This window comes from Ceratotherium simum, chromosome 7, assembly GCF_057802395.1.
Source record: "Ceratotherium simum simum isolate JZ-2026a chromosome 7, ASM5780239v1, whole genome shotgun sequence".
In the NCBI taxonomy this organism is placed as follows: domain Eukaryota; kingdom Metazoa; phylum Chordata; class Mammalia; order Perissodactyla; family Rhinocerotidae; genus Ceratotherium; species Ceratotherium simum.
Genome location: NC_141906.1, coordinates 75459716 through 75603894, shown reverse-complemented (window position 1 = coordinate 75603894; position 144179 = coordinate 75459716). Strand labels below are relative to the sequence as shown.

General features: G+C 38.5%; 5 protein-coding genes and 1 pseudogene across 5 annotated transcripts; 4 read left to right on the top strand and 2 right to left on the bottom strand.

Moving 5' to 3' along the window:
• The first annotated feature begins 8954 nt into the window (after window positions 1-8954).
• On the top strand, window positions 8955-32247 carry LOC101394674 (olfactory receptor 8B12-like; annotated as a pseudogene).
• Window positions 32248-47394: 15147 nt separating this feature from the next.
• Window positions 47395-122862, bottom strand: LOC147916718 (uncharacterized). Its single transcript, XM_087434091.1, has 3 exons — window positions 122611-122862; window positions 121050-121508; window positions 47395-48468 (listed from the first exon to the last, which is right to left on the bottom strand). The coding sequence occupies exons 1-3, from the start codon at window positions 122860-122862 to the stop codon at window positions 48364-48366; spliced, it is 816 nt and encodes a 271-aa protein (XP_087290217.1). The 3' UTR covers window positions 47395-48363.
• Window positions 69620-70567, top strand: LOC101390178 (olfactory receptor 8B8). The gene has a single exon (XM_004438405.3). The coding sequence runs from the start codon at window positions 69629-69631 to the stop codon at window positions 70565-70567; it is 939 nt and encodes a 312-aa protein (XP_004438462.1). The 5' UTR covers window positions 69620-69628.
• Window positions 86215-87153, top strand: LOC101389917 (olfactory receptor 8B4). The gene has a single exon (XM_004438404.2). The coding sequence runs from the start codon at window positions 86224-86226 to the stop codon at window positions 87151-87153; it is 930 nt and encodes a 309-aa protein (XP_004438461.1). The 5' UTR covers window positions 86215-86223.
• On the bottom strand, window positions 109608-116160 carry LOC101394421 (olfactory receptor 8C8-like). Its single transcript, XM_087433859.1, has one exon. It carries the CDS (start codon window positions 110685-110687, stop codon window positions 109755-109757), a length of 933 nt encoding a protein of 310 aa, XP_087289985.1. The 5' UTR covers window positions 110688-116160; the 3' UTR covers window positions 109608-109754.
• A 9445-nt stretch (window positions 122863-132307) lies between the features above and the next one.
• LOC101394171 (olfactory receptor 8B3) lies at window positions 132308-133267 on the top strand. Its single transcript, XM_014793669.2, has one exon. The coding sequence runs from the start codon at window positions 132323-132325 to the stop codon at window positions 133265-133267; it is 945 nt and encodes a 314-aa protein (XP_014649155.2). The 5' UTR covers window positions 132308-132322.
• Window positions 133268-144179: the final 10912 nt, after the last annotated feature.

Sequence of the window (144179 nt, the reverse complement as noted above, 5' to 3'; positions counted from 1 at the left end):
TCCACTAGTCTGATTCTTATTATCACAGGTTAGTTTTGCCTGTATTTGAACTTCATATAAATGTGTACTCTATTGTTTTTGGCTTCTTTTCCTCAGCATAAAGCCTATGATATTCATCTATATTGTTGCATATATGAATAGATTATTATTTTTTATTTCTGTGCAGTATTCCGTTATGTGAATATAGAATTATTTAGCCTGTTAATGAACAGATAGTTTCAAGTTTTTGCTATTATTAATAAAGCTTTTATAAACATTTTTGAACATGTATTTTGATTAAGTTGGCAAACATTTCTTTTGGATATATACTTAGATGTGGATTTGTTAGTAATAGAGTAGGCGTAGGTTTAGCTTTTATAAACACTGTCAAACTGTTTTCAAAAATATTTGAATCAATTTGCACTGCTATCAACAATATCCAAGAGTTTCAGTTGCTCTACATCCTCATTAATACTTAGTATTTTTATTTTATCTATTCTGATGTGTGTAGCAGAATGCTTTTTTTTTTAAATTTTCATTTTCCTGATGAGTAACGATGTTGAGCACCTTTTAATATGTTTATTGGCTGTTTGGATATCTTGCTCTGTGAAGTAATTATTCAAGTCTTTTGCCCCTTTGAAAAATAAGGTTGTTAGTTGTTTTTGACTTTCCTTATGATATGAAATTTTTAAATTAAAGTTATTAATCTTTTATTGTTTCATGAATTTTAATCATAGTTACAATGTTTTGTCTCCTCTTAGGTTATAAAGACATTCACTCATTTTCTCATAATGTTTGGGTGATTTCACTTTGTTCCATTTAGATGTCTGATCTTTTTAGAAATTGTACCACTATATGGTGTGAGGAATGGATCCAACTTTATCTTTTTCCATATGGCTATCCAGTTGTTCTATCACCATTTATAAAAAATGTCCATCTTTTCCCTGCTGATTTGAGCTGTTGCCTTCATTACATACTAAGCTTCATAGGCACTTGAGCTATTTCTGTGTTTTCCATTCTGTTCTATTGGTCTGTCAGTCTATTCATAAACCAATACCACACTACTTTAATTATAGAAGCTTCATAATGTTTTCATATTGAAGGTAACTTCCCACATATTGTTCTTCTTTTTTAGGGTTTTCCTGGCTATTCATTTTTAACCATAACCTTTATAATTAATCTGTCTAGTTACAGAAAAAAAGCCTGATGTTACATTTATTGCTTGCATCTTAAATTTATGTAAACTTAGGGAAAATTGACATCTTTGGGTCTTGAGACTTCCAATCATGAAGTGTGGTATGTCTTCCCACTTTTTTCAGGTATACTTTAGTATCTTTTAGGAGTGTTTCATAATTTTCCTCATCTATGTTTTGCACAATTTTTATTAGATTTATGCTTGGGAATTTTTTTAAATTTTATTTTTGCTACTATAAAAGGGTTCTTTCATTGTATCTTCTGATTATTGTTTGTATATATGAACTCTATGTTAATTTTATACTTGGTAATATAATTGCTATTTTTTGTAGAAGTTTTTCCATGGATTCTTTCAGGTTTTCCAAATATGTAATAAAATTTTCTGTTAAGTAGAGATAATTTTTACTGTTTCCTTCTGATTCTTATGACTTTTATTCATTTCCCATTTATAATTGCATTTTCTAATACTTTTAATATAATGTTAAGTAACAGTGGAGACTGCAGGCATTCTGGTTTTACTGCTGGCTCTAATTAGGAATGCCTTCAGATTTTTCAAATTAAGTTGCTGGCTTTTGGTCTGAGTTTATATATTTTATTATTTTAAAGAAGTATCATCATTCCCTGATTCAAATAAGCATTTAAAAACATGAATGGATATTGAATTTTGTCAACTTCTTTTCATCTTCTTTGGGATTTCATTCCCTCAAAATTTCCTCATCTTTCTTAGATCGTTCATCTCTCCATCTCTACAGACTCTTCTACCTCTAAACATATGCAAGCTTGATTTACCCTTAAACATTTCCTTTGATACTCCTTCTCTGTTCCTCCTTTGCCGTCCAAAATTAAAAGAGTAACCAGTGCTTCTTTCTTCTCCACATTCACAGTCTCAATGCTGTATTTTATGTATTCTCTATGTAATTTCTTGCCTATGTCTCCCTTTGTGCTGCAGCGTCAGAGTGTAACACCCCTGTTCAGAGGCACTTGTATTTCAAAATCTTATTTTTCCATGCCAAGAGGACTTGACGTCTGATTTTCAGGGCATCCTTGAGCCCTAGGGTCAGCTCCTGTTTATGCACCCTGATTACTGTCTTAAAATTTAGGCATGTGGCCACCAGGTGGAAGGAGTCACTCTGTCTGACCTGAATTTGAAGGTGTTACGCCCACTCCAATTTTCAATAAGTATGAAGTTTCAGTTATGCAAGATAAATAAGTGCTAGAGATCTTCTATACAACACAGCACCTCTAGTTAATACTGTGTTGTACCCTTAAAAGTTTGTTAAGGGGCTGGCCCAGTGGCGCAAGTGGTTAAGTGCGCGTGCTCTGCTGCCGAGGCCCGGGATTCCCCGGTTCAGATCCCGGGTGCGCACCAAAGCACCACTTGTCCAGCCATGCTGTGGCTGCGTCCCATATAAAGTGGAGGAAGATGGGCATGGATGTTAGCCCAGGGCCAGCCTTCTTCAGCAAAAAGAGGAGGATTGGCAGATGTTAGCTCAGGGCCAATCTTCCTCACAAAAAAAAAAAAAGTTTATTAAGAGGCTATATCTCATGTTAAGTGATCTTACCACAACAAAAAAAGCAAAATAAAACAACTAAGACACAGAAACAAGAAACATAACGTAAAAAAACCCCACTATATTCCATATCATTTTAATGAGAAAATATATAGCATTATTTAAGAAAGTAAATTCTAGAAAAAATTGCACCATCATTCAATTAACACTATGTTTTAGAGGAAACTTTTTACAGCAACTGGTTATAATTCAATTTCTATATTCTTTTTGAAATGCAGAAATTATTGAATTATGGAATAATCATCGAATAAAAGTATGAATCATTCATATAGTGAACTTCTGCCTTAGCAAACATAATAGAGAATATGTACTCTGATTCTTGGCCTCCAAATCTGAGGTATCTTTAGAAAAATGTCACCATGGTTATGTGCGATTCTTCCCTGCTGTCTCTACATGGTGCATTACTGCTTCCATAGAACCAATGATAATACAGCATTTACTTCTTTCTCTCCTTCATGCACAGGTTTTAAGCCCTTTTAGGGCAACTTCCATTATTAGTTGATAACACAGAGTCTTTGGCAGCTTTGAAGATTTCTACATAATTTTACTGAAAAAGGTAATGTGTTGAGGGCTTTGCCATGTTGAGCATGTTAGGACCCTAAACCAATGGCCAGGTCCATAGATGGTGCTACTGAAATTTGTCATCATTACAGAGAGTCAGCGTGGGGATTCCCACCCAGAGTCAACCCTGCACCCTATCTGTGGCTCTGGAAAGGAGGGCTCCTGCTTTTACTCCTTGGATAAGCAGTCTTTGGGGGATGTGAAATTCTGTGCAAAAGTCAACATGTGCTCTATTGGTGAAGACGACATTTTCTTGTTTATTACAGAAATTCCTCATAGAAGAGCATGTGAGGAAAGCTTCTTTGCATTTCCAGTTAGATCTTGATATATACAAGAAGCCCCCTTTTAAATGTCACCTGATGGCCACAGTGCCATGGACAGATGATGTTTCCTTTCTTCGACTGGAGAGGAGTGTCTGGGCATGGCCTTGATTTGAAATCATGGTCTTTGGCTCAGAATTGATTCCGAGATAATGCAGGCTTTAATTTTCCTGCCATAACAGGAAAAAGAAGTATATATGCTTAAGTCACCCATCTTCCTCTACTATCCAAGCTATTTTCCTTCTAGGAAGTGGGAGAACAGAGACTGTAAGACTCTGTACTGCTGATACTAAGCTGAATAAGGGAGAATGGCTGCATGGTGGCATCCTAGGTCTCATTTTGTCCTTCTTCCTAACACAGAGGCCTGACAACTGAGTGTTTGGGGACTACCTCTTCCCCTAATTTAGTTCTGTTGTGGGAGTGACTGAAGCAGTAGAGGCAGAAATCATGATGCTTCTAGGTCTCTTTCCAGTTCTCATTCAAGATGTGGTTCCTAAGCAACCTGGGAAATTACTGAACCTCTTTGAGATGCTGCTTGCCTGCCTTTGCTGTGAGGATTGGGTTCCCAGTGCATACTCTAGTTTAGCTCAGCCTGGATCACTAGCCTCCCTGCGCTGCTGACTGACTGTGTTGCCTTTTTCAAATGTGAGAGTGCATTCATAAGAGCAGAAAGGGACAGGAAGAGATAGGCATTCCTATATTCCTCATCTTCTCTATATTAAGACTAGTCATTCTCCTGTTACAGCATTGGAAATTCTCATTTCTGAGTCATGCAATCCATTTGGCCCATAAAGAGGTTCTTCTCTCCGACCTGCAGAGATGACTTCCCCGAAGAGAATGGCTGTGGGAAATGTCTCAACAGCAACTACCTTACTTTTGTTTGTTTCACAAATGGACAAGAACTCCATCCCACACTCTTCTCCTTATACTTAGAGCTTGGTCATTTTAACTAGGCTGAATTCTCTCATCAACATCCTCACAAACTTGTTTTATTAGATCTCTCTACTCCTTTGTCATTTCACTTAAAATGACAATGAACTCTATATCAGAGAGCAAGATCATTAATGTGGAGTGCGAGATTCCACTCTTTTCTCCTGCTTCTTTGTCGTTAGTGATCACTGTTTTAATACTTGTGGCCTGGGGTCACTATGGGATCTGTGTCCCTCAGGTCTGTTCTCTGCTAATGCTTGGTTTGTATTGGGATAGACATTGATGGTGTCATGGCAACCTAGTGGTAATGGTGAGCCTGTCCTCCTGTGACCACAACACCATCAACCATTGCTTGTGCGGCACACCTCTTCTCATCAAACTCTCTTTTATCAGCACCTGTTTCACAAGCTCGTGGATTTTGTAGTTATTAGCATGATGACTGACCATCTTCATCTCTTACATACTCATCCTTTCTACTATCCTCCATTTCCTCTCTCCTGAGGCAAATCTGAAAGCTGTTTCTTTTTCTTTGGATCAGGGAAATGCTTGTATTTCAATTCACCTCCTGGGACCAGGAGCTACACTCATGGTTCTCAAATTCAAGCATGTATTTGAATCACTATCAGGGCTTGCAAAAACGTTGATTTGAGGCCTCATCAACAGAGTTTCTCATTCAGTAGATTTAGAGTAGGACTCAAGAATTTTCATTCCTAAGAAGTTCCCAGCTGCTGCTGCTCTGGGAACCAACCACTGAGAACCACTGGGCTATACCATTATCTTCCACAGCAAAGGAGCAGTCATGCTCAATTGTCTACTCAATAGTTAGTTTCCTGAGATGAAAACTCTGAGATTTTTCCCTTGAGTTAGAGAAATAGTGACATATCAAATGTGTTTTATTTTTTAACTTTTTCATGATACATTCTGAATTCTAACATTTTCCTTCTAAAGAGCGGTGGGTTTTAATTTTTCCTCAAATGGTTTTTTCTCCCCCTTTCCTTTGTGTGCAATCTTCTCCGATACTCTTCATTTGGTTTCCTTCCCCTAGGTTTTACACTGGGTTCCCCAGAAGACCCTGAGATGAAGACTCATGTAAAAGTGCTTTCTTAGGAAGCATTCTCAGGTAAATCCAGTTGGGAATGCAGAAGTGAGACTGAGAAAGACTGAGAAAGTGTGAAATATCACGCAAACTCTGGTGATGGGAAACTTTGGCTCAAGTCTGCATGGAGTCTTTGAAGACACTGTGTGACATGCCTCAGAATTGTTCTGAGCAGGGCCAGACATCTAGAGACTTTATACCCTGACACATGTCAGTCACGGGCTCAGGGGTACTCCAGGGATGTAACTTTCTCAGCACTCTGGCTCTCCTATGCAGGCTCTCCTATGCAGGGAAAGCAGCCTCTGGCATCCTGAGTGCAGCTCTCTGGCAAATAAAAGTAGGTGCTACCTGTTGGGAGTTTGTGACAGCATATTTGAAGCTAGCGTGCATCAAAATGAAAACAGAATCTGAGGGGATGTGGATATAGCACTAACAAGTACTTGGTATGCCTCCCAACTGGCAGAGCTGTTTCTATGTTATTGATGTAATATTAAGGAGAGAAAAATTGCGTCTGAATTGGCCATTTGTCTTTTGTATCCTGAGATTTCCTCCTTCTGGACATATTTTCTGCTCTTCATACATGATCATGAACAAAATTCATAACAAAGTGTATCTATCTTTATCCTTATGCTCTATGTGTTGAGTGAACTTTTTTTTATTGTGAATAAATGATTCCCCCTTGTTCTGGAAGGGAAGAGGTTTGTTTTGCTGTTAGTGGCATCCTGGCTTCTTCTGCCTGTTTTCTTCCCAGATATTTGGAGCTAAAGCCACTGATTCCTTTCCACTTATTCTGGTATCATTTTAATTCTGAGAAAAACTGGCAGTTCTTCAATAGCTCTCAAACTCCTAGAGGATATGAGCAACTTCTTGCTGCTCCCAACCATCCTCTCTGGCATCCCCCATGATGTTTTGGAAGCAGACGTTTCAACATTCTATTCTTCCTGACCATTTGGACTTTATTTGTAGGGCTGCACTTCTGCCTAAGCTGGATATTTTCATTTTGCCTCTGCAAGTCCATTCTCTATGCTTATCCATTCTGCTCTGTCCTCAGGAGTCTGACTGATATGGACTGCATTAGCAGACTCTCTTGCCTTCTGTTTTCAGCAGGCAATGTGGGGAATGAAGAGAGTGAGGACAGAGTATTTATTCCTCTGGCCTTCTCCCTGTGGGAGTGTTGTGGGCTGTATCCATCCACCAAGAGTCACACTGGTCAAGTGGTCCTCCCCACACAGCTCACTCTCCTTGCCACTAATTTAGGCCTAGATGTGGCAATGGTGCCTCCATTCTGGGATATTGCACAGCCTCTTATGATTTTCCTATATCCCACCCATACTTTGGAGACAGTTCCTGTTCTTTTTGCCCAACCAAATTATATGAGTTTGTCCTTCCCTGGGCATCTTGTGCACCCAGAGGGCCTACTTGGTGTGCCACAGGATTAGTTTTCCAAAATCTCAACTGGCCATCTCTGATTTACTTGCCTACTCCATCGACTTATAGAACAGAGTCACAAATGTAAACCAAAGATTATGATTGACAATTACAATCTCTCTGCCTCTCTTTCCTCACACAAAAATAGCAGAGTCAACTGCCCTGTCCCTTCTCTGAATTCAGGAATGTTACTGCAAATAGGAAATGCAGTGAATTGTTCCAGAGCAGTGACTACTCTTTCTCTTCTTGAAATTAAAAATGGTTTGGAAAGCAGTCTCCTCAAATAGCTCCCATTTTGTTTATTTACTGAAAGTTTGCATAGAATATCCTGAGTTCCCAGAAGCAGGGTTGACAGCTGACCAATACAGGGAAACGACAGGGCTAAAGTAGAAATAGTCTTTGAGAAGTTGTGGTCCTCACATTTTCTAAGCACTTTTTCTAGATGATTTGAAAAATAAACATTTCAGCAGTGAAACAGTTCTGAGCTATACTTATGGAACGTTCAAAGGAAAAATTTAACATACAACTATGCGCATATGTGAGATATGTAATTATATGTTTATTCACAAGAGGAAACCTGGTTTGAGAATGATTCCTCTTCTCTGTAAATGGGCCAATTCTCTCTGGCCAAAAGCAGATGATTCCTCTAAAATAGGTACCTATTTTCCTATGCCCTAGGAGAGTAAAGAATGGGAAGAATCTTTTCTCTTTATCCATATCCCTGCTCTTCTCCTCCTTAAGGGAGAGGAGTGACTCATTACTGCTGAAGCTGGGAGACTGAATGGGGAATGAATGCCCCAATACCCTTGGGGCTCTCCTTTTAGGACTGACCTGTCCTCTGGACCAATATTTGGTCTCCTCTTTCATGTGCCTCATCCCCCTGGGAAGGGAAGGCCTGATGTCCATTTCTTCTGTGCCTAGGTTGATCAGACTTATCTGGGCAATGTAGTGAGGGAATCAGAGAATCCTATTGTGGCTGCAGAGCTAAGCTGTATCCTCCAGTTAACTTCATTAGTATTAAAGCTGATCTTTTGATCTCTTTTTGTGAGGCTCCTGTGTCTAATTTCTCAATTTGTTCTCTATTGAAAGTACAAAGAGTACAATGAGTGATTATCATCCTTGACAACCCCAGCAATCTTCTTCTCTCCCTTCCATAAACTTTGTGATTCAGCCTATAATATCACTTTCCTTTGACCAAATATGCAGGATTTTACTGGGAATTCAGGTTTTTGTTTCTTTGAGTTCTTCTGTCTGCAATGCCCTCTGCCACACTCTACCATTAACCCACTTATTATTTATGACTCATAGTGATACCTTTCTAGTATATCATAAACCCAATAACACATTTTCTTAGTGACAAAATAATAGTAATATATGATCGGGAATGGTTTCTGAGTGAAAAATTAAAGTAAAATAAATGAAAGATAAATAAAAGAAAAAATATACCATATACTAAAATATGAAATTATTTTTCCATCAAAAACCAACTCTCGAGAGTGACATCAGCATCATGTCAGAGTGAGAGTTCCCGTAAACTCTTACCCCGATAAGATACAACAAAAGGGACAGTCACAGACCAACAAAGGAGTCTCACACAGCAAAAACTGATATCAGAAAGACCCACACTACCACACGTCTGAGAGTGGATGTGCTGGGGCCCCTGGAGGAAGTGGGGAGAGGTAAGGAGAAATCCTCTCCCTCCTCATCAGATCCACGATTCTGATTCATTTGGCTCCCAGAGAAGGCCGAGGGGTGGCCCTCCGTGGGGAAACCATAGCTCTTCGGGCTCTCTAAGCAAGTGGGAAACTCCCACACAGAGGACTGAGACCGCTGCAGGGGTGCCATCAACATTTGAGCAACCCAGGAGAGCGGATAATGAGGGGTGAGCGAGAAGACCCCCCCCCAGGGACCCAGTGGGCTAAAGAGAGAGCCCCTCATCACCCTCGCATACCCGACACTGCAGCTCAGCAGACCAGTCAGAGCAGCCACCGCAGAGCACAGGGGGCTCAGATTACACAGCCACTGACCCCAACATGGTGGCAGCAGGTGGAAACTGCAACCAGATATTTCCAGGATGAGGAAAAACAAAGTAAATACAGGAACCACAATGCAAAGGTACATTAAATCGCCACACCAGAAGGAAAATGACACCCAGAAATCAACCCTGAAGGCACAGAAATCCATAACCTAAATGACAGATAGTTCAAAATAGCTATCATAAAAAAGCTCAATGAAATACAAGAAAACACAGATAAACAATTCAATGAGATAAGGAGTTTCTTCACAACAGAGATTGAAATCATAAAGAAAAACCAATCAGTACTGACAGAGATGAAGAACACAATGGAGGAGATAAAGGAGAAGCTGGAATTTTTAAAGAACAAAGTTGACAATATGGAGGAAAGAATTAGCATTATAGAGGATAGGAATACAGATATGCTCCAGATGGAGGAGGAGAGAGAACTAAGACTAAAAAGAAATGAAGAAAGTCTCCAAGAAATACCTGACTCAATTAGGAAATGTAACATAAGAATTACAGGTATTCCTGAGGGAGAAGAGGGGGAAAGCGGAACAGAGAGCCTATTCAAGGAAATAATAGCTGAGAACTTCCCAAATCTGGGGAAGGAGCAGGAAATACCAGTAAATGAAGCCAATAGGTCGCCTAAATACGTCAACAGGCAAAGGCCCATTCCACGGCATATAGTAGTAAAGCTGGCAAAAGTCAATGACAAAGAAACAATACTAAGGGCAGCTAGAAAAAAACAAAAAATAACGTACAAAGAAACTCCCATCAGGCTATCAGCGGATTTCTCAACAGAAACTTACAGGATAGGAGAGACTGGAATGATATATTCAAAATACTGAAAGACAAAAACGTTCAGCCAAGAATAATCTATCCAGCAAAAATATCCTTCAAATGTGATGGAGAAATAATAACTTTCCCAGATAAACAAAAGCTAAGGGAGTTCCTGGCCACGAGATCCCCACTACAAGAAATACTCAAGAAGGCCCTCAGGCCTGTAAAAAGAAGAGAAAGAGAATACAAAGCTTGGAGCAAGGAGAAAAATAGGTAGACTAAATCAGAAAAATAGTAGATCCTTACCGGAATAGGCCAGTAACTACTTAAATACCAAAATCAAAGATCAAAGGAAGGAAAATACCAAAAATAAATATAATCTCATCACTGTAAACACACACCCACAACACAAGACAGAATAAGTTGTGACAAGAATAACTTAGAAGGGGAGATTGAATTGACTTAGTATAAGGAAATAAGAGGCCATCAGATAATGGACTATCTCATACACAAGATTTTTAATACAAACCTCAAGGTAACCACTAAACAAATAATCAGAAAAAAAATCACATATGATAAATAAAGAGAAAACTAAAAGAGTCATAAAACAGAACAACCAAACTGAATGGGCAGTCCAAAACACACGGGACAAGAAACAAAGGAAATGCAAAAGAACCGGAAAATAAGCGATAAAACAGCAACATTAAGCCCTCATATATCAATAATTACTCTAAATGTAAATGGATTGAACTCTCCAATCAAAAGATACAGAGTGGCAGGATGGATTAAAAAGCAAGACCCAACAACATGCTGCCTCCAGGAAACACATCTCAGCTCTAAAGACAAACACAGGCTCAGAGTGAAAGGACGGAAGACAATACTCCAAGCTAATGGCAAACAAAAGAAAGCAGGTGTTGCCGTACTCATATCAGACAAAATAGACTTCAAGATAAAATAGGTTAAGAGAGACAAAGAGAGGCAATATATAATGATAAAAGGGACACTCCACCAAGAAAACATATCAATTATAAATATATATGCACCCAACATACGAGCACCAAAGTACATAAAGCAACTATTAATAAACCTAAAAGAAGATATTAACAACAACACAATAATAGTAGGGGATCTTAATACCCCACACACATCAATGGATAGATCATCCAGACAAAAAGTCAATAAAGAAACAGTGGGCTTAAATGCAAAACTGGACGAGATGAACCTAGTAGACACAGACAGAGCACTCCATCCAAAAACAGCTGACTACACACTCTTCTCAAGTGCGCATGGAACATTATCAAGGATAGACCATATGTTGGCAAACAAGGCAAGCCTCAATAAATTTAAGAAGATTGAAATAATAAAAAAGCATCTTTTCAGACCATAATGCTACGAAACTGGAAATCAACTACCAGAAAAAAACTGGGAAAGTGACAAAGAGGTGGAGATTAAACAACATGCTACTGAACAACCAATGGATCATTGATGAAATTAAAGGAGAAATCAAAAAATAGCTGGAAACAAACAAAAATGAAAATATGCCATACCAATTCATATGGGATGCAGCAAAAATGGTTCTGAGACGGAAATTCATAGCAATACAGGCCCATCTTAACAAAGAAGAAAAATCCCAAATAAGCAACCTTAAATTACACCTAACAGAACTAGAAAGAGAAGAACAAAGCCCAAAGTCAGCAGAACGAGACAAATAATAAAAATTAGAGCAGAAATAAATGAAATTGAGACCAAAAAAACAGTAGAAAGTATTAATGAAACAAAGAGTTGGTTCTTTGAGAAGATAAACATAATTGACAAACTCTTAGCCAGACTTACTAAGAAAAAAAGAGAAAATGCTCAAATAAATAAAATTAGAAATAGAGGAGAAATTACAATGGATACCACGGAAATACAAAGGATTATAAGAGAATACTATGAGAAACTATATGCTAACAAGTTGGACAATCTAGAAGAAATGGATAAATTCTTAGACTCATACAACCACCCAAAGCTGAACCAAGAAGAAATAGAGAATTTGAATAGACCGATCACAAGTAAAGAGATTGAAATAGTAATCAAAAACCTCCCAAAAAACAAAGGTCCAGGACCAGATGGCTTCTCTGGTGAATTTTACCAAACATTCAAAGAATATTTAATACCCATCCTTCTCAAACTATTCCAAAAAATGGAGGAATATAGAACACTTCCTAACTCATTCTACGAGGCCAACATCACTCTGATACCAAAGCCAGACAAAGACCATACTAAGAAGAAAAATTACAGGCCAATATAGCTGATGAACATAGATGCAAAAATCCTCAACAAAATATCGGCAAACCGAATACAGTAATACAATAAAAAGATCGTACACCATGACCAAGTGGGATTTATACCAGGGACCTAGGGATGGTTCAACATTCACAAATCAATCAACGTGACACACCACATCAACAAAATGAGGAATAGAAACTACATGGTCATCTCAATAGATGCAGAGAAGGCATTTGACAAGATCCAACATCCATTTATGATAAAAACTCAAACCAAATGGGTATAGAAGGAAAGTACCTCAACATAATAAAGGCCATATATGACAAACCCACAGCCAACATTGTACTCAATGGGGAAAAACTGAAAGCCATCCCTCTGAGAACAGAAACAAGACAAAGGTGCCCACTCTCACCACTCTTATTCAACATAGTACTGGAGGTTTTGGCCAGAGCAATTAGGCAAGAAAAAGGAATAAAAGGAATCCAAATAGGCAACGAAGAAGTGAAACTGTCACTATTGCAGATGACATGATTTTATATATAGAAAACCCTAAAGAATCCATTGGAAAACTATTAGAAATAATCAGCAACTACAGCAAAGTTGCAGGGTACAAAATCAACTTACAAAAATCAGTTGCATTTCTGTATACTAATAACTAACTAACAGAAAGAGAGCTCAAAAAGATAACACCATTTACAATTGCATCAAAAAGAATAAAATATCTACGAATAAATCATACCAAGGAAGTGAAAGACCTATACAATGAAAACTATAAGACGTTATTTAAAGAAATTGATGATGACATAAAGAAATGGAAAGACATCCCATGCACATGGATTGGAAGAATAAACATAGTTAAAATGTCTATATTACCTACAGCAATCCACAGGTTCAATGCAATCCCAATCAGAATCCCAATGACATTCTTCACAGAAATAGAAAAAAGAATACTAAAGCTTATATGGGGCAACAAAAGACCCCGAATAGCTAAAGCAATCCTAAGAAAAAAGAACAAAGCTGGAGGCATCACAATCCCTGACTTCAAAATATACTACCAAGCAACAGTAATCAAAACAGCATGTTACTGGTACAAAAACAGACACACAGATCAATGGAACAGAATTGAAAAGCCCAGAAATAAAACCATACATATATGGATAGCTAATTTTCGACAAAGGAGCTAAGAACATACAATGGAGAAAGGAAAGTCTTTTCAATAAATGGTGTTGGGAAAACTGGACAGCCACATGCAAAAGAATCAAAGTGGACCATCTGCTATTGCCATTCACAAAAATTAACTCAAAATGGATCAAAGACCTGAAAGTGATACCTGAAACCATAAAACTCATAGAAGAAAATATAGGCAACACACTATCTGACACTGGTCATACAGGAATCTTTTCAGATGCCATGCCTACTCAGACTAGGGAAACTAAAGAAAAAATAAGCAAGTGGGACTTCATCAGATTAAAGAGCTTCTACAAGACAAATGAAACCAGGATCAAAATGAATAGACAACCCACCAGCTGGGAGAAAATATTTGCAAAACATATATCTGACAAGGGGTTAATCTCCATAACATATAAAGAACTCACACAACTGAACAACAAAAAAACAAACAACCCAATCAAAAAATGGGCAGAGGAAATGAACCGACACTTCTCCAAAGAAGATATACAGATGGCCAATAGGCACACGAAAAGATGTTCAACATCACTAATCATCAGGGAAATGTACATCAAAACAACACTAAGATATCACCTCATGCCTGTTAGAATGGCTATAATCACGAAGACAAAAAACAACAAATGTTGGAGAGGATGTGGAGAAATGGGAACCCTCATACACAGCTGGTGGGAATGCAAACTGGTGCAGCCTCTGTGGAAAATGGTATGGAGATTCCTCAAAAAATTAAAAATAGAAATACCCTATTATCCAGCTATACCACTACTGGGAATATATCCAATGAACCTGAAATCAACAATCCAAAGAGGCTTATGAACCCCTATGTTCACTGCAGCATTATTCACTATAGCCAGGAAATGGAAGCAAGCTAGGTGTCCCTCGACTGACGATTTGATCAAGAAGATGTGGTATATATATACAATGGAATCCTGCTCAGCCATAAAAAAAGACAAAATCGTCCCATTTGCAACAACATGGATGGGCCTGGAGGGTATTATGTTAAGTGAAATAAGCCAGAAAGAGAAAGACAAACACCGTAAGATCTCATTCATATGTGGAATATAAACCAACACATGGACAGAGAAACCCACATTGAGGTTACCAGGGGCAAAGTGGGTAGGGGGTAGGCACAAGGGATGAAGGGAGGCATGGATATGGTGACTGACAAACAAAAATGTACAACCCAAAATTTCATAATGTTATAAACTATTAAGACATAATAAAAAAAACAAAACAAAAAACCAAGTCTTTAATTTTATAAAATGGACAAGGAATGACTTCCTGAATTGATTCCCTAAGGAAACTCAATAGTCAATAAAGTGCAATTAAATGGTCTATGAAAAATAGACCTCAGGGTACAAATAGATATCTAAAAATAGACCTCATAATATTTACCACTTAAAACAAAAATGCCAAATATGTTACGTGTTAAATAAGCATTTAACTAACAACAATGTCATTAGCTTTAATAAACATTAAAAAGAATTTGGAGATGCATTGATCGTCTTCATTATTTTATAAATTTTCCTAGAAAATTTTGAAGTAATACACATATTCAATAGATATCTTTGTAGTATGTAAGCTACGTTTATATTTATTCTATTTTTATTAAAACAGCATAACTTGGCATATTCTTTTAAGAAATATCATCAGACAGGATGGAGAAATAAATGGAATAATACACAGATAAAAAACTCCAAAGTACTACGCCACACAACAACACGGATGAATCTATCTCACTGACATAATGATGACCAAAATAAACCAGAAAACAAAACATGAAGTTCAAGAACAGGCACAAGCAACCTATAAAGCCAGAATATGATAACTTCTTGAGAGGGTCGTGGTGCTTTGACTGGAGGGGGCATGAGGAAACTTCCTGGGGTGTTGGAAATGTTCTGTATCTTGATCTGACTAGTGATTACAAATTGTGTTGAACTGAAGATTTCTGCACTTTATGTATTACATAATGTAGAGGGTGAAGAAATGCATGTATATTATAAATAGATTTAAAAAAAAGGAATTCTGGTTATGATGGACTATGACCCCACCAGCTGACACACCTGCATAAAAAGTTAAATGTGGACACAATTAAAGAAAAGCAAAAACAACTACCTGAAGGTGTTAGAAAATGAACAGAAGCAGACAGATCCTGGTAGGGAATGAACACTCACTTGGTGGAGGGAAGATAGGGAGCAATACCATGTTAGTTCCCATCTCTGTAGCCTTTTCTGTAGCACTAACTACAGTCTGCCTGGTGTCCACGTGGAAAAATTCACAGTCTCTCTGGCTAGAGGAACCAGATAAGTGAAGCCAAGAAATCATAAATATGGAAGATAGGGGAATTCTGGTAACAAATGAGCCAGGGAGAAGATCCCCAAACTAGATTCACCCACATCTCTGACTGACCTGTAAATCATGCACATACAGAACAGACTCAGAGCAGTTCAGATAAAGACAAAATATCTGAGATACTGTCCAAGAAACACATTTTTCAGGTCAAGCTCAGACAAGAAAATACTTTATAAAAGAAGGGAAACAAAACTCATTGGGAAAAAACAACAGAAAAATAACAGAATTCAGAATCTCCACTTAACATTTGCAATGTCCAGGATACAAGCCCAAATTACCTGAGACAGAACTAAGAAAATGGAAAACCTTCTCAAGAAAAAATCAATTGTGCCAGAACTCAAGATGAACTACATGTTGGAACTAACAGATAAGAATTTTAAGGCAGTTATCATACCTCTCCTCAATAAGGTAAAACAAAACATGTTTTCAATGAATGAAAATCTTAGATGAGGAGCGATAAATCTCAACATAAAACCAGAAACACACAGAAAAGGAAGTTCTAGATTGGAAAAACACAATTTCTGAATTAACAGAATGGATGTACTTAACAGCTGAATGGACATAACAGAAGAAGGGTTAGTAAACTTGAAGACTGACCAATAGAAATTATCTATAGTGAAATACAGAGAAAGAAGATTGAGAATCACGAACAGAACCTCGAGGCCTGTTAGATTATATCCAGTGGTCAAACATATGTTTAATTATAATGCCAAAGGGAGAGCAGAGAAAGAAAGGGACACAAAAAATACCTGAAAAAATAATCCATCCAAATTTCCCAAATTTGATAAAACACAACATTTTTAGATATAAGATGCTAAGTGAACACCACGCAGAATTAATATAGAGACGCTTATATGGAAGCACATGGTAGTGAAGCTGTGTAAGTGAAAGATGAAGAATAAATCTTAAAACTTCAGTGAGAGAAAAAAAATTACATACATGGTACAATGATCTGATAAAACGCTGATTTCTCATCAGAAACCAGGGAAGCCCAAAGAGACTAGAACAACTTTAAAGTGCTAACACAAAAAGAAAAGAAAGTAAACCCATAATTCAATAGTTAGCAAAAAAAATCAAGAATAAAAGCAAAATATAGACATTTTTCAGATAAAAGTAAAATAAAAGAACAATATTTATTATATTGCCAACAGAACTGCAATATAAGAAATGATAAAAGAAATTCTTCAGGCTGAAGGAAAATGATATCAGATGAAAAGTTAGACCCTTAAAAAAAAGGAAAAAAACAAAAAACAAAAACGAAAAAAGAAGAACACCAAAAATAGAAAATATCTGGATAACACAAGAGATTATTCTTTCCACTCTTGGGTATATATCCAAAAGAATTGAAAATAGGATCTTGAAGATATATTTGCACACCCATGTTTACTGCAGCATTCTTCACAATAGTGAAATACAGGTGGAAGCAACCTAAATGTCTGTCACAGTTGAATGGATAAAGAAAATATACATATACATATATATACACAATGGAATTTTATTCAGCCTTAAAAAAGAAGGAAATCTTGTCACATGTTACAACATGATGAACCTTGAGGACATTATGCTAGGTGAAATAAGCCAGTCACAAAAAGACATATATTGCATAATTCCACTTATGTAGGTATCTAAAGTAGTCAAATTCTTAGAAACAGAAAGAAAAATGGGGGTTGCCAAGGGCTGGGGAGAGGGGAAGAGGGGATTTGTTGTTCAATGGATACGGAGTTTCAGTTCTGCAAGATGAAAAAGTTTTAGAGATTTGTTGTACAACGATGTGCATATAGTTAACACTACTGTACTATACACTTAAAAAGGTTAAGATGCAAATTTTATGTTATATATTTTAGACCAAATAAAAAATATTATTTTTATTTATGTTATTTTCTCTCAACTTATTTAGAAACCACATAACTGTTTAAACAAAAATTATAATCTTTTTTTTGGATTTCTAATATGTGTAGATATAGTTGTTATATGTAACAACCATAACATAAAGAATGGGTGATATGGACTTATGTGTTCCAAGATTTCTACATTTTATATGGAATAGAACATTATTAACTGTAAGAAGACAGTGGATGGCTAAGGATATATATTGTAATCAGGCAATCACTAACAAATTAACACAAAGAAGTACTGTTAAGAAAAACAATAGGAAAGTTAAAATCAAATTGTAAAAAATATTCAAATAAAATTCAGGAAAAGTGAAAAAGTACAAAAAATTGACGAGACAAGTAGAAAACGAAACTAAAATGGGAGAGCTAAACCCAAACATCAGTAATTACATTAAACCTTAATATTTTAAATACTCCAATTAAGAAGAGGAGATTGTTACATGGATTATAAACAAATAAACAAAACAGCAAGACCTAGTTAATATGGTATCTACAAAGGTTCTTAAAATATGAAGACACAGAAAGGCTGAAAATAAATGGATGAAAAAAACACATGCCATGCAAAGAGTAAGCATAAGAAGGCGGAGTGACTATATTAATATAGGATGAAATATATTTTTAAAAGATATGTTACCAGAGATAAAGAAGATGCTTCATAATGATAAAAGGAACAAGGCATCACAGATCATATGTTATATGCCCCAAAACAGAGTTTTAAAATGCATGAAGCAAACCTGACGGATATAAAGGGAGAAATATATAATTCTATAATCATAGTTGGCAATTCTCTCAGCAACTGATAGAAATACTAAACATAAACAATTTTGTCCACAATCTGAATAGCACTATCAACCACCTTGACATAATTGATATTTGTACACCCAACAATGACAGAATACACATTTTTTTCAAGTACATATATTACATTTGTCATAATAGTCTGTATTCTAGAGCATTAAACAAATCTCAATAAATTTTAAAAACTTGAAGTCATGCTGTCGAGAGTTTAGCTAAGCTACTCCACGGTATGGCTACCTTGGCATCTTTTTATTTGGCCAAGCAGTCTGCAGGGACCTTAAACTGACACTAGGCCCCTCGTGCAAGGATATGGCCTAGATAATAGCCTGACTCTTCATAAGCAAATGTTAAGTTCCTGATATGACTTCCCCAACAGACAGCCCTTATAAGCAACCATCTCTCTTGCCTCCCAGGGCCTTCCCCTTATGTGCCCCTTAGATAAGACTCCCGTGGAGCTTACCAAAACCCTGCTCTTTTGGTCTGAGTTACCAATCAGGCCTTAGCCTGGGAGCCCAAAAGCACTGTACCACAGACCCTAATAAAGACATGTGCCCCAGGTCCTATCACTCTTTCTCTGTCTGCACTTTGCCTTGACCACCCTGTGTGGCCCCTTGAAGCATGCCGTGTTCTTCCTCCAGGACCCGTGAGTGATAAAGTTCTCTATTTCAGTTTCTCTTGGGGTCTGCTGTTGAACTGGCTTACCATCTGGCACCCTGGGCTCCACTTAACAAATATTAATTTAACAAAGTCATACAATACAAAATATCTTCTTTGACTGCAATGGAATTAGATTAGAAATTAGCAACAATAAGATAACAAGGAAACCCCCAAAATTTTAATAATTAAACAATATATTTGTAAATAATCATTGGATAAAAAAATGAATGGCCTAATATTACAGCCCACACAAACGACTGAGGAGTGAATTCCTCCTGCTGACCAATCTGGCAGAAGCACATGTGGTGTCCTATCAGCTTAGGATACTTTCAGTTTCAAGAAAACAGCCAAGGGTCAGTAGGCAGTAAAAAAGATTGTAGCATGAAAAAAGACTTAGATGAAATAGAGAATCTTATGATGCAGTTGCTGTACTACATGGCTCTGTTTTTGTTGTGGGTCCCTCCAACTAACATACATGCTGAAAAACAAAAGCTCGTTTCTAGATTTTTGATTGAGAAATTATGGAAATGATAATAATTTAAGCTGATTTTTCTCACTTTTATTTGCCTCTTCTTGGTTGGTTTCCAAAGTACAGTTTCAGACAAGTGTTTTTCAAACTGTGGGCTACAATCCAAAAGTGGACCACGGCAGCAACTCACTGCAGCAGAACTCTTGGGAAAATGCCAGGGACATCAGCAACACAGGGAAGCCTGCAAATATGAACGTGACCATCAGACCCAAGGGATGCACCAGCACAATCCTTTGAAGTGAGGCCTCTCTTGAGGCAGCGGGGTACCTGTGAGCATGTGCTCTGCAGTTGTGTGTGCAAGTGACATGATATGGCTGGGTGTGGGCATGCAGAGCTGCCAGGATGGAATTCCAGGATAAGCAGAGTAAGGACATGATGCCTTCAGGCAGCTGGCTCTGAGTAGAGTGTCTGCAGTTCTAGTTTGAGGAATATCTGTGCTAGAAGCAAGAGATGATTCCTAAATAACATGCCAGGCTATGGGCCAGGACATTAGTCATTATAGGGGGGCTTGACTTTGATTTGGATGGGACTCAGCTGGTGATCGTGCCAGGCTGCTTTCCCTAAGTAGGTGGAGCCTTGTGGCTTTATACTGCCCTCTCATTAATGAGGTGTTGGGGAGGGGTGTGTGTGTGGGGGGAGGGAATGCTGTGAGGCCACCCATTTAACTGAGTTGTTTGAATTTAGTTTGAGTTTACTTAAATGCATTGAATGCCTTCATTTTGTTGTTTGGGTGGGATTGGAGAGCCAAGAATTTACTAGGATTGAAACTGCAGCACAGTTTTTATTTCCATCACAGATTCAATTCTCATTCCTGATTTATTCCCCCAAACTTCTCTGCATTTGGTGTTAAATTTTGCTCCCTGCCACATGTCTTTTTCCAAAACATTTCAATAACATTATTACAACTTCTTTTGAGACCCCCAAAATCCTCTAGTAAAGTTGGAAAACGCATGAAATGGTAGAGCAGTGGAAAGATCCTGAACTTTGAAATTTGGAGGTAAAAGACTTCCATAGGATGCACTGATATGCTAATTTCTTACTATGTGACTTTAGGCAGGTCATATATACTCCAACTTTATCATCTATAAAATGAGAAAATGATACAATCTCAAAGGTGTGTGAGGATTAAGGTATGGTGAGTGAGAAGGGGCTTTGTAAACTATAGAGTGCAGTATAAATTGTCAGTTCTTGCTTTAACTGTAGGCCCAGTCAGTTTGAGGGATGGAGAAGGAGCCACTGGACAAAACCTTTTGCAAAGGTACCCCTCGTGTTCCCATCTCTCAGGTCCATGGCCAGTTCAGTTCTTAGGCAGCATTAATGTGTCATCTGGATCTAGGGATAAGTCTGGTGAAGTGATCATTAATAACAGAAACCTTGGTGCTCCAGGGAAAACTGTAGGAGAAAGGTGGGGCCATACTACTCCTGATATCTAAATCAGACAATGACATTACAAGAAAAAAAAAATAGATCAATATCCCTCATGAATTTATACGGAAAAAAATCAACTGAAAGTTGGCAAATAAAATCCAGCATAATACAAAAATAGTTATACGTAATTTTGAAGTGGAGTTTTATCCCAGGAACATAAGGTTGGTTTCACATTTGAAAATCAATTAATGTGATTCACCATATTAACCAAATAAAAAGGAATACCAAAAAACTATCTGAATAAGTGTGGAGGAAACATTTGACAGAATTCAACATCCATTCATGATAAAAAATCTTGGAATTCCCTTGGAATATAAGGGAATTTACTCAACCTGATAAAGAGCATCTATGACAAATCATCATATTTATTTGTGAAAGATGTAATGCTTTCCTTTAAGATCAGCAATGCGTCAAGATTGACATCTCAAACCACTTCTATACAACATTGTAGTGGAGGGCCAAGGAAGTGTTATAAAGCAAGAAAAATAAAGTCCTACTGATTGGAAAGGAAAGCTAAACAGACAACATAATGTTGTACATAGGAAATCCTCACGAATCTACAGAGAAGCTATGAGAACAAATAGAGTTTAGTAAGGTTAGAGGATATAAGTTCAATACAAAAAAATCAGTTGTATTTCTATATACTAGTAATAAACAATTAGAAATCCATAAAAGAAATTGAACACTAATGTTTACAGTAGCTTTATTTATCACAACCCCAAACTGGAAATAGTTCAAGTATCCACTAACAAGTGAATGGATAAACAAGTTGTGTTATCCATACAATAGAATAAAGCCTTGCAATAAAAACGAAAGGACTACTGATGTAAGTAACAATCTTGAAGAATCTCAAATTCATTCATCTAAGTTAAAGACGTAGATCAAGAGACTTCATACTTTATGATTAAATTTACAGGGACTTCTAGAAAAGGCAAAAATAAAGTGATAGAAAGTAGATGGATGGTTGTCTGGGCTCAGGAATGGGGTGAAGAGTTTGTCCTCAGAAGGGCAGGAGAGAATTTTTTGGATAGAAATTTTCTATATCTTGATTGTGCTGGTGGTTACACAATGGTATATATTTATTAAAATTAATTGAACTGTACACTGAAAATGGGTGAATTTTATTACACATAATTTATATTTCAAGGAAGCAGATTAAAAATAATGATTAGTAGGTGAAGTAACCTGATTTTCAGGTTTTTCTCTAATATTGAAAACTTTTTTTGAATTTATACTTAAATATAGTGTTCTTTGTGCCATCTATCAAACAAGAATACAATGATATGAAAAAAGTCATAGAGTGAGAAATAACTCTTAAAAAATTTAAAAAGATGATAGCTCAATAATAAAAAAATTAAAATTGGGTAGAACTCAAAGGTGATAAAAGTCTCTCAAAAGTATGAAAAATGGTTAAAGACATTAAATAAGAAGAGAATAACTCCAACATTTGAATAATAATAATCCTAGAAAGAAAGAACAGAAAAACCTGGTTGGAAGAAAATTATCAATAAATAGTATAAGAAAAATTTCCAAAACTAAAGGACTTGCATTGCCAGAACAAGGAACACTCTGAATGAAAAGACATATTATTGTGAAATTGAAGAACACTGTGGATGAAGATCCTAAAAGCTTTCAGAGAGAGAAAGAGAAAAAAGAGAGGAAGAGAGATTGAGATGGTGATGGGTTGGGCAGGGAGGTAGAGAAGACAGAGAGAGAGAAACACATAATATATAAAGGAACTGAAATGAGAATGCTACTGGACTTCTCACTGACAACACTGGGATCTAGGAAAGAGGTGATCCAACACAGGAGGGCAGCAAAGGGAGTTCCAGGCTGATGGCCATGCATCAAGTCTAAAGACTAATCAGTCCAGATACGCACAGAAGGATAGAGGCCTCCAGGAGAAAAAGGAAATTGATAGACTGTCTCATATGTTTGGACATTTGGAAATTAATATTGATGGGTATTTGACAGATACTACACAGCATGTGAAAATATAAAGGAGAGACAATGGCATTGGGCAATTATTATCAATTCCAGGAAAAATTTCAGGTAGTACAAATAAGAAACCTAATCAGAGTATAGTATTTGGCTCTGTAGTGATGTTTATTTAAATAGTTATAATAATAGAGATATTAAGTATTGAGAATAAAAAAGTATAATATAACTTTTTGGGAGGATAGAAAAAGGAACTTGGGTGGGAGAGTGTTAAAAGCTAAGTCCACATCTACTTTAAGTGGAAGTAATGTATTCAACAAATATTTACTAATAACTATTATGAGTTTAGCTCTACTATAGACTGATCAGTGAATAAAGGTCTAAAATAGAGGAATTCCTTCATTATGGATGTGTTTGACTCTTTGGCAGTAATACCTTTCATATCTTGGATTTGCTGCCATATCCATTCACAGTTACAACAGGGCAAGGGAGTACCAACCAGCAAGCATCAAGTGGAATATCTAAGTTCCATACAAAGTCCTTCCTGCTCCCATGTGTAAAAGCAGCCCTATCTCCCTTGCTGATTAGGATCAATTATTTCTGCCAGGATGGTGAATCCACTTCTTGTCTGTTGGTCCCCGGCCATGAGGAGTACAAAGTGCTCTCGTGGCAGCCACAACTTATAGTTTAGTGGGACCATGATATATCCTCTAGCAAGAGTGTGCCCCTTTGGAGGCTAGGAACTCAAACCTCCTAGAGCTCAGAATTACAATGACGTGAAACACAAAATCTCCTGGTGGACCACTGGAAGCAATGATAAATGGAACCACTCCTACTTTCACCTCTTGGTTCCAGGACCTGAAGGATGGCACCCCATGCCTTCAGAGTCTTACCTCTGAGTTTGTACTTTACCTTTAAAAGATTGTTCCAGTGTTCTGAGGCTGGCTGCTTCTATGCAGCCAGATGGTGTGGTATGTGTTATGACCAGTGGAATCCATGGTCATGGACCTACTCCCGCACTTCTTTCAATATGCAATGGGTTTCCTGTTTGGATGCTAATCAATCATTCCATAGTAATGATGTTGGCTGAGCCTCTGCGGGAAGGAAAAGCACATCTATACTGAGGATTACATGTTTCAGGGCCTCAGTTTTTCCCGGTGAGGGCCCTAGTTTGAGGATAACTCTGAGCATTCAAATGCCTTTGGAGCTTTGTGACCCCAACTATTAAACTTAGTCCTCTGCTCAGACCAGAGATAAGGACCTCTTTGTAAGTTATTAAAGAGACACTCTGGCCCTCATACTTAGCCATTAACTGTTTATCAATATTAACGTCTAACGGTTAATGGTCTGACATTATCTGTCTGCAGGGCAACTTAGCAACAACAAGCCAATTCTCCGTCTCCGAAGGCATTGTTTTCAAAAGTTTGAATCATTGCACCTACAACAGTGTCCCCCCCACAGGGACATATTCCTAAGTAGCCACTAATGAAGTCTTTAGTAATTGAACAGCCAGTGTGTGCCAGGCACTAGCCGTGCCCAACTTATGAACCAGGATAGTGATTTCTTCCCCTACCTGACAATGAGTTGAGTCAGTCCCTAGTCCTCTCATCTTACTGTATTTTTGACTGGACCAAACTTGTTACCATTGCATTAGTTCAGGGTCTCTGAGAATCAGATGCCAAGACAAGGATAGACGTGTAACACCTGTCAGGGAAAATGAGGTGGGAGCTAGAGGAGGCTGAGAGAACCATCAGACTGGCAAGGCTGATAGAAAGGCTGGCAGAAAACTATTGAGCCAAATTCCATGGGAGGAGTTCCGCATCTGGCAAGAAGAGGGGTTCTACCTGGGGGTAGCCTGTGGGAAGCACAGCCTCAGTGACAATGTCATAATGATTGATTTCAGAGTACAGCTTCGGGGATGATCAGTCATTCACACTTCCTGAAGTAGTACAACTGAGAAGTCACTTTCATATCACCATCAGGAACTTAAATGTAAAATACAATGTTTATTTCATTAAAAATTATTTTAAAAGATAATTCATTGTTTAAAGCAAACATTAGAACAACGTGTTATGCGGTTTATAACATATGGTGACATAAAATATATGACAATGATCACAAAAGATGGAAGGAGAAATGAAAGCATATTTTTTTAAGGTTTTAATATTTACATAGAGTGCTAAACTATTATTTCAAGATAGATTTTGAAAAGAGAAAGTTACATTTGTCAACACTATCAGAAACTGCTAATAAAACTGGATATAGTAAAGAAGCCCACAGAGGAGATAAAAGAGAATACTAAAAAGTACTCAACTAATCCAAAAGAAGGCAAGAAAAGAGGGGAAAAAAGGAACAAAGACCAGATGGGATGGATAGAAAACAAATAGCAAGATTTTAGGCTTAATTCAATAATTACATTGAATATAAATAGTCTAAATATGCGATGAGTCAGAATTGACTTGACAGCACTAACAAACATGCCAATTAAGAAAGAGAAAAAGTTAAACTGGATAAGAAAAAAATCACAACCCAACTATACACAGTTTAAATGAATCAAACTTTAAATATAAATACAGATATTTTCTTTTTTTAAAAAAAATGATAAAGATACACTATGCAAGAACAATTCATAAGAAATCTGAAAGAGCTATATTAATTTCTGACACTTCAGGACTTGGAATATTAACAAAGATCACGAGGGATATTTCATAATAATTCAAGTATCAAATAATAAAAGACACATAACAATTCTAAATGCATACTCACCTAATAACTGAACTTCAATACATAAAGCAAATACTGACAGAACTGAAAGGAGACAGAAAAATTCACAGTTGGATATTCAATACTCCTCTTTCAGTAACTGATAAAACAAGTGTGCAGAAAATTATTATGGACATAGGAGACCTGAGTAATACTATCAACTGACATGAACAAAGTGACATTTATGTAGCACCTCTCCCAACAACAATAGAATATAGAATCTTTTCAAATGCATATGGAAAATTCACCAAGACAGACCATATGCTTGGACATTAAACAAGTTTCAATAAATGTAGAATAATTTAAAACATACAGAGTATATTTTTTGATTACTGGGGAATAAATTAGAAACTAAGAACAGATTACTGCAAAAAACTCTAAATATTTGGAAATTGAACTACACAATTCTAAATAACCCAACTGTTGAAAAAGAAACCACAATGGAAATTAGAAAATATTGTTGAACTGAATAAAAATGAAAAAATTTTCTGAGTATTGTGTGGTATAGCTAAAGTGGTTTCTGGAGGGAAATTTATAATTTTAAATGTCTGCATTGGAGAAGAAAAAAAATGCTCCTCACCCTAAAAACCTAGAAATAGAAGAGCAAACTGAACCCAAAGTAAGATGGAAAGAAATAATAAAGACGAAAGTGAAAAATTAATGAAATAGAATATGAATAATTAATAGAGAAAATCAATTAAAACAGAATGTGGACCTTTTAAGAAATCAATAAATTTGATAAAATTCTAGCTAGGCTGATCAAGAAAAGGATATAAAACAAAAATTAATAATATCAGGAATGAAAGAGGGATAATCACTAAAGATCCTACAGATACATTAAAAGAATAATAAAGGGATATTCTGAATAACTTTATGTTGACAACTTAGAGGACTTGCAAAATTTTTTAAAAGATGTAAATTAGTAAAATTTACAAAATAAGAAACAGAAAATCTGAATAGTTCTAAATATATTAGAGAAATTGAATTTGTTATTAAAATCCTTCCCACAAAGGAAATTCCAGGCTAAAATGGCTTTAATGTTGAATTCTTCCAAAGACTTAAGAACCAAGTATAGATAAACAGTGATATGGAAGAAATAAATTGGAGAGCAAGAGTACAATTTATTTAGTCATTTTCAATTCTTCTTTCCCTTGTATGCACAGAAACATTAGTTAATCCTCACTCTTAAAATTGTCTCTTCTTTTGCCTTCTGTGAACTTCATGAATTCAAGAAATATTTACTTAGCCTTTGACTATTCTGTCTTCAAGTACTTTCGCTTAAAACAATTAATCATTCCTCTGTGATCAGAGGATCCTAATTTGTATTTTGACTGCTCTTCTCTCAAGTCTGATCCTCTATTTCGAATTTTTTACTTATCTTTTCCTTTTGAAGATTTTTGCAGCATTTTATCATCTAGGCTAAAATCTAGCTCCTTAGCCACCCCACTTCTTATTTATTCATTTCTGCCATACTACTCATGGTTCCCTAGGCTCAAAACTTTAGTCAGATTTGATTTACGCTTCTTTCTTCTCTGTCCTTCTCTCCCAAACCACAGAGATACTAAATCCAGTTCTTCCATTATCTCTTATCTCTTGATACTGTTTTTATTTTACTATTTCCACTGCTTGTGAAACCTTAACTGATGTTCCTGCTTTCAATCTCTCTTTAGCTGATTCTGAATACCACTGCAGTCTAAAATATCCCTTTCAACCTAGGGTATAGATTTGAATAATAATAATAATGATAATAACAATAATAAAAACAGCAGCAACATAATACTTTTATGCCTTCTATGTTCTATGTAATGGAAACTGCACCATTTATGATTATTATTCCCATTTTAAGATAAGTAATTTGAAGCTCAGGAGAGGTTAAACAAAGTTGCCAAGGCCACATAGCTAGTAAGTGGTAGAACAAGGAATTGTAGATGTTGGTTTGATTCCACATACAATTTATCATTTAACTGGGATATATTTCATAGTGAAAGGGGCTGCTACCAATAATGTTTTCTGGGACAACAGATGTTAACCAGGACCAACCCAAACAAACCAGGACTTATAATACCCCATTAACAATATCGTCTACTTCCTCGGCAACAAATAAATGGGGATGTTGGGCACATATATGTTTTTGGGACAAAAAAAGTGTTAATTTTTGTACTTGTCGAGTTCAGGGTGAAAACAGGACAGCATACTGGAACATTTTAGTAGAGAAGTTGTATACACAGAACTGGCAATTAACAGAAAGATGAGAAGTAAAGACACAAATTTAGGAACTAGCACATAGAGGATGTTGTGGAAGTCATGAAGGAGATCACCAGACATTTAAGGAAGAAGGAGCTCAGATGGCTGAGAACGGAACACTGGAAATTTTGAAACTTAAAGGGAATAAAGTGATAAAGAGACAGAGCAGGAAATGCCTCTGTTAGACTGTAAATCCCTTTAAAGCATAAACCTTTTCTTTTGAATCCCTCTACCTAGCATTTTAATATGCCAAATATACATATTAAAAACCAATTGAACATCAAGTAAAATATAGACCATAGGACTTCTGATAGATGAATTTAATTTTATGCCCATCCTTAAAGCCTAAGTTAAGTCATATCAAATGACATTTCAGCTGCCATCTTTCCTCTCTGGACAGGCTCTGTCATTTTTTATTTTGTATTTCTTTTTATTTTGTATTTTGTACTTGTATTTCTCTCATGCGAATGGAGTGAAGGATACTACGCTCAGCACCACTCCGGTGCTACCAGACATTTGAAGGTTAATGCATGTGCATGAGGCATGTATACAAAAAGACATTGTATTGCACATACATTTTCCACATGAGTATGCATTATACAAAGATTCAAGTTTTGGGAAAGAGACAGCTCTGTGACAAAAATAACAATCAAAAATATTTATTTCTATGTTTCTCTCTGCTTGTATTGGAGCAAGTCAACAGTGAAAATGACTTCAGAGAAGCCCTGGTTCACTTGAAATAAAACCTTGAAGCATTTGAAATGAAATTCCCATGGAAACGACCTCCAAAGAGACAGAAACCTGAGAAGAATTTTCCCTGGTGTTGCATCATGCATACAAGAACCCTCTAAGATTCTTGGAGGAAAGTGAACATTTAATGAACCCCTAAGGTCTTCTTTCCTCTTGGGTCTTAAGGAGAGCTTACTTGTGGTGCTTATTTTAATTTTTCGGTAATGGATTATTTTTCTCTGTTTCTGAAAAATGTGTAGTAGCACTGAGAACAGGATTGAGATTCATTAGAGTCACGCTGGGCCATGGGCAATTCTCAGTGTAAACAGACAGATGAGACACCGTCACTGCTGAGTCTTAGCTGAGGGTGAGCAAGTCCTCATTGATGTATGTGCACATGCTCATAAACACACAGGCTCGTGTGAGGTGGTTTTAGTTGGACTTCCTGAAGGAAGATGGACTTCCACCTTTCTGTTTTGATTTCATAACTTTTCCAAGAGGAGTCCAGCCCTTAACTCTAACCAAAAACATACATAACTCATCTGCTAACTGAGACTTGAATATAACGGTCCCTGATAAAGGGTGTAGGATGCAAGTTGCCACACAAAATTTGATTAGTCTTTACCCCAGTCTCAGTCAATAACCTACAGTGTGTGACGTGTGATTGTCTTAAACCATAGCAAGGTCTCTTGCTCCTCTACCCTGTTATTGCAATAAGAATTTTCTTCCTCAGAGCCAGTAATTTGGGTTAAAATATTGCATTTAAAGTGCAGGACAAAAACATGATGTCTTTGAAATGTGCTGCATTAAGCCATGAACGTCCAATGTTTTCTTAGAGTAACTGATCTTATCAAACAAATGCTTTTCAGGTCTCTTTCAAGTCATTGCTCAATGTCAGATGTAACTCTTGCCTTCTCTATCTTTCTCCCTTGCTTTCCTTTTCACCACAGCACTTTTCATGTTACATGTTTTACCTCTTTCTTTCATGTGTTTTCTTTCTTCTCCTACTTGAATCAAAGCTTCACCAGGACAGGAATCTTTTCTTGTTTTTGTTTTTTCACTGAAGAATCACCAGGACTTAGAATTTAGTATTTGTTGAAGAAATGCCATTCTTGTTCAAAGTCTTTCATCAACTCCCCATGATCTGACATATTGGCTGTAGAGTCCATTCTCTGCCTCTATGTCTTGACAAAAGTTGTTATTAGCTATCCGACAAGTGTTTGTTTTTAATAATCAAGCTTAAACTGCATGATCAAGTAACGGAGAAAAATCAGAGAGAGATTCTTTATTTTTCAGCTTAGAGAAGGTGCAAATAATTCTTGGTATATATTAGATGTGACTGAAATAATGAATATCCTCCTCTGAAGTCCAGTACCCCTAATTTTACCCTTCTTGGCTCTAACACTTTCTAAATTCCATTAAAGTTATACAAGAACTTGTTTTTATCTATAAAGAGCCTCATGAGATCCTAGTGAGTAAAAATGCTGCTTCAAAGATTATATTGTTGCTTACAGGAAGGTAGTGAGGCCTAGTGATTAAAACTAAGAAGTTTGCAGTTGGGCAGACTAGGATTTGATTCAAGATTCTGAAACCTACTAGATCTGTGTGCTCCTCACTTTTAAAGTGGAGATTAATTAGTCCAATCTGTAAAGCTGTTGTGAGGAATAAACCAGGTAAAATTATCTGTGCATTGCTTTAGATAGTTGGTGTCAGCAGGAGGATGCTGGGTCAGACACAGTGTTTGGTACATAGTAAGTGCTCAATACAGGGTAGCAGGAATTATTTTTCCCACAGTGCTTTGCTCTTAATTGTACTCAAAAGGATGTAACCTGAATAAAAGAATGGGTCATTAAATGCCACATCAAGAATTATCAAGGGCATAAACAAACATTTCCTCTTCCTTAGGGAAGGTGGTCTCTGCAGCAGTGATCCTGAGGGAGCATCTCTAACTAGGTCACTGAGATCTCTAATCCAGAATAAAACTCCTTAGTCTCTGCTTATTTACGAGTATTAGGGAAGGATGCTGTCACACCCCTGGGAGCTGGACAGGAGGCTCAGGAAAAGCCACAATCAGAGATCACGTTCTTCAGCTCTGCAAGAGAATCAAGATAAACTGGAGGTTTGATCCTCAAAGTAGAGAAGCAGATGCAGAGGGATCTGAGCTCCAAGTTGTCACCTGCTCTTCACCAGGGCCATTTGAGGCTCCATGAAAGAGATGGATGAGAGCCAGTAGAGTTCAGCACTGTGACTCCAAGCAGAAGGAGGGTGAGTGCCTGCCTGACCTGGTCTGTCCAGTAGCAGATGGCTAAAAGCTTAAACCCTGAGAGCCTGACCACCCGAGTTCACCTTCTGCTGCCACTTAGTAGCATTGGGACTTGTGCAAGTCACTTAGGCCCAGTGTCCTCATCTGTCAAATGGGGACATAATGCCCCTTAGCATTTAGAACAGTGACTATCCCATAGTTAGTGCACATAGTATGTGTTCCTTTTCTTTTCTTCTCCAACTCACCCCTTTAACTTCCATTAACTTCTCTGGTATGTAGCCTCTCTTTTTCTCTCAGTGACTCTTTTCTTTTTCCCTCACAGACTCTCCCAGAGGAGATAACACCTCCTCTATGACAGAGTTTATCCTCACAGGCTTAACAGACCAGCCAGAACTCCAGATCTCCTTCTTCTTCCTGTTTCTAGGTTTCTACATGGTTACTTTGGTGGAGAACCTGGGCTTGATAACCCTGACTGGGGTGAATTCTCACCTTCATATTGCCATGTACTTTTTCCTCTTCAACTTGTCCTTCACAGATTTTAGTTACTCTATTACCCTCACCCCTAAAATGCTGATGGGTTTTATCTCAAAGAAGAACATCATTTCCTATGCAGGGTGTATGACTCAGTTTTTTTCCTTTGTTTCTTTGTCTTTTCTGAATCCTACATCCTGTCAGCAATGGCATATAACCGCTATGTTGCCACCTGTAAACCACGGGTGTACACAGTCACCATGTCTCCTGAGGTGTGTTTATTCCTTTTGTTGGGTGTCTATGGGATGGGAGTGTTTGGGGCTGTGGCCCATACGGGAAACATAATGTTTATGACCTTTTGTGACAACAACCTTGTCAATCACTATATGTGTGATATTATTCCCCTCCTTGAGCTCTCCTGCAACAGCTCTTACATAAATTTGCTGGTGGTCTTTATCATTGTGACCATTGGCATTGGGGTGCCCATTGTGACCATTTTTATCTCTTACGGTTTTATTCTTTCTAGCATTCTCCACATTACTTCTACTGAGGGCCAATCCAAAGGCTTTAGCACTTGCAATTCCCATATAATTGTGGTATCTCTTTTCTTTGGGTCAGGAGCCTTTATGTACCTCAAACCACCTTCTATTTTACCCCTTGACCAGGGGAAAGTGTCCTTCATATTCTATACTGCTGTGGTGCCCATGTTCAATCCATTAATCTATAGTCTGAGGAATAAGGATGTCAAAGTTGCTCTGAAGAAAACCTTGAGCAGAAAAATCTTAAAAATGATTGAGAAAGGGGATCCAAAGCTTTGTTTATCAATGTTTCTTCTATTTTTATTTTTTTATTAAGGGAAACAAATTCCAGTGCTTGCTCTCCTATACTTAGAGGAAATTTTTAACTTGTTCTTAAGCATTATATTCCCTCTACTCCTTACTCCATCCTAACTGTTCCAATAATTCTTTGTTTTATGAAATTGTTTCCACTGTCATAGAGGATTACTCTTGAATAGGCCTAAGAAATCATTTAATCCAGCCCCTCATATGACACTGGAGACTCATACACTTTGTAGGTTGCCCATGGGCACACATGTACATGGTGCCAGAGCTGGGACTAGAATCTAGTTCCTGGAAATTGAATCGACTTTGCTCTACTTTCCTTTAGCTATGCTTTCTGGATCCATCTTTTCCCTGGTAGATTTCATTTCAAAGGTTTTTACTTTTATTTTTGCATTTAAAGAAATATAATTCTATTTACAGTATGTCACAACTTTTCAAGGGTTAATTTTTGGAACATCATTTCTGCAAGACTGTAGGAGATGAAACATTTGGTGATTTGGTCTTAGTAAAATGATAAAAAAAAAAAGTTTTTAGATTTTTGAGTGGAAACTAAAGTTCCACATAGAATCAAGCATGGTGCCCACCGAAGTGGTATGCAGAGCTGTAATGACCCAGGCTAATTTAATAGACCTTCTAACGGAGACATATATAGATTTAAGGGAGTTAAAGACATGAATACAAGCTTCACTCTTTAGTTCTAGACTAAAAATATAGAATTTGGAGCCTCACTTCAAGAGTCTGATATAATTGAGTAATAGATAGCATTGGGTGGAAGTGAGCCGTTAGAGCAGTACCAACCAACTAGTTTTTAGGGAGGCAGTTGCCACTGAATTTTAAGGCATTGCATATAGCTGTGATCTTTTAATTTAGGGCACAGGGAAAGGGATGGTGGTCTCAGGGCAGGTCATATATTCACAGTTTTGGGCAAATGGAGATACAACTTTATATAAAGACTCAGAAGAACAATTTTTTGATCTGAACACATCATTAATTCTAATAGTTCTTTTAGAAGCAACGGTATGTGAGCTGTTTGCAAGATATTTTGACTTATGAACTTTTCTTAGGAAAGTTCTCTACTATTAGAAAAAAAGGAAAGTTTGGATAAATGTTTAGTTTTGTTCTTTGGAATGATACTGTTCAATAAGGATGTAATAAAAACAATGTAATAAAAGGAAAAAGTGTAGGGGAGGATTGTGTTTTAGAGGAGATAGTAGAGGGGAAGATCACTCAATTTAGGATGTTTATGGGTTAAGGGTGCGATGTGGGTGATGGAGAATCAGTACAATATTGTTAAGTTAAAAAACCACCCCACCCCCTTTAAAGTTGAAGTATAAATTATACACAGCAAAACGCACAAATCTTCAGTACTCAATGAATTTTTTCATATGTATGAGGCTATGTAACTACTACCTAGTCTATATAAAGACTATATAAAGTCTATATAATATATATATAAAGATTATATATAAAAATCTTTTATATATAATTTATATATAAAAGACCCATAAAGATATATATATATATCTTTACATATAAAGATATAGAAGATTTTCATGATTTCAGAATATTCCTGCCTGCCCCTTCCCAGTAAATATTACTCTTTACTCTCTCTCTGGATATATCTACTATTATTACTTTTATCTTGACAGATTCATTTTTTTCATTCTTGAATTCATATAAATGTTAAATATTGTATTTACTTTTTGATATCTGGCTTCTTTCTCTCAATATAAAGTGTACTGTGAGATTCACCCATAACATTGTGTGTACACGTATTTTGTTCTTGGTTATTGCTTTTAGTATTCCGTTGTATGACTATAGAGCAATTTTTTTGTGTGTGTGAGGAAGATCAGCCCTGAGCTAACATCTATGCCAATCCTCCTTTCTTGCTGAGTAAGACCAGCCCTGAGCTAACATTGATTGCCAGTCATTCTCCTTTTTTTCCCTTTTTCTCCCCAAGGTCCCAGTAGATAGTTGTATGTTATAGTTGCACATCCTTCTAGTTGCTGTATGTGGGACGCGGCCTCAGCATGGCCAGAGAAGCGGTGCTTCGGTGCGCACCCGGGATCCAAACCGGGCCACCAGTAGCGGAGCGTGCGCACTCAACCGCTAAGCCACGGGGCCGGCCCCGTAGAGCAATTTATTTATCAATTATCCTCTTAATGGACATTTGGCTTATCTTCAGTTTCTGCATATTATTAATAAAGCTTCTATGAACATTCTTGAACACGTAGTTTCTTTGAAATTTATACTCATTTCTCTTAGGTCCATACCTTGAAGTGGATTTACTGGGTCACAGGATAGGCATATTTCTAAGCTTCTTACACATTACTAAACTGTCTTCCAAAATATTTAAACTGATTTGCACTCCCAACAGTTTTTAGGTAAGGATGCTCTTCATCCTTCTGAACACTTGTTATTTTAAGTCCTTTGACTACACTTTTGGGTGTGTTGTACAATATCACTTTAGTCTTTTTTTACACTTCTCTAAAAAATAATGATGTTGAGCACTTCTTAATATATTTTTTAAAATTTGGATTATCACCATTTGTGAAATGCCTGTTCTTTTGCCCACTTAAAAATAGTGTGGTATTAGTTTTTTTCTTATTAATTTGAGTTTTAAGAAAGCATATTCTGGATATGAGTCCTTTTTCAGACATATACATCACAGTTATATTTGCTCACTCTGTGGCATTCTTTTTTTTTTTTTTTTGATGTTAATGTCATTTCTATTTTTTTTTTTAATTTTTGTTTATTGCAGTAACATAGGTTTATGACATTGTAAAAAATTTCAGGTGTACATCATTGTACTTCTATTTCTGCATAGATTACATTACGTTCACCACCAAAATACTAATTACAACCCATCACCACACACATGTGCTGAATTATCTCTTTCATCCTCCTCCCTCCCCCCTTCCCCTCTGGTAACCACCAATCCAATCTCTGTCTCTATGTGTTTGTTTATTGTTGTTATTATCTACTACTTAATGAAGGAAATCATACGGTATTTGACCTTCTCCCTCTGACTTATTTCACTTTGCATTATACCCTCAGTGTCCATCCATGTTGTCACAAATGGCTGGATTTCATCGTTTCTTATGGCTGAGTAGTATTCCATTGTGTATATATACCACAGCTTCTTTATCCATTCGTCCCTTGATGGGCACTTAGGTTGCTTCCAAGTCTTGGCTATTGTGAATAACGCTGCAATGAACACAGGGGTGCATGTACCTTTACAAATTGGTGTTTTCAAGTTCTTTGGATAAATACCCAACAGTGGAATAGCTGGATCATATGGTAGTTCTATCCTTGATTTTTTGAGGAATCTCCATACTGTTTTCCATAGTGGCTGCACCAGTTTGCACTCCCACCAGCAGTGTATGAGAGTTCCCTTCTCTCCACATCCTCTCCAACACATGTTGTTTCCTGTCTTGTTAATTATAGCCATTCTGACAGGCGTGGGGTGCTATCTCATTGTAGTTTTGATTTGCGTCTCCCTGATAGTTAGTGATTTTGAACATCTTTTCATGTGTCTGTTGGCCATCTGTATATCTTCTTTGGAGAAATGACTGTTCAGGTCTTTTGCCCATTTTTTAATTGGGTTGGTAGTTTTTTTGTTGTTGAGATGCATGAGTTCTTTATATATTTTGGAGATTAAGCCCTTATCAGAAGTATGGTTTGCAAATATCTTCTCCCAATTGTTAGGTTGTCTTTTCGTTTTGTTGATGGTTTCCTTTGCTGTGCAGAAGCTTTTTAGTTTGATGTAGTCCCATTTGTTTATTTTTTCTATTGTTTCTCTTGCCCGGTCAGACATGGTGTTTGAAAAGATGTTGCTAAGACCGATGTCAAAGAGCGTACTGCCTATGTTTTCCTCTAGAAGTTTCACAGTTTCAGGTCTTACATTCAAGTCTTTAATCAATTTGGAGTTAATTTTTGTGTATGGTGTTAGGTAAGGATCTACTTTCATTTTTTTGCATATGGCTATCCAGTTTTCCCAACACCATTTGTTGAAGAGACTTTCTTTTCCCCATTGTATTTTCTTGGCTCTTTTGTCAAAGATTAGCTGTCCATAGATGTGTGGGTTTATTTCTGGGCTTTCGATTCTATTCCATTGATCTGTGTGTCTGTTTTTGTGCCAGTACCATGCTGTTTTGGTTACTATAGCTTTGTAGTATATTTTGAAATCAGGGAGTGTGATACCTCCAGCTTTGTTCTTTTTTCTCAGGATTCCTTTAGCTATTTGGGGTCTTTTGTTGTTCCATATAAATTTTCGGATTCTTTGTTCTATTTCTGTGAAAAATGTTGTTGGAACTTTGATAGGGATTGCATTGAATCTATAGATGGCTTTAGGAAGTATGGACATCTTAACTATGTTAATTCTTCCAATCCAAGAGCATGGAATATCTTTCCATTTCTTTGTGTCTTCTTCAATTTCTTTCACAAATGTTTTATAGTTTTCGGTGTACAGATCTTTCACCTCTTTGGTTAAGTTTATTCCTAAATATTTTATTCTTTTTGTTGCAATTGTAAATGGGATGGTATTCTTAATTTCTCTTTCTGCTACTTCGTTGTTAGTGTACAGAAATGCAACTGATTTTTGTATGTTGATTTTGTATCCTGCAACTTTACCATATTCGTTTATTACTTCTAAAAGTTTTCTGGTGGATTCTTTAGGGTTTTCTATATATAAAATCATGTCATCTGCAAATAGTGACAGTTTCACTTCTTCCCTTCCAATTTGGATCCCTTTTATTACTTTCTCTTGCCTGATTGCTCTGGCTAGGACTTCCAGTACTATGTTAAATAGGAGTGGTGACAGTGGGCATCCTTGTCTGGTTCCTGTTCTTAGAGGGATGGCTTTCAGTTTTTCACCATTGAGGATGATATTAGCTGTGGGTTTCTCATATACGGTCTTTATTATGTTGAGATACTTTCCTTCTATACCCATTTTATTCAGAGTTTTTATCATAAATGGATGCTGTATCTTGTCAAATGCTTTCTCTGCATCTATTGAGATGATCATGTGATTTTTATTCTTCATTTTATTAATGTGGTGTATTACGTTGATTGATTTGCGAATGTTAAACCATTCCTGCATACCTGGAATAAATCCCACTTGATCATGGTGTATAATCTTTTTAACATATTGTTGTATGCGATTTGGTAGTATTTTGTTGAGGATTTTTGCATCGATGTTCATCAGTGATATTGGCCTGTAATTTTCTTTTTTTGTGTTGTCCTTGTCTGGTTTTGGTATCAGGGTAATGTCAGCTGCGTAGAATGAGTTAGGGAGCTTCCCCCCCTCCTCAATTTTTTGGAAGAGTTTGAGAAGGATAGGTATTAAGTCTTCTTTGAATGTTTGGTAGAATTCACCAGGGAAGCCGTCTGGTCCTGGACTTTTATTTTTGGGGAGGTTTGTGATTACTGTTTCGATCTCCTTACTAGTGATTGGTCTATTCAAATTCTCTACTTCTTCTTGATCCAGTTTTGGAAGGTTGTATGATTCTAAGAATTTATCCATTTCTTCCAGATTGTCGAATTGGTTGGCAAATAGCTTTTCATAGTATTCTCTTATAATCTTTTGTATTTCCGAGGTGTTTGTTGTAACCTCTCCTCTTTCATTTCTGATTTTACTTATTTGTGCCTTCTCTCTTTTTTCCTAGGTGAGTCTAGCGAAAGGTTTGTCAATTTTGTTTATATTTTCAAAGAACCAGCTCTTGGTTTTATTAATTTTTTCTATTGTTTTTTTGGTCTCTATTTCATTTATTTCTGCTCTGATTTTTATTATTTCCCTTCTTCTACTGACTTTGGGCTTGGTTTGTTCTTCTTTTTCCAGTTCCTTTAGGTGCATTGTTAGATTGTTTACTTGAGATTTTTCTTGTTTGTTGAGATAGGCCTGTATCGCTATAAACTTCCCTCTTAGAACTGCTTTTGCTGTATCCCATAAATTCTGGCATGTCGTATTTTCATTTTCATTTGTCTCCAAGTATTTTTTGATTTCTTCTTTGATTTCTTCGTTAACCCAGTCACTGTTCAGTAGCATTTTGTTTAATCTCCAAGTATTTGTGGCTGTTCTGATTTTCTTCCTATAATTGATTTCTAGTTTCATACCGTTGTGGTCAGAAAAGATGCTTGGTATTATTTCAATCTTCTTAAATTTATGGAGACTTGTTTTGTGGCCTAACATGTGATCAACCCTGGAGAATGTTCCATGTGCATTTGAAAAGAACGTGTATTCTTCGGTTTTTGGATGCAATGCTCTGTATATATCTACTAGGTCCATCTGTTCGAGTGTGTCATTTAAGGCTAATGTTTCCTTATTGATCTTCTGTTTGGATGATCTATCCGTTGGTGTAAGTGGAGTGTTCAAGTCACCTACTATTATTGTGTTACTGTCTATTTCTGTTTTTATGTCTGTTAATAATTGCTTTATATATTTAGGTGCGCCTACATTGGGTGCGTAGATATTTACAAGTGTTATATCCTCTTGTTGGATTGTTCCCTTGATCATTATGTAATGCCCTTCTTTGTCTCTTGTTACAGTTTTTGTTTTAAAGTCTATTTTGTCTGATATGAGTACTGTTACCCCAGCTTTCTTTTCATTGCCATTTGCGTGGAGTATTTTTTTCCATCCCTTCACTTTCAGTTTGTGAGTGTCTTTAGGTCTGAAGTGTGTCTCTTGTATGCAGCATATATATGGGTCTTGTTTTTTAATCCAGTAACCCACCCTATTCCTTTTAATTGGAGCATTTAGTCCATTGACGTTTAAAGTAGCTATTGATAAGTATGTACTTACTGCCATTTTTTAACTTTTTTTTTTACTCAGTGTTTTAGTTGTCCTTCTCTGTTCCTTTCTTCTTCTGTACAGAATTGATGGTCACTTTAGTTTGACCTCTGTCTGAAAGGTGTACTCTTAACTGCCCTCCTCCCTCCTTTTATGTTTTTGATATCACATCTAACCTCTTTTTTGTGTATTTGTATCCATTATGTTCTAATCATGGAAATAGATAATTTTCCCTATTTGTGGTCCTCTCTTTTCCCCTTAAATCAGTCCCTTTAACATTTCTTGTAGCTGGTTTCTTGGTGACAAACTCCTTTAATTTTTGCTTATCTGGGAAAATTTTGATCTCTCCTTCCATTTTGAATGATAACCTTGCTGGGTAGAGTATTCTTGGCTGTAAGTTTTCTCCTTTTAGCACTTTAAATATATCATGCCATTCTCTTCTAGCCTGTAAGGTTTCTGCTGAGAAGTCAGCTGATAGCCTTATGGGGTTTCCTTTGTATGTAACTTGACATTCTCTTATGCTTTTATGATTCTCTCTTTATCTTTAATTCTGGACATTTTGATTATGATGTGTCTTGGTGTGGGCCTCTTTGGGTTTATCTTGTTTGGTGGTCTCTGTGCTTCCTGTACCTGGATGTCTGTTTCCTTGCTTAGGTTAGGGAAGTTTTCATCTATTATTTCTTGAAATAGATTCTCTGCCCCCTTGTCTCACTCTTCTCCTTCCGGGACACCTATAACACGGATGTTAGTGCGCTTGATGTTGTCCCAGAGGTCCCTTAGACTGTCCTCACTCTTTTTAATTCTTTTCTCTTTTACCTGTTCACCTTGGGTAATTTCTTCTAGTCTTTCGTCCAGCTCACAGATCCGTTCTTCTGTATCCTCTACTCTGCTTTTGAGTCCCTCTAATGAATTTTTCATTTCCAGTATTGTATTCTTCATTTCTGATTGGTTCTTTTTTATGTCTTCCATTTCTTTGTTGACATTCTCACTGAGTTCATCCATTCTTCTCCCCAGATCAGTGAGCATCCTTAACACTCTTAGTTTGAACTCTCTGTCGGGTAGGGTTCTCATTTCTGTTTCACTTAGTTCCTTTTCTGGGGTTTTGTCCTGTTCCCTTACTTGGAATGTATTCTTTTGCCTCCTCAGTTTGCCTCTTTCCCTGTGCTTGTGTCTACGTATTAGGTAGGTCAGCTACGTCTCCTGCTCTTAGATAGGTGACCTTATGTAAGTGATGCCTTAGGAGACTTCCGGTGTGCTTCCCTCAGTTCTCAATGTTCCAGGGGTGACCCCTCTGTGGGCTACGTGTGTCCTTCTGTTGTGGCCTGTTTGCTCTCCCTGTAGGCGCCCAGGGAGGCTGAGTTATGCTCCTGGCCAGCTGTTGTAATGCTCAGCTGCTTGTAGTTGTTGTGGGCCCTTCAGTCTCTTTATCAGGTGTGGGGAGCTCCAGCACAGTTGGCTGCAAGTTCTAATACCACATTTGTGTTGCAGTATTTCTTTTAAGTCAGTAGGCCCCCACCGTGGCAGGTTGTTAGGCTCAGGGCCTTACAATTGCTGTAAGCCTCTAGCCTATTAGGTCTCTTGTCAGCTCTCTGAGGATTGCAGCTGGGTGGGGCTGGTCTCAGGCACAGGAGCACCCAATTGTTTCAGGCTTTGGAAGGTGGGGCAAACCTCCTATGTGGGTCTTTGAGAAGCACAAGTCTTCTGCAGCTGACAAACCCTGCCGCCCACAGGTCCACACACACAGTAAACACAGTCCTGCCCCGTGTGCGCGCCCCGACCTCCCCAAGCGGACCCAGTCTCTCCACGGCGGGAGCCCCACACACTCTGCCACCCCCCCACACTCTCCACCCGCTCCTTGTGCACACCCTGCCCTGCTCCAGTCGGCTCAGTTGCCAGGCTGCAGAGAATCCAGTCACCAATCTATGCAGGCCCACAAGTTGCCTGAGGGCTTGTTGTTGGGTGGGGTCAGTCTCTAGGGTGGGCTGCCTGCCCTAGCTGAGCTGGATCAAATCGGTGCTCTAGCGAGTGGGGCAGACCCTGGGCTAGCAGGCCCCAGGGAGAACTCCAATGGCGTCTGTGTCAGCACGCCCACACCAGGCCACAACAATGGCTGCCGCCAATGTCCCAGTCCCTGGAGAGGTCTCACCCCTCACCGAGATGCACTCAGGGCCTATTAGGTGAGTCTCTTTTCACCGCAGCACTGTGCACCTTTCTTTCTGGTGATTTTAGGATGCTTTCTGAAATGGGTGAGTTTGCGCACGGGCCCTTTAAGAGCCAGTTTTAGTTTCTTTGTGAACCGGGTTTTCTGGGGGTACTCCCCAATGCTTTAGTAGCAGGCAAAGTCAGATATTATGCCGCTGGTCTCGATTGTGCTGGGTCCACAAAATGCCTACAGCGGGGGTGCTCCCCAACTCAAGGCCCCGCGCCTCCAGGGAGGCTGCGTACCTGTGAGCTGCTCCCGGCGGCCGTGCAGCTGGCGGCGTTTTTCCTCTCCAGAAGGGAGTCTCTGCCTCTTCTACCTCAGTTAGTATTGTCCGTTGTTGCAGGAGTTCCTCTTATCCAGTTTTCAGTTCTGTCTCAGGGGTAATATTTCCACGAGTAGTTGTAAATTGGCTGTGTCCACGGGAGGAGGTGAGTTCCGAGTCTGCTTACGTCGCCATCTTGACTTCCTCTCTCCTGTGGCATTCTTAATGATGGTTTTTGGTAATAGATGTTTTAATTTTAACGAAGTTCAATTTATCAACTTTTTCCTTTACTGTTAGTTCTGTGTCCTGTTTAATCTTTGCCTACTATAAAGTTACAAATAGATTTTCATGTTTTCTTTTGGAAACGGCATTGTTTTTCTTTTAATATTTATATTTTGATCAATTTCAAATTAGTTACATATGGTGTGAGGTACTGAGTAAGTTTAATTTTTTCATGAAGATATTAAATTGCTTCAGGATCGTTTATTGAAATAGCCATCTCTTCTCTTTAAATTGTATTGGCTGTACTTATATGGATCTATTTGAAGATCAGGTGACAATGTTTTTATGGGACTAGATGGAGAGAAGTTGGCTTGGATCCAAAGTGCTGTATTCTACCAGCACAATGTTGACTTCAAGTGGCAAGAATAGACATTCTTGTCTTCTTTGAAGTGGACTTTATTTTTATTCCTAGGAATTTGACATTTTTTATGCTTTTTAAATGTATTTTTAAAATTTAATTTTCAATTGTTTATTACTAGTATATAGAAATACAACTGATTTTCATATATTGATTTTGTATTCAACAACCTTGCTAATTTCATTTATTCATTCTAATTATTTGTTTAATTAACAAAAGAGGAAAGAAGAAATATTATTTTTTTGTATTTCTATACATACAATTATGTCATCTGCAAATAGAGACAGGTTTGATCTTTTCTTAATGATCTTTTATTTTCCTCATTGCACTAAGACCTCCAACACAGTGACAAGTAGAGGTGAGAATAATGGACATCCCTGTCTTGTTTCTGACCTCAGGGTAAAAGCACTCAGGTATTTACTACTGAATATGATATTTGCTGTAGTTTTTTTTTTTTTTTTTTGGAGAGGGGGAGATAGCAATAATCAGATTGAGAAGGTGATTAACTTCCATTTAAAAAGAAATCTTTTTTTCCTAGAGAATACAGGGTAAAAAATTAAACAGTACAAAAAAGTATACAGTAAAAGTAAGCCTTCCTTTCACTTCAGTTCTCTCGTGCCTATGTTATTCCCCCGGATGTAACTATTCTCAGGTATAGTACAGGCATATACAAGCGTATCTGTATATCTATTTATATTTATTTACATATATATTTATATATCTAGAGACCCGATTTTTATTTTAAAATTCTATAAAAAGGCATTTAATGATGTATCTTCCAATAGAAATAGTTTAAAGAGGAGTAAGCCGAGGACATTGCAGGGCAAGAAAAAGAGGAATCAAACGCAGAAGAGACATGGGACAGGGTGTGAGTAGGAAAGAAGGGGAAAGAGGAAGCAACACAGCAAACCCACGGTAGCTTCAGCTCTGGTAACATTTTGGTTTCTCCTGATTTTCCGTCCCCACCCATGGTTTGACTATCTGTACTTCTGTTTGCTCATTGCTGTGTTGGAGGTAGAGCCATTGAATGCTTAAGGTGCCAAAGTGGCAAGCATTTTCATTCAACATTTATATGGTTCCTTATTTATTTATTTAAAAAAATAAAGGTTGGTTTCAGCTCCAACAGGTAAAGAGCTTGAAAGTCATCACACTCATTCTCACAAGAAAAAAGCTGAACAAACTGAAAATCAACAACTCTTCTTAGATCCAACAGAGAATTGAAGTCACAGGGCAAACTGATTCCCTGAAAACTGCAGAGAGAGAAGTGAGAATACAGAATCACAGCTTATTTGGGGCAGAAGCTGTTGGAGCTAGTATACACATATTGGTAGTAGTGCTTAAATGGGAATTGATGAATTGCTGAATGGCTTGAAATGTAAAAACTCTTGGAGACTCAGTTTTAGAGAGGCCCCACACTTTTACCATGAGCACCACCAGGTTCTTAGGTGAAGATAGGAGAAAAATCTCCTCCAGTTTTGGGCAAGGGGAGTGGAAAAGTAGTCCTTTTGAAACACTCTCAGCATTTTCTGTTCTCTGCCTGCCCTCAGGGAAACTACTTTACCATAAACTAAGCAATGTTGGGAGAGGGAAATACCCAACTCCTGATCCTCCTGTCCCCTCTAGTCTTCCTGTCCCAACAAGTCTTCTTTATAATAATAGTACAGAGCTGAAAGAACTACAAGGCTCAGATTCTAATTGAGAAAGAGTTTCTAGGGAAATCCAAAGACAAAAGGGGAGACAAAAATGACACTAGAGGAAACTGAAGCCTCAGACACCTACAGCTACAGCAAACAGTGAACACAGAATAACTCCTAGCCAGATAAACATAAAACCTCACACTAAAGTCCTATTTAGCTCAGTTCCTATTACCTGAAACATCACGCTTGGCTTTCAACAAAAAATAACAAGGCACACTAAAAGGAAATGTAAAACAGTCTGAAGAGACAAAGCAAGTACCAGAACCAGACTCAGATACAGCAGAGATGTTGGAATTCTCAGAACAGGAGTTTAAAACATTTATGATTAATGTGCTAAGGATTCTAATGGAAATAGTGGACAATAAGCAAGAACAGTAGGTAATGTAAGCAGAGAGATGGAAACTCTAAGAAAGAATCAAAAGGAAGTGTGAGAAATCAAAACCCTGTGACAGAAATAAAAAGTGCCTTTGATGGGCTCACCAGTAGACTGGGCATGGCAGAGGAAAGAACCAGTGATCTTGAAGATATGTCAATAGAAATTTACCAAATTAAAATGTCAAGAGAAAAAAAGAATCGAAAGTGTAAAGCAGAATACCCAAGAGCCATGGTACAAGTATAAATGATATAACATACACATAATGAAATACCAGAAAAGAAGAAAGAGAGAAAGGAAGAGAAGAAAAAATTGAAATAATAATAGCTGAGAATTTTCTAAAATTAATGACATGGAATCACAGATGCAGAAATCTCAATAAAACCAAGGAGGATAAACACCAAGAAATCTATACCTAGCCATATCATATTCAAACGGCAGAAAACTAGACAAAAAGAAAACCTTGAAATAAGCGAGAGGAAAAATACCTACCTTACCTGTGTACAAACATGGATAGAATTATAACAGACTTCTCTTCGGAAACCAAGTAAGCAAGAAAAGAGAGGAGTGACATATTTAAAGTAATAAAAGAAAACCCCCCATCAACCTGGAATTTTGTATCCAGTAAAATTATCCTTCAAAAGTGAAGGAGAGAGGCCGGCCCGGTGGCACGAGCGGTTCAATGCGCACGCTCTGCTGCAGAGGCCCGGGGTTCGCCGGTTCGGATCCCAGCCACGCACCAACACACCACTTGGCAAGCCATGCTGTGGTGGCGTCCCATATAAAGTAGAGGAAGATGTGCACGGATGTTAGCCCAGGGCCAGTCTTCCTCAGCAAAAAAAAAAGAGGAGAATTGGCAGATGTTAGCACAGGGCTGATCTTCCTCACACACAAAAAAAAAGTGAAGGAGAGTTAAAGACTTTCTCAGACAAACAGAAACTGAATTTGCTGCCAGTAGACCTGCCTTGTAAAAATGTTAAAGAAGTTCTTCAGAGAGAGGACACATGTCAGAAACTGAGACCTACATAAAAAAAAAGAAGAGCAATAAAGGGGGAATAAATGAAGGTAAAACAAAACCTTTAATTTTAAATTCTTAATTGATCTAATAGATAAATGTTTATTCAAATGATAACAGCATCAATATAGTGGGTAACCTGGGTAACCATAGCTTATGGATAGGTGCAATGAATGATAGCAATATTACAAGGGATGGGAGGGAGGAATTGGGAATACTCTGTTATAAGATACCTGTACTACACATGAAATGATATAGTGCTATTTGAAAATAAACTTAGATTAATTGTAAATGTATATTTCAAATTCTGGGGTGATCACTAAAAAATTTTAAAAAAAGATAATTGATATGCTAAGAGAAAAAAATGGAATAATACAAATGCTCAATTAAAACTAAAGAAGATAGAAAGATAGTGAAAGATAAAAAAAGAAACAAAGAACAAGTGCAACAAATAGAGAACAGATTTAAATATTGTAAACATTAATTCAACTATATCAGTAATCCCTTGAAATATGAATAGTCTAAATACACCAATTAAAAGACAGATTGACAAAGCGGATAAAAAAATAAGACCCAGTGATATGCGATCTACAAGCAACCCACTTTAAATATAAAGACACAGATTAAAAGTAAAGGGATAGAGAAAGATATACCATCCTAACACTAATCAAAAGACAGCTAGAGTATCTATATTAATTTCAGACAAATCAGATTTCAGAAGAAGGAAAATCATCAAGGATTACATAATGATACAGGGGTCAATTCTCCAAGAAGACCTAACAATTCTTAAGTGCACATGCCAGAAAACAGTGTCAAAATACGTGAAGCAAAAAACTGACAGAACTGGAAGGAAAAATATAAGAATTCACTATCACAGCTGGATAATTCAACACCTCTCTACCAGTAATTGCCAAATCCAGCAGTAAGAAAATCAGTAAGGACATAGTCAAACTGAACAAGACCATCAATCAACTTGATCTAATAGGCATTTACAGAATACTTCATCCAACAGTAGCAGAATACACATTCTTCTCAAGCTCACATGGAACATTTACCAAAGCAGACCACATTCTGGGCCATAAAACACACCTGAACAAATTTAAAAGAATATAAATCACACAAAGTATGCTCTCAGACCACAACGGAATTTACCAGAAATCAATAATACAGGAGGAAAATTCCAAAATATTTTCAGATTAAACCTCACACTTCTAAATAGCACACAGGTCAAAGAAGAACTCTCAAGAAAAATAAACATTAAAAAATATTTTGAACTCTATGAATATTAGTCCATATATTGTAATAAATGTACCTCACTAACACAAGATAATAATAGAGGAAACTGTGAGTGAGGAAGAAGAGGGATATGTGATCTCTCTGAACTATCTGTCCAATTTTTTGTAAGCCTAAAACTGTTCTAAAAAATAAAGTCTATTACCTAAAAAATAAGTGTTATGATCATTTCTTTTCTGAGTTTTGAAGTAATCTAAACTTATTTAGGGAATTTGGAAAGTAAGAAAAGTATAAAGAAAGAAATTTACCCCTAAGACCACTAAGCAAAGATTGGGAAAAGATGTTCTCATTTTGAAGCATTTTCTTTCAGTAGGATTTATACTCTATATACCACGTTATAAAATGTTTTCACTTGTTATTGTAATATGAGGTTTTTCCTTGTTTTTAATTATTCTTTTTTTTTTTGCTGAGGAAGATTCGCCCTGAGGTAACATCTGTTGCCCATCTTCCTCTATTTTGTATGTAGGCCACCACCACAGCATGGCCACCAACAAGTGGTGTAGGTCTGTGCCCAGGAACTGAACCCAGGCCAAGCAGAGCACGCTGAACTTAACCACTAGGATGCTGAGGCTGGCCCTATTAATTATGTTTCAAAGTTTTGCTGCATATTATTTCATCATATGGCTATATCACACTTTATAAAACTTTTGTCCTCTTGTTTCAAGTCCTCCAATATTTTATTAGTTCAACTAATACTGTGACTATCACCTTGGTGTAAAAATCTTCGTCTAGATTTACGGCAATTTCCTCAGGATTGATTCTCATGGAGAATTGTGGCGTCAAACAGCATGACATTTTGGATGTGATATTTCTTTTCCAGTGAATTTATTCCAATTTGAACTCCCAACAGGAGATAAACATCTTTATGAAATGTCTACTCTTTGCCAGACACACTCTACTGGTAAGGGTATAGCTCATGAAAAGTAATCACCCTCACTATTTAAAAGTAGTTTATATTATTCTCTTCTCTTCACATGCCTCTCTTAGTAGGATGACAGTGAAAGGCCACTGAATCTTTTCTTCCTGCTTTTCTCTCTGGACACATAAACCTTATTCACTAAGACTCAGTCTCGTTAATTTTACTACAGTTTTTGCACTCTTAAAATTGGAGGAGGAGAGAAATATGGGGCTTATGAGACACTTTGTCGTTTACGATAAATTCTTTAGAGATGTGTAACCTGAATACCCGTTTCTGCATTTTCCTATTAAGATTAGGTGCCGCTACTATGTGCTTCCAAAGCACCCTTCACTTAACCTGTTAGAACATTTACTGCACCATAAGACAACTGCCTGTTTACCTGTGGCTCATCCTCACACAAAAATATAAACTCAGTGAGAGCAGGTCTATAGCATCTGTCTGGTTATCTCAACATTGCATAGGAGAGTAACTGGTGTACTACAGATGCTTAATAACTATTCAGTGAAGGAAAGAATGAAGATTCCAGAAGATTGAGAAGATTATTTTTTAAAAGGCCATGTCTGACTTCCAAACCTATGATTTTAGACACATTTGTAGAGAACATATAGCATTTCATAACAGAGGTGAATGGTGCATTTTCTCCACAGTGGTTGCTTTCTGTTCTTGCTAGTTCATCTGGGTACAGGCTGTCCCTCAGCCTCCTCTATGTCTGGATAAGAAAGGTCTTTTCCTAACTAACTCAGTTGTAAGTAGAATGTGCAGAGCATACCATAAGAAATTAGCATTGTTAGCAATTGTTAGGGTGGCATTTTGTAAGACGTGGAGATTCTACTTAAATGTTTTTGTCAACTCTCACCACCATAATCTTTCAGCGTATCTCACACACCTTGGAGTTGTCTTCATTAATGTTAAGGGAGCTGATGTATTTATGCTTTCACACTAATCAATCATTCTTTGAGTTGTCTTCAAACAGATGCACATTCTCAGGTACCTCTGTATCTCCTGTGCAGGCAAACCAGTCTCCAGCATCCTGACGCAAACTCTCTGGCAAAGAGAAGCAGGGACAGGTGTTGGAATTTTGTGAAAGCTGGCAGGCATAAATATTTGATAAGGAGATCTGAGGGATACAGGCGAAGCACTGACAATATGTGGTATACCTCCCAACTGAGAGAGATGTTTTTATGTTACTGCTGTGACATTAGTGGGAAAAAAAAAAAGCAAACACATCACATCTGAATCGTCCATTTGTCTCCTGAGCTTTTCCTCCTTCTGGTGTACTTCTCTATGTTCTCAGGTTCTACATGTTGGGTGAAGTTTTGGTTTTGCCCATTGGAATCAATTAATCCCTTTTTAAAGGGAAGGTAACAGACCTGTTTTGCCGTTAGTGACAGGTATCCTGATTTCTGCTAACGTTGTTTTTCTCAGGCATTTGGAGCTGGAAACACTGATTCCTTCTCACTTGCCCAGGCCCCATTCCAATTCTCTCAAAAACTGGCAGTTTTTAACAGAACTCACCCTCCTGGAGAATTTAGATGTCTTCTTGTTCCCAGCCCTCCTGACTGATATGCCCAAGATATTTGGGTAACTTACATTTTATCATTTTATTCTTTCTATCCATTTGGGCCTTATTTTTAGGACTGTTTTTATGACTATGCTGATAATTCTCCTTTTTCCCCCTTTAAATCCATTCTCTACACTTGTCCACCCTGCTCTCTCCCCAGGAGTCTGACTGATGCAGACTGCATTAGCAGACTCTCTTGCCCTCTGTCTTCAACAGGCAATGCGAGGAAAGAAAAGAGTGAGGATAAGGTATTTTTTTCCTCTGGCCTCCTCCTTGTGGGAGTGCTGTGGGCTGCATCCATCCACCAAGGGTCACGCTCAGGTCAAGTGGTCCTCACCACACAGCTCGCTCTCTTCTTTCCACTTCAGGCCTACAGGTGGTAACAGTCCTTGCTGAACAGTCCTTCAGGCCTACAGGGTGGCACCAGTTCCTGCACTATCCCTTGTGGTTTTACTACATCCTACCCATAACTTTGTAAACCATATGCTTTGCTCCCACTTATAGACTCTATGCACCAGAGGGCCCAGCTGGTGAACTAGATGATCAGTTTTCCAAATCTTCATCTGACCAGCTGTGGTGTACGTACCTACTTCACCAGGCCACAGAATAGAGGCATAAAAGTAAGACAAAAATTATGATTAGCAGTTACACATCTCTTTTCTCTACTTGCCCACAGAGAGAATGGCAGAGTAGAGTGCCTTGTGCTTGCCCTGAATTCAGGAATGTCATCCTAAGTGCGAAGTGTTGGTGAATCACTTTAGAGCAGTGTCTGCCCTCTCTCTTCCTGAAGTTAATTAAGGTAGGGGAGAGCAGGATCCTAATACGGCCCCAAACAGGGCTAAAATATCTCTGAATTTAAAACATCAATAATTATGTCATTAGCTTTAATAAGTAATTCTGAAAATTGTTAAAAAATATTTGTTTATCAAAAAATTCGTATCTGGACATCCTAGGCTCCCAGATCAGGGCACAGAACTGATTAGTACAGGAAAGTAGAAGAAATGAGGGGGAAATAATACATGAGAAGCTGTGTTTTTAAACTTGTTTGGGATTTCAAAAATATTTTGTACTAAAGGGAACCATGAACAAAACGAAAAGATAACCCACCAACTGGGAGAAAATATTTGCAAATCACCTATGCAACAAGGGGTTGATTTCCAAAATATATAAAGAACTCATTCAACTCAACAACAAAAAAACAAACAATCCAATGAAAAAATGGGTAGAGAATATGAACAGACATTTTTTCCAAAGAAGATATACAGATGGCCAACAAACACATGAAAAGATGTTCAACATCACTAACTATCAGGGAAATGCAAATCAAAACAACAATGAGATATCACCTTACACTGGTCAGAATGGCTATAATTACTAAGATACAAAACAACAAATATTGGAGAGGATGTGGAGAAAAGGGAACCTTCATGCACTGCTGGTAGGAATGCAAACTGGTGCAGCCACTATGGAAAACAGTATGGAGATTTCCCAAAAAATTAAAAATAGAAATACTGTATGATCCAGCTATCCCACTACTGGGCATTTACCCAAAGAACTTGAAATCAATGATCCAAAGAGATCTATGCAACCCTATGTTCATTGTAGCACTATTCACAATAGCCAAGACGTGGAAGCAACCCATCAACTGATGATTAGATAAAGAAGATGTGGTATATATATACAATGGAATACTACTCAGACATAAAAAAGACAAAATAGTCCCATTTGCAACAACATGAATGGACCTTAAGGGTATGATGTTAAGTGAAATAAGCCAGACAGAGAAAGACAAATACTGCATGATTTCATTCAAATGTGGAGTATAACAAATACATGGATAAAGAGAACAGATTAGTGGTTACCAGAAGGGAAGGGGGATAGGGGGTGGGTGAAAGGGGTAAAGGGACACTTATGTGCTGTGATGGACATTAATTAGACTACTTGGGGTGACCACAATGAAGTCCACTCAGAAAATTATACACAATAATGTACACCTGAATTTTCACAATGTTATAAACCATTATTATCTCAATAAAGTTACTGGTAAAAAACATTTTGTACTGAAGATATTTGAGTTATATTTATGGAACTTTGGAAGCAAGAATTTAGCACGTGATTATGCACATATATGGGGTATGTATTTCTATGCTTCTCCATGAGAGGAAACATGGCTTTGTGCAAATAAGTCCTGTGAATGGGCCCATCTTCTTTGGACTAACTGGGCACCTAGCTTTCCAAGTCTCAGGAGGACTGAGATGGGAGGAATTCTTTCTTTTCACTCACATTTCCTTCCTTTTTCTTCCTCAAGGGGGAGTTATGCTCCTGACTTCTGGGACTGAGAGATCAAACTGGGCATATGATGTGCTTCTCCCCTTTTGTAGGGAAGGCCTGGTGTTTTCTAGCTCTGCTTGTAACTGGGTTTGTAAAATTTATATGTTGAGTTTGCAGTGAAGGAATTAGAGAATTCTACTGTGGTTGCAGATTTAAGCTTTCTCTTCTGGTCACCTTTGTCCATATTAAAAGCTGATCTTTTGATCTCCTTCCTCTGTCTCCTGTGTCTTATTTCTTTACCAGTTCTCTCCTCAGAGTGCTGAATGGGGATTGATTAATTATCAACCTTAACCTTTCCCCTCCCAGAAATATCCTATCCACCCTTTCATGTGCCCAATGATTCATCCCCTAATATCATTTGCCTTTCTCTAAAGGTGCAGGGTTTTACGGGGACTCCAGCCTTTGTTTTTGCTGAACTTTCTGCCTGGAACGACCTGCCCTCTCCTCTGCTGGTCAGCTTCCACTTATCATTCAAGACTCAGAGCAATTAGTTCCCAGTGTATCATAAACCTGACCATGTATTTCCATAGTAACAATGTTATTAATGAGTGAAAAATTAGAGTAAAATAAACATATGATCAATAATCTATAATTAAAGCAATGATATATCACATATAAAAACAATAAATATTTTACAATGTAAAATCAGGTCCCCAATTTTCTAAAATGGACAATAAGCTATTTTATGTATTGATTGCATAATGAACCTCAACAGACATTAACATGTCAAACATCCCAAGAAAAGTAAACCTCTGTCATAGCACTGACCATTTAAAACATAAATGTCAACTACATTCATATTAATTAAACATCAAATTAATAATTATGTCATTAGCTTTAATAAACATCAAAAATTTGGGGTATTAATAGATGGCCCACATTATTTTACAAACTTGCCCAGAAGTTGATACACATATTCAATACATGTCTATGTAGCAAGTGAATCTGTTTATGTTTATTCTACCATCATTGAAGTAATAAAGTTGGGCTTATTCTTTTTAAGAGGTGCCCATTGTTAAAAGCAGCAGATGAAGAAATATACTGTATATTCATACAATGCTATAATATGCAATAATAAAATGATGTACTATAACATCAACAGTATGGATGAATTTCACAGACACAATAATGAGCTAGACAAAAAAACTGTATTAGACGACTCTATTTAAAGTTCAAGAAAAGGTAAAACCAATCCATAGTGATAAAAGATTAGAAAATGCCAATCTCTAGGGGTAGGGAGTGGGTGGTATTAACAGGCAAGGGGCATGAGGGAATCTTCTGGTGTGTTGGCAATATTCTGTCTCTTGAGCTGGGTACACATTGATTTGGACACTTGAGATTCCGGCACCTGATGCATGCTATCCACAGAGTGTGGAAATGCATGTGTTTATCATTAAAAAAAAAAAAAAAAAAAAAAAGCCATTGCAAAATAAAAGGCTTAAGAATCCCACAAAGGATTTTAGGTATGAGCATACGAAGAACAGCAGTCTCCAGAATCTCATCTTTTTGTTCAATTTCTTTTTCTCCAAACACAATCAAAAGCAGCCAGAAGGGAACAAATTAATCTAAATACAGCACAATTCTTTGTGGTAAGAGGAGGGTCTGTTTCCCAACATGACGGATGTTATCCCAAATGAGAGAGCTGCTCCACAGCCTGCATGCTCTCCTCCTCCCCACTCCCTGTCCCAGCCCTTCTATCTGGCTACTTCCAGTATAACTAGTCAGAGTTCTTAGGGGCAAACAGCTGTATCTGACTCTGGTTAACTTAAGGGGGTTTATTGGAAAGAACAAGGTTTGTGATCCAGGCAGGGTCAGGAGAAGGCAGGCAGCTGGAAACTCAGTCAAATCACACTGCAGAAACAGGTTGGGATGCTGACTGGCCCTACCAGCATCTATTCCACAAGCAACTGAGCACTGCTGGTGGCACCTCCTAACATCGCCACCCACCAGAGGTGGGCGCTGGCAGGTGTCATCGCTGCCTTTGCCATTATGGACTCGAAATTGCTTCAGAAGCACAGTCCTGAGCAGAAGCACCTGAATGCCTGAGGTTGGATGAAGTGTTCTGTGGGGACTGCTTCCAAAGCGTGGAGATTCAACCAAGACTCACCTAAGGGAAGAGACTGCCAAATAGGAGGACAGATATCGACACACCTTGTCCTTCAAGTTTCTGCCTGAATTTCAGTTTCTGACTGAAGAAACTCAGTCAGATTTATGCTGTTATTAAATGCTTTCATTTTTTGAAACTTTTGGCTTGGGACTCTCAGGCCATACACGTAGTGTGGATTCCAGCCCCAAACACACTCAAGTGTGGGCTTGCGGGTAGGAATTCCTAGAGGAGAAGGTTTGCATTATCTGCTTCAAAGCCAGGGCTGAGAAGAGACTGTTTTCTCCCCATGTCTCTACATGGGGTCACTTTTATCTACTTCACTCACTGGGAATGAAGCCTGGCTGGGCCCAGGCGTTGTCTCCAGTCCCTCACATATGAAGACTCAGTCTTGGCAGGTTCCCCCAAGACAAGTGTCAGCCTCTACCTACTTTACATGATTCCTGCCTTCCTGTCTCTTCTGCCCTCCCAGGAACTTCTTTACTTCCCTGGCAGCTCAGTCGTGCACCAAAATTATGCTTTTTTTCTTTTTAATCCAGCATTTTAATGCATGCTGAACTGGAAGGAATTTTTCTGAATTTCAAACTGCTATATGACCAAAAATAGCTGCCTCTATACAAGTTTTAGATTTTATAAATGAATGAATAAATGAGTGATAGGGAACAAATGAATGAGTGAATGAGTTTTATTTTATACTCTAGTGAACCAAGATTGTTACTTTTGTCTCATATCTTTCCTTGGCTATTGCTTCACATTTGCTGAAACTCACAGGGGAGTGAAAAAAGCATTGAGTAGAAGAGTCTTCATCCTAAAACGGAATGCCATTTTTCTAAAAGTAAACCTTAGAACATTCAAAATTGAAACTGGAAAGAGAGTAGTTATTAGACCAAGTGACCCATTCTCTTTACCGGTGATACTTCATCCGCTTGCCCTTAGGTCTCCTACCTGATGCCAACATAGCATGCAAGCCTCAGAGGGGTGTTGCTCCCCCTCAACGCTGGAAAAATGACTGTATACAAGGCCATAGACTTTCAAATTAGACTTCTAAAATGACTGCCCAGAAGGCTAGGGAGTACCTGGGTTGTATGTACATAGATGTATACATTTGTGAAAATTCAGTGACACAAGTCACTTCTTGTCCTTTCTTGTTTGTATATCACAATAAAAAATAAATAAAAGTAAATATATGTATACGCACACACACACACACACACACTTTTTATTTTTGTTAGGCAAAAAATAAAATAAAAGCTAGATAAAATAAAACACAACATTTGTGGAGGATATGTCTTATGGGTGTTGTTACTCACCTTCAGTATGTGTCCCATAGGGGTTATTCTCATCCCAGCTCCTGTGGAAGAAGCCACCTTTCACCCTCAGTATGTAGAGTCTTCCTTGGATATGTCTATGTCTCAATGTCCCGATACAGCTGGAAACCGACTTCTCCCTCCTCAATCTATGTAGGGCTATCTTTCTCAGTGTTGGCTTTTGTCTGAGGATCTACTTCTCCCTTGGGAGACTGACACTGCCAATGCCTTTAACTTGCAGAAGAAATGTTACTACCTAACAAAATTCATCTTTGTTTCTACAGTAAATGACAGAGTCAGAGTTTGAACCAACTTTGGCCATAAATCCCATATACTTTGCACTGAATGACACGGCTGTATGGTTTTATTTTCTCTGAGAATAAAACAATTAATTCTTATATGGAGTCCATCTAATTTGTAACCACAAATTTCCAATCAGAGTTATGACATAAAGGTTTGGTTATATTGCAGCACAGTGCATTGGCAAAAGCATCATCTTTGAGATATGGTAGGCATGAGTTTGCAGCTCTGCTCTGTGTTTTACTAACCATGTGAACTTAGGCTAATTATTTCACTGTTAAACCCAGTTTAGTTACCTGTAAAATAGAAATAATACTAGTCTCATACGGTTGCTATTAAGATTAATGTACATAATTTGGATAAAGCACTTTGCCTAGTACCAGAAACTTCCTCTTTTCCCCTGGTTGTCTTTCTTTCTAAAGGAAATATGAGGTTTCATATTCTACATACAATGTAGTGAAATTTGTTTTTGAAAATCTAAATGATGTGTAAGGACAAAAAAGGGACCCACTTCCTGAGTTGCACAACAGTGAGAGGTAGGTTCTACTACCCCATTTAACACAGGAGGTAAACGAGGCTTAGAGACTTTAAGTAACTTCTTATAGTTAATATGCCAGAAAAATTACTGAAATATTATTACAAGTTTTTTCTTTCTTATTTTTCCTCCCCTCTCACAGGTACAGTTTTGCAATTTTTCTGCCCTTCCCAAGCCTGGAAGAAGTCTTAAAGTTTACTCTTTGGAGAGTTTGAACCACAAGGACCCTGTACTCTGGACACCAGGCACAGCTCTGGGCAAGGACATTGAACTGAAAAGACAGGGATTACATGAAATTCTTGGAGTTAATTTGTGAACTTTCTGAATGTTGGCAGCATCATTATGAAGGCCACTTTCCCCTCAACCTCTTAAATTAGGAGATTGGGATATCCTTTCTGGTGAAATTGAGCAACGTATGAGAAAGACCTACAGAAATTATGGTTCCTCCAATAACACAGCCCACATAAACCAGCGAAGAGTGAAGTACTCCAGTTTTCAAGTGTGCCTCAAGCCTACTGAGTGTCCTATCAACTTAGGATACTCTTAGTTTCAAGATAACAACCAAGGATCACTGAGCAATTAAAGAAGAATTATAACATGAACACAAGAAACTCAGATGAAACAGAGACTGTTATGCTGCAGTTGTCCTACATGGCAGAAGATATCTAGAGGCAGATAGACAGGCAGACTGTCTACCTAATGCAGAAAAATAGGACTTGTCATCTTGTATTGGCCAGTCTCACCATATTTGTGGTGAGTTGGACAGTTCCTACATGGGCTGACTGCAAGGTACCCTGTTGGTTACTGAAGTTACTGGGAAAGAAATGCTGATAAGAAGCCCTGGAACAGGAATACTCTTTTCAGGCAGCCCTCTGCTGGAAAGGAGAATGAGAGCTGGGACACAATCCACGAGGAATTCTCTTGAGGCAACTTCCTCTCCTCTTTCCAAATTTTTTCATTTGGAAGGCACTGTCCATCTCCAGTGAACAAGTTTTCTGGTTAGGCCTTGCTGTGTCATGGTAGAAAAGGGAACTGTATTCATTCTTCTGTTTGCCCCAGGCCAGCTAAATGCACTGACTCAGGCTTCTGGTCTGGAGTTCTCTTTATAAACAGCTACTAGACCCAAACCGGCCAGCAGCAGGCTGTGTCCGCTAACCTGCATTTTGGCACCAGCACCCCTGCAGTGTGATGTTGATGTTTACTTCCTGGGATGGGTGACATCTTTTAGAGGATTTGTTGTCTCAATTTTGAGCTTAGATGTAGAGGAGTGATATAGGTTGGGGATGGTCTTAGAGGAAAAAAATGAATGCAGTGGGAAAGCTTTTGGCTTTGGTTTTCCCATCATCATTCCCGAGGAAAAGAGATCAGAGAAACTGATCTCTTTTCCTCGTTTTATGGTGAAGAAACAGGCAACGTGAGGTTAAGGCTCCTTCCATGGCTAATTCACTAAGCAAATAGCATCACAAGTAAAAAGAGGGTCAGGTGTGCCAGCTCCCGGCTGTACCACATTCTCTTTAACAGGGATTGTGGAGTGGCTGTATAAGTTGAGAACCCAAAACAGTACATATAATAACGGTTTGGATGGAGTTCATAAGAGATGGAAAGAAAAGTACAGAAAAAATAGAAGCAACATTTATCCAGCACATACTGGATGTGAGCATGGCTCTGCAGTTGTGTGCGCAAGTGACACGATATTGCGGAATGTGGGCATGCAGAGCTGTCAGGATGGAATCCCAGGATGGGCAGAGTAAGACCAGGATGGCTTCAGGCAGCTGGCTCTGAGCAGAGTGCCTGCAGTTCTAGTCTTGGGAGTATCTGTGCTAGGAGTAGGAGATGATTCTTTAAATAATGCACCAGGCATGGGCCAGGACACTAGTAATTACAGGGAGGTTTGACCTTGAATAGGTCATTGCAGGGGAGGATGCAGAGACTGGGACTTCAGCTGGGACTGGTGCCAGGCTGCTCTCTCTGTGTAGGTGGGGCCCTGTGGTTTTATGCTTCCCTCTCATTAATGAGGTGTATGGGGAGAGGGAGTGCTGCGGGGCCATGCTACCCATTTAACTGATGTGGAATTTGGTTTGATTTTTTAAAAAATGCATTGAAGGCCTTTATTTTGTTGTTTGGATTGAATTTGGAGATCCAAAACTTAGCTAGGTTTGCTTAGCTAGTACAGTTTGTTCCAGGGACATTTGCCTCTGGGCTGTGATTCATTCCCCAACATTGCCCTGCATTTGGTACATATTTTATATCCCTGACTCAGGTCTTTTTCCAAAATGCTTAAATCTCACTGTTAGAACTTCCTTTTAGACCCAAAGGTCTTCTGGAAATATCAGGGGATGAAAGGCAGGGTAGAATATTGGAAAGATAATGAACTTTGAAATTTGGAAGCAAAAGAGCCCCATTGGGGTTATACAGGTTATATATGCCCCAGGTTTCTTTTCTGTAAAACAGGAAAATAATCCGTTCTCCCAGAATTGCAAGGATTGATCACGATATAGTGTAAAGTGGGTTTTAAACTATACAGAGCAGTACAAATGTCAGCTCTTGCTTTAAATGTGGGTTCTGAACTTACTGAGGCAGGGTGATAGGGGAGGCAGAAGTATTAGAAATACATCCTTGGGGACAGGAAGATTCTGATTATTATCAGGATTGTATCACTTCCTTGGTTATAGGAAAGAAGCTCCCTCTAAAGAGAGGCAGTTGGGCACAGATAGTGGAGGAAGGGGATCTGAGGAAGTTATTTTTTATGAAATGTGAAGTGTATGTTTATGGCAAAACCATTAGGCCAATATACAGAGAGATTACAAGCTCAGAGAAAGAGAATTATCGATGGCTAAGAATTTGGTTACCAGAGTAAGACAATTTGGATTTCCTTCCAGGGCTGTCACTTCTGCAAATTCTGGAAAATTATCAACTTCTGTAAATTTCAGTTTCTTCATTTGTAAAATTAGCATAACAACAGAATCTATTTCATTAAGAATCAAATGAGATAAAGTATTTAAACTCTTAGTACAATGTCTGGCTTATAGTAAGCATCCAAGAAATGTTAACTATTAATTTGCTATTAATTTGCTATTATTTATTCATAGCTATTAATTTGAAAAATCTTGTCTCTTAAATTTTTATTTATTTATTTTTTCCCCCAAAGCCCCAGTAGATAGTTGTCTGTCATAGCTGCACATCCTTCTAGTTGCTGCATGTGGGACGCGGCCTCAGCATGGCCAGCAAAGCAGTGCGTGGGTGCGCGCCCGGGATGCGAACCTGGGCCGCCAGCAGCGGAGCGCGCGCACTTAACCGCTAAGCCACGGGGCCAGCCCCTTGACTCTTAAATACTTACTTGTTATTAACATATGTCAAAACTATATTTCATTTGTTAACAAGGCAACCAGCAGGAAGACAAAGAAGCTGCTTCTAAGAGCATTTGTGATATAGGCACACACACACACACACACCATTTTATATAGGTATATATAAAATCACATACATGTAGATAGTTAGGAAAAGGATGCTGAAATAAGATTGCCATGTTAGATATATGACTGATTAATGTCCTACAGGGCAATAAAACCATATTCCCTTTAGCGTTAACGCCTTTATTGAGCTATACAAATTATAATGACATCAATTTATGCAAAACTCTCACCTTACAAGGCTATAAAATGCCTGCCCCTTTATCAGTTGTGAATCGTTAGTCAAATACACAGTGACAGTCTCCAAGAATGTCACATTAGGATCAAGCAGGTATTTTGGAAAATGCTCTAGCTTGATATCAAAGAATTAATCAATCATCTATTTACATTTTTCCATGTTTGGGATAAATTTTTCTTTAACATTATTAAAAGAATTTTTGGAAGGGGCAACCTAGAAGACATTGAGCAGAAATGAGACAATTTATTATAGGAGCTCCTCCTCTCTATCAAACCAACCAGGGTCTTCTTGATTTCAGAAATCAAGGTGAGAGGAAAGGGGGCCCAAGGCCTTGAGCTTTTACTGCCTCCAACAGTGATTCTCAACTTGGCTGCACTTTGGAATCACCGGAGGAGCTTTAAAAAAATACTTCTACCAGCGCCTCATCTCACAACTTCTGATTTAACTGGTTTGTAGTGTGGCCTGGGAAGCAGAATTTATAAGGAGCTTTAGGTGATTCTACTGCACAGCCAAAGTTGAGCACTTCTGGGCTACAACTTTTTCAAATACTCTAAAAGCCTATTTCATTAGTTGAATTTGCTGATTTACTTTACTTCAGAAATCAAATCTCCCTTTTCATCTGGGAAATTCTCAAATACATGCCAGGGTATGACAGAATAAGGCTGCATAATCCCAAATCTAGCTAATGGCACTGTGGAGTGGTTGACACAGCCTGGCATTTGGATTTAGATGACTGGCCCCTGAATCTCAGTTTTATCTTTTGCAGAGTAATGAGTCAATTTCCTTATCTGTAAAAGGAAGAAAGAATCAAATAAATTCAAGTTGTTTTAAGGAGTATATAGGATAATATACACGGATATATTTTTCAAATTTTAATATGCTGTTCAAAGGTGGACGGTCATCCAGGTATTCGGATTTATCTTTAATTTTTCTCAGGGCTTGAAGCTTTTGGTCTAATACAGCAGGCGCCTCTGCAAATTTGTGGGGAGGTTATTAACAACTGAAACAGGAGGCATAAATTGGGGGTAAAAGTATTGTTTGTTGACACCTGAGCCCCACGTTAGGAAGGATCTAAAGGTATCAGCTTTAATGGAGTAAAAGCGGTCCAATACTAAGAGGATAGTAGAAAAACTTCCTTGTTTTAGACGACACATCTGTAATATCCATACGGTGGCCAGGCTGTCCTCAAAACGAGTTTTCAAAAGGGCTGCACTATTTTAATCGACTCCTATTCACACCATTGGTGTGGGAAGAATCCCCACCCTATGATTATGGGGATGGCTAAGCACACAACACCCCGCCCTGGACAGATGGGTTAACAGAAGTTTATTAGTTCCATATGCTCACAACCTTGGGGGCAGGACACTGCACATCACACAGGTCCACAAAGGGGTTGCAGTCAGGAACAGAGTGAGCAACCAGGGGCTGTGGGAGGCAGGCTTTCTAGTATTGAGAGGATGAGGTGACCCTGGTTCCCATGCGAGAAGATAACTGACTTGTTTGAATAGCTCCTCAGGCTCACAGGGCACTGAAACTCTAGGATTCCAGAGACTGTGCCTGGACCCCAAGATAAGGAGGGTTGTTTGGCTAGGAGGCCTCATCAGCGGAACCAGACCAGGGAGGGGAACTCACAGTTAGGCCATTTGAGATCCTCCTGGTTTCTCCCAGATGTTGAGGCAACACATAATGTTGGACCTTAATTTTAGGCCTTATATCTCGTGCACACCTTCACAAAAAATTACATGTTCACATTTGAGCATTAAGGCAAAGCTATGCATATATACGCAGGTATGGTATATATATTAAGAATAAAATTAAAAGATCAAAAAGAAAAAGATGTAACTCTCTTATTATCCATGCCAAATAGCTAGTTTTGCTTTGCATATGGTAACAAACTAACTAATGAGTGACAGGCTTTTTGAATCATAGCTGAGAAGTTAAGTTTTAGCTCACTAAAATCAATAGCTACGATTTGGGGCTGGATGGAGAGGTCATACAAGAATAAGAAGATTGTGTTAATTTTGGTTGTTAATTTTGTATTTTGCCTTCATTAAAAAACACAGGAAAAGGAAAACATTTTAGGGAAACGATAAATTTATTTCACATGGCTGAATTTTAGGTGTCTGTGAGATATTCAGGTGGGGATGTCTGATAGTCTCTTGACAATACAGGACATGAGTCTGAGCTAGACATATGCATTTGGCACCTATCAATTATATAGCATGGGTTAATCTTAGTCAGTATGGATTGACTGCATGTTTATCTCTAGAGCTGCCTGGGGCATGGTACTGACCATTGGCCAATGCTATGGAATATATTTACTAAAGATAAATGGTGTTTTATAACCATGCATCCCTGAGCTATTTGGGGGCAGAATGTACTAGCTTACCAAAATTGTCTGATAATAATAATAACAATAATAATAATTGCACTTGGTTTCAGCAGAACCTGGGGTGTTGCAACGGTTCAGGCTGGTCACATAGGTGGACTATGCCTACAGGCTTGCTCATTATAAGAGTATCAGACTTTGGATTTGCTGGTACCAAGAAGCTTCCCATGTATGTTGGTGGTGGTTCAAGAGCTGGAGACAAAGTGCATCTTGTGCAACCCAGTGGTAGGAGAGCAAAGAAGCCTGTGCCAGAAATATCTGGATCCCTCTCATTGCATACCCTCCTCCTGTAGTTGCTGTATCCTTTACTTGTGATAAAGCTCTTCTGTGAGTATACAAGGTTTGAGTCTTGTGAGTCCTTTCAGCAACTGAATACTTAAGGCAATTAATGTATAATTAACACATGAGTAGATGATACTTAAACCATAAGAGTGGAGGGAATTACTCTGGGAAATTGTATCGGATGAGGAGATAAGAAAGGTGAGGTTAGAAATTTGAGGAACTTCAACATTTAATGATGGGCAGAGAAGATATCTGGTACATAACAGACAACTGTACATTACATTATGAGGCAGACAAGGCAGGTTTTGATATTCCTGTTTACAGAAGAGGAAATCCCAGATTGGAAAACATTCTTACTTTCCAAGGCTACACAACTAGATCTTTAGACTCCTAAACGTGGTTCCTTCAACTACATCACATTTCTTCTTAATTAAAACTAGTCTTTAGAAAAGTTCCCTAGAGAAAGCTTTGAAAAGCACAAGTACAAAATTTTACAGAGGTTTTGTGGCTTTCTTGACCAGTAGAGATGTTAAAAAATAGCAGAGAGCCTTCACCATCCTGCAATTAAGATTTCTGAAACATCTCTATCCAACAAGGAAAGTCTGTTGCTTTCTAAAAGATTAGTGAATCTGCATTTTTAGGATTTATTTTTTTAAATCAGTTGAGACATCCCCACTAATGCCTAGAATAACCTCCCCTCCATCAAATTGCCTTTAAATAAGTCTATGTTACCTCCCTGTTTTCTCCCTCTAGCACAATCTTGGAACATGGTTTACCCTTAATACACCTTGAAATCATATATTTTACTTCTAGTGTTAGGGTAATTATAGCACATATATTCCTGAGATAAATGTCACTTAAAAATGGATCCCTATTTTAAGAGCCCCAAACTGTGGGCTATGATGAAACTCAGCTCTGGGCAGCTCCTGACTTGGGAAGGCTTTGCAGTTCTTTCTGTCACTGAGTAATTTTCCTTTACCAGTCCTCAAAATATTGGGAGGTTCCTTTTATTCTGTAAATATCTTGATCCTGGAGGTCACACCCAAAAGGCACAACCATTTAGCATGTCAGTTCATGCTTATTTAAAATGCCAAAAATACTTGCAGTAAAACCAGTTATGTGTAATTTATATTATTTATTTATTTATTGGAAATGGGTTTACCACATAGCTATTTATAAGAAACTTCTAATGAATTCCTTCAGTATTTGAAAAAATAAACGTACCCCTGAATTTATCAATTTTTACATCTGGGCTTTTATTGAACCATACTTATATTTCTTTCTATTGTACTTAGTAAATACTAATGAACAACATGTGTATTCGTCATTGTGTTCAATATTAGGCGTGTAAGTTAAACAACATATGATCTTGCCTTGCAGTTGCTTATAAAATAGTTGGGGATGAGAAAATTCACTCCCGAAACTGAATGAAATGTAAAAGGCAGAATTTGACCAAGTGGATAAAAAGAGATACGGAGGAATAAGGGTTCTATGACACTTCCTTAATTCAAAATTACTTATTAAAGATTATGAGAGTTAATCCTCACAACCATCCTATGTGTTAAGTGTTAACATCTCTGCTTATAAACGGGGCCACTGACACACAAACACTATAAACTTACTCAGCCAATGAATTATGTGATTAGAACCCAGGTCATTTGGCTACAAAGCCTGCTCAGGGCCACCACATTGGCCTTCTCTGACACACTTCCTAACAATTTCCTCCTCCCTTTGCATTGAAAGGTTCCATCCTTAACCCTTGACTTGAGATTTCTGTGGTCATCTCTATTTACACGATTCCCAGTTCATGTCTTGATGCTCTCCCGTTTCACACTGACAGTGTTTCCTGACCACCCTCTTAGACATGCTTTCAGCACTTGACAGTCAGGTCTAAATTTTACCTCTACACCTGCCCTCCTTCCTTCCCTTTTTCTCTGTCCTAGGACTGAAATCTTAGTCACCTGTGATACTTGATCTTTCCTCTCCATTCTTCCTCCACCATCATTTTTCTAGCAAATCTTGTTAATTCCTCCATCACTACAAATACCTGGAGGCTTAAAGAGACCAGGCTGTCATAACTAAGAGATAAGCACGTTTGATTCCTTTGATTAAGGAAATGTTCTTGTGCAGAGCAGGATAATAATAGCACCTACTTCATAGAATTTTTGTAAAAATTACCTGAATTAAAATGTATAAAGCACTTCGAATAGGTGCTGGCACATTTAAAAAGCATTTTAAAAATATAAAATATTAGCACTAGTATTAATATTCTTGAATCCATTAGATGATATTTTTAAGCATGCTGAATCTATACCTTTGTAAATTATTCATTTTCTGTAAGTGACATAATATATGTAAAACTACCAGCAGAGTGCTTGGTACCTAGGTTCAATACATGTTAATTACCCCCAATACAGACCTCCGAGGTCCCTTCTAATTCTAGGATTCTATGTTAAATATATGTATCTTTTACGTATAGATTTGTATGTCAAGGAGTTGAAAATGCTTAATAAAAGTAAATTAAGGTTAAATATAATGCAGAACCATATAACTCCTGATATTTGCTTTCTCAGGAGCTAACTGAGGCCATTTCAAATGAAGATCTTTCAGCTGCCATCATTTACATCAAGTTCTGTTCCTCTTCCTATGCACCTGTAACTTGTGCTTGGCCTACTCTGGTGTGCAGTGATGGTCAATGCACTTGAGGCCAACCTCATGCCACCAGAAATCTGAGGGTTAATGCATGTGCATGAGAGACATTGTATTGCATTTACACGTATCACACATGGAATGCCACAAATAGACTGTAATAAAAAAAAAAAAGATGGGAAAAATAGAAATAAATAAAATGAAGCACTATATAGAGATTCAAGTTTTGGAAAGAGAACAGTTCTATAACAAAAGAAATACAGTTAAGAATAGTTCTTCCTACACTGCTTCCTGTTTGGGCTTCATCTGCTCATCAAGGAACATGACTTTAATGAAGCCCCAGTTGAGAAGATTTTGAAGCACAGTTCCCATGGCAACAGGCTCTGAAGTGACACAGATCCAGAGGAACTTTTCTTGGTTTTTCTATCATCCAAACGAGAATCCTCTAAGGCTCCTAGAGAAAAGTTAACTTTTAATGAAGCTTGAGTCTTCTTCGCTTTCTGTGCCCCAAGGAGCCTCTGTCCTGTGGGGCTCATTTCAGGTTTGTAATAATCATTTATTTTCTTTAGAATTGTGACTACAGTGGGATAAGAGCGGGGATTGGTATTTACTGTAATCACCAAGGCAGTGACAAATATCTAAGTATAAGATTTATGCTTGAGGCCTCTTGTTATTGAGCAGTGATCAAAATATATCCCCCATGTGTTGGAATGGCAAGCACCGGGTACATGCAAATGTCACCAAATACTCGTACACAAAACACATACACACACATACACAGGACTGATGCAGAGGCTATATAATTAGCTTGCCAAGTGGAGGACAGGCAGCTGCCAACGTGCTTTTGATTATAAACTCATTACATGATGACTCCAGCTGCCCCACCCTCACCAAAATGTATGATTCATCGAGTCCTACTTGATACTTCCTAATTAGAGATCTGTTTTTTGGTTAAAGATTTTGTCTTTATTAAAAAAAAAAAAAATTCCTGGAAGAGGGTGTGGAATGTGGATGATCCCCAACAAGCTTTAGTAGAATTTGGGAGATCTTTCCTGAGAACTGGTTTTTGTTTTGTTTTGTTTTGTGAGGAGATTAGCCCTGTGCTAACGTCTGCCAATTCTCTCTTTTTATTTTTTTTTTTTTTGCTGAGGAAGATTGGCCCTGGGCTAACATCCGTCCCCATCTTCCTCCACTTTATACGGGATGCCACCACAGCATGGCTTGCCAAGCAGTGTGTCGGTGCGCGCCTGGATCCAAACCGGCGAACCCCGGGCTGCTGCAGCGGAGCGCGCACACTTAACTGCTTGCGCCACCGAGCTGGCCCCGAGAACTGGTTCTGACAGAGAATTAAAAGAGCAAGCATTAGGACTGTGAGTGCTTGGGGAAGACGAATTTTTACTGAGACTAGAAATGGGTACAGAAAGAAGAGATTGGAGGCTATAAAGGAAGCCTCACCTGACTGTAATTTGGCCTTTGTGGTGTGGCGGAGTGCAGTTATTTGAAAAATAGGGCGTCGGTGGTGGGACAGGAAGTAGGGACAAGGTGAAATACTCAAGGACCCTGGTCCTGTGTGTGGATTAAGTTTTGTTGGGGAGATGGGCCTTAGATAAAGTTTTGAAGAAAACATATTATTTCAGAACTCCTCTCACTTTTATCAGGTCTCCTCTCCCATCCTATATTAGCTTCTCTCTTGCCCCTTTCAGGCTCATCTAGCTCTTAGCAAGTTTTTTCTCTTTCTCATTACCTCCCTAAATTATATATATTTTATGTATGTTTTATGTATATTTCCTATAACATTTATCAAGGCTCTTCTACATGTCACCCTCTTTGCTAGGCTCTTCTATTTTATGATTTAATTTAACCCTCATAACAACCTTGTGAATTATTATATTACCTCCATTTTGCAGATGAGGAGATACAGAGTCTGAAATTAATAAACCTTTTGTGAGCTGCTGCAAGCCAGTTTCTACATTTGGTTGTAAAGATATAAATGTGAATAAACCTAGTTACCATTCGTCACAGTTCATGGAGGCACATGGATGACCACAAAGACAGTATTACGTTAGGAGGAGAGCTGCAGGAGCTCTAAGGACAAGGTACTAGGATTTTTTGGCTAATCCCTATTAGGGTGTGAGCTGATAATGATTTGAAATCCTACTCCTTCTGGCATTTGTCATTTTGATAGGGCATACTTGCTGCACATGCACCAGAATGGCTGAGTGGATTCCCACACATTCCACATGTGGTGGCAGAGACAAGGGCAGAAAGCAGGGCGTAAGTGATGCAGCTGAGGAACCGTGCTGTTTGCCGACAACTGCATGCAGCCAGCTGCCACAGCAACAGTAGAAGCTGAAAAGATGGGCTGAGTAACAGACAATTAGGCAGAAAAGATGTCCAACACAGAGAGCTTGGTGATGGGACCTGAACTCAGGGCCTTGAAAAATGTTCCGAGTAGAGGGTAGAGGACACCACAGCTATAAGGCAAGGCCCACATTATGTGATTTGTAACGTGCTAAAAGCTTAGAAAGGCCTTTTGCTCCATTAGCCTGTTACTTGTGAAAGTCTATCTCTTATCCCTTATTTTGCTGTTGTGCTTTGAGTTAAGCCATCTTGTCTGAATGCAAATAAAACAGTCTCTGGAGAGACTGTTGTATCAAGTCATTGACACCCAGTAGCCCATTAGACTAATTGATCTTCCTCAGCACATCTGATCACGTCCTCCCCCGATCATGTCATTGCCCCATTCAAAATGTTCCACGGATTCACACTGCACACACATCCCCTGTTATGACATTCAAGTCTCTCTTCTGTATGACCCGGGGGTGCTGTTTCAGGCCTGATGTCCAATTATGTACTTTACTTGTACTTTATATTTCAGCCAAAGTGAAGACCAGGTGAGCTTCTTCTGGGTGAGCTGGAGATCCTCTTCAATGGGAGAGGTTAGAGATCCACGTTTTATTTCAGACTGTACCACCAATCAGCTCTGTGATCGGTTGGACCTCAATTTCCCTGTCTGGAAGATATAGGCTAGGAGGATTAGATCAGTGAATCCTAAACCTGGCTAAATATCCAGATTACCAGGGGAGATTCAGAAGAGGAAGCAGATTATAAAGTCCCACTCCTGGAGATTCTGAATTATTATGTCTGGATTGGAGCACCAGGATATGTACTCTTAATAAGCATAGAATTATCTAATTAACTGGACAGCCAGGTTTGTGGAACACAGGATTAGATGATTTTTAATATTGCTTCAAATCTATGAGGCCCCAAAAGTATGAATTAGCTGTCACTGAGCTCAAAGCAAGACTGAAAGACTGGGACAAAGAGGGATAACTTTTGTCATGAGAGAGGGGAGTCAGGAAAAGAGCAAAGCGAACAAGACAAATGTTGGTGGGTCCAGTGGGGTAAAGGGAGATCAAGTTACAAGGCCATTGGGGTCAGTAAGAGGCTCCTGGGAGCCTGAAAGAGAGCCGAGAGGAAGGAGGACATGGGCCATCAAGAAGAATTCCAACAATTTAGCAATTTTGTGAAAAAAACTGTTCTTAACTGATAGAAATTGTTCTTTATTGCCAGTCTTAAATTCCAAGAGATGACAGGAAAGATTTGTTCCTGCCTGGACTAGATGTTGTGCAATTCCTGTGATAAACTGAAATGCAAGTGGTATGTTGAACGCCCTTCTCTGAAAGCGCACAGCGTTTTATTTCTTTTTCTGGATCTTATCACGTTTTTTTTGCATATCTGGTTAGGTGTGTTCTATCTTTTCTTTTCCAAGAGATCCTTAGAGCCTTGAAGACAAGGACCCTGCTTTATACATTTCATTATCTCCCACAGGGAGATATTAAACACAATTATTAAGAACACTAGATTTGGGGTTAGGTGGACCTAGATTTCATATGACCTTTGTAATTTAACATCCAGTGAATTACTTCATTTCCAAAATGGGAGTGATAAAATCCAGTTCATAGGATTTGGGGAAGAATTAAAATGAAGTATTATACGTAAAATGGTATTGGATCTTGGCATGCTGTGTCAACATGTAAGTGCCAAGACTGGAAGAATGTTGGATATACATAGTAAATACTCAATAAATTATTATTATCGCACAACTACTGGCTTTTACTGAGCAGATGTTAACTGAACAAATAAATAATGTTTCTAAAAGCCCATTCATATATTATCAAGGGTATAAGAAAATATTCCTTCTTTTTAAATTTCTAGGGCTGTAATCCCAGGGGAACCTCTGGCTTTTTACTTCTAATCAGGTCCCGAGATCTCTAAACCCAGAATAAAACTGCTCAGTCTCCTGTCACCAGCTGGCACTGATTATAGGCAAGGATGCTGTCTCCCTTCTGCAAGCCGGAAAAAAGCCTCAGGGCAAAGCCTCAATCAGCTCTCACATCATTTAGCTCAGAAAGAATTCTAAGGCAGTCCAAGCTCTGATCCTCCAAACAGGACAGGAACTAAAGGGGTCTGTGCTTAGTCCCTTCATCTATGTTAGTTAGCACCATGGCCATATATATCTGTCCAAACAATTGAGGACAAGAGTTAGATTGAAAGGTACATCACTGAAGCTCCAGGCTGAAGGAGAGTGAGTGACTGAACCCGGGCTGAACTTTTCCTAAGTTTCCTAACTCAGGTAGTAAAGGCTTTGGAAAAGACCACATCACTTTTCTGCTCTGTCCACCTTGACCACAAGGTGGACACTCCAGGCACAGCTGGGTTGATTCCAACCTCTGAGACAACTCTCCTCACAGACTGACCCCAGTTGTGGTAAACTTGAACAGAAATTGGAGGTTGGAAGGACACAATAAATGGACCAAAGTAAAGATCCGGGAGACTCAGCTCATCCTTGGGGCCCTTCTTCCCAGCAGCCCCTGCCCTCACCATGGAAGCAGGTCCATCCTCCAGATGGTGCTCCAGAGGCAGAGTCACTAAGGGGCTGTGAGAAAAGACCCTCAGAAAGGCCTTTCTGCTGAAGTCTAAAATCTCTCTGTGTGGATCTAATTCACAAGAATGGGGAGGTGACTGGGAGGGCAGCAGTTGTCGCTCTCTCTCCCTCTAAATGACTCTTTTCCCTTGTTCCTACAGAATGCCTTAAATGAGAATGGTAGCTGAGAATTCCTCCGTGACAGAGTTTATCCTTGCAGGCTTAACCAACCAGCCAGAACTCCAGAGCCCTCTCTTCTTCTTGTTTCTAGGTTTCTACATGGTCACCATGCTGGGGAACCTGGGCTTGATAACGCTGATTGGACTGAACTCTCACCTGCACACCCCCATGTACTTTTTACTCTATAACCTGTCCTTCATAGATTTATGCTATTCCACTGTTATCACACCTAAAATGCTGATGAGTTTCGTCTCAAAGAAGAATATCATCTCCTACGCAGGGTGTATGACTCAGCTCTTCTTCTTTCTTTTCTTTGTCATCTCTGAGTCCTTCATCCTGTCAGCGATGGCATATGACCGCTATGTGGCCATCTGTAACCCACTGGTGTACACAGTCACCATGTCTCCCCATGTCTGCTTACTTCTTTTGTTGGGTGTCTATGTGATGGGGTTTGCTGGGGCCATGGCCCACACAGCATGCATGGTGAGACTGACCTTCTGTGCCAACAATCTGATTGACCACTACATGTGTGACATCCTTCCCCTTCTTGAGCGCTCTTGCAGCAGCACTTATGTAAATGAGATGGTAGTTTTTGTTGTTGTGGGCATTGACATTGGTGTGCCCACAGTTACCATCTTCATTTCTTATGCTCTCATCCTTTCCAGCATTCTCCGTATTCGTTCCACTGAGGGCAGGTCCAAAGCTTTCAGAACTTGTAGCTCCCACATAATTGTAGTTTCTCTTTTCTTTGGATCAGGGGCATTCATGTACCTCAAACCATCTTCTCTTTTACCTATGAACCAGGGGAAAGTATCTTCCTTGTTCTATACAATTGTGGTACCCATGCTCAACCCACTAATCTATAGCCTGAGGAATAAGGACGTCAAAGTTGCTCTGAAGAAAAGCTTGAGCAAAAAATCATTCTCCTGAGAAAGGGGCGATACTTAACAAAGGGACGTTTTTCCTTCCATAGATGATTCAGGTTCCATTGGTTACATGGAGGAAATTTTAACTCTTTCTCAAACAAGTGTCTCATTCTAAATGTCCTTTAAGATGACTCTTAAAACTATAGGATACTCACATTTAGTGGACCTTAAGGATCATTTTATTCAGTTCTCTCATATTTCTGAGAACAGATAGAGGCTTCTGTACGTTCCCTGAGGTCACTCAGTTACTCAGCAGCAGAACTGTGTCTAGAATCCAGGTTCTTGATTTCTAATACTGGTTGCTTTCCATTATGGCTCACTCTCTTTCTCTCTCAGCCCTGGAAAATTTCATTTCAAATGTAAGGCGGTCTAGGATGTTAAAATCTCGTTCTGTCTGCAGAAGTTTCAGGCAACTTTTCAAAGGCTAATTTTAAATATCACATTTTTGCAAGAAGGTAGGAGGTATAGGATTTTGTTGAGATGGTCTTGGCTAAATGACCAAACAAATTCTTGAAGAATTTTGCAGAGTGTGTGTGGGAAGTGTGCTAGGACCCAGAGAGCAGCAGGCATGGTACCTCCTGAGACAGTGGTGTGGAGCTTTGGAGACTTGGACTCTAAGGGATTTGGCAATGGTGGGTGGAAGATCTCATAGAAAATGTCAAGGTTATGAAGGACAGGATTTAAGAATTATTTCACACACAATTATCTCGTTTTCAAATAGTGCTTTTAAAACGAGAGTGGAGAAGTTTGCAGCTCTAAGTGGTCAGCTAAGGATCTGGAGACTATTTCAGAACCATAGAAAACTTTGTGTTACAAGCCAGTAATCAGGTTAGCACACACAGCAGCCAGTCAGCAGAGGAAAAGACCACTGACTGTTATGGTACTACATGCGACAGAGACTAAGTGGGGTATTCTCTGTGCCTCTCCAGACCAATTTTCTGCCCCTATATACCTTACTCCAAGTCCTGGATGGCATTCCCTAATGGCTCGTGTCAATGGACTCCCTTGTCCTCTGGTTTCTGGTTGGGTTAAGCCAATGGCAGCATGGGCAGAGGAAATCAGAGAGAAGGAGGAACATGATATTGTGATATTTATTTCTCTGACTTTCTTCCAGCTGGGCTACAGTGGCAGTAACTAAGTGCCCATTTCCTACACAGTTACAGTAACTGCTCCCACCTTTGTCTCTTCATGCCAAGGATTGCTAATGTCTCCCTGCTGTTGTTAGCCTGGGGAGAGCTACCATCTTTCTGTCGTTTCTCTCAACTACCCTTTTGCCTAGCCTCATGCAAATAGTTCCCTTGTTATATTTTTTCAATTACTTTGTTTCAGTGGATCATCTGTGTTCTGCTGGGACCCTGAATGACACACCTTTCAGGAAAGGACAGAAGGATTCTACAGCTTAGGTTTGTAAATCCACAACCTAATGGTATTGTGTAAAGCGAGGAAGAGTTTCCTTTTGGTTTAAAAAAAAATTATTAAGTGGTAAAGATGTTTTACAAAGCAATAAGTAAAATTCTGTGAAAGTACTTTTGATTTATGGATACATAGTTTTGCCCTTGGGATGGTACAGATCACTAAGGGAATGAGAACAGAATGAGAGAATTGTGTTTAGATGGCACAGAATACATGACCAGCATGGAATCTGGGTGACTGGGACAGCAGAGAGGAGAAGAGTAGCATAAAGACTCAGAAAGAGTAGAAACTAGGGTGTTGGAAGGTAGAATCAAATTTGAACCCTCGCTTCTATTCAGTAGCTCTGTGACCTTAAGAAGTTACTTGATGTCTCTGAGCATCAATGTTTTCATCTTTAAAAACTTTTTTTACAGGATTATAAAGAGAATTAAATGCCAAGTACCCAGTAAAATTTTTTTCCATCCCTGCTAGATCCTCCTCCTCCTAGTATCAGCACTAATTTCTTGTGTGACCTCGGGACAATTGCTTCATCTTTCTGGGCTCACGCTTGCTTATATAAAATGATTATGCTCTACCAGATTATTTATACATTCCATTTACAACTTATATTTATTTGTGTTAGGGCCCAGGGCAAGCTATCCCAAAATATCCCACAATGGCATATTGATTATTTTGAATTAAAGTTACTTGAGAAGTAAAAAGGGCATTCCGACCCTCCTGTCTCTGCTCCCCTGAAAGCAGGATATAAATCTCCCATGTGAAAGGTGCTCTCCCTGCATCCTTATCACCACAGCTAGGGAATTCTAGGCCAAGAAGCTTGCATAAAAAAACCTTGCTAATTCAACTACCTGTTTAAATTCCTCACTAGTTACATATCCCAAACCTAAGTTTCTTTGTCCTGTCAGTTCCTCACAAATTTATTTGTTCTTTCTATAAAAGATATATAGACTGCCTGCTTTGTTTACTCTCCCAGCATTGTTCTCATGATTCTCCCATGCATACATAATTAAACTGGGTTTTTCTCCTGTTAATTTGGTCTTGTGTCAATTTTATTATTAGCCCAGCCATAAGAATACAAGAAAGGTAGAGGAGGTTTTCCCACTCCCCGACGTTTGTATACTGACTGGGTGGTACATGTTCATGGTATTTGAAATGATTACCAAAGAAAAATCACTGAAAGGAAGTATCCGTTTACTCCAGTTTTCTTGTTCTCCTGGGTCTTCTCCAGGGTGCATCACTGTTGCTTGTTAGTTGTATATTTTTAGAGTCTTTCCATGGATGGTGCCTGCACATACAGACACACAATCTTGTCCCTGTTTTCACAGCCTGTGAGCAGCTGATTTAAAATGTATCTACTGATGAAAACTAATTAGAAGAGGAGGGAATAAGAGGTTGTTACTGGGATGGACAAATGAATAAAAGGCAGAAAAAAGATGGATCTGAAGGGTCATTGGTAGCCAAAAAGAGGGAAACAGAAAGGCACACTGTGAAAACATGGGAGTGTCAGCTCTGGTTATGAAGGTATATGCCCCAAGACACAGGTCATCACAAGAATTTGGTTTTTCTAATCTCTTGCCTCCACTTCAATTTTCATCCTTGCATAAAATTCCACTTATGAGTGTATTATAGCTGATGAATAATTTTCTACTGCTGTATATTATTTTTGTTTTTCAAAATTATAAATAATGCTTGATTAACAGACTTAATACATCTTTGAGTTTTCCCCCTCATTACGATATATTTCTAGACAGAATTACTGAATTACACAGATTCCTGAATATTATTGCCAAATTCCTTCTTGAAAGGGATACCAGCTTAAGAGAAGGTTGACATGAGGGAAGCCATATTGTAGAAAAGAAGCCCTATTGTAACTTTGAATGACCTCTGACAAACTAACCCAGCTGGATACGCACCCTCTAGGAGATCTAACTGCTCTGTTGAGTTGACCACCCCTGCTTGTGAATGTACCTCCCAGCTGCGACAAGATGATAACTTTGTTCTTTTGAGTTCCTTAGGAATACGATGACTGCCGAACAAAGAATCTATGCTGATAGCCATCATCAATGAAAACTGAAAGATCTGGTGTGGCACTCCCAGTGTGTAACACTCGAGGGTCAACATTTCTAACCCCTCCCCTATAACCCACCAGCCTATATAACTGCTGTAAGATTTTGTGCCCCCTTAAGATGTTTCTTTGAGACATTAGTCAGCCATCTTCCCCCTGGCTAGCAAGCTGTAATAAACTGCCCTTTCTTTTCCACCATCTTGCCTCGTGAGGATCGGCTTTTGTCTCGCAGCGAGCAGATGTGCCCTTTGTGCGGTAACAAAAGCTTATCTCAATGTACACCCTCACCAGCAGCATTAACACATTCAGATGGTCTACTCTTGGCCAGATTCTGTGCTAGTAAGGGTGTCACTCATGAACACTTACCTTTAGTTTTGACAGTGGTAGTGTTTATATTATCGTCTCCTCCTTTTATATCTTTGTTTTCTTTCTACTTCATAAACTACTTGTGGTATCTGGATGGATAAAGAGGGAGCAAAATTGAAAATGTTTTCTTCCTCCTTCTTTTTTTTCCTTATATACTCCCTGTAGAGGAGGAAAAATAATTTTCCCTCTACTCTTCCAGGTTCTTGGCTGAGACCCCCCACCGTAATAAAAGATTGATTAACAGGAGAAAAACAAAAAGAAGTTTAATAATATGCATACCTCCTGTATAGATGGGAGATACCCAGGAAAAATGAGTAACTCCCCAAAATGACCCAAGCTACCACATTACATACCACCCAGCTAAAGACAAAACAAGATAGGGATGGGGAGCCAGTTGAGGGAGGTTATGAGGCAAAGCACAGTAAAGGAGGGTATGGTTGTTATACAGATTTGTCATTTCCTTCTCTGTTGATAAGAGTTTCCAGGGATTTAGTCGCCCTACTTCCTGGGACAGAGAGGGAGACACCCTTAGGAATGGAGATTTCCCTTATAAATGTCAATTTCCCACACAAAAGGACAACTTCTACTCAGTTTTCAGAGCTTCTCCTATCTGCTTCTTAAAAATAATCAGTTCTTCTCCTGTTTCTTAAAAATAATAGTTCAAGATAATCCTTACGCCAAAGAGACATATTTTGGGGTGGCAAATTCTGCTCCCCTTCATCCCTTATTTCTTAAATGGCTTTTTCTTAGCTTGATCACATTTCTGGTAATCTTTTTGATCCAAGGAAGGGAAGATACTCTGGATCCTTTACCTTTGTAATAATCTACTGTGAGGTGTTTTTCCAGAATACCTTTCTCCCATGGCTCTGTTGGTTTCAATGCCCCTGCTCTGTGTTCTTACAGCACACTGCACTTAACCTATTAAGTGCTGGTCCAAGTGGAGGGCCAGTGCCTGTTCACTTTTCTATATCCAACCCACCACAAATTAAACTGTAAGTTTTGTGTGAGCTGAGTCCCTGGTGCCCGTTTTGATATATTCCACACACCTTGCACAGCGCCTGGCACATGTGGAGTGGGAGTTTAACAAATATTTATTGGATGCAAGAACGGAGTGTCTAGCAGTTTTAGTAGCCGATTTACTAAAGGAGCGGCTTTCCTGTTCTCATTCTTCTGGCCACTCGTTCTCCTCTTCTAGCACGTAGACAGACATATGTTTGATGTCTAATATCCCATCACCTTGATGCCCTGATTATATTCTTCCTGTGTTAACTCATGATCCCCAACTTCAGGCACATGCCACTTAGTGGCTGTAGCAAAAACCAGACTCTTAGATTCGTAAACCTCAACTTTCCACTCCTTTTTATCATCAAATGTATAGTATTATGTAAAAGGGTTAACTTAAGCAAACTCTAAATCACTATCCAGTTGAACACTGGCTCTGAAGGAAATTTTATAAAATACCAACAATTGTGCATTCGTTTTGTACTCCCCATTTTAACTCATATCCCGGAGACAACACACTGAAGAAAATTTTGCACAATGAAAAAATGAACCATTCACTTATGAAGCTCCCATTTTCCTCAGAGTTAAGTCTGAATGATTGTGCTCAAAAGATAAATACACTTAGAAAAAAGTCATCAAGACCATAGCCTGATTATTCTTTGCTGACTTTTCAGGGCACAGTCCTGCTTTCTCAGAGCAAACCTTCTGTTTCCTTTACTATCACAAATGAATATATTCTATATCCTGTCAGAATTGCTTCTGGGGACATGTGATAATACAGGGTTTTTGGAACTTTGCAAGTTCCTTAGTGATTTTATTGGGAAAGACTACCACTTTTCCCTTTGTAATTAAAAGTAAGTTGTGGGGAGATATTTTGAGACTATGAAATGTCTTGTTCCTTTTCAATTTTTCACATACTAGTTTTAGCATCCATTGATGATTCTTACCTGAATCAATTATTACTCTGATGGTTGAAAAATGGAGATTTTCTAGTCCATCAATCCTTCATTATTTGTTAGTTGGCATTCTGTCAGAAAGAACCTTTTCTTTTTCTGTATTTATTTATTATTTATTTATCCATTCATTTATTCATTTATATCATTTTGGACTCATGCATTCTAATTTTATCTAATGGGTTATGAGTCATTATTGTCATTATTTACTTTGATGCTCAATTTGTCCCTTGTTTGTCCAGTAGGAGCCTCTTCACACTGGTTCCTATGGCCTTTTAATAGATCTCCATTAGATTTTGAGCACTTTATTCCTTTCTGGCAAAACAATATGTTTCAGGCTCATTCTGTCCTTTCCCTGCCCCAGCACTGGTTCTATTTACAGAAGCACAGTATTTAAAACCAAGATATGAATACTAGGTGATCTGTATTTAATGTAATTCTGCAAGCAGGTATTTAATGGGAGAATATTCACGATTGTAAAAAACTCATACATCTGTTGAGGATACATGTTTGTGTTTAAGTGATAGACTTGCTCTCTGTGAATGGGCCACTGCTCTGTGTCCCAAAGTCGGTGATTCCCAAGTGTCATCTGTGGTCCCCTTCTCACCACTTTTTACCTGCTCACATGATAGTTTCCTCAGGTTCATGTGAGACCACATGAAAGGAAGAATTAGGCCTGGAGTGGGAGGAAAAAAAGCCCTGAGACTCTTGTCATACAATGTGGTTGTAGATGCCATTCAGTCTGGCCTCCTTAAACATATAACTTCTTATCCCATTTGCTTCCTTCATTCATGTTGTATCTCGCAGTGACCACCCTCCCCTTTTATTCTAACTTTCCAGACTACCATGATTTGAGAATAAAGGTGGACAAGAGTTTCACATTCAAGGGACTCACGTTCTTCAAACCCTAATAATAAGTTTTGAAACTTTATGTCCTGTGAACTTTACATACAAGTTCTCATTTAATCATCTCTACAACTGTATGTGATAATTATCCCTGCTTTATAGATGAGTAAACTGAGGTTTAAAGAACTTAAGGAACTTGCCTAAGATTGTACAGATAGTAAGTGGTGCAGTAAAGAAATGAATTTGGACTGTCTGACTCTAGAGCCCAAACCCTTAACACTCACTGTCTTCCAGAGGCTCAGCCTGGGTGTGTAACAAACAGCACATGTGATGCACATATATTCACTTTGTGCAACGTCCAACAGTCATATTGGAACCCTCTGGGCTTTCTCAAGTTTTACAAAGATCTGCCTTTGAGCTGAACAAGACCATACGTTCACTCTCATGTGAAAACAATTTGCCAAAAACATATGTCAAGGGAAAGACACCAAAGATTTTTCTCCTTATTTAATGCACTAAGCTAATAGGGTCAGTAATATAAACATATCTGAGACCTGCTGAACTACTGTAATATGGATTGTGCAGTAATATACTTAGAAAATGTTTATTTGAGGTTATATTCCCAACCTCAGCCTGGCGATCTAACACATGCAGAGAATTTAATGGCTGGCAGATACAGAAGGTACTAAATAAGTGTTGAATGAATCCCTAGTGAGACCTTAAAATATTAAACTATGCAGTGTTTTGTTTTTAATTTAATTTTTAAAATGACTGTTCTTAAATTTCCAAAAGCAATGCTCAAGTTTTGTAGGAATATGTAAAAGTAGAGCTAAGCAAAAGATTTACTGAAAAAATCCACGATCCTGTCACCTAGAGATAACTACCCTTAGGATTTTGGTGTATATTCTTTCAGACTATTTTTCTGTGTTTGTAGTTGTGATGGCTTAGACCATTTTGCAAAAACTATATGTATACACACACACACACACACACACAGATGTACAATTTTGTAACTTTATTTTTCATTCTGTAACACGTTGTAAACAACTTCTCATGTGATTAAATATATATCAAAATCAAGATTTTTAATGACTACACTCTGGGTGTTTAAAGCTGTAAGGCAGTGGAATGATGCAACATGTTTCTGTTCGCTGCGTGGAAAGATAGCATTGTTTTCCCTCCTTTTCAAAGAGCTTTTCAATAGTGATATGTTCATCTGACGATCTTAAATTTCTTTTCTAAATTCTAAGAGTAGCTTTCTTTTTGATTTACTCTTAGTGTCAAATTCTGCATATCCCTCCCACTATCTTAGTTTACGTTTCCTGGTCTCCAGCGCCATCCTTCTCCTTCATCCTTTACCAAAAGTCAAAAGGCAAGTCTGGAGATTCTAGCCTCATTTATACTTCGCACTTCGCTTTTCCTAGCGAGGGAGAAGCCTTTATGTCCCAAGCAGGTAAATAAAGAATGACCCTTTCTCTTCCCTCTTGTCCTCCCCACTCCAACCCAAAGGAAAGGACAGTTTATAGGACTGATGAGAAATTGGGAGAATGAACATATAATGTGGCTCAGTGTGGCCCAGCCCCCTTCCTACAGCCTCTCTCCTCATTTCTAGTTAGGACAGGCACATTCTCAGGAGCCCCGCTCATCTCTTCCATTTGCAACCCTTCTTCTTTATAGAACAGACCAACTGTTGTCCAGCTCAGTGTAGACCTGGATTCATTAATTTACTCTGTGGTGTGCAATGAGGGAATTACAAAGTCCTAATGTAGATGTTCATCCAACCTGGGTCTTTCGATCAACTTTATCAGTAATAAAGCTGGCATTTTTTGTCCTGACTTCTGACTTCTGTGTCTAATCTCTTAATTGATTTTGAACTCAAAAAGGGAAGAAGGATATGATTTATCATCATTAACCCTTTCCTACTATCTCCCACCCCTCCCTGCCGTGTATACAATGATTCAAGTCTCAATATCATTTGCCATTCCCCAAATTTGCAGTGCTTTTTTCCCTTATGACCTTTCGTATTTCCTCTTGTGATTCCCTTTGCTCAGCAAGTCCTCCTGATTTTCTCTGCTGGTAACCTTCTACTTATCATTCAAGACTAATAGCAATGCATTTCTAAAACCGTATCACAAAACAGATTGTGTATTTCCATAGTAACAATGTAATAATTGAGACTGTTTCTGAATAAAGATCTAGCATAAAATAACCTGTTAAAAATCAAAGATATACTTTCTATAACACCCTATGATAATTTTTTAAAAGTAAAATTATTTCCCAAGTTTTACAAAGTGTGCAAAAAGCTATTCCATGTATTGATTTTATAAGGAGTCTCAAAGACAACGAAGTGAATATAGAGTCCATGAAAAACAGAACCCTATCATAACATTGACCAATTTAAACACACACTAGCTATTTAATCATCAATAAAAATAATTATTGTGCCATTAGCTTCCTTAGATGTTAAACATAATCTCTTTTATTATTATTTTTTTTGCTATGGGGGACATTCCATTAAAAAAGCTGGCCAGGCCCCGTGGCTTAGCGGTTAGGTGCACGCGCTCCGCTGCTGGTGGCCCGGGTTCGGATCCCGGGCGCGCACCAACGCACCGCTTCTCCGGCCATGCTGAGGCCGAGTCCCACACACAGCAACTAGAAGGACGTGCGACTATGACATACAACTGTCTACCGGGGCTTTGGGGAGAAAAAGGAGGAGGATTGGCAATAGATGTTAGCTCAGAGCCGGTTTCCTCAGCAAAAAGAGGAGGATTAGCACGGATGTTAGCTCAGGGCTGATCTTCCTCACAAAAAAATAAATAAATAAATAAAAAGCTGGCCAGATAATTCATTGAATGTATTTCTGTTTAGCCAGTGAAGAAGTTTATTTTTATAAAAGATTATTAGAAAAAAAGAAAGAATTGAAGGTTTAAAAACTTTATGAAGAATAATCGTTGGAACCAGGAATGTTTGTCCATTTTGTCCTCCAAACCATGTCCAAACAACATTTCCATGGAGGAGGAAACTCATTCAAAATAGAGCATACTTTTGGGGAGAGTTTGTTACACCCCTTTAAGCAGGTGGTTTTGGCGGGTGTGTCTGCCTTCACCATGGAGATATGAGAAAGATGCCCCATGGCCTGGAATGCTTTTTCTGTCTTCACTTCCTTCCCACAGACCCCTTAATCTCCAGTCCCTATTATACCAGCCAGGGTTCTTGAATGCAAACAGCAGAAGTTGATTCTGGTTAACTCTGGCAACAAAGGGAGTTAATTAGGGCCAGCCCCAGTGGCCTAGCAGTTAAGTTCAGTGCACTCCGCTTCAGAGGCCAGGGTTTGGTTCCTGGGGGCGGACCAACACTGCTCATCTATCAGTGGCCATGCTGTGATGGTGTCCCACATACAAAATCGAGGAAGACTGGCAACTGATGTTAGCTCAGGATGAATCTTCCTCAGCAAAAAGAGGAAGACTGGCAACAGATGTTAGCTCAGGTTGAATCTTCCTCAGCGAAAAAAAAAAAAAACAAAAGGGGGGAGTTAACTAGCAAGAAATGGGGTAGTTCACAGACTCTTAGAGTGGGCTGGGGAACCAGCATTTGGAGTTTGGAGCCAGGCATGATCTAGGGGAAGCCAGGAGGTGGAATCACAGCCAAGTTACACCACAGAACCATCTGGTTAGGCTGTGCTGGTTGCTCCTGCGGGCACCACCAAAACCCAACATCTTGTTTCTTTGTGTCACTTGCCTAGGCTCAGAGTCCTGCATGGGGATCTGACTGGCTGAGTTCAGGTCTTATGTTCTTTGGGGAGATTTCAAAGGAGGCCAACTCCTGGCTCTAACCAAGGTTTGCAGAACGGCAGATTCCCAAACACGAAAGGAATGCCAATGATGCACAGCCACACAAAAACTTTTTTTTTTAATCACTAATATTTTTATCACTATTTACTTTTTCAGTTTTAAACCTGAATTTTATTTCCTCAGGGAGGCCTTCCCTGACCTTGCACGTTCAGTAGGATCCCTGGTTTAATGGTTTCCTAGCACCCCAAAACTTCTCTCTGGCAAAATCATTGTATTTCTAATTAGTTATGTGTAAGTATCTGTCTATTCTAGGTTTCTCCATCTAGATTACATATATGAGAGGGCAGGGGCTGTGTCTGTTTTGATTGTTGCTTTATTCTTAGAGCAAAGCACAGGGCCTAGAATGTGGTAAATGCTCTCTAAATATCTGTTGAGCCCCCTGTATTTGTACATTTTTCAATCTGTTGGGCCCCCTCTATTTGTACATTTTTCAATTATATTTCTAATTCGTAGTCTCTCCCCTTCTCTTCAGCTGATGCTGACTTCTAGATAATTTCTTTAGATGTACCCTCTAGGTTAACTGTTTTCTCTTTATCTGTGTATAACAGGCTGGAAATAGTTCCTAATTTCAACTACCATGTTTTTATTTCTAAAAGTTCTATTTGATTCTTTTAAAAATCTACCTTGTCAATTTTGATGGTTCTTTTACTATACTTTCCATTTGCTCTTTTATTTCTTTGATCCGTCCCTGATAAGGTTAATAATTTTGCATGTCAGGTTCTGTAGCTTACGGTTTTTCATTCATGGTGATTCTCATTCCTGGTGGCTTATTTTATGTTTGTTTAGTGATTTTCATTAAGAGCTCATGATCCTTGGATATTTATCTGGGGAAATTCTGTGGTATCTGTATTTAAATTGGTATTCTCCAGAGAAGAATTCTCTTTTTTTTTTTTTTTGGTTTATATGTAATATGAATTTTTTGCCTGAAACAGAGGGGTGTTCAGAAATTTTCAGGGGATATTTATCTCTTTTTCTGCCCTTCAAGAGCCATGGTCCCTTCCTATGTGAGCTTTTTTCTTGCTCTAAATTTAGCCACAGAAGATGCTTATTTTGGAAGATCCAGTATTACGAGTCAATAATGGTTCCAAACTTCCAACCTGCTTGAGTCCCAGGCTTTATCCCTTACGGCCTACATAGGCAACCCAAATAAACCCAACTCTGGGCCACAGGGGATCCTGAGGTCTAGCAGTTGTGCATCCCTCTGGATTATTACTTTCTTATCTTTTCTCTTTTGTTCTCACAGGAATTCATGTAGTTTCTGCCATCTCAAATATTAACAAATAGATTATTTTTATATTTTATCAGAATTTTTAGTTTTGTTCTATCAGGAAATATTTTTCTGAATATAAATTTTGCAAGATTGCTGGAAATAGCTGGCCCTAGTAAAGACTTATTGAATGATGAATAAATAAGTTGACTTCTACTCTAATGAACAGAGATAATTATTTCTCACTCTTCCATTGCTGGGCCATTCCCACACATCTGCTAACCTATTATTCAAGAGGGAGAAATGCAGTGAATAAAAAGTTATCTGTACTAAAAAGAAATACTTATTTTATTCCTAAAAATAAACACCAAAAACATCTCCTAAACATGGAACTGCAAGGATATTTTCTGAGAATTAAGGGGAAACTGGACCAAGTAATTCAGACCTGTACTACAAATTCCCCTGGCCATTTCCCTTGAGTATTTTTCCTGATGTCCACTCACTAGCATGCAGGCCATGAGGACTTCTGCTTCCCTTCAACACTGGATAAATGACCACAAATTTGCTGCCATGCGGTGTATCTTGAGAAAGCCCAGAGGGTTCCAATATGACTGTTCTGAAGGCTGGGGGATGACAAAAGAGAAATAACAGTCGGGGGGAGAGAGAGGTGAAAGCTGTATCCTTTTATGACTGATCTTTGGAAATCACATAGCATCACTTCTGCCTTATGCTATCAGTTGGAGAAATCCCAAGTCCCTGCCTGGATGCAAGGGTAGGAACATAGACCCCATCTCTTTACTGGAGCAGTGTTAGTCCCATTGTACCAAGAGCATGTGGGATGCAAGATATGTGTGTGTGCGGGTGTGTGTGTATGTGCTGGTCGAGCCATCTTTGGAAAAAAGTAATCTGCCTCACACATGCACACTGTATAGTTGTTATAAACACAATATTACGTTAGAAAACATCCAGCATAATGCCAGGCACTCTGTAGTTGCTCCATACACATTAATTCTTTTTCCTCTTAATTTCCTCCCTTTATATAAGAAAAAAAGGGGGTTTTATTTTAAGAGACACAAGATGGATGAGAAATAAAAACAATGGTTTTTTTTGCATGTGCTACCATACTGAGTTGTTAGGTCAGTAAATCTTCACTTTACAAATGAGGGAATTGTGGCTCAAAGATGTTTAGTAATTTTAATGTTAAAGTAGTTTGGCAGGATGATTTAAGAAACTATTAATTTCGTTTTGTCCTCCATTTATGTTTTAAGTAAACTTTTAATTTGAGTATAACATAAGGATTTACCTCAATGAATTTTTATAAACTGAACACATCCATGTAAGCAGCACTCCTATCAGAAACAGAACACTGTCAGCAACCCTGAAGCATCCTTCAGATCCCTTTCCAGTCACTAGCCCCTGACTGCCCAACCATGAATAACTGCTATCTGACTTCTAACACCAAAGATTTGTTTCCTTCTTTTGAACTTCATATAAATGGAATCATAAAGTATGCACTTTTTTGTGCTGGGCTTCTTTTGCTCCATAATAGGCTTGTGACATTTATCTATGTTATTAACGTTCATGGCTATATGGAATTCTATTTTATTAATATCCCACAATTTATTATCCAGTCTATAGCTGATTGACATGTTGGTGGCTTTTGGCTATTATGTATAATGGTGCTATGAATCTTGCCATGTTTTTAGGTAAATATGTATACTTATTTTTATTGGGTATACACCTTTGAGTAGACTTGCTGGGTCAAAATGTATGTATATGTCCAAGTTTCTTAAATATTACTAATCAATTTACTGTACCATATACAGTGATATACAACAATGTTGTACCATTGTACCACTGGTTACAACGTGAAAGTGTACCAATGTTTACTCCTTGCACCTATGTAATTCCTCTCCTATTCCCCTTCCACCTATTTTAGGCAGGTAGCTAGGGTTTGTATTTCTTTGCTTTAGGATTTTGGGCTAGGTATAAGTCAGAAACCTCTTGCAATTAATGACCTTCTCATTCTTGAAGCCTAAATCTACTGAAGACAGTATTGGTTGGCCAGGAAGAGTAGGTTCAGTTAAGGAGAACCTGAGGGCAAGGAGGTTGAAAGACAGAGAGAGTCTCTTAGTCAGAAAGGGGGATGGAAGTCAGTGGGTCTAGGAGACAGCAGAAGCCAGAGGCCTGAATAGTTGCTTATGCTCTTTTTAGTTGGGTGACCATATAATTTCTTACCCAAATCCAGACACTTTTGAGAGTGAGAGGATGTGCTATTAATAATTATACAGGGATAATGGATGTAAATTAGGACTGTCCCAGGCAAACTGGCATTATTTTAGGCAGCCTCAGTGGAAACTTACAAATGCAGCTGCTCATATGTCTTTGAATGCTTCTTAGAATATTCATGTAGTAGATCATATGGAGAGCATCTTTGTCATCTGGAGAATGACAAGACTAAAACTTTAGGTACATCTCCTGTTATACCTTAAGCCTGCATACATCTATAGTGTAACTTCATGTAGGTGTGTGTGTGCTTCCTTTCATATTGTTGTGATATTTTAATCCCCTCACATTAAAGGCTTATCTGTGGCCCTTAGTAGAGCTGAGAGTAGGTGATGTTCATGCTGGTTATGGCGTGGTGTCTCCACTGTTCTGAGTAGCTCATGGTGCTAGAAACATTTTGTCTGCGGTGCTCGCCATCTGATCTGTTTTCTTCTTTTTTTGGTCCTATTCTTAAAACTCCCTTTGAAAATTTGGAAATGGTGGCTAAAATAAGTTTGGGACCATTCTCTCTGAAAATCAAGAGTTGAGTGCCAAGAGTTAATGAAGGAGAAGAAAAATGAGTCCCCAAACTCAGCACTGAATGACACGCAATACCTGGATTTAAGGGAGTTTGAGTAGAATATCTGAGTCCCAAGATGCTACGTAAACAGCATAATCCAGGCTGTAAACAAAGACAGTGAAATGTCTTCCCTATAGGGACAAAACTCTGAGAAATTACCAGGGGAAATTGTGTCTAATCAGGTCCCTGAACTAGCACAAAGTTCTCTATGATATGCCAGCTGAGTTTCTGGTGAAAATGAGGGCTGCTATTTTTTCTCCTGAAGTTGATATAGACCATCTGGGGAAATCCACAAACAGAAATCTCGGTCTATTCCTAGAGCACCTGGAGACCAGGGTCTGTAAAGCTCTGATTCTCAGCACCAAGAGAATCAGAAGAGTTAACACTCAAAGCTGTCTGCTTTATGCACTAACACCACTTTTTCCTTTGGGCAAATGGAAAAACAGATTGCATAAGGCCCAGCGCTGAGGGGGGCCAGGGAGAAGGAGGGTGAATGTCTGAATCCCATCTTTCCTGATGGTTTTCTTTTGAACTTATAACCAGGGGATCTGGGATGTATTGATCCCTTTCCTGCTCTTAACACTGACTCTGACGTGAAATGTTGTGAAGGGGCTTAGAGGAGGAAGGTAGGATGTGCAGAGACAGTAGGGGACACTCTTGGCTTTCTCTCCAGGGCAGGACCCTAATATCTGGTTGGGAGAGGGAAGCAGAGAATGGGTGGAAACAATGGGGGACATGAGAGCTCCTGTCTCTCAGAGCTTGAGGTAGTGGGCTCTGGTTATGCTCCTGGCCCTTGGGGTGTCTTTCTGAGAGTCCCTGGGCAGCCAATTCAGGTGTTCCATCTCCTCATCTCTCTAGTGGGGACAGAATTCTTGCTGCCCATGCTAACAGACTCGAGCTTGGATTCATGATCAGCCCAGGGGAGCTGAGATACAGCCACACACACATTGTCAATAGCTTGGGAGGGAACACAGATGAGAGAAGAAAGGCAAAAGGGACAGTGTCCAGGCACTGGCTTATCTTCTATAGCCTTATTCCATCAGCCATGCTTGTGTCTATCATCAATCTATGTATTTTGCCCCTTGTTTCCACAGACATCTCTGCAGAAGAGAATGACTCTGAGAAACAGCTCCTCGGTGACTAAGTTTATCCTTGTGGGATTACCAGAACAATCAGAACTTCAGCTCCCCCTTTTCCTCTTGTTCTTAGGGAGCTATGTGTTTACCGTGGTGGGCAACTTGGGCTTGATCACCTTAATTGGGCTGAATTCCAGCCTTCACACTCCAATGTACTTTTTTCTCTTCAACTTGTCTTTTATAGATCTCTGTTATTCCTGTGTGTTTACCCCCAAAATGCTGAATGATTTTGTGTCAGAAAATATCATTTCCTATATGGGATGCATGATTCAACTATTTTTCTTCTGTTTCTTTGTTAATTCTGAGTGCTATGTGTTAGTATCAATGGCCTATGATCGCTATATGGCTATCTGCAACCCTCTGCTGTATACAGTCACCATGTCCCCTCGGGTCTGCTCTCTGCTGATGTTTGGTTCATATGTGATAGGCTTTGCTGGGGCCATAGCTCACACTGGAAACATGCTGAGACTGACCTTCTGTGATTCCAACATCATTGACCATTATCTGTGTGAAGTTCTCCCTCTCCTGCAGCTCTCCTGCACCAGCACCCATGTCAACGAGCTGGTGTTTTTTATTGTGGTTGGAGTGGTCATCACAATATCCAGTACCAGCATCTTCATTTCTTATGCTTTGATTCTCTCCAGTATCCTCCGCATTCCTTCTGCTGAGGGCAGGTCCAAAGCCTTTAGCACATGTGGCTCCCACATAGTTGCTGTTGCTCTGTTTTTTGGGTCAGGGGCATTCACCTATTTAACAATGTCTTTTCCTGGATCTATGGACCACGGTAAATTTGCCTCAGTCTTCTACACCAACGTGGTTCCCATGCTTAACCCTTTGATCTACAGTCTGAGGAATAAGCATGTTAAACTTGCCCTGGGTAAAACCCTGAAGAGAGTGCTTTTCTGATGGTTCTATTTGTATCAATTAATTCCTGGAAAGCATCATACTCAAGTACTTTTTTATGTATAGGTAGAGGAATTTTAATCTTTTTTCTTTAGTGAGGTCTTCTTTCTACTTTAAAAAATTGGAAATCTCTTCCCTATACTCTTATGAGGATTATACTATTTTGTACTACTTAAATTGGTTCACTCCAGGCAATTTAAGAACGATTAAGTTCCTATCATTTACTACTCTATACTAGGCCCAAGAGATGAATAAGATGATGCTCTATGACTTCCTCTCATTTCAAGATAAATGGTTTGTCCAAGCAACATTTCTAGCTGTGAGATGGGGAAGGTGGTAGAATGAGGGTCTAGAAGAGTGAAATTATTTTTTCTTCAGTTATGGGAGCAGCCTTACCAAAGACCAAAGGTAGATACCTTGGTGCCATAGGTAAGATAGTCTCCCAGTGCCTAGAGTATTTGCTTGGCTGGGAAGATCATAAATCATCTCTTGCATGTACTTACATCTAGACACAAGAGAAGGCCTCATCCAGGAGTTCTTTACGTGGCATGAAATGTAGAGATAAATCAAAACTAAACTCTTTCATTTCAAAGTTTCAAAACTCTTAGGCCTCAGAAGGTAACCATGGGGTAGGTAGTCTTGTAATTGGGTCAGTTTCTTGGTCTCTGGGTGCTAAGGCTGAAAGCAAAAGAAGAACAAAGGAGAAATTCTATGGATTTACATGATTACATTAACTGCCACCTATATGCTGCCCTGGATATAGTGTGCACATTATGGGGCATTTAGGAAAGTTCTTTTATTCTTTAAGAAGATTTAGATTTTACTCTCTCTAAGAATGTGTATGTGTGTGTGTGTGTGTGTGTGTGTGTGTGTGTGTGTATGTGTACGTATGTGTATTACAGTTAACTATTAAAGAATTAGGAAGAAAGATGAGTCATATTACATTTTCCACTTGCAGGGAGACTTGGAAGGGATCCAGATTTTGAGAGACAAAGCCCACTGTTAGAAGATTCTGCTATTCTATATTGAACAGCTCAGATTTTATAAACTGTTCTGAGTGTAGGCAGGAAGGTAAACCTAGGGCAAGATCAGCCCATATGGCAAGATGGGAGGATGGAGACTCATAGTGGTCAGAAGAATGAGAACTCGCTGAGTACAGACTAGAACTTGGGGTGACCTTGAGGAGACCTTCTGTGAAGAGTATTTAGTACTTTTCTTCTGGATATGGGGAGAGTCATATAAAGTACTGAGTCTGTATATTTTTCTATGCTTATATTTCTTTAACTCTTTCACAAAATTGGATAGTTGCACGGCGTGTGTTGGTAAGAGAAACAAGGCAGCAAAGAGAATTACGGCCTTCCTCACATTTACTTCTCTGCTGACACTCGTGTGGGAGAAGCAGCATCATACTGAGAAGAAGGTAGTTCACATGTTCCAGGTCATGGCCAGAAGCAAGAGATGGAGCTGAGAGCAGCATGGAGAAGCGTCTGCAGCATGAAGTGACTAAGGAGGAGACGTGAGATAAACCTTATTTTCTCCAAATATGCTAAAGGGAGATCTTTGAAGAGGGTGGAAAAATCTGATACTTGGGTTATGCTTAGATTATGATAATAATGATACCTAACATTTACTGAGCATATACTATATGTCTGGGCACTGTTCACAGTGCCTTACATATGTTAACTCACTTATTGGAATTGTGTTAATGCCATACTGAACCACAGCTAGTCAGTTCTCTGGGTCTAATTGAACCCTACCCTCCAGAGGGCTGTCTGTGTCTAGGCATGAGGGGATGTTGGGATATTAGGAAAGAGTCAAGAATGAGGAAGAATAAGAATAAATATACTTTGATACAGATAAAGAAAAAAAAAATTACCATTGGTATAAATGAGTAGGAGCAAGGACTAAAGCAGAACCACAAGGATATGAATGCAAAGGAATAATTATGAAATAAATGCATTAAAGCCCAAGAATAACTTCCCTTACATTCATTACATATCAGTACTGTGGTAAAAAGATGTGAAAACGTAAGTTTGACTTAATGAGACACTGGCTTGGATCTTTTGGAAAACAGTGCCTTTGTCACTAAAGATCTAAAATGATAAAAACAGGTTCTTACAAGAGTCAGATAAGAGCTATTTATTGCTCCCACAGAAAAGACGTTTTATAAATTCTGAAGACCTTCACCTCTCTCACAAACCAAGGACAGGTCATCTCACATATGCTTTTAGGTTGGTGTTGAGAAATTGTTGGCTCTCAGTGGTCAGGTTTGGGGGCTTCTGCTTTACAGTAACTGAGAAACAATATGGTACTCTGTGTCAAATGTCCTAAAGTGAATCCCTCTGCCATAATACTAAAATTCTGTCACCTCTTGACATCATGACATTTGGATTTTCAGCAAAGAAATTTTTTTTCTTGAAGAAGCCTTAGTAGGGGCCGGCCCTGTGGCTTAGCGGTTAAGTGCGCACGCTCCGCTACTAGCGGTCCGGGTTCGGATCCCGGGCGCGCACCGACGCACTGCTTCTCCAGCCATGCTGAGGCCGCGTCCCATATACAACAACTAGAAGGATGTGCAGCTACGACATACAACTATCTACGGGGGGCTTGGGGTGGGGGGAAGGAGGAGGATTGGCAACAGATGTTAGCTCAGAGCTGGTCCTCCTCAGCAAAAAGAGGAGGATTAGCATGGATGTTAGCTCAGGGCTGATCTTCCTCACAAAAAAAAAAAGAAGCATTAGTAAAGTAATTTCCTCTGGGTTCAGTCCTTGGTCTATTTCTCTTCTAGACTCTTCCTGAGGCATCTCTCCAGCTCCCATGGCTTTAACAACTACATATTTGATGGTGACTCCTAAATCCAAAACTCTGATATTGATCTAGGATTATAATCTATAATCAGTTATAAATTAGAAATATAAAAGTATTATCAAAATTGATGTCCAAATTAAATTATGTAACAATTAATTGGTTACATAGCTTTGGAGAATAAGGAAGAATAAACTGTTCTTGGAATCTATGTCTTCTACATTCTATACAGGTATGAGAGCACAGAGATAAGTGATAGACACCAAGTAGTAGCAGTAAGTCCAAGAAGAACTTTTGGTGGAGCTTGGGAGGGACAGGCCAGGTGCTTTCTTATATACTCTATGGGGCAGATGAGAGGATGTGTCTGACTAAGGCTCACTGCTGGCCTTCAGCCCATGTGTTAGATACAGAAACATATTGCCCTCTCTTCCCTCACACTTCCATAAATGCAATCTATCATTTACTAATTGCTTCAGCTGGTAGTAACATAAGTCTGACTGCAGCGGCTTAAACATATGAGGGTTTGTTTTTCTCTAATATACAAGGCATTTAGAGGTAGGCAGTCCAGAGCTGATATGACAATGTGAGTCATCAAGGACTCTGTCTCTCTTTCTTCTCTTCTTAGTAGTGAATTCATTCTCATGGATGTATCATGGTTTCCATATGGCTGCTAGAGCTCATATGGTTTTGCCCACATTCCAGGCAACAGGAAGACAAGAGTGAAAGAAAGCAAAGGGTGCTTTACCTATTCAATGAGTGACTTCCACTGACATGTCATTAGCCACCCCTACCTGCAAGGGAGATTGGGAAACTTAGCATTTAACTTCAGAAAACTGCCATCCTGGAAAAAAAAATAGGATTTCATTACTAATTAAGAAAGGGAAAATGGCTATTGGGTAGATAATAAGCAATCTCTGCCAAAGGATAGAACTGGTTGCATTTGTCAGAAGGGAGCAGTTCAGAAGTAAGTACTTTCCACCCCTATTCTTGCTTCATTACTTGGTCCACTCTATGAGAGGAGATAGATTAATTCAACAGCTAAGACTGAAAAAGACTGACAAGTTGGTGGTTGATGGAACTGGGCCCAGTGTCTCCCCATCACTCACCCGTTGGTACTAAAGTAAGGCAAAATCTTGGTAAAGACAAGCCAGATCTGCTACTTCATTTCCAACTTCTCCTCCTGTCCCTTATTGGGCGAAATCAGGGTCTAGGTTTTGGGAGGGAGGTTTGAGTCTTGACATATTTCTCTCTTCAGCTTTGCTATAATTAAAGATGTAACAGCATTTTGATCCTCTTTTGGCTCCTTGTACTTGTTCTCACTAGTTAGATCTCATAGGAGGAAGAGAGTGAGTGACTAATATCGCTAAATCTCCCACATCATGGTTATCTTTGCACTTTTTAGCATAAGAGACTTCTGGTAACGGAAGCGCTCGTTTTCTTACACTTTGAGATGCTCCCCCTTGATCTGTAATGGGTTATAGGAAATTGTAGAGGAGAAAAAAATATTTTTCCTCTATTCATCTTAGGTTTGTTGACTGGGCACTAAGAATTAGAATGACAAAAGGCAGATTAACAAGAGAAAACAAATAGAAGTTTATTAACGTGTGCATTGCGCACACACATGGGAGTACTCAGTGACAAGTAACTCAAAGGAGTGGTTAGAACTTGGGCTTAGATAGTATCTTAAAGAACAATAAATTTGTAGAGAAGTGACAAGACAAAGGAACGGGGCTTTGAGCTTCTAGGGGTGGCAAATTGTGGGAAGGTAAATATATGGGAGAAACTAATGGAAGATAACGGCTAGCTAGTTTGCAGGTTTGTAGGTTCCGCTGGTGCTATCTTTGGGCTGAGGTCTAGAATTGTCTCCAGTGATTAACTTCTGTCCTTCTTGGTAGTAACGGGACGGGGGACACTTTTACAAATTTATGTCCTGCTTTTAGGTAAGTAGGGGGAGGGCAGAGAGCTTTTCTTATATCTACTTTTTTCAATAGCCTTCAGCTCAAAATAATCCTTCTGCCAAAGTGGCATATTCTGGGGTAGCATTTTCTGGTATGGTAACACCAAGAACAACATTACTGAGAATACACAAAATGCAACTCAAATAGGGCCATGGCCAGAAGGACTCACTGAGAGCTAACAGAGAAATTTGAAAAGAAAAATTAGGCTAGGGAATCCATAATATCACTTATAAGACTTGCTTATCTTTTAAGATTTGACCAGCCATCTATGGCTTCATTCACTCAACTCTTACATTCCAGGGGAAGAGTTCAAGATTTCACTTTATGGGATCATGAGGACTTGTAGCTGTTTTTCGTTAATATATACAACCGCATGCCTTAACTGATAAATAAGCTGAAGTGGGATTGATTGATACTGCTTTCTGAATATTGAGAATCCTAATTAGAACATTTGCCTAATTAGAACAATTTGACATCTCCTCAGAAGTAGGACAACAGTATCCACAAGCCGACAAACAGTGAAAGAATAAGTATATTTAACAGTGTAAAGTAAACACTAAGGAAGGATTTATTACTGGTTAAAACTGAGTGGTAGGGAAGAGAGAGCAGAGGGGCTAGGAAAAGGAAATGTATTAGTTGTATTATTCATGGTAGGGAAGTAATAGATACGATAAGAGTATTATATACAGTTATAATTATAAAAGCTCACCCTAGTACAAAAATATAAACCTAAGTATCATAATTTCACACACACTAAAAGGAAGAAAAGCAAACCACCTAGTGAATGATTTAAAATAATGTAAATATAAAATGGCCAGCCCTGGTGGTCTAGTGGTTAAGATTCAGCACTACCACTGGGGCCCGGGTTTCTTTCCTGCTCAGGGAACCACACTGTCTGTCAGTTGCCTGTCACACTGTGGCAGCTGCGTGTGGCTGTGATGCTGAAAGCTCTGCCACCAGTATTTCAGTACCAGCAGGGTCACCTACGATGGACAGGTTTCAAGGTTTCAACAGAGATTCCAGACTAAGAGAGACTAGGAGGAAGGACCTGGCCACCCACTTTCAAAAAAATTGGCTATGAAAATCCTCTGAATGGCCACTGTGAATAGCAGTGGAGCATTGTCTGATATAGTGCCAGAAGGTGAGAGGATGGCACAAAAAGACAGGGCAGGATTAGGCTCTGCTGTGCACAGAGTCGCTAGGAGTCGGAATCGACTCGACTGCACTAACAACAAAAAATATAAAATGAGAAGCCATACAGAAAATATTATGATAGAACTAAAGCAAACATATATAAATAAACGTAAATGTCTTAACCTCTCTATAATTGAAAAAGAGTCAGGTTGGATCATAAAGCAAAATGTAAGTCCATGTCACCTACAAAAACACATCTAAAATCAAGTGATTCAGAAAGACTGAAAATAAAACAGTGGCCAAAGATATACCAAGTAAATGCAAACAAACGAACAAATAAACAAACAGCATGAGTATCACTCAGAATGGGAATCAGGCTAAAAGCTGTTAGATAAGAAAACTTTATAATATTATAGGATAAAATTTACAATGTATATGTAATAGTTGTGACTCTCTATGCACCAAATAGTAAAACATCAGGCGTTATAAGAAGAAATAAACACACTAGTAGAAGGAAATTTTAAATTACCTTTCTCAGTCCATGATAAAAGAAGTTTACAGAAAAAAAGAAAGAGAAAAGATATAGATAATCCTATGTCTAAATAAGATAATCAGTTAGATAAATCTAATTTATATATATATCATTTACATTATGTATATAAATTTAATATATATATGTATGTGTGTTTGCATGTGTTTGTAGCTCTGTGTCCTAGAAATTAGAAATACACCTGCTTATTAAGAGGACAAGACAGGCACATAAATTGAATGGATATTAACTCACAAAAGCAAACCTCAATAAACGTCATATATTAGAAATAGTACAGACAATGTTCTCTGATCACTGTGCAATAAAACTAAAACTTAATTATGTAATTAAGAAAACAAAGTCCTCTATTATCTAGATATTAAAAACTCTCTTTAAAGCTATTTATAGGTAAAAGAAAAATGAAAAATATATAGAAAATGGATATGAAAATGCAATATTTCACAACTTATGGGATATGTGTATAGCTAAAGAATACATACATATGCTTTATAAATAAAATAACTCATAACCTTAAATACTGTATGAATAAACAGAACAATAAAAATAAATGAATTAAGCACTTAATATGTCTGGAAGAGGCCGGCCTGGTGGTGCAAGCGGTTAAGTGCACACGCTCCACTGTGGTGGCCTGGGGTTCGCCGGTTCAGATCCCGGGTGTGCACCGACGCACCACTTGTCAAGCCATGCTGTGGCGGTGTCCCATATAAAGTGGAGGAAGATGGGCATGGATGTTAGCCCACGGCCAGTCTTCCTCAGCAAAAAGAGGAGGATTGGCAGATGTTAGCTCAGGGCCGATCTTCCTCACACACAAAAAAAAATGTCTGAAAAAGAAACATAATAAAATTAACTAAATAAAAATAAACAGTAGGAATTAATAAAATTAAGGAATTATTGAATTAGAAAACAGAAAATAGTAGAATTAATAAATAAATTCAACAGCTGGTTCTTTGCAAAATTAATAAAACCTATCAATTACTACCTATTCTAATTCAGAAGAAAAGGGAGGAAGAACAAACACAAAAATTAAGAAATAAGGGGGAAATAGAAATAGAGGAAATAAAAAAAAATCTCAGAACAAACTGCTTTGTTCAGCTCTATTCAAATGAATTAAAAAGCCTGGATGAAATAGACCATTTTCTAGGAATATGTAATTTAATGAAACATATTAGACATATAGAAAATCTAAAGAGTCCAATTCCATAGAATAAATAAAGTTATCAAAGAGTTTTATTTATGAAAATTACCAGTCCCAAATGGTTTCATGTTTGGATTTCTTGCTCTCTCTCTTTTTAAGCTAGAACAAAACCCTATTGGCTCTATTTCATTGACTTTTATTTCTAGCAATATATGATGTTCATTGAACTGCCTGCCCTCTTCGGACAAAATTCACAGAGACATTTCATTTGTCAAATTTCCAGGCCCAAGTAACTCATGCTGTATTAGGTAAAATGTAACATTTTCACTGTCTTGTTCATTTGTATTTATAGCTCCTTTTATTTTCTAGCTGTTTCCAAGACCTAGACAAATATTCTGGGCTCCATAATTATTCTAAGAGCAAAAAACACAGCATGTTGTCCTTAGCTAAGGACCAAAACGCTATTTGCAGCATGAAATAGCGCTTCTTTGTTTTCTTAACTGCAAATATAGCTCCCTAGTGCAAATGAAGCTCTTTTATTCCTCTTTGAAAAAGGAAAGAAATGTGGCAGAGAAACTTGCTGGCAATGAACTGCATACATTGCCATGCAACCCCCACCTGTCTTTAGTTTCTTAGAAGGTAGAAATCCTGGCTATTGAAACTGGTAAACAGTTAGCCATTGATGATTAAGTAGCTAGTAACTAAAGTTGTTTTTTCCTTTCTGCAATTTCTGATTATAGCTTTTAGTTCTTCCTGCCCATTGTTATCTGTGCTGATTAGGCAATATGCTATCAGACTCCCACTAGGTTGCTTATGGATAACACCTCCCTGGCGCCTAGGTCACCACGGTAATGGGTGTTTGAACTGTTTTTCAGGAATCAGAACCCCTTGTCTATTCAGGCCGGTTGAGACCACCAACCCATCAACTGGGCCCCTGCAGATGTCGGATAAGTGACCTTTTGACATTGAGAGGCTAAAAACTCCACCCTCAGATCATGCTAACGCTGCCATTTTGTGAACATGTGTCCTGTGACGAGGCACGAAGTCTGACTACACTTGCGCAGATCATCAATTACCTCACCTCTCCCACTTCCAATCATCTATCTCCACATTTCAGATCACTTTGCCTCCCTAGCCCGTAAATATCTGAGTCCCATTTTCAGGAAGGCAGATTTGAGACTCTCTCCTGTTTCCTCACTTGGCTGCCTTGTGATTAAACTCTCTCTCTGCTGCAATCTCATTGTCTCGGTGTTTGGCTTTCTGGGTGATGGGCAAAAAAGAACCTGGTTTATTAACACTATTTTCTCTTACAGAGAAGTAAACTGGGTTTCAGAGTTAAAGAATCTGCTGAAGGTCACCAGAATGTGGCAGGTCCTATCTGTAAACCCTGCTTTATCTGGCTTCAACTCCTGTGCTTTTTTGCACTAATACACATCGCCTCCTAGGGAAGAATGGAAAGAAACAGGAATATGAAACAGAGAAATATGAGAGAAGAAAGCGACAATCTGGAGATATGGTTGCAAATCATGATGGAAGACAGAGCGGACACAGCAGTGGTGTCCTAACTCCCTATAAGTGAGATATAGTCTGTACAGGTTTAGATTCCAAAGTGGACACTTGCACATATTCTTAAAAAGTTTGTCTCTGGGGCTGGATGAAGAAAGTTAACTATAAAGGAACATTTTATTTCGGTCTGTTTTCAACAATAACTCTCACACGAATGGGGGATGGGTCAACCTCATTCTGGGAATATGTCAGAATCTTCAGGGATGTCATGTATAGTTAAAAAGGACTCATTGTCATATAATTTTTTATATTGAAAGTAAAATAAATACAAATAATTTCATAATGCAGTTTAGTGATATAAAATATCTTGGCAAGAATACACAAAAGATATAATTTATCTTCTTGACACCATTTATTCTAAAGAATGGTAAATAAGGCTATTCCTTTCGGGTGTATATCAGAGTCTTGGAGATTTATAAAATATAAATTTTCATCATATGGTTTTAAGATGGTTAAAAACACTGTTTTATAGGAATTAATTTAGACCAAAGGTCATATTGATAAGCATTTAAAATGAGAAAACATAAAAACTAAATTTTACGTTTACAGCACTTTCTACAAACATCTATTATATAATCATTAATGTATCAAATCTTTCATTCACTCAAAAACTATTTATTGTACTCCTACTACAGTCTAGTTACTGGGGATAGAGCAGGACGCAAAACTACAAAAAAATACATAGAGACTTAGAGCTAACATTCCAGTGATTTATTATATTGGAATTATTTGTTTATATTTGTGTATATTATTTATATTGTGATTGCCATATCTTATCCATTCTTTCTTCACTACACAATATAGTAAGTGCCCAATAAGTTTTGCAAATTGAATATATTTAAATGGCTTAATTTAAATTTTGCTCTAAAGAACATCTTTTTTTAAAGTTTATATATGTGTTTTAATAATGAGTTAAAATTTTTATGTAAGGAGTTATGTGAAATTGACAGCTATACATTTTAGTGCCCTAAGAAAGATGCAAAATATAAATTCTAAGCAAAATTCACTTTTTTTTTTTTTTTTTTGGTTTACACAATGTTACTGAGTCACCAGCACAACCTGGTGGCTGCTTAAGTGTACTGCTTGTTTCAGTATTTAAAGTTTCTCATGTGAGTTGTCTCCATTCTGGTATTGGCCTGGCTTTTTTCTTTTTTTGTATTTAAAAATAACATTAAGATTTTATAACTATTGTAATTAAAATTTACACAACTTTTTAAAACAAATATAAATATTTCAAAATACTGTATGTACTGGTCCTCTACTAACAATGTGATTGGAAGATTTGTCTCCCCTCAATTAATTTCTAGAGGGCAAGAGTGTCATGTACTTTTTTATCATAATCCTGCTCTCTCATAGGAACCTAATATTTTGTGAATTAAAAACAATTAATGTTTTACTTATTTGCAACATTTTAAAGGGGTTTGTGGGTTTTCCCGGTGATTGATACCAATTTAATAGAGTCTGCGAAAAGTATTTTTGTCAAATCCATGATATCTATAATCTGAGGAGCTGGAGATGGCTTTTCCTCCAAGTGATCATGGCTAGAAATATCTGTGCAGAAGCTGAATGATCGTCTGCCAGAAATATCTTAAAAGGTATTTCACCAGGGTTGGGGGTGGGTACACAAGAAGACCTCTAATTCTAAGATTTTAACGCCACCAATTATTCATTAAAATAGATAATTCTCGGGCTGGCCCCGTGGCTTAGCGGTTAAATGTGTGAGCTCCCCTGCTGGTGGCCTGGGTCCGGATCCCGGGCACACACCGACGCACCGCTTCTCCAGCCATGCTGAGGCCGCGTCCCACATGCAGCAACTAGAAGGATGTGCAGCTATGACATACAACTATCTACTGCGGCTTTTGGGGGGGGGGGATAGATAATTCTCGTCTGCTTGTGCTTCCACTAACTAATGCAGGAATTCAACTCCTCTGAAATTCCCTTAAAAATTTCTGGGATTCTCCAGAAGGATCTGGTTGTGCTCAGGAGCCAGTCATCTCACTGGCAGCGCACAACTTTTCCAGCCCTCCGCTGACCCTCTCCTGCAACCTCCCTGTCCTCTAACGTCAGAGGATATACTGCTCTGCAAACGAGGACAACGGCTGCTTTTGCCCCTGAGTTTCTGTCAGATTTGCCTGCTGCCCTCTCTTGCTAGGGCTCAGAGAACAGTCCACAGGAGTACAGACATTTTCTGGGGCTCTGTTACCAGCTAGGACACAGAATTCCACTTCCTTGATCCTTCATTTCCCACCTCCCACACACATCTGCTGCTTTCTGGATGCTAGCCACTTTCATCGCTTTTTTTCTTTTTCACATACCCATGTAAAAAGCACTTAAATGAGCACCTACGATGTACTGTGCCCTGCATTTGGCACTAGGGATATAGCACTGAACTATGCAGATACGGTCCAGTTCTCACGGAGCATCCATCCCAACAAATAAATATGGATGCAAAACACATCATCTCACCATGAATTAACAGAGTCTACCACTTCATCAGATATTAAGAACCTCCTTTGGGCTTATCTGGACTCCTGTTAACTAAGTACTGATTTTCTAGCTTTGGTAAATTACACACCTTTATTGAATTTTAGATGAAATTGCAGCCTTAATTCAAAAAACAACAGCAACAACAATAAAAGTCCGAGTGAATCACAGATTAAAAACATATTCTCCATACCATGTTAAAATACATACATATATATATGTATACACACACATATATAGTATGTGTGTGTACATAATTGTTTCCAAGTTCTGTATATATGTGTGTACATATATGTATGTATAATTGTTTCCAAGTTCTGAATATATATAACACACACACACACATACATACATACATATATATATATTTTCTATGTAGGTGATGGAGTTCCTAGACCTTTAGGGAGCCCAGAAACTGAATATTTTGAAGTGTTGGTCTTCCTTTTTTCTTTATGATCAGGATTGTATGAAACTTTGGTTGCTATAAAGCTGGCAAAGGTCTCAATCAAATGAATGCTCCCTGGAAAGAAAGAGTGTGGATGCTTTCGGAAATGGAGAAAATTGAAGAGAGGTTTCTGGAAGGGTAGTTCAGATGCAAGATAATTTAAAAAGATATCTGGATGAAGAAGTAGTGAAAGAAGGTAGGGAAAATAGGTGGATTCTGGATGTGTTGGGCATGGGTAACCTTGTCCATTCAACGAGAATGTGTTAGACAAACGCATAGGGATTAGGAATATATAGCCAACAATTTGGTTCTGAATATTGAGCCTAAATTGCTTGAGCGTAACTTTATTTTCATCAATCTAAACTGATGTGGGACAAAACAAGCATTTAACACACACACTTCTAGTGGGCCCATTTTAAATCTTGGGAATCCCTTGGTATGTTGGGTGGCTCTATTATTGGGAGAAATTTATTCAGTAAGGAGCAACATGCACATAGGATGCCCCATAAGAATATGTCTTAAGGACATACCAAAACTTAAGAAAGCTGTTCTAGTATGTAAAATGTTGGTTACACTGAAATTATTCATCTTAAATCAAATTCAAAATAATAATAAAATCAAACTAATGGGTGATATCTTAAGATTTCTATTTCAAGGAGAATCTAATTAAAAAAAATTCCTTAAATGCCTTAACTTCTCTGTTTCTGAGATAAAAGCCTATATTATCATTTTTTAAAATTAAACTTTTGCTCTTAATTGTAGATTCACATGCAGTTGTAAGAAATAATGCAGAGACATCCCATGTATCCTCTTTCAGCTTTCCCCAAGGGTAACATCTTGAGACCATAGTATAATATCACAACCAGGATATCGACACTGATACAATCCATTGCTTTTATTCAGATTTTCCCAGTTTTTCTCATTTGTGTGTGTGTATCTAGTTCTATACAATTTTATGTCATGTATAGGTTTATGTATTCATCATCACAGTCAATATACAGGACAATTTCATCACCACAAAGATCCCTTGTGTCATCTTTTTATAATCACATCCATCTCCCTCTTTAAACTTCATTCCCATCCTTAAACTCTGACAACTACTAATCTGCTCTCTATCTTTATCATTATTCCATTTCATTAATGTTATATAAATTGGATCATACAGTATATAACATCTGGGGATTGGCTTTTTTCATAATTCCCTTGAGATTCATCGAGGCTGTTGCATGTATCAATAGTTCATTCCTTTCTTATTGATAAATAATATTCGATGGTATGGAGAGATGTACACAGTTTATTTAACCATTCATCTATTGAAGGATACATGGGTTGTTTCCAGTTTTTGGCTATCATAAATAGATCTGCTATGAACATTTGTGCATAAGTTTTCTTTGACCTGGGATATATGCCTCAGAGTGCAACTGCTGGGTAAGCACGTGTTTAGGAACTACCAAACTGTTTTCCAGAGTGACTGTACCATTTAGCAATCCCACGAGCAATTTATGAGTGATCCAGTTTTTCTACATCATCACCAGCATTTGGTGTTGTCATTATTTTTTATTTTAGCCATTCTGATAGATTTGTAGTGATATTTTACCGTGGTTTTAAATGAGTTTCCCTAATGGTGTTGAACATCTTTTCATGTGCTTATTTACCACCTGCATGTCCTCTTCATCAAAATGCCTGTTCATGTCTTTTTCTCATTTTCTAATTAAATTGTTTTTTTTAATGCTGAGTTTTGAGAATTCTTTACATATTCCTGATACCAGTCCTTTGTCAGATACATGGTTGCAGGTATTTTCCTCTTTGTTTGTAGCTTGTCTTTTTATCCTCTTAACAGGGTCTTTGACAGAGCCAAAACATTTAATTTTGGTAAGATTAAATTTACAAGTTTTTCTTTTTATGGATTATGCTTTTGGTGTCAAATCTTAAAAAATCTATTCCTAACCCTATGCCTAGTCCTAAAAATCTATGCCTGGATTCTGAAGATTTTCTCAAAATCTGTGTTCTTTTAACCAGCTAAAGGAATTTAACACTACTGGGTTTTTGTTTTGACTTCCAACTCTGTCTATCCTACTTAAGAAAGAGTTTTAGAAACAGGCTAGAAGATCAAACTTTTCTTCCTGGCAGGATTTCTTGGTGATCTGAGCTAAGAGTTTAACTCTTCCTCTTCTATGGCTATTAGGAGACTCTGTGAGTCAGGGTAAATCGGCCACGAACTGCATAGGGCAAATGCCCATTATCATTAGCTTTCATAATGAAATCAATCATCTGGTGGTTTTCCATTGCTAATTATAATTGTAATCCTGATGATATTTGGAAAAGACTAGGTATTACAATACTCTCCATTAAAAAGGAACAGTATTAATCAAGTGAAAAAGGGCCATTTTCCTCTGAATTTATCCAAATGCACAACTGCACACATTACTTGCTTCATGGATTGATTTTTCTTAACCACATTTTTTGACCTATCTTCTGTTTGATATTCTATCACAAAAATTAGGGAAATAGGAGATTTCACCACCAAGTCACACTTACAATTACTTATCATAATGGGAGTTCCATGAATGCAAGGAACTCTGTTTTGTTCTCCATATCTCAAGTGTAGCATCTCCTATGATAGGTGTTCAACAAGTATTTGTGGAATGACTGAGTGAATGAACCAGTGGGTATTAACACTATTTCTTTAGGCAATTTAGGAGAGTCATCACTGCAAGAAAGATCAGAACAGTGAATTCACTTAGTGGTCTATTTCTAAATAATAGAGCTACAGAGAACACGACAAGAATTTCTCAGGCTGGTTACCTTGGAGAGGAAGAAGTCTCTCCACACCTCACTAGTTATACACAGTCTCAAGTTCTGAGATTTGTGTTCTGCTGGTTCATCCATATTCATTGGATATGAATATAATATTCAATAAATAACCAAAATGGGCAATATGGATACCTATGCCCATCACTCAGGGACATTAACCTGCATTCCTAAATTCAGTATTTGGTGGGCATATGCTAAATCTCTGGGAAAATGCATCCTCTTTCGCCTTTTGGAATTTTCCCTAGCTTCCTCTATTGGTGCCCAGCCTTAGTCTTGCACAGCTAATTACATTCCAGCCCCTGCTGGGACTGACTAGATCCTCACCCTAAATCCTAGGCTACCCCCTAGACATCATCCAGAATTAACTGCTATTATCATATTTTGCTGTGTTTCCTTACAATCCTAATTTGTAACTGCCATATACATTCCATTGTATGCTTATGCTCTTCTAGCAATGCATCATTTTCTGTCACCTTTGGCCCTTTTCTCATGCTGTTCCTTGTAGAATATTCTCTTCCTTGACACGCTCTCAAACTTCCCATCTGACAATACACACTTCTCCTTTTGTTCAGGTACCTTATGTCCTTCTGCTGTTCTCTGTTTAAACATTACTTTCTCTATTAAGTCTCTCAGCCTCTTAAACCAATCTTACATGTCTGGGTACCAATGTACCTGTTATCCTCACTGTGAGTATAAAACTGCTTGTCAGACTTCCACCACATACTTGAAGCTCTTCCAGGACAAGGACAATGTTTAAATTGTCATTGTATCAAGATGGCAGGAGCGTTTTTGATATGTAGGCAGCAGGTTTCTAACCTTGGAAAAACACAGGAGAGACATAAGTAGAGCTGAGAGACAGCATTATCTGGTACATGCTGTCTTATTTATTAATTTTATTCTGTTCTAGTTTTAATTCTGAATAAATATTGTGGGTTCTAGAGTCCATAGTGAGTAAAATTAACATTATGTTGAATTTAGCTGGGCACCAATGTGCCATGGTATTATCACCAAATATCCTGAGAATGTGATTTTTTTTTTTTTTTAAAGATTTTATTTATTTATTTTTCCCCCAAAGCCCCAGTAGATAGTTGTCTGTCATAGCTGCACATCCATCTAGTTGCTGTATGTGGGACACGGCCTCAGCATGGCCGGAGGAGCGGTGCGTCGGTGCGCACCTGGGATCCGAACCCGGGCCGCCGGCAGCAGAGCGCGCGCACTTAACCCCTAAGCCACGGGGCCGGCCCTGAGAATGTGATTTGAATGTAGCCTAAATGAGACAATTCAGGTGAACTAAGTCTTTTTTTTTATTTATTTATGTATTTATTTCTTGCTGAGGAAGATTAGCCCTAAGCTAACTTCTGTTGCCTATCTTCCTCATTTTTGGCTTTAGGAAGATTAGCCCTGAGCTAACATCTGTGCCAATCTTCCTCTACTTCATATGTGGGTCACTACCACAGCAAGGCTGACGAGTGGTGTAGGTCCATGCCTAGAATCCAAACCTGCAAACCCAAGCCACTGAAGCAGAATGCGCCAAACTTAACCACTACGCCACGGGGCCAGTCCCCTGAACTAAGTATCTTTTATTCTGTCTTCTCCCTTTTTTTATTGGAAGTAAAACCTGGAGGTAATTTACCTCTAATAGTTTTTAGCAGCAAAAACTCAAAATTGTAGCAGATGAGGTTGATGTTACATGAAAGAGGACTCATTATTAAGAAAGCTAATGATATTGCTTGTCAGAGTAGGAAGGTAGAATCTTCTCTTTGATAAGTGAGGTAAACAGAAGTTACACAAACTATTACTTTAAATTATTAATTGTGAATCAGAACACCCTAAATCTTTTTTTTTCAATGTTTAACTTTTCACTTGTATATCTTTTGCCAGTTAATCCACAACTTGGCTTATATGGATGCAAGGGAACAATACTGTATCAGGGTTTATGTTGACAAGCGATAGAAATCGACTCTAGGAGTTTATACAAAGAATGTTGGAGATGCAGAGACTTGGTGTGAGGTTATAAAACCATACTTGGAGAACAGGCAGAACCAAGGCAATCCCAGAGGCCAAGAGCAGGATATATTTCAGCAGGTGCAGTCTGGCTGCAATGCCATACCCCTGCTCCATACAACTAACAAAGCCCCTGGACACTGCTGCAGCCACATAAACGGTTCCCAACTGCCCCATTGTGTTTGCATCACTCGCATCAGATTAATTTCTCAGGTGGGAGCATGCAACGGACAAAGCCTAGGTCCATGTGCCTGTTTTCTGGCAGCCAGGGAATGTGGGGGAGGGGTCTTCTCTCCTGTATAGTTTCTGTGGTGGGAAGTTGGGCACTGCATCTCATCAGTATTATACTGAAGGGAGGATTCCCCCTAAAAGACACATGCACATACAATTGTGTTTTTATATTTACAGAAGGAAAGAACTGATATTTTCAACTCTGATTAGTGGTTTATTTAGATAATATCAAATATGACATCTGGGAGTGGAATGCTTCCTGTTTTTTCATTGCATTGGATTAAACTGATGCCAAGGGAATTCAGGTCATTTTCCCCTATCTTGTTTAGTTGATTTTCACATTTTTAAGATGCTTTTTATTTCTGGCAGCAGCATTGAATATTGGTGGAACTGAATAGTAAGCTGGCTGGCGAAGTACAAATGTAACCTCCAGAGGCTTAGCCTCATATCATGAAAAAGTATAGAAGGATAGATTTGGACTGAGAGGCAATTTAACCTTATATGAATCAAAGAAATCGGTTCAATGAGGGCAATTTGACAATGTTTATCAAACTTACAAATATACATGTCCTTACACTTAATACATAATTGTACTCTAAGAACTTACACACATGCCTAATGATTTATGTATGGGGTTATTTGTTGTACTAACAAAAGACTGGGATTAACCTAGTTATCCATCATAAAGGGACAGATCAAAGAAAATTTCAGACATTTGTACAAAAAATATTAAGTAGGTATATAAAAAAGACTACTTTTATTTATGAATATGAAATGATCTCCAAAATATATTGTGGAAAATGTAAGTGGAAAACCCTCTTCCACCACGTTCCAGTCTGGACTGGTTGCTTTCTAGGCTAGCTGCACAGCTGTCATCCTGGGGCTTCTCTTCACTGCTCTTCTGAATTTACTCTTCCCTGGGGCCTAAGTCTTACTCATTCTCTAGCTTTTTCTCAAGAAATAGTATATATGAGATAAAAAGCAAGTTAAAAAACAGTGCATACTGTATGCTACCGTTTGTGTAAAATCAGTGGGATAATATATATGAATTTTATTACATATAAATAAGATATCACTGACAGCATTGATAGTAACTGATATTACGGTTGCCTCCTGGGAGAACAATTGGGTGGCTGGGGGACAGGAGTATAAGGGAGACTTTTCACTGTATACCCTTTTTGTACCTTTTTAATTTTTAACTATGTGAATGCATTATGGACTCAAAAACTAAATAATTAAAAAGAACCTCCATACTAGGAAGCCATACTTCCCTTATATAATGAATTACTAATTCTACATTTACACATAGAAAAGGAGAAAAATCTAAGTAGAGATGATGGTGGTGGTAAGAGAATGTGGTAAAAGAAAATTTTCCAGAGGAAACAGCGTCCTAAGAAGAAGAAATAGCAGTGAAAGATCTAAGAGGCAAGAGAGAGCATGGCATCAGGAACAGTGCTTTCATAGGAGGAAATATTTACTGACATGGAAAAATGCTCATGACAGCAGGCGATCAGAAAACCAAGAGCAAGAGCAAACGAAGCAAATAACAAAATGAAAAGGCTACCTACGGAATTGGAAAAAAATATTTGCAAACCATATGTCTGATAAAGGGTTATATCCAAAACGTATAAGAAACTCATGCAATTCAACAAGAAAAAAACAAATAAACTGATTAAAAAATGAGCAAATGATCTGAATAGACATTTTTCCAAAGAAGGCATACAAATGGCCAATAGGTGCATTGAAATGTGCTCAACATCACTAAGAGGTACATGAAATATACTCAACATCACCAATCATCAGTGAAATGCAAATCAAAACCACAATGAGATGTCACCTCAGACCTATAAAGGATGGTATTATCAAAATGACAAGATATAACAAGTGTTGGTGAGGATGTGGGGGAAAGGGAACCCTTGTACACTGTTGGTGGAAATGTAAATTGGTTCAGCCACCATAGAAAACAGTACGGAGGTTCCTAAAAAAATTTTAAATAGAACTACCATATGATCCAGCAATCCCACTTCTGGGTATATATCCAAAGGAAATGAAGTCAGGATCTTGAAGAGATATCTGCATTCCCATTTTACTGCAGCATTATTCACAATAGCCAAAACTACAACCAAAGTGTCCATCAATGGGTAAATGGATAAAGAAAATATGTTATATAGATATACAACGGAATATTATTCAGCCATAAAAAGAAGGATATCCTGCCATTTGCAACAACATGGATGGACCTTGAGGACATCATGCTGAGTGAAATAAGCCAGACACAAAAAGACAAATACTATATGATCTCACTTATATGTGGAATCTAAAAAACCAAACTTACCGAACCATAAAGTAGAATGGTGGTTACAAGGGCCGGGGATGGGGGAGGTGTGGAAATGAGGAGATGTTGGTCAAAGGGCACAAACTTTCAATTATAAGATGAATAAGTTCTGGGGATCTATACCTGAAATTCGCTGAGAGTAGACCTTAAGCATTTTCATCCACCACACCTCCAAAAACGTGAGGTAATGGATATGTCAATTAGCCTGATTGTGGTAATCATTTCACAATGTATATGTATATCAAATCATCATGTACACCTTAAATTCATACACTTTTTTAGTTGTCAATTTTATCTCAATAAAGCTGGAAAAAAAGTACATACTTTATGTGTAATGTCACATCAATTTCCTCCCAAATATACCTGCAGATGTGAAGAGAAGGTACTTGAAGGTAACACACAAAATCATGAAGGACTGTTTTCCCAGTGTGGTATCTGATACCTAGCATTCTCGTAGCCTGAGATTTAGGGTATTGCAACTTTCAGTTCTTGTGAAGAAACTGAAATGCAATCAGTTCACCATGGTTGAAGCCAAGCATGAGGACTGTGCAAAATAGCAGGGGATGTCTCTATTGTGTTTCTGCTGCCACTCTAAGACAACAGATTTTACCCACCATCACGAATTTTTGTGTTTTAAAAGTGCCACAGCCACTTTGCATGCATAGCTAATTTATTTACTTGACTTTATTATCTTCTACTGACAGAGGTTTTTTGGAGATAGGTTTTCAATTTCATGCATATAAGTAATGCAACACAACCCTATTTCATTTTAGTTTTTGAAGGTAAAATTGCATGTTTTTTCTAATTTATGTTGTAACCAAACCAAACAGTTCTTTTTTTGTTTCAAAGGAGATCCAAGTTCTTCAGGTGGAACAAGTTATTTTGTAAACAGGCGTGCAATTTACTTAGAAACATTAGTCAATTTAAAAGACACATATGTTACACTAGAAAAAAATGACACTTCTTTTTATTGTGTCAAACTAGATTCTTTTTTCAGTCAAAGATTTATAGGTATGAATTTAAAGAAAGCTAATTTTCTGAAAGGGAAGTTTTTATTAACTCAAACTTTTAATTTGCCTTAGCACAAAATTTTTATCAAACACGTTTAAGCTATTAGTTTCATGAATATGTATTTTGCAAGATTCTAGTCTAAGCATGTGTAGGAGAAAGAAGGAAGATGTGAACACCAGATGGTAAAATTCTACTTGATTAGACAGAAACGTAAACAAAATTATGACAGTCATATATATACACACATACACACACACATATTATAGATCATATCTCCAATGCTATTATAAAAGATATATTAAATTAACTTAAATTAATTAGCTTCATCTCTCAGTTCCTAACTTGTATTAACATATCCTATACTTATTCTTATAAGCTAATCCTTGTGATTCCTCTTGACTAAGCATAAATATCTCACAGGTACCACTGAGCCTTTGTTGAGCTTCCCACAGTCCTTGAGGCAGCACCTCAGGGAGTGTCTCTCTTTGGCCCCATTGAGAACCACTGAAGAAAAAAACTTAGTGTTGTATCTCTGTATACATACAAAACAAGAAATTTGGAACTCTATTTTTGATATTTTGCATTATGAAAATACTAGCTTTTTTCTTTTTCCAAATGTAAAATATCATAATAATTAGTTGTCTCATTTTTAAAATATTCATGGAGATTCCATCAAGCATCATCAACATTATACTATGTTATACATATTATTATAAAAAGTCAGATTAAATATTTCTGGAAGCATAAGCATTTCTCCAGTTTGGTGTTCAAGCACTTATGGGCCATCCTTTCAGTACAGTGATTTTTGGCTAAGGGTTTCATTCCTACCCTCACTTTCAGGCTGATTCTAAAATAATTCTCCAGATTTTTATCTCCCGTCTCTAATACTTCCTATTTTTTTCAATTCCATCCTGAGAGGCAAAGCGATAACGTGGAAAGGACAGGGTTTGAGGTTAGACGACTTGGGTACAAATCTGGGCTCCGCTATGAACTAATTGTGTGACCTTAAGGTGAATCTCTGAATCTCAGTTTCTCCATCTATAAAACAAGACATTAAGACTTACATTATAATAATATTTAAAAAGTGACACTCCTGGCAAGAAATCAACAAATGTTAATTCTATCTTCTCCAAAGTGAAAGTTACGAATTGAAAGCATAAAGCCCTCCGTGACAAGATTCTGCCCATTCTTGCTTTTACATCTTGAACAGAACTAGAAAGGCTTCCCAACTTTGCAAAGGGGAATTCTTTTTGTACATCTGGGCAGAGAAGCCTCATATTGAATCTGACACTTTATTTTGAAACCAAGGACACTCACTAAGCTGTGAATTTTACTTGATTCACTTATGGATCTCAAAGTATTGTTCAGGAATTATAAACATGTTCAGAGAAAAAAGCTGATCAGCAGACAGGACAGCAGCAATCTTCTTTTCTATTATATTTTCTCAATGCTATGAAACATAGCCACGTTTCTCAAGAAATGTCTGTAATTTTCATTGTTGGTGAGTTTGAAGAAGGTGGGCAGGTTGGTGACCCTCACTCATTCTTACCCATCCTCAGGAATAATTAAAAAAAACAAAGCAAAGGCTCAACAAGTTATCTTTCTCTATCTCATCTATGAGTTAAGAAACTATGTTTAGAAACCATGACTAAAAGAACTCTGAAATTCTGGAAAATTTTTAACTTTATAGTCTAATCTATTGTAAAATAGTAGAAATTCCTCAAATGCTTAACAACAGAAAGGGCCATATATGATTGTTTTTAGGGAAAACAAGAGGGTGACCTCATCAGACAGTGTTTCACTATAATGTTTGCTTATGTATGAAAAGTACATGAAAAGAGGCAAGTGGGAGGTGGTCTAAAAAGGAGTAGGAATCAGGCTGTGTCTCTGGAGCCTGCTGTTAAGAATGAAGCTCAGTTCAGTGAGCAAGCATAGAACTGAGAATCATGATGAGACTCAATAAGACACTCAATAAGGTGTCTGCATGATTAAATGATATGCTTAGAGAGAAAAAAGTATTTAAAGCAAAAACTTTGTTCTGAAGAAAATTATGGGGAAACATACTTACACATATACAAACACACACACACACAACATACACACACACGGCAACAACACAGGAACACTGGTTCTGCTTAGTTTGCAATTCTCTTCAGGGTTTTCTTCAGAGCAAGTTTGACATCCTTGTTCCTTAGACTATAGATGAGGGGGTTCAACATGGGCACTATATTGGTATAAAATACTGAGAAGAACTTCCTCTGGTCCACGGAACCAGCAGAAGAGGTCTTGAGATGTGTGAACAACCCAGAACCATAGAATAGGGCAACAGTAATTATGTGGGAGCCACAGGTGCTGAAGGATTTGGACCAACCCTGGGCTGATGAGATGTGGAGGATATTTGAGAGGATCAAAGCATAAGAAATGAAAATAATGAAGCTGGATATTATTACAACTGTGCTCACAATAATGGAATCCACCAACTCACTGGCATAGGTGCTGCTGCAAGAAAGCTGGAGGAGGGGGAAGATGTCACACATGTAATGGTTGATGATGTTGGAATCACAAAAAGACAATCTGACCATGTCCCCTGTGTGCACCATGGCACCAGCAGACCCCATCACATATGAACCAAACATCAACAGAGAACAAACCTGAGGGGACATGGTGACCGTGTACAGCAGGGGCTTACAGATGGCCACATAGCGATCATATGCCATGGCTGTCAACACATAGCACTCAGAATGGACAAAGAAACAGAAAAAAAACAGCTGAGTCATACATCCTGCAAAGGAGATGATGCTCTTCTTTGACACAAAGCTCATTAGTATTTTAGGGGTAATGACCAAAGAGTGACAGAGATCTATGAAGGACAGGTTGAAGATGAAAAAGTACATGGGAGTGTGAAGGTGAGAATTCAGGCATATTAGATTAATTAAGCTCAAATTCGCTACCACAGTGACCACATAATGTAATAAGAAAAGGAAGAAGAAGGGTAACCGGAGTTGAGGTTGGTCTGTAAATCCTACCAGGATGAACTCAGTCACTGAAGAGTCATTTTCCATAGCCATTATCTGCAGGGGTGTGTTCTGTGAGGAAATGAGAAGAATGTCACATTAGGATAAGACTCAGATCATTTGTTGCTAGAGTGAGGACTTGTTCTATTGGGCTCAAGTGTGACCACTGGGACAGCACTCTGGAAGAAGAGCCAGAGCAATGACTCCTTATCTTTGAACTTTCTTCTCTCATTTGTCCTTTCCTTCCATGTGTTAAAATCTCAACTTGTAACTCCTCACCTCCAATGGGCTGACACAATTCAGGATGCAGTCTTTTTGGATGGTCACCAAAAGTGATGTCCACATTTGAGGTAAGGAAACAATATCTTGAAGAGATTCATAGGCTTGCCAAGGTCATTTAGCAAGAGAGCAAAGGAGACAAGAGTTGTACTTGGAACCACTTCCTATGGAAATACCTGAAGCTTTGAGATAGTGAAGTCACTGTGATCCCCACTGTGCTTGTTGCTCAACCCATTCTCTGCCTCTTACCTTTCAGAAACTCAGTACCTGGCTTCGAGAAAGTGCTGAAAGTATCCCCTAGTGTCCTGCATTCCTCCTACCCATTCCCTTCATCCAATCTTACCTCAAAATCACAATGAATTGTTAGGAAGGACAAGTAGCCTCCCCACACCTCACCACTTCTGTAGCTGTGGGAATGAAAACATCAGAACAAAGAAGTCTCAGCCACCCAACTTCCTTCTGCTTGGAGACCTCACTACTACCAGACCTTAAATGTTCTTTTCCCTTCACTGTCCTGAAGGAAACAAAGGTTTAGATAACAAATGAGGTGATATTCCTTCTGTTTGAGGATTTGCATATGTCTTCCTGAGAAGGCAATTGCATCGACTTTATGTCTCCAAATCACCAACTGGCTAATACTGTGAATTTATCTTATTCTCTGTGGATCTCAACAACTTGTTTGGAAGCTTGGAAAACATGCCTCATTCAGGATGAAAGTTTGATCAGGTTCCTGAGGGAAGAAATTATGGAGCCTGTGTTTACATCCTTTGTCAAGGAGTTATAACATTGGTTCCCGTAGGATTCAATGTTCTTATCCAAGTACCAGTTCACATTAAGAATTTCGAATCCTCTGTGCAGGGAGCTGGTAGCCTCCTTTGTGTTCCGAGTCATCCTCCAGAGCTCTCGCTCCATTCTAAAGCAAGTGTGTTCAGGGACACAGTCATTTGCTACTTTCAACACCTTTTTTACATTTTCCTGTGATTGATATAGTATATGTCATAGCTGTAATAATATCCATCTTTTGTTGTCTTTCACATCTACAGAGAATTGTAACAGACACATGTTAAGAGAATGGGCTCTGGAGTCAGATTGATTAAACTTGCATTCAAATTCCACCACTTACTACACGTGTGATCTTGGACAAGTTGCTTAATCTCTCTGAGCCTTTTTGCTTCATCTACATATGAGTTTAATAATAATTCTTACTTCCTAGGACTGCTTTGAGGATTAAATGCCTTATAACCTCTAAGGCACTTAGAGCATTTCTTGGCATTTGGTTAAGTGCTAAGTAAGTATTAGGTTTCTTTCTTCCCTGTCCTCATCTATATCTATAGCATGCGCCTCTTTGCTAAGTTCACAATTCTCTATCCAACTATTTACTAGACATCCCCCATCAAATTGAATTCAGCATGTCCTGGTGGTCTCAGAACTGTTTCTCCTCTCATTGTTCTTTTCTAAGTTAACAGCACCATCCTCTATCTAGTTAGCTAACCTAGAAACAGGTTGTCATTCTGGGCTCCTCCTTCTCACTAACCATTACTGATCTTCAAAGTTTACATTATTCTATATCCTTAAATCCCAAAGTAAGCTCTCTTACCTTGTCTGGAACACAGTCATGTGTCACTTAACAACAGGGATACATTCTGAGACATGTGTCATTAGGCAATTTCGTCCTGTGCAAACATCATAGAGTGTACTTACACAAACCTACACGGTATAGCCTACTACACACCTAGGCTATACGGTACTAATCTTATGGGACTGTATATGCAGTCTGTCATTGACTGAAACATTGATATGTGGTGTGTGACTGTACTCTAAAAGTTTGCCTAACTTGGATCTTACCAATACCCTTATATTAGCTATTTATTGATGTATATCAAATTGCCTTAAACTCAAAAGAACACCCATTTATTAGTCATAGTTCTGTGAGTTAGAAGTCTGGTGTGGAATGGCATGGTTGGCATCTCTGGCCAGGCCAAAATAGAGTGTAGACAGGGTTGCCTTCCCTTCTGGAGGCTCTGGGGAAGAATCTGCTTCCAAGCTCATTCAGGTTGTTAGCAGAATTCAATTCTTTGTGATTGTAGAACTGAGATCTCCATTTCCTTGCTAGCTGTCAACTGGGGATCACTCTCAGCTTCTGGAGGCTGCCTGCATTCCTCACGTGTGGCCCCCTTGTCGTCAACTCAGCCATAAACAGCACGGTGAATTCTTCTTGCACTGGAACTCTCTGACTTCCCCGTCCTCATTAGCTTGAGAAACAACTCTGCTTTTTAAATGCTCCCGTGATTACATTATCCCTGCCTTGATAATCTCCCTAATTTAAGGTCAACTGTACCTTATAACATAGCACAATCACTAGAGTGGATCTCATTATATTTGCAGGGTCCACCCACACTCCAAGAAGAGGAGATTATACAAGAGAAAAAGTCATTGGGGAGCTTGGTTTTAACTTTTCATTGCAAGTGACACTAATCTGAGTCAAACAAAACAGCCTGGAAATCTCTTCTTCACACACTTTGTATAGAATTAGCTACAGAAAACACAATATTCTCTCACTTAAAACTCTTCAGCTTCTCTCACCACAAGCGCAAAGCCCTCAGCCTGTCAGAGAAAACCTTCTGGCATCTGCTCCCCAAATTTTGATGTCCACAGCTTATCTCCCATGTCTCCACTCCTTGAATTTTACTCTCTAGTAATACTGAAGAGCCTGAAGTTCCTCTCACGCATTCTGATGATTTCTTCGCTCCATGTTGTTTCATCTGCCTGAAAAGTCTTCTCCTTATTGTTCACTTGGACACCACTTACTCATTCTCCAGGTTCTGTCATTATTTCTGATAGAATATCTATTCTGACCTCTTCCTCCTCTGTCCCCACTCCCAGCACTAAAGCGCCGTGTCTGTATGCTGCTGAGGCATCTTGTGCGAGCTCTCATTTATATACATCTGTTTACCTGTGTACCCTCATACTGTAAACTTCTAGAGGGCAAGACACTTTGAACACAAATAAGATGCAGATCCTGCCCTTCAGTTTTCTCAGTCTAATTAGAGAAGCAAGAAAAGAAACTGAGAATTGTACAATTTATATGCAACCGGTGCTAGTCACAGTACTAAACTCTTTTATTAACTTATCCTTTATAATTTTCATGACTATCTGAGTAAGGTATCTCTGTTTTACATATGAAGAAACCAACACTGAGGTTAGATAATATTGCCAAAATCACAACAACTAATGGCAGAGCCAGGTTTTAAGCACAGATCTTTCCTAACGTAAAATTAATTTCTCCTCCAATGCTATGCAGAAAAAAGGGAGTAAGTGCTACCATAGGAGTTTGTGCAAGGTACAGTAGTGACACGTATTAATTAAAAGCCTTTTCATTACAATAAAATAATTACTTTTGATTGTAAGTGAAATAAACTGGGAAGTACAGGGATGCATTTTGCTTCAGATTTGATTGGATCCAAGGGGTCACAGAGGTTGTGTCTCTCTCTTTCAATTTCTTGAATGTGCTTGGTTCTACATGGCTTTCTTCTTGGACAGACTTTCTCCATGTGTAGACAAGAAGACCCCACTGTGTTCCTCATGAATATGCATCTCTACTTTTATTACTCTGACTCAAGCCACGAAAAGGTTACTCTTTTGCTTGATCTTGTCTCAGTTGAAATTTCAAAATGGACTTTACTAAGAGTTGAGGCCTAACTCAAGGGGAAAATAGCTTATCATGAGACCATATTAAGACTAGCCTGTTCTCTGGGACTCCATGGCCCTTCTCCCTACACTCAGATCCCCATGAAAGAGAGCGGTTCTTAGCTGGGCACCCACTTTTATAATTTTCAGCTATCAATGTGGCAGGCACAAGTTTTATTACCCTTCACCCAAGACTCCCTGGAGGTATTTTGGGCTTTTGGTGTAAAAAATGAGTAGGAGAAATGAAGAAGTGAGAAAGGAAAAACTCAGTGTCTGCTGCTTAATGCCTGTACTTTTTGTTTTGTTTGGTTTGGTTTTTTTTTGGTGAGGAAGAATGGCCCTGACCTAACATCTGTTGCCAATCCTCCTCTTTTTGCTTGAAGAAAATTGTCCCTGTGCTAATATTTGTGCCAGTCTTCCTCTATTTTGTATGTGGATGCTGACATCCACATACAATGCTGCCACAGCATGGCTTGATGAGCGGTGTGCAGGTGTGCACCCGGGATCTGAACCCGCGAACCCTGCCACCGAAGTGGAGCCACGAACTTAACCACTACGCCACTGGGCTGGCCCCTTAATGCCTGTACTTTTAATTTAAGTTTTCTTTTGAAAGAGATGCATCTTTAAAATGTGATTGACACCAAGAAAATGAACTCACCCTCAACCGCATAACTCTGGGTGAGATTTAATAGAATATTATTCTCAGGTGGGGATTGGAGCGAGCCAAACTCAGTGAAGAACCTCACTCTTTGCTTGATTTTGCCTATTTTTCTTCTTTCTCTTGTTCTAATCTTTAAGATTTTTATTTTTTTAAACCATTAAAATACAAATTTTCTTTTATTATTTGACCTCTCTAGGTATTAGTGTCTGCTATTTCTTTACTCCACACACAGTACTTTCAGAATTTTAATTTTTTTCTTCTCTTGAGGTACCAAGGGGTATCACTTCAAATGGCATATCCTTTTCATTCCCTTCCTGTATATCTTGCTCTGATCTATCAAGACACATTTTTCTTTTTCACATTTAGTGTGAACTTACTCTTCCTGACTGTAGTTCTAGATCAAATTAGATCCATCACAACTGCCCCTCTTCTCTCCATGGCTTTTTTTCGCCCGCCCTTGCTCAATGCAAAAACTTGAAGCAGAGCAGGAGTGAGAGAGATCGCTCCCTGGGATTCAGAGTATTTTCTTTTTTAATTCACAGTTATTTTGAAGTTTGGGCATTTTATGTGTTTGGATTATGCAAACAATTTGGATATTGTTTCTAGGGAGTTTTATTTGTTCTTCTTATTTTTCCGTGTTGCATTTACCAAAAATATTGGGAGGTGTAGATCTAGGCAGCTGCCATTTTCTTTGGCTTCCTGGAAGTCGTCTCGGAAATATTATCTTTGAAATATCTGTGTATTTTAAAGAACTATATTGCATTGATTTAGAGATGGTTCATTTCTCAGTGACTTCAGAAATACTTTTTGGTTTTAGTTTTGTTAAAAACACCATCATTCATCATTTAAACTTGTGTAACTTCAGAACAAGTTAATATTCAAAAGATTATTAGGACTACTGCTGGAAATATGCTGGGCTAGCTTATTCAAACCAAACATCTTGTTGGAAATAACTATATTTTCATATAAAATATAGAATTTTTTTTATAAGAATTGAAGAGCTGAAAGAGTATAAAAAATTACTAGGTCAAAAGAAATTACATGAAGATTTAAAAATAAATTACATAATAATATATCTATTAAACAAATTGAATTAGTAAGTAATCATTTACACACACACACACACTCACATCTTCAGACTCCAATGGCTTCACTCATTAATTCTATCAAACATGTAAGGAGGAAATAATACCCATTTTAAGGAAATTCATTCATAAAATAGATAAAGAGAAAACATTTTCCAACACATTTTATGAGGCCAGCATATCTCTGATACCCAAATGAAACAAAGAATTACAAGACAAAAAATACACCAATATCCCTCATAAACATAAGTGCAAACATTATTTACAATATATTAGCTAATCTAATATAGTGTTCTATAAAAAGGATAATGCATTATGACCAAGTGGGGTTCATCATAGGAAATCAAAGCTGGTTTCACCTTTGAAAATCTTTCAATGTAATTCACAACATTAACAGAATAAAGGAGAAAATAATATGATCCGCCAAGTAGATGCTGAAAAAGCATTTGACAAAGTTAAACATTCATTTATCATAAAAATTTCAGAAAAACAGGAACAGAAGAGAGCTTTCTCAACTCAGCAAAGAGCATTTATAAAAGATCTACATCTAACATCATGGTTAAGGGTAAAGACTGAATGTTTCCACATAACACTAGGAATAAGCTAAGATTGTTGTCCTCTCTTCTCTATATTTGGCAGAAGAGGCTAGCTATTGAAATAAGACAAAAAAATGAAATAAATTGCGAGCAAATTGAAAAAGAAGATAAATAAGTACTATTCATAGAAAATATGATTGTTAATACAGAAAATCCTAAAAGAAACCTCACAAAGCAAAAATACTAGAATAAGTGAATTTAGCAAGGTCTCAGGATACAAGTTCAGTTAACATAAATCAATTTTGTTTCCATATACTAGTAATAAAAATTTGGAAAGTGAAATTAATAAAAATATCATTTACAATAGCATCCCAAACTAAAATAATTAAGAATAAATTTAAGGAAAGGTGTACAAACCTCTAAACTGAAAACTTCAAAACCTTGCTCTGAGAAAGAAAAGAATATATGAATAAATGAGAGATACACTACATTGATGGACTGGAAGAGTCAATGTTCTTAACAGGTCCATTTCCCTAAAACTGATCTATAAATTCAATGCAATCCAAATAAACACAGGGTTCAATGCCTTCAAAATTCTGAGAAAAAGTAACTTTAAAACTAGAATTGTATACCTTACCAAACTGCCAATGAAATAGGAATGTAAAATAAAAGCAACTTCAGACGTGCAATCTCTATAAAATTTCCATTTCATGCACCCTAAGGAAATTAACAGATTATTGCTCCATCAAAATGAAGAAGAAACTGACACAGTCAAGAGGAGTCTAAAGAGATGTGAGAACTAAATGTAGTGTGGTAACCTCAATGAAATCCTGGAAATGAAGAAGGTCATTAAGTAAACACAAAGAAAATCTGAATAAAGTGTTGACTTTAGTTAATGATAACATAACGATATTGGTTTATTCATTGTAGCAAATGCACCATAAGATGTTATTAATGTGGAAACTGAGTTTGGGTATATGGAAACGCTCTGTACTATGTTCTCAATTTTTCTATAATTTATACTTTGGCTTATATATGTTAGGAAAACATTGTATGAGGATTTATGTGGACAAACAATAGAAATGACTCAAATACTATGTCACTTATACCTCAATAAAACTGGAAAAAAAGTGGCTCTAGCTCTTTTAAACAGAAAAGGAGTTAACAAAGAATATTGGGGATTCAGAGACTTGGTGTGAGGTTGTAAGACCAGAGTTAGTAAACAGGCAGAAAAAAGGCAACTCCAGGGGCCCAAAGCAGGATGTATTTCAGAGGAACAGTCTAGCCACCAGGCTGCCCTGATGCTGCAGGGTCCCCACCCTATTCATCACCACTGACACAGCCCCTGGACACAGCTGCAGCTACACAAACGTCCTATTGTGTTGGCATCATTTGCTCCAGATTAAAATCTCAGATAGGAGTATGGGATTGCCTGAGTCTAAGTCAGCATGTCTGTCCTGTTTGCCAGGGAACGTGGGGAGGGAGCTGCTCTCCCTTGTGGCTTCTGTAGTGGGAGGCTGGGCACTGCATCTCACTAGGATGACACAAAGAGAATTCCCCATAAGTATGATGTGGGCCCTTGTCCATCTCCACAAAAGAAAAGTGTGTGTGCAACTGTGCTTTCATATTTATAGAAAGGAAGAACTTATATTTTCAATCTGGACAGAGGTTTATTTACATAAAATCAAATATTAACATTTTTAGGGGGATGAGGGATTTGTGCTTTTTAAAAGAAACTTTTAATTTAAAAATAATTTTAGATTTAGATAAAACTTGCAAAGATACTGTCACAGACTAGGAGCCTCATCAAAGTGGGTTTGGAAGCAATTAACTGTTTTTCCAAGTTGTTTCTTTTCCTTTTGTATGTTAAGGAGATGTAATCACCAACCATCCTACAACTGACCAAGTGAGAAACTCAAGGGAGATGTAACCACCAGCCATCCTGAAACTGACCAAGCCTCACCACAAGAGCTATGCTCATGACCTTTGCCTTAGTTTTAATGCAAAGATCTCTCCAGGAGGAGCTTAGGCCTCATTATGTGGAAGCATGTTCTCCAACTGAGCCTGTGCAAGGGACTACCCACCTCTCCCTTTTGAATATTCATTCCCCAAGCGAAATAAAATTTCCCCGCTTCCCTTTGTTCGGGGACACCATGACTGGAAATGCCTCCTTACGGCCTCCTATTTGCTGCAAATACTCTTTACTTTGTGAGACAACTTACACTGGTGCAGAGTCTTATTTAACTCACCTGGAGGCGAGCCTACTTGGTCTGGTAACAACACTGCAGAGGATTCCTGTATATACTCTTCACCCTGGTTCCCCCTAAGATAAATTTCTTACATATCCATGGTACATTTCTCAAGACTAAGAAATTAACTTCAGTACAACACTGTTAATGAAAATACTGACTTTATTTGGAAAACTTCACCAGTTTTTCTATTAGTGCCATTTTTCTGTTCCTGGATCCAACTTAAGAAGCCGCATTGCATTTAGTTGATATTGTCTCCTTAGTCTCCTCTGATCTGCGACCATTTCTTAGTCCTTGTCTTTTTTTTAATGATTATAACAATTTTGAAGAGTATAGGTCAGATATAACATAGAACGCCCTTTTATGGCTTTATTTGATGCTTTCTTATGATTAGACTAGAAGAATAACGTGAAGTGTCTTTACCATGGCATCATATCAGGGTCTACATGATATCAACATGACATCAATGGTGATGTTAACCCTGGTCAACTGGTTAAGGTGGTGTCTATCAGGTTTTTCCAACGTAAATTTACTGTTTTTCCTTTCCCATACTCAATTCTTTAGAATCAAGTCACTAACTTCAGGAGAAAGAAATTAAGCTATATTTCTTGGGGGGGAATTATCTAGACATGTATTTTTAAAATTCTTCTCAAGGAAGATTTGTCCTTTCTCTCCCTAATACATATAACAATATGGACTCATGGATATTTACTTTATTCTCTGGGTTATAATCCAATAGTACCATTATTGTTTTGCTGTAAAAGGTCCAGCTTTGGTCCTCAAGAGCTCTCAGGTTGGGTTCTATAACCTCTGACCACGACTCCATCTTATTTTTGTAAATCAATTCTTTATTTTCTGACACTATAAGATGCTTCAAGATCATTTTGTAATTTTCCTTCCCGGTCCAGCCCTAAAATACATCATTTCTCCAAGGAGCCGTAGTTCCTATTATCAGACAATGTTATTCAGAAACCAAGATTTGGGTGCTGGATGTGTTCATTGCTCCTAGGGTCTCACTGCTTCTAGGCCCCCTCAGTGGAGAGAGGTAGGAAATTTGTGTATGTATTCAAACCCTTGTGGGTGTCTCTATCTATCTATCCACAATTATTTCTGTACCCATCTATCTTAGTATATATTTAATAGAAAAACGAGATAAAGCTGTTATATCAGACTGTAATCCAGTACCATAGGGTTCATTCTAGCCTTCCTCTTTTACGTTATTTGTGACTTATTTATGTGACAATGGAAAACATGGCTCCATTATCTACCATTTATTTACTTATTTGACCAGATACTGTAAGGTTAAAGATAAAAAGAACTGTATATAAACATTGTACTCTAGTTGCTAAATTTGTTTCTCATCCAGATATACGTTTGCAACTCTGAAACTCTATTACATGTATACTGGGATTGACTGAATAATAATAAATTGTAGATAACAGAAATTTTGTTATACTCAAATGCCTTTTCCTGGCTGGTTTGTTTATGGTTAATAATGACGATGTTGTGGGGAGCGAGCCCCGCAGCCCCGAGAACTGCCTGCTCGACCTGCAGGACTCAGTACAGCGGCTGCACCAGGAGGCCAAGCCCCAGCCAGAGCCGCCAAGCGCTCGGCCGCTCAGCTGCTCCGCACGCAGGGCCGGGGCGGCACCGGCACCTACTGGCCGCCTCCGGGTCCTCTCCGCCCCGGGCGCCGCACTCGGAGCCAAAAGGGAGCCCCACCTCAGCCAACCCCGAGCGGAAGGGAAGTCCCACGCCTGGGTTTCCCACTCGGAGAGGCGGCCCGGCAGCAGGATTTATTGCGCAGAAGTGGAGCTCCCCCTCAGCCTACCCGGAGCGCGGGAGCAGCTGGGTGCCTGCCGTGCTGGACGCAGGGGCAGCCCGGCGCCCCCTGTGCCGGGGCGCAGGGACAGACTCACCCTTCCCTTCTCAGAGGAGTATCCGAAGACCTGGCCGACCGGCAGATGAGGCGTCTGGCGGCGCCATGAGGGTCCTGCGCGAATGCTCCCTGCGCCTCCAGCAGCTGCTGAGTCCCAAAGGTCAGCAGCGAGCAGAGGATGAGGGTGGGTTCCCGGCGCTGCAGGAGAACAGGCAGCCTGAGAACCCCGGCGGGCGTCGCTGAGTCGGAGTGACAGCACGGAGGCTGCCACAGGAGATGAGCAGGGCTCAAAGGCGCGCATGGCCCGGCCACCGCCAATGCCTTGTATAGCTCCAACTTGCGGAAGGACATAAAAGCCATTCTGACAAGGACAAAAGTTCAGCCATGTGCCGCTCAGACACCCTGACGACGCACGGCTGGCTGAGCCGCACACCGCCAGCCAGCGCGGAGGACCACGACGGGCTATTGCGCCGCATGGCGAGCATGCGCAAGGAGAAGGCTACCGCCCAAGGAGAAGTCTACATCCGCTTCTAGGGCTTCTGCAAATAGGAGACGGCAGGCAGCCGGGGGCAGGGGAGGGTCCCTCAGAGGAAGACACCTGACAGGGCAAGGTGGGCAAGTTCGTGCCCAAGATCCTGGGTACATTCAAAAGCAAGGAGTCTCCTGGCCCACCAGCCCAGGCAGGGTTACCGCACCACTGCCACCGAGAGGCAGAGCGCCTGGTCCTCATGAAACTCGGCTGAGCACAGCCAAGCTCGACTCCACTTGGGACTCTCCCATGGGTGCCCCGCCTCTCTGCCTTTGGAGCTCCAGCCTATCACTGCCCCATGCCTTACTTCCTCAGCACCCGCCTCTTCTCAGCACCTCATCTCTGGGCCCTCAGGTTTCCCCTTCTTACGCATCTGCTTCCACCAACTCTTTAGGCTTCAGATCCCCTCTGGGCCTTCTTTCACCTCAAGGATCCATCTCTTCATGCCTGAGTGCCCCATTCTCTCCAGGGCCTCACGTCTCAGGTCTTCTGTGTTCTCAGAGTTCCCCTCTGCTCACGGCCTCCTGCTATGCTGCTTCTTCACTCTGCTGCCGCTTTGCTGTCTCCTGGCAGCCCCATCCTCTCTCTCAGGGCCTCCCACCTTCCCAGGGCCCGTTCTCTTTCACCTCCATCTCAGGTCGCTGGGGGCTCACTTCCTGCCCTGCTGGGATTCCCATCTCCTCCCTGCCTCTCTCCTGCCTCCCTGCACCTTTCTTGGTGCCCCAGCCTTTTTTTTTTTCCTGTGTATATCCTTTTTTCTTTTTAAATTGGGGTTACATTGGTTTATAACATTATGTAAATTTCAGGTGTACGTCATTATATTTTGACTTATATATCGACTGCATCAGGTTCACCATCAAAACTCTAGTTTCCATCGGAAAGGGGTAAACTTTCACCCTCCCTCCACCCCCTTCCTCTCTGGTAACCACCAATCTGTTCTTATTTATGTGTTTGTTTGTTTATCTTCAACACGTGAGTGAAGTCTACAGTAATTGTCTTTCTTGGTCTGACTTATGCTAAGGGGAGGCAGAGCTGGTTGCAGGCAGTTTGTGATGGAGAGGTGGAACCAGACCCAACGGACACCTTTCTCCAGAAACACAGTGGGGCTGGCAGCTGGCAAGGCGGGAGGGCTCAGAGGACCCCTGAGGGGCTGCCCTGTGGGTGTGAACTGGAGCTGACCTGGCCTGCTCCTGCAGCAAGGCTCTGACCAGCACCTGGTAGGAGTGAGAGCACTAGCCTTTTGGCACATTAAAGCCCGATCTGGATGATGGTGTGTGGCCCCAGCCTCATGAAGGGTCGGGGCAGACTCCTTCACAAGTGCCATCCCCAGACATGCCTGGAAAGAGGCTGGATGTGGAGTGCTTTTTCTTGAACAGGTGAGGGCAGGAGATGAGGTGTGGTGGTGCCTGAGTCCCAGCCCACTGCTCCAAGGGGTCCTGTCACCTCCTGAGATGGGAGTGTTCTTTGCCCTGCCCTGCAACTCCACCCTGTTCTTGGATCCTTTCCTCTTTGTCACCAACCTGCAAAGTCTGTCCAAGTTTCCCCTCTTACCTTTCTCATATCTTTTTCACTTTCAGAGAATAACTTTGATTTGGAATAACACATTTTGGCACCAAATGTTTAGCAAGTCCCCCACTGGAGGTGCTAGCATTGTGAAATTAGTGTTTTTGCTATTTATTCAAAAAATTTTTTTTGGAGTATGAGAAATCCCAAGAGGGAAAGAATTTAAGAAACAAGCCGCTGAGTGAAGGCAGCAGTTCTGACTCTAAGCAGCTGGGGAAAGGAGGTTTGTGGGGATTGGGGGACACTTTTGCTGCCTGACAGCTCACTCTCTGGTTATCAAAGCCACCACCCAGGTAGAGGTGACAGTAGGGACTTTTGTTCAGGTGGAAGAGATCACTGGGAAGCCAAATGAGCTGGAGTATTTCTTGGCCTTGACGTACTTGCTGACGAGTTTGTTTTCATGTGGCCTGGTGTGTCGCTGTTCTGAGCAGACTGTTCCAGGCCTGTTGCTAAGGGAGAGCCCTCACAGGAAGTGAAACATTCTGCCCATCCAGAGGCCAGGGGTTGGGAGCCCAGCCAGGGCTCTCAGAGCCTCCGGTCTGCATCCTCCCACATCTTGCTAAATAAGATATCTCGTAAAATGTGATTCTGCACATTTTGGTGTTAACAATAAAACACAATGCACACACACACACACACACAATTAATGATAGTGTTGTGAACTTTCACAAAGAGTAATGATGGGACACACCCTATGTTCCCTTTGTCTTTGACTGATTATAAGACCAACTAAAATTCTGGGTGTTCCAGTTTTTATTCTTAGTGGAGGAAGAATGAGAGCCTTGACTCAGGTTGGCTGAAAAACGTTCGAAGATGAATGATGTCATCATCATGGTAGAATAAGAGTTTTGTACTGTCCTCCCTGCAAAGAAAACCAATATTGACCCACAGATGAGAGAGTCTTTGTGGAAGTCCAGGAGTCCAGTGGAGAACTTCCAGCACATTGTTGGAGGGAAAAAATCCAAGATTGGATGCATTAAAAAGGGTAAGATGGGGCTGGCCCAGCAGTGCAAGTGGTTAAGTGCGCGTGCTCCACTGCAGTGGCCTGGGGTTTGCCGGTTCAGATCTCGGGCGTGTACCAACACACTGCTTGTCAAGCCATGCTGTGGCGGCATCCCATATAAAGTGGAGGAAGATTGGCACGGATGTTAGCCCAGGGCCAGTCTTCCTTAGCAAAAAAGGAGGAGGATTGGCAGATGTTAGCACAGGGCTGATCTTCCTCACCAAAAAAAAAAAATGGTAAGAGGAACAGTTTTACTTTACCCATGCCATGCCTCCCCGAAGGAGGCACACCTCTGTGCCAAGAGATATCTTCTTGGTCCATGATTTTTTTCCCATTGGGGAAAGTGGGAACATGTGAGTGAATGTCTAGTTTCTGCAGCTGTGTGGGACACTGCCAAAGAGACCCACTTCTCTCTCATCTCAACCAGATTGCTAAGGTATACTGTGTGACTAAGGCATGGGGAGTGTCTGAGAGAGTAGCAGATAAGGCTCTTGGAGGGTGTCAAAGGGATGGGGGTCCTACTAACTCTGTCATGGACTCTATCAGGAAGCTTGCTCTTGAGCCACTTGGGATGCCCCCAACTGGCCCATGGGCACCCCCATGCTCTGTGCACCTCATCCCCACACACACCCATCCCATGCATGACTCCCTGTGTGTTCTTTCAGTGAGAGCAAGCCTTTGCAGATGGCTAGTGAGCACATGCAGAAAGGTGGCCTGACTCGGGCCGGCCCCGTGGCTTAGCGGTTAAGTGCGCGCACTCCGCTGCTGGCAGCCCGGGTTCGGATCCTGGGTGTGCACTGGCACACTGCTTCTCCGGCCGTGCTGAGGCCGCGTCCCACATACAGCAACTAGAAGGATGTGCACCTATGACATACAACTATCTACTGGGGCTTTGGGGGGAAAATAAATAAATAAATAAATAAAATCTTTAAAAAAAAAAAAAGAAAGGTGGCCTGACTGCAGGCCTAGGGGAAACCGTAAATGTGAGCATTCAGCACCACCCTAGGTAAAGCAAAAACGAGGCTATCAGCAACTGACTGGTTTGCTGGATTGCAAACAGGCAAGCAAGCATAAGAACTCCGCCATAAGATGAAACAAGAAGTGTGGAGCAGGTGTAACCAAAGAAAAAGGTCTGAGAAAGCCTCAGAATCACTAGTAGGGCCAACAGAACATAATACTCTGCTGAAGCAAGTCAGAAAGAGTAGAGGAGCTGACTGCTTCTTCACATATGAAGATAGCAACAAAGTCTTCAAGGAATATGAAAAATCAATGTAACATGACACCACCAAAGAAACACAATAATTTTCTAGAAACAGATCCCAATAAATGGAGATCTGCAATTTGCCTGATAAAGAATTCAAAATAGTGTTTTAAGGAAGCTCAGTGAGCTACAAGAAAAAGCAAAAAGACAATTCAATGAAAACAATACACAAAGAAAATGAGAAGTTTAACAGAGAGATAGAAATCATAAAAAAGAATCAAACAGAAATTCTGGAGCTGAAGAATACAATGAATGAAATGAAAAATGCAACAGAGAGCATCAGGAGCAGACTGGATCAAGCAGAAGAAGTAGAAGACAGGACATTTGAAATTATGCAGTCAGTGGAGAACAAAGAAAAAATGAAGAGAGTGAAGAAAGCCCACGTGAACTAGGGGATACCATTAAGAGAACTATTGTAGACATTTTTGGAGTCTCAGAAGGAGAAGGATGGTGAAAGGGGCAGAAAGCTTATTTAAAGGAATAAGAGCTGAGAGCTTCTCACATCTGGGAGAGATTTGGATATCCAACTTCACAAAGTTAATAGGTCATCCTAATATTTCAACCCAAAACTGTCTTCTTCAAGACACATTATAATTATGCTGTCTAAAATCAAAGACAAAGAGAGAATTTTAAAAGCAGCCAGAAGAAAAACAATCCTCACATACTAGGGAACCCCCATTAGGCTATCAGCACATTTCTCAGGAGAAACCGTACAACCCAGGAGAGAGTGGGATGATAGACTCAAAGTGCTGAAAGAAAAAAACACCCTTCCAAACAAGAATACTTTACCCAACCAGATTGTCTTGCAGAAATGAATGCAAGATAAAGACTGTCCCAAACAAACAAATTCTGAGGGAATTCATTAGCAGTAGACCTGCTTTACAGGAGATGCTGAAAGGAGTTCTTTAAACTAAAACAAAAGGATGCTAATTAGTAACATGAAAATGTAAGAAAATATACAACACATTGCTAAATATAAATATATAGTCAAATTCAGAATACTCTAATACTGTAATATGGTGGTGTGTTAACGACCTAACTCTAGTAAAGGTTAAAGAACAAAAGGACTAAAAATAACTATAGCTACAATCATTTCTTAATGGATACATAATATACAAAGAGGTAAATTTTGACATCAAAAACATAAATTGTGGGGAGAGAGTAAAAGGGTAGAGGTTTTGTTTCTTTATTGAGGTAACATTGGTTTATAACATTATATAAATTTCAGGTGTACATCACTATATTTTGGCTTCTGTATAGACTACATTGTGTTCACCACCAAAAGTCTAGTTTCCATCTGTCACTGTACAAATGTCCCTCTTTACCCCTTTTGCCCTCTGCACATCCCCCTTCCCCTCTGGTAACCACCAATCTGTTCTCTGTATCTATGTTTTTGTTGTTGTTTTATCTTCCACATATGAGTGAGATCATATGGTATTTGTCTTTCTTGGTCTGACTTATTTCGCTTAGCATAATACCCTCAAAGTCCATCCATGTTGTCATAAGTGGCAAGATCCCAACTTTTTTATGCCAGGGTAGTATTCCTGTGTGTGTGTGTGTGTGTGTGTGTGTGTGTGTGTGTATCCATTCATCTGTCAATGGGCACTTAGGTGGTTTCCAAGTCTTAGCTTTTGTATATAATGCTGCAACGAACAGAGGGGCATGTATATCTTTTCAAATTAGTGTTTTAATGTTCTTTGGGTAAATATACAGAAGTAGAATAGCTGGATCATATGGTAGTTCTACTTTTAAGTTTTTGAGGACTCTCCATACTGTTTTCCATAGTGGCTGCACCAATTTACATTCCCACCAGCAGTGTATGAGAGTTATCTTTTCTCCACATCCTCTCCAATGCTTGTTATTTCTTGTCTTTTTAATAATAGCCATTACAATGGGCATGAGGTAATATTTCATTGTGGTTTTGATTTCCATTTCTCTACTAATTAGTGATGTTGAACATCTTTTCATTGCCTGTTGGGCATTTGTATATCTTTGGAAAAAATGTCAGTTGAGATCCCCTGACCATTTTTTAATCAGTTTGATTGTTTTTTTGTTGTTGAGTTGAATGAGTTCTCTATATATTTTGGATATTAAGGGTAGAGTTTTTATACGTGATAGAAGTTAAATTGTTATCACATTAATTGTTATCATTGCTATGTCTATAAGATATTTTATATAAATCTTCTGGTAACCACAAAGAAAAGCTTACAGTAGATACAAAAAGATGAAGAGAAGGGAATCAAAGCACATCCTTACAAAAATCATCAAGTCACAAAGGAAGACAGCAAAAGAGGAAGGAAGGAGCAAGGGAACTACAAAACAGCTATTAAATAATTAAGATGGCATTAATAAGTCCTCACTTATCAATAATTACTTTTTCTTTTTTTTTTTTTTGAGGAAGATCAACCCTGAGCTAACATCCATGCTAATCCTCCTCTTTTTGCTGAGGAAGTACAGCTCTGAGCCAACATCTATTGCCAATCCTCCTCCTCCCCCCCCGCCCAAAGCCCCAGTAGATAGTTGTATGCCATAGTTGCACGTCCTTCTAGTTGCTGTGTGTGGGACGCGGCCTCAGCGTGGCCGTAGAAGCGGTGCCTCGGTGCACACCTGAGATCCAAACCCGGGCCGCCAGCAGCGGAGCGCGCCGCGCACTCAACCGCCAAGCCACGGGGCTGGCCCTCAATAATTACTTTAAATGTAGATGATTTAAATTCTCCAATCAAAAGGCATAGAGTGGCTGAATGGATTAAAATAAAAGCAACAACAAAAAACAAGGACAAGACCCAACTATATACTGCCTGCAAGAGACTAGCTTTAAGAACACACATAGACTGAGAGTGAGGTGATGGAAAAAGACATTCTGTTCAAGTGGAAACCAAAAAACAACAGGGGTAACTATACTTAGACAAAATAGACTTTAATTAAACAGCTGCAACAAGAGAAAAAGAAGGTAATGATATCCGGATGATGATATAATGACGAAGAGGAACCATTACAACTTGATACCACAGTAATATAAAAGATCATAAGAGACTACCAGAAACAAACAAATTGGATAACTTAGAAGAAATGGATAAATTCCTAGAAACATACAACCTACCAAGTTTGAATCATGAAGAAATAGAAAATCTGAACAGACCAAGAAGTAAGAAGATTGAATCAATAATCACAATCTTTCCAACACAGAAAAGCCCAGGACCAGATGGTTTCACTGGTGAATTCTACCAAACATTTAAAGAATAATTAATGCCAAATCTTCTCAAATTCTTCCAAAATTGAAGAGAGAGAACACTCTCAAACTCATTTTTTAAGGCCAGAATTACCCCCACATCAATGCCAGATAAGGACACCACAGACCAATATCTTTGATGAATATAGATGCAAAATTTCTCAAGAAAATTCTAGCAAATTGAATTCAACAGCACATTAAAAGGATCATACACCCTAATCAGTGAGATTTATCCATGGGATGCAAGAATGGTTCAACATACACCAATCAATAAATATGATACACCAAATTAATAGCGTGAAAGATAAAAATCATATTATCATCTCAACAGATGCAGAAAAAGCATTTGACAAATTTCAACATCCCTTCATGGTTAAGAAAGGACAGGGAATGGTTTGCAGAGGGGTATGACAGAATTTTGGGGGTGATGGAAATGCTCTAGATCTTGATTATGGTGGTAGTTACATGGCTGTATTATTTTTTGAAAGTCACTGAATGGTACTTTTAAAATGGATGTATTTTATCGTATCCAAATTATACCACAATAAAATTGATTTTAAAAAGAGAAAATTGTGAAAAGAACCAGTTTCAACTGTGATCTTCTAGCCTCTGCCCCTGAAACATTTCCATAAATAAAACAAGTTTAGTTTTGTATTAAACAACAACCTAGTAATTTTTAAATTACTATGGAAAGTTGAATAAAAGTGGGTTGTAAAAAATGGACTACAACTCAGCAATAAAAGGAATGGACCATTGATACATGCAACAACTGGGATGGACTTAAGGGCTTCAAGCTTAGCAAAAAAAGCCAATTTCAGAGGTTTTATATTGTATAGTTTCATTTGTTGTTTTCCAAATGACCCAACTATAGAGATGGAGAACATATTTGTGGTTGCCAGAAGACGGAGATGAAGGTGGGGGGGGGGATGAGTGTAACTACAAAGGAGTGGTATAAGGGAGTCCGTTATGGTAGTGGAACAGTTCTGTATCATGATTGTGATGGTAGTTACATAAATCTGTACAGGTTATCAAATCACATTGATCTACACACACACACAGATGCACACAACACAGAGTGTATGTAAAACTGTTGAAAACTGAATAACTTCTGTGGTCCTGTATCCTATTAACATTATTACACTAATGTCAATTTTCTGGTTTTGTTATTGTACTACAGTTGTTGAAGATGTCACCATGGTAGGAAGCTGGGTGGAGTTCAAGGGACTCTACATATTTTTTTGAGACTTCCTGTGAATCTATACTAATTTCAAAATAAAAAGAAATAGATTCCTTCTCACAAGCGTGGTCATAAGTTTATACATATCTGGGAATTCTAAAGTCATATTTTCTTAAAGTGGAAGCTTATTAATAGTGATTTTTCTTATAGATTTGATTTTAAGCTATTAAAAGCAAAGACATATTGAGTCAGAACAACCCAAGTTAATTAAATTTTGATGAAATAATGGATCATTCTTATACAGACAGTTCCTGACTTATGATGGTTCGACTTAACGATTTTTCAACTCTGCAATGGTTTGAATGTGATATACACTCAGTAGAAAGCACACTTTAAATTTTGAATTTTGATTTTTTTCTGGGCCAGCAATATGCAGTATGATACTCTCTTGTGATGTTGGGCGGTGACAGCGAGCCACAGCTCCCAGTCAGCCACGCAATCATGAGGGTAAACAACTTACACATTTCTGTACCCATACAATCATTCTGTTTTTCACTTTCACACAGTATTCAATAAGTAATACGAGATACTCAATACTTTATTACAACATAGCTTTATGTTAGATGATTTTGCCCAACTGTAGGCTAAGGCAAGTGTTCTGAGCAGTTTTATAGTAGGTTAGGCTAAGCTATGATGTTTGATAGGTTAGGCGCATTTTTTACTTATATTTTCAACTTACAATGGGTTTATCAGGACACAAATCCCATCATAAGTCAAGGAAGATCTGTATTAAATACCTTTTTTTAAACAATAATCTCTGAAATCAATTAAAAAAATCCTTTTGTTTATTTTTACAAAATCTGCATAAACACTGATTGTTTAAGGGGGCTCAAATATTAAAAAGGGGCATAATAAATAAACTTTACTAAAATGTTCATAAATCTGTATGAACATAAATCCTTAAAACTAATATGTTACCTAGAATTATAATTAGTGAAATTTTCAATAGCATTAAGAATTTGCATCTTTATAGGGAACAGCAGAGGATACTTTCTCCTATGCCCTGGGGGATATATAATCCCTGATGGGAAATCAATATTTACTGTCACGATTAGAGTGTAGACAGAGACATCAATTTCTTCCCTGCAGATCTTATCATTATGGTCCTAGGGGAGATCTATGACTGGATTTCTAATCAGGTCCAAAAGAATTATAAGCCTTAAGCAAATACTATGTCTCTATGACATGGGGGCTCAGGTGTCAAGTCTGTGGTTTCCCTTCATACTCTCTTAATAAATTTATAACTATAAGTTGATCTACAACTCAGAATGACTCCTGAAATATTCAGACTGTGAGATCTATGCTTTGACTCTTTTGCTAATAAAAGAAGAAGATTCTGTGACTACATCGCCTCAGCTTTGACATTGCAAAAGCCAGTTCTTCTTCCAGGACAGTGGAGGTGAAACACAGGTAAAAGGTCAGCGCTGAGTTCTCTCAATGGAAAAAGAGTGAGTTGATCAAATTTCTGTTTTTCTCTCACTGCTCTCTGTTGCTGAAAAATGAGGAAAAGTATTTATATTGAACAACAAGAAACTCAAAAATATGGAGCTCTGACTCTAATGCCTGCATTATTCTCAGCATACCTCTCTGTGCTGGTGTCAGCCTCAGTCTGGTAGCGAGACAGCTATAGCAGTACCAACCAACACATCCAGAATATAGCAACATTAGAGGAAGGTGATATTTGTCTCTTTCTTAAGAAAAAGTTTTTCAGTGAAATACATTATACAGATAGAAGAATTTATATAGGTGTACAGCTTGATACATTTTCATAAATTTAACTAATTCAATCAGCACCCAAAATAATTATGTTTCTGTTTCTTGCCGTCCTACAACACCTGGGAAAGCACATCCACCTTCCTTTATTCATTCTCTGTACATCAAGAATGGAACAGAGGAGGAGAATGTGTAGAAACACTGCAGTGTATGGTTAATTATAAATCATCGCCTACCAAGGTTCTCCTCAATACCTGCTATCAATTATTGACTTCATGGAATCTTGCAGTAGGGTATCTGAAAACCCTATAGACTATTAGGGACACCCTTCTAAAAGGCAAAATATCAGTATGGTCTCTGCCCTAGGGGAATCCTCTTTCTTGATGGTCATCACAAGGGAACTGAGGTTTCTAGTAGGGTAACGGAAACATGACAAGGAACTAGGAAGTGAAGGATCAGATGAATGGGAGGGAGAGATGGGGGATACATTCCCACTACTGAAACTCATCATCAGGTAGGTTTGTTCCTCAGCCACTCCATCCTTCTATCTTCTAGCAAAGACAGGAGGAGTTGTTTGTCTCATGCAGCTCATGCAATAAAAGATAGAGTGATTTAAATGTTGAAGGGTGTGTGTGGCAGTGCATTCAGACCCCATAAGGCAAAGGAGCTATTTCTGCCAGTTTGAGTCCCCTTCTCATAAATGAAAGTTTGTGAGAACAAAGCTGGATTCTCTATTAATGGAATTTTCTTCTGTTCTCACAGATTTCCAAAGTTAAGAATGCTGGCTAGAAATGACTCATTAGTGACGGAATTTATTCTTGCTGGATTAACAGACTGTTCAGAGCTCCAGAAGCCCCTCCTTTTCTTGTTTCTAACGATCTACATTGTCACCATGGTGGGCAACCTTGGCTTGATCACTCTTATTAGTCTAAATTCTCACCTCCACAACCCCATGTACTATTTCCTCTTCAACCTATCTTTCATTGATCTCTGTTACTCTTCTGTTTTCACTCCCAAGATGCTGATGAACTTTGTATCAAAGAAGAATATCATCTCCTATGTCGGGTGCATGACTCAGCTCTTCTTCTTTCTCTTTTTTGTCATCTCTGAATGCTATATGTTGACCTCAATGGCTTATGATCGCTACGTGGCCATTTGTAATCCATTGATGTACAAGGTCACCATGTCCCATCAGGTGTGTTTTGTGCTAACTTTTGCTGCATATTTAATGGGATTTGCTGGAGCCATTGCCCACACAGGGTGCATGCTTAGACTAACTTTCTGCAATGTTAATATCATCAACCATTACTTGTGTGACATCCTCCCACTCCTCCAACTCTCTTGCACCAGCACCTATGTCAATGAGATAGTAGTTCTCATTGTTGTGGGTATTAATATCACAGTACCCAGTTTTACCATCCTAATTTCTTATGTCTTTATCATCACTAGCATTCTTCATATCAAATCCACTCAAGGAAGATCAAAAGCCTTCAGTACCTGTAGCTCCCACATCATTGCTCTTTCTCTCTTTTTTGGATCAGCAGCATTCATGTATCTTAAGTATTCTTCTCCTGGATCCATGGAGCAGGGAAAAGTTTCTTCTGTTTTCTATACTAATGTGGGGCCCATGCTCAATCCCTTGATCTACAGTTTTAGGAACAGGGATGTCAAGGTTGCACTGAAGGGATCCCTGATTAAAATCCAGAGGAGAAACACATTCTGACTAGAAGGAGGACTAATGTAGAGACATTCGATTTTCGAATTCAATTTTCATTAGTGTTTTTCAAGATGAGAATTTTCCATAACTATGTCGCTTCTACAGATTGTGTTATGTGTGGTTTAATAGACTTCTCATAATTTCCCTTATAGCTGATCTTGTCTCATTTTTTGCCTGTGTATCTCTTGTACTTCTTACCAGTTTATTAAATAATTAGTAACATGTTTATAAAAGGAATAAATATACTGACCAATTTTTTCATACTCCTTCTGTACCCTGGGTTATTCCTAATCTGGACAAATATGATGAGATTCATAAGTCACAGAAAGTTATCATTACAGCCTGTTCACCTACGCACAGTGCCAAATACTATAGAAGCATTCTCATTCTTATCAATGTTATTACTGATACAGGCAACAGGATTCAGTGAAATGTCTTCATTACAAATTGTGTATATAGCTTAAAGTATAGTATTTGTAAGTATAACCAAGTACCAGAATTGATGGCTTACAAAAAACAGAGATTTATTTCTGGAGGCTGGAAGTCCAAGATCAAGGTGTCAGCATGAATGGGTGAAGGTCCTTTTCTGGGTCACACACTTCTCATTATAGCCTCACATGTTGGAACGAGTCAGTGATCTCTATGGAGTCTCCTTTGTAAGGCGATAATCCCATTCATGAGGGTTCCATCCTCATGACTTCAATACCTCCTACAGGGTCCACCTCCTATTATCAACAACTTTGGGAGTTGGGATTTCAAGATTTGACTATAGCACCTTGTCTCACCAATAAGATAATAAACATATGTAAAGCAGATGCTGGTTTCTATAATTTCCTTATTTCTCCAATGCTTTTCCCATTTGTATATTTAGAACATCAGATATATTTGGGAGACAAGAATTGCTTGTTGAATTGTGTTATCTTGTTTGAATAACAACAGCAATAATATTTGTATAAATAACAATTAATAAAATATAATAATAAATAACAACAATAATAAATAAATCAGAAAAAACTTTGAGCTACAATTTGTTTTGGGGGAAGGACTGTGGCAGCCATAGACCTGCTCCTCAGCTCCCTTTCAGGAGAATCAGCTATGGGGAGCATCACTGATAAAAGTCTATGGCTGATACTCTTTTGGATCCACCATAGTGTTCAGACAGAGTCCATGCTTACTCTGAGACGTCCCCACCCAATGGATTAGCATGGTGGGTCATACAGGAGCTTTCCAATTTCTATGTAACATGGCTCTCTTCTGATATGCAATCTTTCTTTAGAGAATCTTATCCTTCTTACTAAGACTTTTTAGAACTGCATTGTGGTCTGTGATTTTCCTACCCAATCCTCCCTTCTCTCTCTCCTTTCTTAGGTGTCAGACTTTCATCCGGGTCTGGAGACCTTTATAACTGGCTTCTACTCCCTCCTATTTTATCCTTCACAGATATTTTCCACAATAAATATTACAAGTCTAATTACAAGTCTAATCATTTCTTGGCAGCTGCTTCTTGGGGAATCCTAAATGACACAGGACTTACATAACTGATTTTAAAACTTAGTATAAAGCTCTGATAATCAAGACAGATTGGTTTTGTTATAAAACTAGACAAATCATGGTACAGAATAGAAGATTCAGAAACAAATCCTCACTTAATAGTCACTCGTTTTTTAACCAAGCAACAAAGTAATTCCATAGGAAAAGGAAAGTCTTTTAAGGAATTGATGCTGGGAATATTAACTATTTATGAGAAAGCAATTAAATTTTATCTCTACTTCACAGTACATACAAAAATTAATTTTAAATGGATGAAAACCATATACACAAATATGAGTCTTCTAGAAGAAAACATCGGAAAATATGTTGGTGCAGGCACAGATTTCTTAGACATATTCTGGAAAGCACTAAAGCCCAAAGAAGAAAAACGTAAAATAAACTTTATTAAATTTAGAACATGTATTTATCAAAAAAAATTCGTAGACAAGTCACAGAGTTGAAGAGTATTTTCAGTACATATATTTGATAAAGATATCATATACAGAATATAGAATAACTTAAAAATTAAAAGATATCTCAATAATAAAAAGACCATTTCTTAAATGGTCAAATGATTTGAAAGACAATCCCAAAGGAGAGTGTGCTAAAGGCCAAAAGCACATGAAAATGTGCGTAACTTGTGGCAGCCCCCTTAGATGTGTAGTCAGTAGGTGGACAACACTCCCTTATCAGCTGTAGCATCCTCCCTCACTTCATTACCTGGGCTGTGCCCCTTGAGTGGTTCAAGCAGTTATCAGGACTTTTTGTTGGTCTCCCTCCATGTTGGACCCTGCAGCCTCTGGGTGGAGCCTGTACTTCAGAGGTCCAAGCACCAGCTGTGGGGCACCACAAAAACCTCCATTAATCTAAGCATGAATCCTATAGAGCTTCTCCTCTGAGATTCTAGAATCTGGGTATGGTTCTTCCTCTTTTTATTTGTTCCACCAGTCCTGAGAGTGGTAGCTATTTTATTAGTCCTTATATTTTTATGAGACAACTTTTTGCTCTTTCCTCCTTGCAATATCTGTAGAACCAATTCTCTGTTGCAAATATCCTCTGTAGGAAGCACATAGTATGCCATTTCTTTTTCTGATTAGACCTTGTCAGATACAGGAAACATATTTTAAGTGATTTTGATGGACCAACTTGCCCACCTCATAAGACATAATCCTGTCTAATCTGTACATGCTAAACTCTGATGACAGTGATTAGACAGAAACAGTCAGTTGACTATAATCTTTTCCACCAAAACTATTTTTAACAATTTTCTTTTCTTCCTGGAGTTACTGAACTGGTAAGATTAAATCTAGAGATTCTGGTAGTCCTATTTTCACTACAATGGAAGAGCTCATCTGAGATTAAAACCAAATAGAATCAAGCAGTACAAAAAGTGGGAAGAGAGACACACTCCCATGAATGATCAGCCCTATCCAGTCAAATAAGAAGCCATTTATTTCCTTGACTTACCAGTTTCATGCACTTTTCTGGTGTAGGCTGGTTTATCTAGGCAAGTTTGACTTGGAGTCCTGTCACTTAAATAATCCTGAATGTACCCTGTGCAAAACTGTGTGATAGCACATACCACCCAATCTGCATACAGTGTAGTGATTAAATAAATCACTTTTGGATTCATAGACACCTAAGTATGAATCTTGCTCTGCCAGCAGCTATTTTGACCTCGTAACAACCAATTAAGCCCTCCCAGCTTTGGGATTTTTATATATGAGACAAAGTTGTGTGATTTAAAGGGTGGTAGTAAGGGTGACATGAGGGAAGGTGTATAAAGAATTTAGCACTGACATTGGCTGACGACAGCTAATAGCAGTACAAATCTCAGTTCTCTCTCTAGTTATACTGAGGAATTGTAGGGGAAGGCCTATATCTCATTTTATGTGTGTTCACTGTGTCTCTCAGTCTAAATGCCCAATAAATGTTCATTGGATGAAATGAATCAGTATAATCTCTACAATAAAGAGAGAGTCTATTGATGGAGTTTTAGGCTTCATGCACCATCTATTCAGAGTAGAATAGAATTACTTAAGACCTGGAGCTTTCTTTGCCAGGGTCCAGGTTCCTGCTGACTTAGTGTGCTCCTTGGCATCATCCTAGAAATAAAGCAAAGGACTCTGGTTAAAAATGGCAAATTTAATGTAGGCAACTTGTCTTTATTTATTCCTGCAGAGATTCAAAAAATGGCATTAATTCACAAGGACCAAAAAACAAAAAAACATAGAGTCACAAACAACCACAAAATTTTGAAAGCTAGAAAGTAGATAAATGAGCAGTATTTGATGTGGCATACTCATAGTGTCTGACATTACAATAGAACTGTGGAAACCAAGAAAATAATCATTTACGCAGTGTTATCTCTCATAAAGCCAGAATTCTGTGGCACCAAATATCTTTGAAAGAAGCCCTAAAGGTGAAGACAGAACAAATGGAATGCTGAAAAGTCTCTTTAAGAAGTAGTTAGATCTTCAGATCACCTCTACCTCTCCATGCAGCCAGATGACTGCCTCCATTATCACCCAGTAAAAGACTAGACATTTATTCATTAAAGAAAGTAAAACAGAGTCTCTGATTTAGGAGACTTTATGCACATTTAAGGGAGATTCCCATACTGAAAAGAAGGCAAGAGAGTGGAAATTTCACCTAATGAATGTTGATATCATTAGCCTACTTCCTCCTCTCAGCTCAGAGAATGTTGAAAACTAGGATTATATCTTTCAGGAATATTGGAAGATTCTTTTCTGGCTAACCAAATCAGCACATGACAAAAGACCTATTGGTATTACCACTAAGAGTTCCCCCATTGAAATGGGACATTATACAATGAAGCCCACAGTTGGCAAACACTAAGCCCTCACATGCGGATGTTAGTCAGCTTTTTAGAACCCCACTCCTAAATGTTAATGCAAGAGCGAGTATGCTGAGACATTTAAAGAGAACCTCTAATGTAAAATATACAACGTGAACAAACAGAAATAATTTGAAGGAAAGAGACAATTCAAGAGAAGAAACTTCAGAAAAAAAATTTATAAGAGAACAAAATATACCCTTGAACATTAGCAATGATAGAAAAAAGAAAAAAATCAATAGAAGTCCTGGAAGAAAAAGTTGAAATTATCTCCCAGACAGTAGAGTAAAAGAATGAAACATAGAAGAGAAAATACAGCAAAATAGAGGAAATTCAAGATTTCAGCATCTGAATGATAAAAATTCCAGAAAGACAACAGAAAGTGGAGTGGGGATGAAATAATCATTTGTATAATTTAAGAAATGTTTTCCAGAACTGAACGACTTGAGTTTCTTGAATCAGACACATATCAAGATACAATATTGTCAATGTTCAAAATAATGGAAACAAATATAAAATCTTAAAAGCTTCTAAAATTGAGGAAAAGTAACCAGTTTTCATAAAAAATATCAAGAATCAGGGAGGTACTGAGCTTCTTAAGATTGCATCAATGACATTAAAATTTTAAGTGAAAGTAACTTCTAAATTAGTTGTTTATTCCTGTGTAAATGGCCAATAAATAGGAAGGTAGAATAAATGTCCTTTCAGACGTGGAAGGTCAGAAAAATTTGCATTCCACACATCTTTTTCAAGAAACCAAGGTTGTATGTCTTGTACCAAAATGAATAAGAAAACCAAGAAATAGAGAAATGTGTGTTTGAGGAAATAGAGGCACATGATAGAGATAGCACATGATAGAGATAAAGGGAATCCCTACTACAGTGATAAAGGAAGATCTCAAGATTTCAGATTTGCATCACAGCTGGAGACTATCTGTCAAGATAGAAGTGGGTCAAAAAATCCTGGAATGACTTCTTCAAGAAAATGAAATAGAATGCCAGTGACTGAATATACTGAGAAGAGATTTATAAAAACTGGGGAGGAAATTGGGCAGAAATCAGAAAAATCTATGGAATAATAAGAAAAACAAACACAAAGAATTATGGAAACAAAAACAATCATAATATAAGGTGGGTTAACTGTGAATAGTGCTTAAAATAATGTTAGTAATGTAACACAGGAATATTGATCTAACCTAATTTATAATTATAACTATATTGGTAGGAATTAGGAGTGGGGAGCAGGAAGAGAAAGGTTTGTGCGTTTGTGTGTGTGCGTGTGTGTGTGTGTGTGCAGTGATGGTGGGGGCATGAAAAAGTTCCAAATTCTTGTCTTCCATAGAAGTCCAAGTTAGAATACTGTTAGAGGAATCCAAAATGAAAGGAGGAGAGACTACAGAAGCTGTATAAGTGACAGGAAAGACCAAATCTTTCAAGGAGATGGATTCTCTGAGACTTGGAGACAGAATGAAGACAATGAATGAGAAGAAGGTGGTTAAGTTTAGTTTATGGATTAGTTCCCTGGAAGGTGGTGAAAATAACTTTGAAAATGATGATCTGGAGGATAAGAACTGGGAATCATTAAAAAATGCTGAATTCAGCTTGGAACATTTTGCATTTGAGGCACTTAAATAGACATAAAATAGAATTGGCTGAGAGGCAGTTCTGGCAGAAGTCCGGGCTATATATAAAGATTAATAATTCTCAAACGTGGGTGATTTTGCCGCACAGGGGACATATGACAATGTCTGGAGAACATATTGATTGTCACAAACTGGTGAGGTGGGGGGTACTACTGGCATCTAATGGGTAGAGCCCAGGAATGCTCTGCATCCCTTAATGCACAGGACAGCCCCACAACAAAGAATTATCTAGTCCAAAATATCAATAGTGCCAAGGTTGGGAAACCCTGATATAATGAATGTGGATTAGGAGCAGGGTCAGCAGTACCAACCCTTCTCATGTTCTTTTAATATGTCAGTCATGTTTCTAATACTTTATATGATTTATCTCATTTCATCTCCACAACAACCCTATGAGATAGCTCTTTTACAGCTTCATTTTATAGACATACATAGGTATAAGGATAAAAATATACATACACAAGGGTCAGAGAAGTTATATCGTTGTCTGCAGTCTCACAGTTAAGGAGTTTAAAGCCCAGATTTAAGCTCAGTCTGACCTGAGGGGCCCACCCCTACTCTCTTAACCACTTTGCTACATCTCTTTATGGATGTGAAATTCACAAGCACAGACAGTGCTAAAACTATGATTTAATATTTTACTAATGCAATCTCAGAGGCTCTAGGAAAGTGCTAGAAATGGCAAGTGACCGTGCCCCAGACTTTTCTCTGTTAGAACTGTGCTTAGACTCGAGGAGATGATGAGAAAGTAACAAAGGGGGCATTCACTTCTCTGCATTGGAGATTAGGAATTCCTGTTGCAAAATTATAAACTGAGTAGAACGTTGTGTCTCAAAGGATCCAATGTTAGGTCTGTGACATAGGATGTAAACACAGGCTCAGTAATTTCTACGCTCAGTGGGCTCATTTAACTTGGAAGGAAATCATGAAGGAGAGAAAAATTTCCTGAGCTTCTAATTAATTTTCTTAGAACTACAGGGCATGGAATAGATTCTCATTTGAGTCAACTGATTGTTTTGGAGCTCATATAAGATTGTTTTCCTCCTTGAAAGTGAAGAGGACTTTCTGGGCAAATTCTCAAATAGAAATCATGGTCTATTCCCCAGAATACGTCTTTTAGCATGGCATAGACTGAGGACACTGCTGATATATATTGCCTCCTTCATTGTCTTTGACCCCCTCAGGACTGTAGGATAGATGGCCCCTTAATATCCAGCAGCAGTGAGGCTTCCTGGAAAAGAAAGGTAAGTGTTGAATCACCTTTGTCTTGATAATTTCCTTTCAAACCCTAAACTGCATAAATCAAGGATTCTGGGGAACACCATGTATATATTGCTCTTTTCAGCCTTGATCCTTAATGGAGGCTCAGGAGAAGGAGGAAATGATGTGCAAAGACATTGGGTGTCTATCAGCATTCTTTCTAGAAAGAGGCAAACAACATGAGTGGCGATAAAGAAGGAAATGAGGAAACATTAGGAATAATCATAGGAAGTCTTGCTGGTTAAATGCCTTGCTGTAGGTCTTCAGACAATTCTGATCTTGTAAATCAGTAGATCCAGCTCTCTGTCTGGAGACAAAGAGTGAGGGTGCATTGTAAATGTCACCTTCTACCCCTGTTCCTGCAGATCACGCCTGTGAATTGAAGGGCTGTGGAAAATGACTCTTCTGTGACTGAGTTTATCCTTATGGGATTAACAGACCAACCTGAACTCCAACTGCCCCTTTTTTTCCCATTTTTGGTGAACTATGTGGTCACTGTGATGGGCAATTTGAGGTTAATTGATCTAATATATCTGAATTCGCATCTCCACACCCCCGTGTACTTTTCTCTCTTCAATCTGTCCTTTATTGATCTCTGTTTTTCATTTGTCTTTACCACCAAAATTCTAATGAGTTTTATTTCAGTGAGGAACATCATCTCCTTCACAGGATGCCTGACAGCTATTATTACATCAACAAACTGAAAAGACATCCCACCAACTGGGAGAAAATATTTGCAAGTCACATATCCAACAAGGAGTTAATTTCCAAAATATATAAAGAGCTCATACAACTCAACAACAACAAAACAAACAACCCAATCAAAAAATGGGCAGAAGATATGAACAGACTTATTTACAAAAAAGTAAAATGTGAATCACAAGCCGAGCACATAACTTGTGGTCTGAGTACTGTTATGTGAGCACCAGCACTCCCTGGTGGAGTATGAATCAGCAAATACCCTGGCTCAGTTCTGTGACGTCAACAGTCTTATTTTACAGGTTGAATTTCTTGTGTTGACCTGGCAAACCTACTTTATTTAACTTTTTAATTAAAACACATTATATAATAATTACAAATAAAATTGATTAAATTCAACCCTAGTGTTTTTTAAATTAATATAATTTAATTAACATAATAGGAAAATTCAATGTATTAATAATTTCAGAATATGTAAGCTTACTTTAAAACTATTGAGTATTGGAAATTTTGTATATGTAATTTGGCGAATATCTTAAAGACATTGATATTGTCATATATAGTTTGCTTCATTTAATGACAAGGATATGTTCTGAGAAATGCATCGTTAGGCAATTTCATCATCGCACGACCATAATAGAGTGTTCTTACACACACCTATATATTATAGCCTACCACACACCTAGACTATATTTTACTAATCTTATGGGACTGCATTTTGTATATATGGTCCATTGCTGACTGAAATGTTGTGTAGCACAAGACTATACATTTTTCTCATCTTCCTGTTATATCAGAGTTACTCCATAAACAATTTAAATTGGAAAAATTTTGTTTTACTTACATTCAACTCATATTAACATATGTTAAAGGCATATAAAATAATTTTTTATATAAAAGTTTAATTACATTAATTATAATTTGCTTTAAATGGGTTAAATAACATTAACTTAAAATGGCAACAATTCATGGTTTAACTTTCAGGGAAAAGATGACATTAGAAATTTTAGAAACGTATTATTTTGGTGCTTATGGAATGGTGCCTGTTTATCAACTAAATTCATTCCATCACCCATGTTATTTGATCCTTGATTTGCCGTAGCTCGGATGCTGACTTGTTAGTGGAAAAATTTTCAATAATTTCATTCAAAGTTCTCGTTCTTTCTCCTCCATGAATGAAAATTAGGGACAGAGCTTTCTAACTACCACATAGCAGACAGCATGGCAAATGGGTTACAGGTTAAGGTATTGAAGCTAGGCCAGTGAAATCTGGCCCTGTCCAGCTGGGGGTTCAGTCTGATTGCTCTGGCAGATTGTAGCCTGGAAAGGCGCTCCTGGGAGGTCAAGAGTAGAGGAGGTTTGATGTGATCACACTCCCGTGTCTTTGTCAAGCAGCAGGAACAATGAGACAAATGTCACTCGCTGCTCCATTTAAGAAGCCCAACCAAAGAGGCGCTCCACCACCTGGTCACCTGCTACAGCAGCCACGCGCAGAGGGACAGTGCCCATCGTGGACAAGAGGCGCATGGGCCGCTGGAGGAGTTTGTTTCAGGTGCCCAAGGGGCACAGTGGTCACCTGTAGGTGCTGCAGCCTGTGGTGATGGAGGCCAGAGAGGAATCCTGAATGTGGTACATGCAGAAGCCCCGATCCCTGTCTCCTCATTTCAGATACTTCTGTCCATTTCCAGCTATGTATCCTCTTAGCACCATTTAAACTAGTATGATTCCTGTAAGAATGCACAAGCCTTCTGCAAATTAGGGCTTCTTTGTTATTTTGAAGTATTTAAAATGAAAAAGTGCCATTGGCTCTAAATTGGTTTAACATTAAATTTGTCAATGAAAGAAAAAACTCTTACATCATTTAATGATTTCAATTGTAAATTATGGGATAGTTTTAAAAATGATTTAAAACTCTATGTTACTTATATTACATTCAATATTTTTTGTTGTGCTGATTGTAAAAATATTATGGTTATAATTATTAAGAATTCTTGATTTGTTAATTGCTGTTTAATTCACAGAACCTGAGAGTAAAACATCTGTTCCAGAAGAAAGTACACATTTTCATTAAGGATTATGAAGATATTTTATTTGGAAATATTATCTGATAAATAAAATGATGATAATTCTGTTTTAATAGTAAGTGTATTTTGAGTTTTGAATAATTTACATTAATATGGTATATATTGAAAATACTGATTTTTCTTATTCTACCCCCAAACATAACACACATGTTGAAAAGTTCATAGAACATTCATTTACAGTTTAGTAAATAATGATAAAAATTAATGTAATCTCTACCCAGTTTATAAAATATTGTAGAATAACTTATTCAGTATTTATAACTGTATTTTCTCTCAAGTGGGTTTTAGGTCTCCAAACTTAGCCCAACAATAAGAGATAAGTAAGATTTTATATTGCTTATTTAGTTAAATTAGGGTAAATGCACTGGGTACATTCACTACACAGTTCAACTTTTTGTTAATGTCTTCATAGTTGGAGAAATATTTGTATAAACAGACATATTTTGTGTTAAAAAAGTGAGGTGCTATATATCATAGCTTTGTTATTTTCTACGAGTTTCCTTCCATTAAATATTTGGTAGACCTACTTTAACATTACACAGAATCATGTCAATATGTAAACAAGATATTTTGGAGAAAATTACTTGAGATTAGATAGCTGCATTTATGGTCTTTTCCTCTAAATATTTCCATGCCCTTGGGTTTACCTCCATTTGATTCATATCTGAATCATTACACTTGGCCATTCAGAATATGCTATTAACTTATTTTGTCTGTCTATGACCCTATCTTTATTATTATTTTTCACTCTACAACAGCTTTTTCATGCTGGAATTTTCAAATAGAAACCATTGGAGAAATAATGAAAAATAAAGGTAAATATACACAACCTAAAATACTCAAGTT

Bases quoted from the DNA above. Each gene is read 5' to 3' on its own strand.
- LOC101390178 (XM_004438405.3), top strand. From the start codon at position 69,629: ATGAGAATGGTAGCTGAGAATTCCTCCGTGACAGAGTTTATCCTTGCA.
- LOC101389917 (XM_004438404.2), top strand. From the start codon at position 86,224: ATGACTCTGAGAAACAGCTCCTCGGTGACTAAGTTTATCCTTGTGGGA.
- LOC101394421 (XM_087433859.1), bottom strand. From the start codon at position 110,687: ATGGCTATGGAAAATGACTCTTCAGTGACTGAGTTCATCCTGGTAGGA.
- LOC147916718 (XM_087434091.1), bottom strand. From the start codon at position 122,862: ATGGCACTTGTGAAGGAGTCTGCCCCGACCCTTCATGAGGCTGGGGCC. The intron at 121,509-122,610 runs GTCTGGTTCCAC...CTTGGGCGGTAG, and splicing joins TGGAGAAAGGTGTCCGTTGG to CCTTCTCCTTGCGCATGCTC. The intron at 48,469-121,049 runs GTGAGTCTGTCC...TCTCTTTGCCAG, and splicing joins ACTCCTCTGAGAAGGGAAGG to AGAGTTTGCGTCAGGATGCT.
- LOC101394171 (XM_014793669.2), top strand. From the start codon at position 132,323: ATGCTGGCTAGAAATGACTCATTAGTGACGGAATTTATTCTTGCTGGA.